The sequence below is a fragment of the Anser brachyrhynchus genome, assembly GCF_964034855.1.
Source record: "Anser brachyrhynchus genome assembly, chromosome: 14".
Classification (NCBI taxonomy): Eukaryota; Metazoa; Chordata; class Aves; order Anseriformes; family Anatidae; genus Anser; species Anser brachyrhynchus.
In genome coordinates this window covers 5,600,712-5,715,260 of record NC_137709.1, presented here as the reverse complement: position 1 = coordinate 5,715,260, position 114,549 = coordinate 5,600,712, and the positions used below count along the sequence as shown (strand labels likewise).

The 114,549-nt window shown below is 42.6% G+C and overlaps 4 protein-coding genes and 1 long non-coding RNA gene across 26 annotated transcripts; 3 read left to right on the top strand and 2 right to left on the bottom strand.

Annotated features, from left to right (window-relative positions):
* Positions 1-13,835: 13,835 nt before the first annotated feature.
* On the top strand, positions 13,836-18,077 carry LOC308177865 (leukotriene C4 synthase-like). Its single transcript, XM_080555722.1, is given in 7 exon segments — positions 13,836-14,002; positions 14,459-14,568; positions 14,571-14,628; positions 15,134-15,233; positions 16,070-16,140; positions 16,368-16,449; positions 16,786-18,077. Coding segments are annotated over 7 exon segments (624 nt in total). The 5' UTR covers positions 13,836-13,926; the 3' UTR covers positions 16,913-18,077.
* Positions 18,078-25,584: 7,507 nt separating this feature from the next.
* On the top strand, positions 25,585-42,079 carry HNRNPH1 (heterogeneous nuclear ribonucleoprotein H1). Of its 18 annotated transcripts, none has more exons than XM_080555704.1 (15): positions 25,653-25,934; positions 33,265-33,324; positions 33,918-34,012; positions 34,235-34,372; positions 35,127-35,282; positions 35,475-35,618; positions 37,118-37,256; positions 38,264-38,442; positions 38,661-38,732; positions 38,812-38,945; positions 39,115-39,250; positions 39,400-39,483; positions 39,610-39,660; positions 40,711-40,803; positions 41,300-42,079. In XM_080555704.1, the coding sequence occupies exons 3-15, from the start codon at positions 34,009-34,011 to the stop codon at positions 41,422-41,424; spliced, it is 1,455 nt and encodes a 484-aa protein (XP_080411830.1). In that variant the 5' UTR covers positions 25,653-25,934; positions 33,265-33,324; positions 33,918-34,008; the 3' UTR covers positions 41,425-42,079. The 18 variants fall into 18 exon arrangements, with proteins under 18 accessions (XP_080411842.1, XP_080411844.1, XP_080411841.1 ...); XM_080555702.1 differs by having other exon boundaries at positions 38,806-38,945; XM_080555712.1 differs by lacking the exon at positions 33,918-34,012 and having other exon boundaries at positions 25,646-25,934; positions 38,833-38,945.
* On the bottom strand, positions 26,636-33,258 carry LOC308177864 (deoxycytidine kinase 2). Its single transcript, XM_080555721.1, has 7 exons — positions 32,308-33,258; positions 31,339-31,454; positions 30,756-30,949; positions 30,527-30,674; positions 29,788-29,903; positions 28,257-28,356; positions 26,636-26,917 (listed from the first exon to the last, which is right to left on the bottom strand). The coding sequence occupies exons 1-7, from the start codon at positions 32,666-32,668 to the stop codon at positions 26,894-26,896; spliced, it is 1,059 nt and encodes a 352-aa protein (XP_080411847.1). The 5' UTR covers positions 32,669-33,258; the 3' UTR covers positions 26,636-26,893.
* Positions 42,080-42,945: 866 nt separating the features above from the next.
* On the bottom strand, positions 42,946-58,343 carry RUFY1 (RUN and FYVE domain containing 1). 5 transcript variants are annotated; one of them, XM_080555696.1, is made up of 19 exons: positions 58,046-58,100; positions 55,505-55,568; positions 54,491-54,664; positions 54,043-54,160; positions 53,317-53,418; positions 52,879-53,002; positions 51,730-51,788; positions 50,490-50,555; positions 49,949-50,018; positions 49,363-49,464; positions 48,838-48,954; positions 48,217-48,384; positions 46,855-46,952; positions 46,269-46,388; positions 45,981-46,110; positions 45,077-45,171; positions 44,590-44,638; positions 44,308-44,385; positions 42,946-43,672 (listed from the first exon to the last, which is right to left on the bottom strand). In XM_080555696.1, the coding sequence occupies exons 3-19, from the start codon at positions 54,645-54,647 to the stop codon at positions 43,529-43,531; spliced, it is 1,797 nt and encodes a 598-aa protein (XP_080411822.1). In that variant the 5' UTR covers positions 54,648-54,664; positions 55,505-55,568; positions 58,046-58,100; the 3' UTR covers positions 42,946-43,528. The 5 variants fall into 5 exon arrangements, with proteins under 5 accessions (XP_080411822.1, XP_080411818.1, XP_080411820.1 ...); XM_080555692.1 differs by lacking the exon at positions 55,505-55,568 and having other exon boundaries at positions 58,046-58,343; XM_080555694.1 differs by lacking the exon at positions 55,505-55,568 and having other exon boundaries at positions 58,095-58,334.
* LOC308177866 lies at positions 55,089-107,125 on the top strand. Its single transcript, XR_013939461.1, has 6 exons — positions 55,089-55,226; positions 55,306-55,449; positions 73,576-73,629; positions 76,901-76,973; positions 92,589-106,216; positions 107,051-107,125. It is a non-coding gene; the product is annotated as an uncharacterized lncRNA (long non-coding RNA).
* The last annotated feature ends 7,424 nt before the right edge of the window (positions 107,126-114,549 follow it).

Here is a 114,549-nt window from a genome sequence, read left to right as displayed (position 1 = left end):
ACATTCAGTACTGCTAGGAGGGGCGGGAAGAAGAGGGGTTTTCTTTGTAAACATAAATCTGTTTTGAGTTGGTGCAGTGAGTCAGCAATATAAGTCTCCCCACAGAGAAAATTCCACCGCGTTAGGACAATGCAAGCAGGGGCCCAGTGCTCAGAAATAAGGCTCAGCATAAATGAAATCAGCAAATCCCTGTTTACACTGAAGTTTGGAATCCAGTGCTCACATTTTTCCAGAAAGCCACCAAGCTGGCTCCTAAACCTCCCCGTTGACTGAGCTATCCTCAGAGACCAAACACAAGATACAGCGAGACAGGCAGGGAAATGGCCACAAACAACAGGCAGCATGTGAGATACCAAGTGTCTTAAATAAGAAACTAAAAACACCACAGAGGAATACTCTAAAGAGTAATACAGAGTAATAAAGAAGTATAATTCAGCAGGCTTCCTCCCCAGTCTAGGTAAAGTCCAGTTTTGCACCAAGCATCTTTCAAGTCCCTCTTTTGAAACAGGTTATTAACTTCTGGGTAACTCGCAGGATAGCAAAATGCTACGCTCCAATCACACAAGCACCAGGAAGTCAAATACAGTCGCACACACGCCTGTCACACAAGCCTTTTCATTCTCCCCCACCCTCTCCCAAAAAAAAGACATTCCTTCCTTTTACAACCTGCTGAATCATGGCACAGGCAGGCAGCCGTGAAACCCATTCCTGCCTGTGCTGCTTTGTCATTCAGGGGAAAAGAACAGTCCTAAATTAAAAAAGAAAAGAAAAAAAAAAAAAGAAACAAGCTGCTAAAAGTGTATCCTGCACTGTGATTTTCAAGATGTTTGAACTTATATACAAAAGGAATACAAAATCAATGCAAGATAGATAAATAATCAAGGGAAAAAAAAAAAAAAAAAGAGGGATGAAAGGAACAGAAGAACCATGCACAGAGATTTAAGTGCTTTGGCAGCTGAGCAGGTGGTATTTTTAGACCAGACTATGGAGTGCCAGGGCAGGGGCGATAAAAGAAAGAGAGATGGCAGACACTGCACCACAAACATGACATTGTCAAGGAAAACCATTTAGGTTTGTTGAGGCTTTGCCACAGATTTGCCAGTTGCCACTAATACACGCTTGGGGAGCATGCTGTGCTGCTCTCTGATTTTAGAAGGAAGTTCTGAAAGGCAGAAAATGGGCAGTGTGGTGAGGCTGGAAAAGCCTGAAGTTCTCAATCCAGAATAGGCAGAACTCAGAGGTGACAGGAATCTTCAGTTTACGAGCAAACCATGGCTTTGAATAATTGTATTTTGGGGAACGTTTCTTCTCCTGACTGTTACCAGACAGAGAAACCTGCTGCACTTTCGGCTGGTACTTTCTATTCTTAATTCCCTCTAACCTCAATCTCCGAAGAATTCCTGCTTCCTTAATCCCTCCAAGGCATTGCCACATCGCTAGCACTCTCCTTGCATTTCAAGCATTAGCCGGAGATCTTTTCAGATCTCATTCTCCTCTGGAAAACTGGCAAGAAGCGAGTGGAAAATCAGGCAGGTCAGGGCTGCAGGACATCAGTGACACTATGCTGGCAGATAGCAGGCAGTAAAGGCAGATGACCAGCAGGAGAACACTGACTTTTGCTCTTTCAAACTTTGAACTGTGGGAGGGAAGACAAGCTCACATCTCAGTACGGGGCAATGTCCATGTGCTCTGTTACACTTTTCATGGAAAACATTTCTTTACAATGATATCTCTGGAGACCACTCCTGAGAAAGAGACCAGGAAAGATACACTGATATTAGCAAAACAGAGGGGCCCAAATGTCTACAGGAAAAAAAAAAAAAAAAAAAAAAAGTCCTGCCGCTTTCAAAGGTAATAAATGTGAGTGTAAGAAACATTATGAATTAATAGTAACAAGTGAAGGAGGATAAACAGCAAAAGGAAGAAGCACCAGAGAACCAGAACCAGAGCATGAGGAGATGGATGGCAGGAGACAGGGAGGCAGAGTAATCAGGTGGAAGATGATAAACAATCCATCTGGTAGAGTAAGTGAAGGAGCTAGGAAGTGCCCGTGGGAACAAGAACTTTACAGAAAACTTCTGGGACCCAGAAGCTCAGAATTATGCAAGACAAGGCAATAGGTGCAAGTTTGGTCTGGACACAGATAATGAAATCCTGATGGTTTTCTTGGGTTGTATAGAGCCTTGGTAGCTCCTGTAGGCACTGCACCAGCTTGCTGGTCACAGTTTGATCCTGGTTATGCCATTTTCTGCCAGATCTTTCAGAGAACAGATAAAGATTTGCTTGAGAGTAGCCTCAAATGTCCCCAGGTCTGTGCTCTCCCTGAGGGTCTCACACTTGAGGCAGTTTTCTCTGAGCACGCCTGCGACACAGGCAGCAGGAGCTGGACTTCAGGTGTCTTCTGGTGCACTCGGGGTTGTGCTGTTATTCCCTCTCTAGAGAAATGCTGTCTACGCTTTGGGTGCAAACACTGCAGTGATATCAGCAGGCTGCCACCTCGGTGCCCTGGGTGCATCGGCAATGCCCCGAGCTTTTCACAGAGGCCACAACGATCCCTGCATGCAGCTCCCTGGGAACCAGCCGCAGGGAGGGACTGGGGCTGTCCCTGTTAGGAACAAGGCCGCAAGACAACGCCGCGGTGATACAGTCCTTCTGCTTTAGCTCACACTTTCCAAATCAGCCAGGACCGACTGTGGGTGCCAAAAGCCGCTCTCCCACAGCTGCTCGGCAGCTCCATACGTTCCCTGCGGCCGATGTCTGCTGCCCCTCGGCAGCTCCCTGCCTTCCCTTCCTCATCCTCTTCAAAACCAAGCAGAAATGGCGCTAGAGCAGCCACATTCCTGGCGTGCCTGCAAACAGCACCTCGAGCTGCTGGCCTGCACTAATCCTGCCTCGCTGAGGTCAATAAACAGAGAATTAGCAGCACTTAACTCGGTGACCTCTGCGGAGCTGCCACTCTCCCACTTGCAACGACTGGCTCCTGGAGCCGAAGGGGCTGGACTGCAAGAGGCAGATATTTCAGTCATTTTGGGTTTTTTTGTCCCAGTCTGACCAAAAAACCTTGCTGTCCTTTTAAGGAAGACAAACCGAGGTATGGCTCCTGCTCTGTACGCTGGCTTCTGACCCTTATTTTTTTAAGCTTGACTTCCTCGCTGTTTTCACTTAAATCTCACATGTGGTTTCATGCTGAGCCCGTTTCTCTTTGCATTACCCACATGTCACCCTCTGTGTCACTTCCTCCTTCATGCTCACATGGCTGCTCTGTGGCTGGAGTTGGGCACCTGCCCCAGCTGAAAACAAAGCACTAAAAACGCGAGGTTTGATTTCAGCAGCATTAGCAGGTTGTCCTTTATATGAGCACACAGATGGAGGTGAAGCTGAACAACTTGTGAAACTGAATCTCTAACACCCAGTTTAATTGCTGATGAAGGTGTAGGTGTGTGCTGAAGTGCTTCAGTATGAATCAGAACGGCTGAGGTGGGATGGATGTCTTACGCAGCTGTCCTTGCTGTGGAGCAATGCCTTCTGGTGCATGGCCCAGGTGGACAGGTGAGCTTGGCAACCTCTTAAATCACCATCAAAAGTTCTGTAAACCTGCAATGTGCAGGAGGAACTTGCTTCTGAGAATCAGCCCTTGCAGGGTAAAGTCTTCCTAGGAGCAGCTCGTCCCCCAGAGATGTGAGGACAAGCACGTGCCCATAGGGACGGTGACAGCCCAGCTGCACTGCGGCCATGGCAGCTGCAAGCAGCCAGCAAGGACTTCATGCGCTTACTGCATGAAGCATTTTTACCCTGAGAGCCGCTCAGCCATGTGTCACCGAGCTGCAAGGCAGAGTGACTTTGCACCTTCCAAAAATAACAATGGTGGGGGAGAATCATGGCTTAAGGGGGGGTCCATGCATGTGCTCACCCCAGGAAGGTGCCAGCTAAGTCTGTGCACGCCGAGGATTTACGTCCATTTCTCAGTCAGAACTTAAATTGGCTGGTAACCAGGTGAGAATATTTCCCTACACGTGGAAGCTTCTTAAGAGCCATTTCCTGCTGCCAGCTGCTCACTAACCTCACAAACTCACCAGAAGCTGGAGTCCCTGTCGGCTCTGGTCCCTGCACCTTCCTTGGGCCAGCCAGCGCTGCTCAGCTCCAGTGCCTTGGCAGGGCTTGTCCCAGCTCCTTGAGCTGCTGGTGGTTCCGGCACCGTGTTCTGCTGTCAGGGTGTTCCCTTTCAGCCCCAAGGAGTGGGCAGAACCCCGCTCATGTTCGCCCAGGCGGGGTTCCCATTGCAGGCAGGGCAGCACCCCAAAAACCGCACCACCGCTTTCGTGTCCTGTGGCTGCTGGTGCAGCTCAGAGCCTGGAGATCATCCCAGCCTCCCAGTCTGGTGGTGTTATTTCCTTGCCTCGTATCGCTATTACTCAGAAAAAGCTGATTCACATATTTTTCCAAGGAAAATGATAACAAGGCTCTCTTGGTGAGCTGCAGTCCCCTGTGCTTTCCTTAAGGGCAGAAGAGGGGCTGAAGGCGAGGAGCAGAACCGGGCACGGCGTAAGGCTCCGTGCAGGCATTTGCAGCTCCCCACTGCCTTCTGGTGGCAAAAATGCATCCACCTCGCCCATCTCCTTCCCTCCGAGCCCAGCATTTCGGCCGGGCGAGCGGTAGGGGCTCAGCCTCGCACCACCCTGGCGTCACCTCCCTGCAGAGCGTCACTCAAATTCCCCGTGGTTTCGGCCCCAAAAGGCTCCATTCCGTGCCAGAAAACAGGGTGGAGAATGACAGCCCCTGTGTTCCCAAGGGTCCTGCTCTGCCTCCAGGGATGCAACACGTCCCTGACGTGGTGAGCGCCGTGCCACGGTGCGTTCCTTCGGGCAGGAGCAACGAGAGGGTTTCCAGCCTGGGTTGCCGGGAGCAAAGCAGCCAGGAGTGAAGGCTTTATAGGATTTGCTGCTGCTTTTGTGTGTGATATTAGTCTCCTAGGGAAGGATAAGCTGCTGCGTCTGGAGGTGGTCCCTGCCTGCCTGTCCTCTGACAGCTGCAAGGAGCAAAGTGAACTTGCGTGCGGTGGAGGCCTCAGCGGGTCTCACCTTATGGTCTGTCTGCATTTTCTGCAGGGATACGCTGCATTTTCTTGCATTGCTCTGGCTGACAAAAACGAGATAACCTTAAGATGCTGTATGCATTGCCTCCCTGATTTCCTCCGGTCCTCTAGTTTGCATCAGTTTGTGCTCTTAGACCTGTGTGTAGAAAGCATCTGGTGACAGGAAAAAGGCCACATTGTGCAGACCTCCGTGCGCTCCCTGGCAGAGGCTCCCTGGGCCTCCCAAGAGGAGCAGCACCCGCTCAGGCCCACACGACGCTCCCATGAGGGCCGTGAGTGCCCATGGGGGCTCCCAGCGTAGGCCCGAGGCGTCCCGGAATGAGTTGGTCAAGGTCACAAGGGTGACTTTGTGTTGGCACCAAACGTTTCTGTCCGTCCGGGCTCAGGCCAAGGAAGTGGCGGAGCCTTTCCTCCAGGTTTAGGCCTGAGGCGGAGCCTTTCCTCCAGGTTTACCTACAGGGTTTGGGTCTTGCTGCCGCTGCCGTTTAAATGATGGGGGAATGAAAGAAATGATGCTTACTGGTATTTCAGAAATCAAAGAGCCTCTTTTAAAGCAGAGCATGTGAACAAAGATGTGAGGGCCTGGGGTCCACCAGATCTCTGCTGGTTCGAGGAAGCAGAGCGGTGAGAATGGCCCTGGGGGTGTCCTCTCCTCACAGTCCTTTGCTGTCCTCCCGCAGGGGGAACAGCCCCTGCCTTCAGCAAAGCACATTCAGAAGCTGGCAATTGTTAAAAAATCCTAAATGTAACATGGCTGTTCTGATATCATTTCAGGGAAAAGGGTGAGTCATGGATTTAAAAGCAGCACGGTAGCGGTGTGCATCGAAACAAACACTGTAGTATTCTCTGCAGACTTAGAAGACGCAGAAGCTTTCTCACATAGAAACCCATGAGAGTGTGGAGGTGGGGATTTATTTCAGAACTGGCTGGCTATTATAAAAGCAAACAGAAATTGGAGAGTGAGAGGCCTCCTTCGGTGCATTGGCTGATAGGGAAATGAAGAGAGTCTGGAGGCAGTCAGAAGATGTCTGCTTGGCACAAAGCTGCAAGAGATGGTTAAGGTTACACGAGTGAACCATGACAACCTCTGCTCTCTTTTTCAAGTGAAGTAGCTTGGAGTTAGATCTTATCACTCAAGACTTGAATTAATCATGGGCTGAGTATTATAACTGAAAGAAATAGATCAAATTATAAAGGCAAGCTGCTACTAAGCTCAATGGAAGCTAAAGAATGAGGAGGAATGAAGAGAGAGGTCTGATTAAGACTGTATTAAAAATATTAGCTATGCCTCAGGGAATGGTGCTGTTCTCAAACAGATTCCAGCATCAGAAGTACAGTGGTTTAGTTTTCCACAAGAAACCAGGCTAGGTAAGAGCTTGAATTCTTTCAGAGCATGTTAGCCATGCCAGGAGGAATAGACTTGCAGCTGACCTGCCTCCCTTGCTGCCTTCTTAGAAACTGTGGATTATAACAATCAGTTTATGTCAGATAAACTCACTCTTTTGGTTTTGCATTTCCAGTTTATTCCTTTTACTTAATCTAAATGTTTTCTCTGTTAGGCTCTCCTTTTTTGCAAGCATCTATGTGTGGAACTTGAATCAGTTACTGACTTTCTAAAAACACATCCTTGGCTTCCTTTGTTATCTTGGGACATTTCAGTATAACACTTTGTCCCATGAACAGGTCCACTTTTAATCTGTCCGTCAGCTCAGTGACAAGGGTCCTTCCTCTTGTTCAACCCCGATCCAAGTTAGAAGCAGGCTGAGCTGCAGGCTTTCTGCTATCCTAGATAGCTTCTCAGTGGAGTTTTTACTTTTTTTTCTGATAGTATTTTACAAGGCAGCAAAGAAAAACAAATAGATCCTCCTTACTTTTTGAATGTAAGGATGTAGATGTGACGCAAACTCAGCAAAATCTCTGTAGTAAATGAAGGCTTTTTCTGTTTTCTTATTTTTCAACTGATTGCTAAATCAGCATCTGTTTTACAGATCTTCATAGATTTTTATATATACATGTACATATATGTGAAAAATCTGTATCTGTATGTATAATGAAAAATCTATACATAATAAAAACATAGGTAATAAAAACCTATATGTATATATATGAATAAGAAACCCTGTATTTAGAGTTAAGAAGGTCTCTAGTAAATCAAATGTTAAATACTAAAAGGGTTGATCATTAGAGGACTTTGGGAGGAATTTGAACTCATTTTCAAAAGAGTTCAAATGAAAAAATAAGTGTTCTGCAGATAACAGCTGTCCATGTTAATCTATTGTAGACATTTAACCTCATATAAATTAGAGGAGGGGATTTTCCTATTTGCTTTAGTAAAAACCCAAACAGTGGTCCCCTGATAAGTCCTGTACCAACAGACTGGACTGTATATTCTTGAGCAGCCACTTCCTTCTTTGGCAGAAGTTAAAAATTATGCAAAGTAGTAGTGTCCTAATAAAACTTCCAACAAAACCCCCTTGAACTAAGGATAACTCTGTCAGGACCTTATTGGCGGGTTGACATCCATCCTGTTATTCATCAGACAAAATACAAGACTTTTCCTTGCAGCATTATCTGTTGGCATTTCTTTATGTGACAGGTGACCGGTCCTTAAAGCGAGCGTGCAGTAAGTGCCCTTGCCAGTGAGCATCCACGTTCTGCTCTGGGCACACCCTGTGGAAAGGCAACTCTGACTGATAGCTGTTTTGGGAGGAACGAGCTGATTTTAGGCAAAGCTGCCCAACCACGGCCAACGGGTTTGTGTGCTGTGATTTACTGGTCCAGCTCTCCGAAAAGCAGACGAGAGCCTGGCCTCCTACGGCTTCTCCAAATGGAGGCTCACACTGAAGTCTCCATTCTCTCGCCCACTTGCAGTGCTCAGGAGGGATTTTTACCTTTACGTGGTGGGCTGCAGCCAGTCCCAGAAGCTCTCTGGTTGCTTCATGATGGCTCTCACTTGTAGCCCTGCCTGCAATGGGAAGTCTGGCAGGCAGCCAGCCACACGCAGCAGACAATCACTGGGTTGGGGATGACGGTGAATTAAAATCCTATTTGGTTGCCTTTGCCCAGGCGATGTCCTTATAGCATTGGATTATGTTAGCATCTGAGCATAATAAGCAGTCATACAGGTTAATGTTCATTCTTTTCCACGGTACGTGGCTTAGTGAAAGATCTTTAAAATAGATTGTGAGAAACCATTGCTCCTCTTGGGCAATTTCAGGAATGTGAGATTGAGTTCCCCTAAATCCCTTTCTTGTATAATCTACTTTTCTTTTTAATTTCTAGTGCTGTTATTCCTGCTGCCAAGAGCTTAGTTGTCACACAGGTACCGGAAACCTTTTCCCTGCTCAGATGGCAGGGCAAATTATTCTTTGGTATTTGCAGAACTACAGCAACAGCCAAAACTTTAAGAGGTGTATTGAGGATGAGAAGATCAAGACAGTGAATAAAGCAAGCAAGCTGTTACATGTAATCACTAAACTGTACGGGACACAGCATCAGCTGGGGTCTGTGCAGCCACTACAGGACCAGACTGCGATGTGAAACTGTGATGAGCAGTGGTAACGCCAGAACTTTCCAGAACAAAAGTCCAAGCTCCTGTGTGCTGTGTTCAGCTCCATGCCAGACCCAGAAGAAAGCGCAGAGGTCTCGGAGGGGGTGGCCGGGAGGGCGCAGGGCCGGGCGCTCTGCTTCTGCCTCTCCCCTGCCTGCCCAGGCCCCGCAGTGCTGGGACAAAGGCTGTGCACACCACGCCAGGGAACTGGAAGCAGGGGGATGCTTCTTGTGTGAGAGCAACAGGAAATCTTCAAATTACTGTGTGCTGTTTCCTTTTCCTTTCCCCCAGTAGAGCTGCAGGGTGCGGCTGTGGTCAGGAGCTTGAGGAACTGCCCTCTTGTCAGAGCGGTGAGACACCGTCCGTCCATCCCACGCTCAGGTGCAGCAAGGTGGATAGCCCTCAGCAGCACCACTGTCACTGCCGTTCAGCCTCCCAGTGGTTAAAAGCAAGGGTGTGCGGGCAAGATTGGTATTTAGCGCTGCTTCTGGTTGCTCTACTCTTTTACACAATTGCATCGTGCGGCCATTTCACACCCTAAAAATAAACCCAGCTGTTTTTAAAGCTATTCTTTCGTCCCCATGTGTGATCTGTCACTGCTGAGGGACAGCTTCTGGCCTTTTGTGAAAGCTCCCTGTGCCTGACATGCTTGTCAGCAGCTTCTAAGGCCTCCGGGAAGAGCACGATCTCCTCGCTTACAGCCAGCGCCCCGCAGCTAGAGGGGACAACGTGGCTCGGAGGTGGGACCAGCCAGCACTGGAAGGAAGAGCGATGTCCTGGTTGGTCTCTGGCACCTCCTGGGATTGCCCCTGCCCAGCTTTGCAAGGTCACCTTGGCCTTCTCACCAGGCTCAGCCAAACAAAGGCAACAAGAAGTCACAGCTGGTAACCAGAACCTCGGCCCCTCCCGGCTTGCCTCTTGCCCTCGTGACGTTTGACTGCTGCCGGCTCCCTGGTCCTGCGCCAGCGGCGTTCATGGACAGCGGCTGGGTTCAGATTCTCCCTTGGGAGTGGGGAAGGGATGGCACCCGCATTCCTCAGGCCCGGCAGTTTGGGCAGCCCAGGCTGGTGTCCCCCCAGGGGACATCGCTCAGTGCATCTCGGCAGGGCACGACAGCAACAGAGTTCAAAGGACGACGGTCCGAGCGATGCCCTCCTGCCATCCGCAGCACCTTTATTTCTGGGAAACACCCATCCATCCCACCCACGTCACACCTCCACTGCCCCCAGGAACTCCTCCTTCCCCCTGCGGGACAGGATTTGGTGTGAAAAGCCCCCGTAAGGGCACAGCGACTGCTGCCCTCCTGGTGGCCGCGTCCCAGCATCGCCTCCCCAGTCTGGGCAAACTCCCCTGGCTCTTTCCCCATGCCTGGCAAGCCTGGGTCCTCTCCGCTGCAGGAAACCCATCAGGAACGCCAGCTCCTTCCTAAAGAGCACCTCCATAGAGCTGCCCTCGCTCAGCCCCTCACCGCTCCCCCGGCTCCATCTCGAGACCGGGCAGAGCTGCCAGCACTCCCTTCCTGGCTCAAATGGGACAGGGCAGCGAGAGAGCTCTGCTTCTTCACCCCTGTAATTCAGGAAAGGCAAGCCGCCCTCCACCGCCGCTTTATACCCTTTGATGCATTTTTATGTGGCTTTAGCCTTGTCATTTTTTTTTTCCACATCATTATAGGATAACCGTAAGTGTGTGTTAACATCAGAGCTGCCAAAGATACTTGAAAGGCTTGTTTGTCCCTCCGCAAGGCAAAATCATCCCCCTTCCTGCCATATGCACTTATCACGCCAGAAATTCATTCTTGCTCGCTCTGGCCAGAAGCACAGTTGCCTTTTTGGTGTTGTTCTTTTTTTATTTATGTGCTATTTCTGACATTCTGCTGAAAAGGGAGTAGGAAAATTGGCAAAACACACGGAAAGGAGTTGCTTGTTCCATGTGACAATAATATAAGACAAGGCAGGACAAGAGAGGGGTTGAACTTGCATGTTTTAATCGTTTTAACAGCTGTTGGCTGTAGAAGAGGGGTTATTATTCATCTGAATGTATCGATGCTTTTGATGATGAGTTAAGCAAGGGGAGCATTTTGGCACTGCTTTTATACTAACATGCCCTCCAGACAGATTTAATATGCGCATAGATAAAAGGTCACCAGATTTCTTTAGAAGAAAGCTTAAAAAAATGCCTCCCAATTATCCCTGACTGAATGAGTATCATACACTTATTTACATAGTTTCCCAAAGGCTTTAAAAGGAGGCTTCCCATCATCGCTGCTGAAGCATTTTATTTCTCCTGAGATGAAAACCACTGCCAGTAGGGCCAAAGGTTGAAGCAGCCCATAGAAGATCGCTTTGGCCCTTAAAAATTCTATGATAACCGATCATTTGAGAACACTTGTGTGACCTCTTTGATATGGCACAGACCCAGAAATGTTGGGAATTAGAACCGAAATCAGTCCAGCTCAACGGGATAACGTGCTTCTCCAATACCTACCCGGTTTGTACACCGAGCGACACTTCGCAGGATGTCAGCCTGAACGTCGCTGGCAAAACCAACCGTCTGCCGCCTTCCTTTGTGAAAAGAGGAGCCTCTGTACAGCTCCGCATTTTAGGAAGCTGATTCTTGCCACTTCTTGCAAAGTTTTCAAGGTTATTGCAAAATGCCAGGCCCTGGACGCATGTCAAAACGCCCAGAAGGTCTGAGCCAGCCTGCACCTTCCCGGGAGCCCTGGTGGGAAGCGCAGAGCAGAAATTGGCTGCAGCTGTCCCTGTTTCTTAGGAATGGCAAAGCTTGGCCAAAGCCGTGCTAACAAGCGATGAAATAATGAATTGCTGTCTTCTTGCCATTTTTTTCTTCTTGCCTGCCCTTCCTTTTACAGCTGCAAAATCCAAGAACTCAAAAGGAAGTCTCAACACATGTCGATCTGAGACAATGGAAGCTCCCCGCAGCCGCGGGAGCACAGGAAGGCGTTTTTGCCCCCTCTGCTGTCCCAGCCCAAGGGAGGGGTTAGCTGAGCAGCCCGAGGTGCTCGGGGCTCTTCTCTGATTCTTTAGAATCAAAAAAATCTTCTATTTCTGCGTGGCTTTGAATTCTTTTGAACTAAAAAAATCCACCTTTTTTAATTACCCCCCTCTTTAATTTATTTTTTTTTTTGGTCTCTCTGGCTTTTAATTCTTTTGAACCAGAAATTCCCTTTTTCTGCGTGGCTGTTGGAAAGACACTAGCTGCTCCCGCATGCAGTTCCGCTGTCACAGGTTTGGATGTGCTCAGTGGCTGCAGAAGAATTAGAAACGAAAGGAAGCACGAGTGCCAACGGGGTTAGAAGATACCTCTATATTTTTAGGATACGTTTGAAAGGACGAGGAGCCTCAATGCTTCGCAGCTGAAGGGTAAGTTGCTCAGAAGGAAAATGTTTCTTTTTCTGCTAACAGAGCTCTTGGCCTCTTGCAGGCTCATGAAATACATTTCCAGGGGATTTTGCTGCGTGTAACATCTCTGAACTCTGTGCTCCCTTTTCCTTGCCCCCCTGCTGCCGGGGAGCAGTAGGTACTGCACACTGTGCCGCTGCTGTGCGCTCCCCCAGGCCTTTCGTGCTGCTTGCTTTTCCTCCCAGGATGATTTATAATCCAGATCAGCATGGCAATACAGCTTGCAGAGCAGCCCGACGGTGTTAATCAGGAGGCAGAAAGGATTAATGGCTACAGGAAGAGGTGGCAAAAGCAACACCAGCTCCCGTGGGCTCAGAGAAATGCCTCCAGCGATGACTCAGGGGGAGGTGTGATGACTTCGGACCACGCTCACGTACACACAGCCTGGGGAGCAGTGGGGAGCAGCGCGCAGCCAGGGGAGAGTGGGAAGAGAGGGGCAGCGTTTCTTTAGCTCCCACCCCAAAAATCCATGCCCGGCCTGGACCTGGGACTGCGGGATTTGTCTTTGGTTAGGAGGAAATTTGGCCGTGCCAGCCTCGGAGGATGAGGTCTTGCAATACGCTCATTCCAGTGTCATCGCAGGCGGCTGGTGACAGCGGTGACGTCCCGTCCCGTCCCCTTCCCCTTTCGACCCACGCAGCCCCTGGATGTGGTGGCAGTGCCAGCAACCCGCAGTCCCCTCGTTGGATGGCATTTAGTGCGGGAGGAAGGTGCTCGTTCTGGCTCCTGGCAAGCACCGAGTGAGGATGGAAAATACAGAGAGTTCTGGTGGTGACAAAGAGGGGAGAGATAAATACGATGGCCCGCAGGAGGTAAAGGCAGCTTGAAAAGTCATGTTTCTGTGCGAGGGAGGAGGGGAGACAATTCTCTGCTTATTTATTCATTCATGTTTCTACTGACCTTTGATATATTTAGACTATATTAGATGATACTAGAAATATTTTGTTTCTAATGATGATCTGGGGAGCGGGAGTGCTCTGTGTGGTTCTTCACAACTTCTTCTGGCCACTTCTTTACACATGACTCAGGTCACGCTGCACTGTCGTCTGACCGAGGTGTACGCACAGATCTTTTTGTTCGGTTGTTGTGCTTTGTGTTTTCTTTTGCTAGCAGGCTGTAATCAGCCAGGCGCTGAGGGAAAAACCAACTGCACTGAGTGCGGAGAGACCTTTGCCCCTTCTGAGCTGACGTGGGAAAATCCTTCATTTTTCTGACAGCTAAGCTAGAGGAAACAAAACACCATGCCCCTCGTATTTCTAAACAGTTGCTGGAATGGAAAAGCATCAGTCCTCATATGAAACAATTAATCTTACAGCTGATGCTTGAAAAATGGTGATGTCTGCCGTTGGTATTTGGAGAAATAAGTTGGGACACGTTGTAGCCTCTTTGAGTCTTTAGCCCTTAGAGGGAGGCGAAAAGCCAGCCCCGCTTTGTTGTTTCTTAGAAGGTCCATCGAGGGCACCGGCCTACAATGTAATTCTCTTGCATAAGTCTGATCTTGTTTTCTGTAATAACAAAGTTTAATGATCGCTTTGTCCTAAACCACGTTCCCTGAGCCAAAGGGAAATTCTCCGAATGACGAAGAGGAAGGAGACAAAGCCAGGGCTCGGCAGCGTGGCTGTGCCAGCACGGTGCTGATGGACAGGAACCGGCCGAGCGGGCTGCTCCAGGCACACACATGTGAAAACATCGTTCTCTTCTTGCTATATCCTGATGGACTGTGCAGGTTTTTACCCCCACAGATCTCTCACTGATGTGTTTCACGAGAGCTATTTTGGCTGAGGACTGAGCGGGAGGCTTAAATGCCCCGCTCCCGGCCTTCCCAGCACAAGGGTGGGCTCTGAAACCCTTGGTGTCTGACTGTCATGCGGGTCTCACCCCAGCAGATCTGTGCCTGCTGTGCTTGTTCCCGTCCTGTCCAGCAGCTGCAGCGGGTTCTTGGTGCGGGGGCTTTATTCGGCTCCATACCTGTGCCACGAGCGGTACCCGATGCATGCCCAGGAGCTGCTGCCTGGGGTGCTGCGTGCCACGAGGCACTGAGGTTCCCGACGTGTCAGCTCAAGTGGGGGCTACGGCTTCGTGTGCTGCATCAGCAGGAGGGAAGCGCCTTGGCTTGCGTTAGGAGAGCTTCTAAACCAGATATACCAGGGGAAGAACCAGCTGGGCTGCTGGGATCTGTCCCCCACCCCCCCCCCTTCCCCTCTCTTATCTCTCCCATAAGCTTTCTGCTGGATTTCTCACTTCCTCACCTCAGATTCCTGGAAGAGGGAGGGTGGGAACGGAAATTCTCCGTTAGAACTTTCTCCACCACTTTACACTTCTACTGTGCGTAGATAACGGGGGAACCAGAGAGCTCCTGGTTTTAAGCGCTGCCTACAAATCTCTCTGTTCGATTAGAGCCAGCCTGTGCTGCCAGCTGCCACCGCCGACCACCACATCAGCAAGGACTGAACCTGGACAGAGGAGCTCCTGCTCAGGAAATCAGGTTTTCTAGCCTGGGAGAATCAATATGTTGGATCAGATCCATCTGCTGGCTGCCGTGACAGTTCTGGGAGTCCTGGAACAAGGTAGGGAGCATTGTATACCCATGTCCAAATACCTGCTGGGTCAATCTACTGTGCCTCCACCAACTTCCTTTCACTTCCATACCTTGCTTCTGCTGTCACGCTGCCACTTAGCTGCTTTTCAGAGTTTGGTGTAGGACGTAGCATAACCCTACTCAGCAATTTAGAAAGGGGAAAAAGTAAATGTCTAGGAAAAAAAATGGCAGCAACAATGTGTTCTGAACTGTATAACTATTTGTACAGATAATAGATGATATGTTAATCGTGCGAGAGAGAAACCAGATACCCACTGGTTGTACATGACTGCATACTCCTTGCTTCACTGTTGCACTGTCTCATTCCCTTTTTCTTGTCTGAAATGTGTCTGGGATTTTCAGCTGGCTTTGCTCTCCAGGGCTGCAAGGTCAGGGGGAGGCTGCAGGACTTCTACCTTTACCTCTGACAGTCTCCTGGCCACCGAGCCCACTCAGATGACTGACTCGTGCTACTTTTCTCTCCTTTACTGCAGCCTACTTCTTCCTCCAGGTGATCTATGCCAGGCGGAAGTTTGGTGTTTCTCCTCCAAATATCTCAGGCCCACCTGAATTTGAGAGGATCTTTCGAGCACAGTAAGAAATGCCTCTTATAAGGTGCTTTCTAGACCTCATGTCTGACGGCACTGCCCTTCCCCTGCTTTGCCCTTACGTTCTCAGGATGCCCTGCAGCACTGCAGCAGGTACCCGCTTCCCCTGGGTCCAGTTAACGGATGTAAGAGTCAGAGTCGGGACTTTGTTGGCTCGTAAGTCCTAAACACAACAACCACTGCTGATAGAAACCACAGAGGAATTTGTGCTGTAGAGCAAAGGCAAAGTCTCTGGTGCCTGAGCCTTAGGCTGTTTTTCATCAAGTAGTGTCAAAGCCTCAGGCAGCTTCACCACTGCTCTGAACCCCCCTCGCTGGGACATACGAGCTCCCAGAGAGCTCTCAGTGGGGCTGTGAGGGGAATTGCCCAAATACAGACAGTCCAAACGGCCAAGTGCTCCCTCCTGCTCCCATGCTGCGATGGCCTTGTCTGCATATGATGCACGTTGTCCTGGACATGCACACAGCCGGCTGGGACAGACCTTGGTTGTGGCTTCTGGGCTTTCACGGCAGGATTTAAGCTGCAGTACTGGGGTGGTGGTGAGACAGTTGTTCCCAGAGCCTTTCTGTGCATGGTCAGACCTGGGCACCTTTTAGTTCCCTGCAAACAGGCACTGGCCTGGCGACCCAGATCCTCCCACTGCTTAACTTCTGTGAATAAAGGTTGGACAGGAACTGCAGGGAAAGGTACAAGCCTGGTGGCTTTTATGGAGACACCGTCTCTAAGATGCAATAGCCTACAGCATCCAGAAACTGCTAGGGAAACCAAAAAAGGAAGATCTTCCTCCTTTCCCATGTTTATGACTGTCCTCTTTTCCTCTAGGGTGAACTCCTCCGAATATTTTCCCATCTTTGTGGCACTTCTGTGGCAGGCTGGACTCTTCTTCCATCAAGGTGAGAATTGCCTGTTACCTGCTTGGATGCTGGGTCAGCAGTGCTGGCTCAGTCCTCAGGTCCTGCTCGCTTTCTGAACAATTAATTAGGCGGTAATCCTGTCTCTGCTGGGAGTGTGGAGCCAGAGGACACACAGCCTCTATTCCTCCCCTGTGGGCTATCTGCTGGGTCCAAAGTAGCTCTATAAAGCCTGTGGAGATGGTCACTGTGATCTTTCTCACGCGCAGGTCTGGCTGCAGCCTTGGGTCTGCTCTATCTCTACTCCCGCTACTGCTACTTTATGGGATACAGGGCATCGTCCTCGGAAAGGTAAACACCTCCCACCAGCCTCCAGCAAGCAGTGACCCCTGGGGAACACAGCGTGCTTCGGGAAAGCGCAGGAGCTCAGCACTCCCCGGGGCTGCTTCGGGGTCAGCCCTGCCACAGCCCTGGGCACAGCATGGGCACGGGAACGGGGCTGGCACCAGACATGGGTGCGGGGTGAGGCTGGGGCTGCCTGAACCCCTGTGGGTGGGTGTGCTTGCACGCTCCCTCCAGGCAGGAGCAGGGGCAGGGAGAACCTAGGGCTGCCTTTCCGAAGCCCCCTCCAGGAGCAGGGCCGATCCCACACGAGGGCAGTGATGCTCGGTCTCTCCTTCCTCCCAGGCTCGCCCCCATCTACTTTAGCACTGGGGTTCTCTGGATCCTTGTGGCAGCGTCGGCCCTGGGCCTCCTGCATTTCTTCCTCTCTCACTACACGGGGCTGAACGTCCTCCAGCTGCTCGCAGCGTGACGCCCCGTCCCTCATCCGTGTCCTCACCTCCGTGTCCCGCTGCCTTGCACTCCTGGTAGCGGATGGCTTGCACCGAGTACAGCCCTTGGTGGCAAATCCACCCTCACCTGAACTTTAAACACCTCCCTCCCTGCTGCCCCGTGCTGGCAGGAACCACAGAGCTATTCCAGAGGTATTTTTCCCCACGTGCTCTTTGCGCCAATTGCTCTGTATCTGGCAACTCTGTTATGACCGATGCCGAAACAACAATGCCCTGAAAAAAGGAGAATTTTAGGAAAACAGGACACAGAAAAGTGAGCTCGTCTCAGCCCCAGCTTCCCAGCCAGGGCAAATGCCAAGATGTTCCCATTCTCCCTGCGGGTACATCCAGCCCAGGCATCACTGCGGGGTCAGTGCCAGCTTTCCGGAGCCCACACCTAGGAAAGGCATTTGTCTGGAACCACCTGTGGGCTGGGGCAGGGCGAGGGGTGAGGGATAAAGAGGAGCGGCCGTAAACACGCCGATGGCTGTGCTATGCGACGGTCTGCTCCGGGCAGCTTGCAAGGCAGCAGAGCCAGAGGGAGATGGAGCGGACTCACAACCACTGCTGCACGTGTAACTTTGAGTATCGCTGAGCAACAACGTGCGCGGGAGCTACTGCCAATACAAAGGCACTGAACTTGCTGTGCTGCGCTCCTTGTGGGGCTGTGTGTGGCACAGGACAAAAGCTGTGTGTTTTGAGCTCAAGGCTACTGCCTCAGTTCCCCTGCAGGAGGGGTGCCAGTAGTAAGAAGACAATTTTCAGTGGTGCAGAGCCCCCGAGCTTGGGTGTGAGGTGCCCAGAAGTGAATATTCAGCCCTGCTGAGCGCTTTGGCCGGTGCTGGGGTCTCCCTCTGGGCTCAGCCCCCTGTGAGGGGGAGGGCTGGGTTTCCACAGGTGCTCAGCATTGGAAGCACTGAGCCTTTTGCCTCTCAGTCCCCCCGTGTTAGCAGCACAGCTTAGAAAACACCAGAAGTGCTCTGAGCCCTCGTCACGGGGAATTCTCATCAAGCCCAGGGAATAAAAACATCTCCGTTAGTGTGCTGACAGCTCAACCAGGTTTTAAAGGCTGCCATCCTCCCCTCCCTCCCCTAGTGACAGACATATCTTATACTGTAAGAACATGAGGTGTTTTTTTTTCTGGAAGGGATGAACTTTTCACATTGCTTCATTTCCTTCCCTGCACTTTAATTGGCTTGTCCAGCAAAGCTCCCACTCCGTTTCCCTTTTCAGACTCTCCTGCCTTGGATCAGAGCACACGCTGCACGGGAAGGCTTAAATTCAAAGAGAAATAACCGTACAGCACTCATCTGTGCAGAGTTTTCAACACAGCGGGGCCCCATCCTCACAGGAGCCCGGGATGTCAGCAATGTAAAAAGACAGAGTAACTTTTTCTAGCGGCGTTGGCAAAACCCTTTGGCAAAAGCAGAGGGATGTTTTACCCTGGCTGTGCCTTAGGGAGGTACAGACGCATCACCTGCCCCGCTGAGATTTTACGTAGCCATCCCATCAATGCCTCCCACCACCTCCTGATGCATTTTCTCTCCTCACCCCTTCACCAGCACCACCGGCACCTCGCGGCCAGCCTGCGTGCTCCAGGCATTGGGTTCCTGCCTCCCCCCAAACCCCATCCGTGTGAGGCCAAGTTGCTTCGCGCACCACCTCCATCTCCCACCCCACAACCCATTTCCCAACCCCACAGCACCAGCTTGGGGCCACTGCCCACCTCAGGCCCACTGGCCTGGGTAAATATTTAACCCTGCCACAGAAAAGAAGCCCAGGGCACCGTCCCTTGGAAACAGCCATCGGGGTGCCGCAGGTGCTCCCCCCCCCCCGCCCAAGGGTGCTGCCACGGCTCAGCTCCTTCAGACCAGGGAATGGGGGAATGGTCTGCTCCAACAACCCGGAGGCCTGGCCCCGAGGGGGGGTCCCCCGGCTGCCCGGGGGTCCCCCGGAGGTGCCGGGAGCCGAGGCCGGGCCGGGGGCTCCGAGGCTCGGCCGCACGCGGGGCCGCTCTGGGCGGGCGGCGGGCACCAGGGGGCGCCGGTGCCACGCGGGGCCGGGGCCGGGCCTGGCCCTGGTGTTAGGGGTAGTGGGGGGGGGTCCTGCAGCCTCGCGGAAATCCCCTCGAGACACGTCTTATTAAAGCCCGAAGAGCCCCCTGAAAGTGCTTCACAGATTTCTGGACTCCTTTCTGCTCCCCCCCCCCCCGCTGCCAGGCCCGGCCTGGGGCACTTGGAAGCGAATCTGCTCGCGCACGGCCGCAGCCTCTGAGGCCAAGCAGCCAGCACAGCAAAGGAAACCTGGAGAAAGAGCGAGATCTTTTCTGTCTTGTAACCAGGCCTCCCTCCCGGTGGGCCTTGTCGCCCCTGGGAGGTGGAAGCACGCAGATCTGCCCCACGGAAAGCTTCTGCCACCTGCTGCAGGGATCTCCATGCACATACACGCTGGGATTCCTGCACGTGTGCGGGAACCGAGGCTCCTGTAAGGCTTCCGTGCAGCAATAAAGAAGTTTGCAGCATATTATCTTGAAAACCTCAAGGGCACGCACGTGTACTTTCCTCCCCTTCGTGTGACGGCCTGTGCAGGATACGTGCACAGACAGGTCTGGTGTGCGGGTTTGCACGCAGCGCCCGGCACCCGGAACGCTGTGCCTGGGACCAGGGGAGGAAACGCAGCCGAGCAGGAGGAAGAGCGACACGCTAAGGGCTTGCTGGGCCACAGGGAGCAGATCCTTGGCTTCCTGCAAGAAGCAGCACTAACTTTTTCCAGGGGGTGTTTGGGAGAGAAAGGGGCTTGGGGAGGAGGGTGCAGCTGGTGGCCCTGGCTTTGTGGCGCCGGCATGTCACCCAGGTTTCCATAGCACCAGCATCCTTAACACGGGGCCGAGGGGAGGGAGAGAAGTAGGTCAGACTGGGCTAACAATACCCAGACGGGTCCATATCCACAGCTCAGGCTGATCCGGGAAAGGGGGTGAAGCAGAGGGGAAAAGGAGAGGGAAAACAACAACAAAAAAACGAAAACACAAAGCGTCCCTAGTTTGAACAGCGCGTTTCTTTCCTTCAGGAAGAAAAAAAAAAATAAAAAGGAAAATCATTTAAAGCCACCTTTGTGTATCAGTACTGAGAAACCAAGACTAGCACCCACCTCCTGCCCATCTGACAACAGACTACAAGGGAATTCAAATGCTAATTTGGAGCCAGACTGCTCAATGGGTCTTTATTTCCGCAGCAGCTCCAGCATCAGAGCTCCCAGGAGCCAGGCTGCTGAAGCAGGGAGGAAGCTCATCTCCAGACCAGTCCTGAAAGAAGCTTTCCTTCCCCTTCTCCTTTCCTGATTTAGTTATCGACTTGTCTTAGTTTTACTTGTTTACATCCAAGGGCAAGGAAAAGGAAAAGAAGTCACACTGGAGTTGTGCAACAAGAATAACCGCTGTAGTGACCCATTTTATGTGCTGAGTCTGCAGAGGCTGCACTATCAACATAACAGCATTTTGGTGTTTGCCTGTGTGCAGAATAATCGTTTTGAATTATGTATCGATCGATGCCAAAAGTGCAGAGAACGCTCAGGTTCTGGGAGGCAAGAAGCAGAACCCTGCTGATCCGAGCGAACACACAGGCAGAGATATCTGCTGGGTGTGTAACAGCAAGATCAGAGGAAGGACTGCCTTGCTCGGGGAAACTGGGGGGTGTACGTGCATGCAACAGCAGTGGTACATGGCCAGGAAAATCCACATGTAAAGGTTAAAATTTGCCTTGTCTTCATCAGCTTTGTACATCCCTGTAATTACCACTTGTAAGGCAGCACTGAGAATTCATCTTTCTCCTGGTGAGGACAGAGACATAGTATACACAAGTTAGATGGGGCTTAACGCATCCTTTTGTGAACGCTCTCCCTCCGAAGGAAAACTTGGAACGTTTGCTGCAGAGGTGTAGGGAACAGCACGACCCATTTCAGCCTCCACCGACACTGTGTCCTACTGCGTGTCCAGGGATTTCCAGGGTTTAAAACTAACAGTAAAAGTTAGGTCAGAAGAGCGAAAGTAGGGTCAGCTCTTGGGAAGACTCACGGAGCACTCCCGGGAGAATCGGAGAGGATCTGTGCCAGCAGCACGTGTGGCCTGTGCACCAGCTGCGTGGCTTGGGCGTTGCACCACTTGACAGGAGAAAGCTGGGTGACCCCCAGCAGCTAGGGCAAGGTTACCTGCAAGGGGTAGGAGTCAGGGATCATCACGTCAGCAAGTGTGAAAACGATGAGCTCCTGTGGTCACTGCTCCTGGGCTAAAACTGGCTCAATTTCAAGAGCACGAGTGGCTAGATCTAGGTCCAGCCTGAGCTCATCAACTGCAGTGAGTTTCTGATGGCTCCTCTGTCACGGCAGCCAGCAGCCCTGCCTGCTTTGGAAGCTGCCAGGGTACTGGGGCCTCGTGGGTCCTGGTGTCCCTGGGAATAACAAGAGCTCAGGCACTGTCTGCATGCTGGAACTGCAGCGTGCTCTCTGCCCTGATACAGATAACGCAGCTCTCTCTCCCAAGACTAGACTCAGTCACCCCCACTGTAAAGTATTTACAGTTTTACAGCTCATCCTCCTTCTGGGAGGGAATGAGGAAATGCAGGCCAGGCTTGTTGCAAGGGATGCAAATGGACACTTGCCCACCTCCCTCCTGGCGGGGCGCAACGCTGAAGTGCCAAAGAGCTGCAAATGTTCTGCCTGAGCCCAGAAGGAACCTTCTCAGAGATCAGCCTTATTAGCTCACGCAGCACTGCACGGCCAGATGGCTTTGGGATCAGAGCTGACTCATGCCCACCTCACTCAGAGGCAGGCAAAACACGCAGGTAGCTAAGGTGTGCTGGTAGAAGACACCTTCTGCTGTAAGGGCGTTCACAGCAAGGTAGCAGAAAGCGAGTAGTATTCTGCCAGCTGCCTTAGGTAGAGTGGTACAGGCCTGAGCAGAAAAGCATCAGACGTGAACGTTCAACTGAGCCACGAGTGGATGTGATCACAAAAGGAGCAGAGCAGAGGCAATTCTTCCATTCCTGCAGTGACAAAGGATACTGAGCATAAGCTGTGCATAAGCTGGTAGTATAAAGGGGAGGGTGATAGATTCAAAAAGTACAGCAGTGGTCTCAGAGAGAAGAAGGGATGTGGGTATCTGCTTCAGCCTCTCAGATTGTTTTTTAGACGGGCTTGGCTTCTTAGTAAAATAGATGAGGAAAACTGGGAAACCTCTGTGGTAGACCACCGACCACCGTTTCCAAGGGAAGGACAGAAAAGGTGAAAAGGAAGAAAGTAGAGGTGAAGTGTAACTAAAAAGCCTCTTAATTTGCCCAAAGTAAAAGCTAGATTAGCAAAGCTGTGAATTGGCAGAATTAGCAGGTCACGAATGTGTTATCTAATATGGTAGAACACACAGCATGCATATTTAATAGCATTGTTTAGCTTGTATTTGTCACGGCTGGAGGTTGCCATAGGTAGCAACAGAAAGATTAATAATTGAATTATAATTGAATTCTAAGGCTTGACTAGGCCACATAATACAGAGAAACCTACTAAGTTTTAATAGCATGAGACTTCCATGCATTCCCCATTTCAGACCTCAGGTGACAAGGCAAGTCAGCTGCTAGCAGTATTTGTTGAGAGATAATCAGGTTTGCAGATTAACCGTTAGATCCTGAATTATACATGCTTATATGCAAACGTAAGGAACATGCAACACATCTAGACAGCTGAGCTGTAGCCGACAGCTGAAGCTGAGACGTGAAGGATGAAGCTTATGATGGAAGCAGAAGAAGAAACGGAAAACATCAAACTAAGAAAGAAAGGTATGGAGCATAGAGCAGTTGTACCAGGATGATGGATAATGACTTCAGTCATCATTTCAGAGCAGGTATTTAAACTCTCATCACTGTTCTTTTTTCCCCTGAAATGTCAGATGCTGATCCATAATAGAACTATTGGCAATTACTTTTTGCTCTGCAATAGTATCTCTAAAGCCTAGTCAGAGATTAGCATCTGCATCACTTCTAGAAATGCAGTGTGTCTCCATGTGCTTAGATGCCTATAAACCGCATGAACCACAGCTGTAGAGTTTCTCCATCGCTCTCTTGCCCAGGAAAGCAACTGAAGAAAGCCAACAGAGAGCAATTTATGACTAGTACCAAACAGAAATGTCCAGAGCAGGTAGCAGGCTTCAAGAAAGAGTTTTACTTTGGTCCTTCAGTTTAGTTTAACACTTAAAATGTCTACTCGGCCTTCTGCATCTCTCTGCAGGTTGGACCAGAGCTCACACAGTCCTGGTGTGGGTTGCAAACTCCGTTCTCCATGAACTTCACTGGAGATGTTGCACAGGGGCTGTGTGATTTTCGTGCAGATTGTTCTCCATTAGTTTTCTACCCAAGAGGCCACCTCTTTGCCCATTTTCTACCAGATGGACTACAAAACCCAGCATGCTGAGCTTGGCTTGGATTATGGCCCTCCCCTTGCTGATTTGTACGCAGCTATATTTATCTTCTGGGAACTTAACCGGGAAAATGAGAACAGCTCCTCTCCCCAGCAGTCAGGGCTGCAGGTATGCCTTCTGCCTTTGCAGGAACAGGCCAGTGAAATTCTGAAGTAGAACAAAAGCCACCTTAGTGGAAAACAATTACGCGAAGCTGAAGCTTGAGTTGCTGGCAGACATGCTGACGGATGTGCCACAGTTAGCTGTTATAGTTGGAGAAGGTGCAGGTGTCAAGCTGGCACCATAAAACAAACAAACAAAAAAATCCCACCTAGGTAAACAGATCATGATGGAGACCTAGAAGAGATTGTGGAAGCAAGACCTGGAAGTTTGCGTTCATAAAATACATACATAATTGTTTCCTTGCTTCAAGAAATCTAAGAAAATCCTGCATCAGATGTTTCTAGCAAGATTTTGGCCCCCTACCTAATGTTTTGCAAGAGCTCACATACTATGGGACTACCCTTACAAAAGCATTTACCAGATATAGCCTCTCAGGAAAAGGGCTGCTGGTGTTAAGAATGACTTCATTTGAACTGGTAATTGTTTTCATCCTTCAAACACCACATATACATTGGCTAATTATAACTCTTCTGATAACTGTTTAGGTCTTTGCTTGCCTGTCTGTATGTTCTGCTGTTCACACTTGCATTCTTCTCCTAGAAGTGGCTGTATCCAACATCCTGTCGGATGCGTCAGCTTCCAAGGCAGGCAAGTATTTTGCCTGTGTTTAATACCAATTACGTAGTTACAAGAAAGTCAAATGACGTTTCTAACAGTGGAAGAGTATGCGTGCGGCACAACTCCTGCCCAGTGCGAACACAGGAAAATTTCCATTTCCTAGGAGACCTCCAAGGAGAAAACTTAAGTCAGAATGCTGTTCTACTTCAATAAATAAAAGGTTGAGAAAGTATTGGGCAAACAAAGCTTTATTTATCACTGAAAATTAGAGTGCAAGAAATCAGGCAGCACTGCTCACTTCAAAGTTATGAAGTCATGTGGATCATGATGTGTAAACAACAGAGAACCAGTTTTCCTTCATTATTCAAATGCAGTAATGGAGACTAAAAAGACCAGAGCAATAGAATAACACTTAGTAAGTGTACCCCACTCTATGGTTATTAATATTCATTAAAGGAAGACAAAAATTATTAACTCAGTCAGAAATGCAAATGATTCAACAGGGATTAGCAAAGGGATTCACTTTATATTAACCACTCAGTCAAAAGCAAAGTTGTGAAGAGATGCCACACCTCCACAGTGCTAAGGTCACCGCTTATTTGTTCAATCATGCTGGCTCCTTTGCAGCTATTTAGCTCAAAGTTGTTTTAGCCAAGCATTCTTTGTGACAATACTTTGCAGAAAGAATTGGTCTGGTTAGGTGTAGGGCAAATGGACTGCAGGGGTCTCGGGGCATGTGAGAGAGCCCCCATTTGTATCTGTCAGGGCGTGTGGAATTTGTATCTCTCTGTCGGAGTGCGTGGAGATCTCAGGTTTGAGATCCAGAAATAAGCCTGCCTGCATTTACACCTAAACAGCCGAACAACCCCTCTGAAAGCACAGCGCGGACAGCTCGGCCTTGGCAGACTTTCAGCGTGCGCCGTCCCCATCGCCACCGTTGGCATTTCCACGCAAGGGCTCGCCAAAAACCGGCCTTTTCACGGCCTTCCCTCACACCAGGCCCCGGCCTTCCGGGCCCAGGCCGACGCCATCCCGGCGCCGTGCCTCCCCCCCCCTCGGCCAGCCCCCGGTTCCTCGCTCCCCGTCTCCCCCCCGGCGCGGCGGGAGGCGGAGCCCAGCGCCGTGAGGGCGCCGCCCGCAGCGAGCGAGCGAGGGAGGACTCGGGACGGGACGGGAGGTGTTTTGTGTTTGTGTGAGGGACAAAGCCGCCGCCATCTTTGTGCTCGTGCGGACAACGAGGCGGAGCGGGCCCGCGGGGGCCCCCCTCAGCGCCGTGAGGCGGGGCACGAAGCGCGCAGAGGCCGCAGCCCCCACCGCCGTCACCGCGGCGGCCATTACAGGACTGCCCCCCTCCTTTCGCCGCCCCCCCCCCACCCCGTCCGCCATTTTGTCCCCCCCCCCAGCAGGCGGCCGGCCCTGACTGGCTGCTTTCATTTGTCGCGCCGCCATTGGCTGGCGGGCGGCGGGGGGGACAGGCTCGCGCGGCGCGTGACGTCAGGACGCTGCGCAGCGCGGCCGGCGGCTATTTAAGGGCGGTGCGCGGCGGTGCGCAGGAGCAGCCAGCAGGCAGTTGGGGCCCGGGCAGGCCGGCGGCGGCTGCATCGCGCCTCATCCCCGCGGGAGCGGAGCGGCACAGGGCGGCAGGCCCCGGTCCCACACCGCCGCAGCGGCTTCTCGACGCCCGTTGATTTTTTTTTTTTTTTTGTCTCAGAGCGGCTCACGTATTTTTTTTTTTTATTTTTGTCCCGGCCCTTAGTGGGAAGGCGCGGCCGAGATGGATCCCTGTCACACTGAGGAGACCGAGGGCGAGATCCCCGGGCTGGGTAAGCAGGGGGGGGGTGGGGAGGAAGAGGAGGAGGAAGGGGAAGGGAAGGGGAAGGCAGGCGGTGTGGAGGAGGGGGAGGGGCGGCCGTGCGGTGGGGGAGGGGCGGCGGGGCCCGCCCGATCCGGGGCCGCGGCGCCCCCGCGTTGGCGCCTGCGGGGGGCGGCAGGGCGCGGGCGGGCCCGGCGTGCGCGCGCCGCTCCCCGTCCACCCTCCCCTTCCTTTCACCCCCCCCCCCCGGCCGCGTGGCGGAGTTAGGGGGGAGCAGCCACCGGGGGGGAGGGGTGGATTGAGGATTTTGGGGGGGGAGAATCGGGGTTTGGAGGTGCCCCCCCAGCGATCGTGTTCGTGGGAAAGCGGGAGGGTGTGGGGGGGTCTGTTTGGGGGGGCGGTGGGGTTCCGTTGGTTCCGGGGGGGGTCCGTAAAGAAAATGCCGTTAAACTGCAGTTTGTTCCAGGTGTAACGCTCGCGACTGCAGTGCCGCCCGTTGTTTAGGGTAAAAGGGTTGAAAGCGGCTGCTCGGTAAAGCAGAAGTTGAAAGTAAGGCTGCTGGACGCCATAACAGTCTCGTCTTAAAATGGTGAACTATGCCAGTTATTGCAAAACAACCCTGCCCCAGCGCCTGCTATCTATATTTACTGGGTTGTCGGCCGCTGATAACCGGTTAACTCCTCTGTGCTTGAAGCCGGTCATGAGCCCGTGTTAGTTTAAAATCTTTATTAAACAGCAGAGAATGTACTCGAAATACATTATCAAAACATCCCATGTATGTTCATTTAAACTATACTATAAATTCCATCAAACCACACAGTCCAGACAAGCAAAAAAAATACATGATTTATACGTAAAAAACCCTCGTTTTTATATAAGATAATTCACCATCTAGTTTAAATTGTCTTAGAACGCTGGCTTAACTGTTGTTTATTGAGCAGTTGATGTTCCTCTCAAATCTCATCTTCTTTACGAAGTCAGGAAAGATTTGACCTGTGAAAACAAAGCCTGTATTATATTTGATGCATTTTAAAAGGAAACAACAAAACAAAAACCCTGTTAGGGTTTTCCCTTTCCTAGGAACAAAGGATTTGTTACTGTACAGTCTCCAGTACTGTTCTGCCTGTATATATTCATGATCTGAAATGCACTTCAGTATAGTTGTTACTAGGTAGAATTAAGTAACCTAAATAATTTATTAGCAAGATGGGGAGTACTTAAAAGGTAGCTTTTGGAATGCTTTACAGCATACTACTTCGTTAAAGAAAATGGATTTGCCTTTACTAAGTAGCTTTTCCCTAGAAAGAAGTTGCTATGAGATCTTCGGCTTAATTTCCAGACAGTTCCAGCATAGTGCTGTACCCTTTAGCCCCCACCCGAAGCTGAAAGTAGAACTGGCTTCTGATATGTTGGGTGAAGGGGTTTTAGTGGAAACAAGAGCGGTGGCCTTTCAGTGAAGTGAAGTTAAAGGGAAGGTTGTACCTGTGTGTAGCAGCTCATAACTCTGAGCTGCTGTTTGCTCATTTCCACAGGAATAAAACTTCACAGCAAATACTCTCATAGTTCTCTGACTGAACATCGTGCCCCCACCCACATTACTTGGGAGAACGATACTGGATGTAGAAGTAATTCCTTAATATCAAATTCTTGACCAAGAATGGGGTATTTCATGTTACTTTCTTGCTGTGGAGTGGGCACACAACAGAAGGATTTATTTGGGGAATTTACCACCCCAAGTTTTGGCTTCCCACAGAATCGGCAAACACCATTTTGTCTCATGACCTATCACTGTTTCCTCTAATGGCCGTCCTTCCCTACTTACCAGTTTCACTTCATGCATTTAGAACTACGTATGATCTCGGTGTTTGTCAGGTGTCCAGGAAGAGCCTAGATCCTTAGAATGCGAAGGAGCATAAGTAGCTCTAAGCTGACTAGGATTTTTCTAAAGACAACATGGCTGACATGAATCGGACAGTATTATTGTGTAAACTATTTAATGAGTCGCATGGCAGTGCAGACTTGGCAGAGAGCAGTCTGACTCCAGTGCAGCTACTGTGCACTGTTTTTCCCCTCACAACTGCCCCTCTTGAAAAATACCTGTTTTTACTGTGAACTGCTTCAACCTTGAGGTTAATGTTGTGGGATTAAATGGTTTTGTGGAGGAAAGAAAAAAGCCTCTCCTATACCCATGTGATAGAGACTGACTGCTAGCCCGAAACTACTACTGCACGACTCCTAAATTTGCAGTTTGGTAGTTGAATTTTAAGAGCTTAGATTTGGTAAATTAGAGCTGTTACTGCAGAAGAAAATGCAAGGAAACATTTTTACTTACCTCATCAATTAGGTACTCCTGTTTAATCTTATCATTCTTAAAATCTTCATTAACATCCAAAACAAGAATGGGGATTTCTTTAAGGTTCTCAAAGTCAACTCTGTTATGAGAGAGCAAAATTGTTTTACGCACAGTACTTAACGCTATTTTTACTAGCATGATCTAATCGCTTTCTGAGACATCTTAGGGGTGCAGCACTGCTCATTATCCCATGCACCTGGGATGTTGATGACTTATCCTACTTTAACCAGTATTTCCTGGAAAATGCCTCTTGCCCTGTGTCCCCCCCCCATACCCATTGTAGTTAGCTGCTAATCCATGTACTAAGATGAAGTTCTATAGCACCCTTTGATGGGGATGGCATCTTTTAACAGGTTACAAGAAAGGTATTTAAAATGGCTGCAAGATAAGACTATTTTGGCCACAGGCTAGGTGCAGAAGAGAGCAGTAACCGTGCAACTAGGTGCTTTCATTTCTAGTTCTCCTAAACCACTGCATATTTCCTCTTCCTACGTCTGAAAAGCATTTCTGAAGTCCAGTAAGTGTGCTGAACAGCATTCGGACATGTTATTTTGCAAACCCAAGTGTTCCTATTAAAAATACAGGAAATGTTTGCTCATGAGTTTGGAATGAGTAAACAATGTAAATGTTCCCAGAATGCCACAATACTGCAGTGCATTTGTCTCCTGAGCATTCAGGTCATCCTACATGAAATTTATACTTAGGAAAGCAGATGTGACTGATGTTCAATCTAACATACTTTTCCTAGAATTGTTTTGAATCTGTTAGTACTCCAGCTGGAAGGAGTTTTTTATTTCAGCTGAAAAGACATGCTTGCCTACCAAGAATGTCCTGAACACTTCAATGATGTTCTTTTGTTGTATATGCTAATGTCAAGTGGAGCAGTCAGTAATAAATGTTTAACCTACTGCTTTCCATTCAGTAAAGTATTTCAGGCTGTTGTAGGGGAGAATACGAAGTTTGCATTCACATCCAGAAGATCCTTACGTGAGGAAAGCTAATGAGTCAACAGGAAAGTGAGGAGGGAGGTACGCAGAGATCTTAGTCATGGACTGGGGGTTTTGTGTATAATACTAACTACCAGAAGCCTTTCTGATAATTGTTGAAACAAAATCACCCTTGTTTAAAGGTAGCTGGGACACTGCCTTCCCTTACACTGGAACTGCAAACTGCTTAGTAGGTAACTTAAGTGGTTGCCCACTGAATCCAGTCTCAACTCTGCAATATTCCTGTGTACTCTGTTACCAAATTGAAATCCTTTCTGGAGAAAAGTTAAATCTCCGTAGCTTTTTACTTGAAGGTAGTGCTTAATGCAAGTCCTTCCTTCCTTACTGAGTAAGTCTAAACTTAAATCTGTTTTACCCCTAATCAACTTTAGCATGAGGTAGAAAAGAGCCTAGCCTGTAAGCTGAAACTTGAATAAGTCACTAGTTTTTGATTTCAGCGTTCTGCTGCTTTTATGGTAACAGATCAAAGCTATTCTGGTGGTATAGGGAAAATGGGTTCATACCTCAGAGTTCTTTCATAAAGCCATGTTTCATGTTTATAGTGGAGGTTTTCCAAATACTCAAGCTCAATTCCTTGTTCCTCTTCTCTTCCCCTTGTCTGCAGCCTTTCCATGCATTTCTGAAAAAAATGCAAGCCTGGACATTAATAACATGTTAAAAGGCTAAATGAACTAAATTGATCAAGTGGTCCTTAAATCAGAATTAACTCTTAACAGATGAAAAAATAAGATGGCAAATAGTACATACTCAATTATTCATGAGGGTATCTACAGGTTATTCCTTAACTAGAGAGCATTTTTTTTTGCTGGGTGACCTGGTTTGGATACCTGAGTATGAGGATGTTTAGTATGCCAGTATTAAGCAGAGAACTGACAGTCCTTATGATGAAACTATTGAAGTGTCAAAAGCATTAGACAGGGAGCACTCTAATCCTTGGCTAAGAAAAAAGTCAGTTCTTACTAAAAGATTTTCCTTCCCATATACTGTGGTTTGGAAGTGAAACTTTATGCAGGGAGTCTTACTGAGTCTTGCTAAAATCTTACTTATGCAGAAGCTTACTGAGTGGTAGATATTAGTTAACTACAGCGTTTGCTGGCATCAGAACAGCAGCTCAGAAAGGAGGGTGTTCAGTTTGATCTGAATCCAATGTGAAGTTACTGTAGGCTTCCTGTAACTTCTGGAGAACAAAATGCTAGTGTAGTGTTAGTCATTGCAGTATGTCATGGATATACTTGGGTATACCTGAGGTGTGGTTCTGAGGTAGATGATGCCATCCAGTTCTATATCAGGTTCATACTGATTCAAAAGCCAAGTGTGCCAGTCCTGATAGATAGTCCACTCTGTTTCATTGATGTTTCCAGATTCAAACAGGTTGGAAGCGAACACGTATCTGCAAGGAAAGGCATGAAGTGTCATGCTAGGAATGACAAAATTGAACTCCTTAAACTGGTTGCATTGTGAGAGTAATTACCTGTCACTGTACACAGATCTCTCAAAAAATTGCACTGGATGTTCTGCTTCGTATAATTTGGCTGAGATGGGTTTTAATTGTGCCCTTACTCGGCTCAAGCAAGCATAAGTCTGAAAAGTGTAAGCCCATCTTGTGGGCTTATCATACAGCATTTGAAGTAGATTTCCTCCATTCTTCTGAGATGTTGAAAGCTCCTAGGGGTACAAGAGAGAAGACCTAATAACCAGTGTATTTTGGGGACAAGGCTTAATACCCAGTATATTTGCAAGTTTTTACTCCTTTTTCTTAATCCATAATTCTGGTATGTGATCCTTCCTAAAAAGGAAGTGACTTAGGCACAGAAACAAGATTTTTCTAAACTGAAAAGCTGTCTTTGACAGTTTTTTTTAAAAGTAGGTCTACCACTGGCTTTGAGACTGATTCCTGTGGAGTGGGGGATGACTACTTGGCAGATGCATTGAATAGTATCTTGCAAGTGGCTGTGGCAGTTTGAGTGTCTAATTAGGTGAATCTTGACGTGTTCCTTGGCCAGTCACTTCAGTTTATGTGCCCATCTCATGCTTCCCAAGTGCGGTGCACCTACCTCATACTCATCTTCAGCTGTCTGAATGTTGCACCACTTGGCAATAGGTTCAGGGATTATCTCCCACTCATCGCTGTGTTTCTCGAGTAGCCTGACAAACGTAGACTTCCCTGCAGCTGCAAAAGATTTGTGAAGTTTACTCAGGGTGTGGATGAGAGTGGTCTTGCTGACTGACCCTCAGCGGCAGTTGGGAGGTGTAAGAGGCTGCGGGCTGCCTTTTGGCAGCGTGGAGGTGCCGAGCTGCGTGCTTGCAGCTTGGAAGCCGCTCGGAGCAGGATCAGACGCAGCGAAATCGAGCGGATTTCCGAGAAAACGGCGCTAATCTGCGGCGCCAGGCGGCCGTGGCGGGGCCGGGCGAGGAGGAGGCGGTGGCGGGGCCGTGACAGGGCCTGTGGAGCCGCCATTTTAGGAGCAGGCTGCCCGCGGGGCGGGGCTGGCGCCGCATTGTTGGCGGGCCGAGGGAGAGCGGGGAGGCGGCGCGCATGCGCGGCGCGCGTTCCCCGTGGAGCCGCGGGCGGGACGGGCGCGTGCACGCGGGGGGTTCTGAGGCGAGCGGGAGCGCGCGGCCGGTCCCGGCAGCAGCTGCAGCTCCGCCGGGGGGGGGTGGGGAGGAGGCGGGCTGGCTCCATGCCCGGTGCCCAGTCCCCGGCGGTTGGCCGTCTGCGGGGACTCCGTGTCCCCGCTGTAATGGCCACCGGCCTGTCCTTGGTCAGGGAGGCTGCTGGGGACGGTGGGGTCCTGCCACGGCGCCAGTTCTTGAGTGTCCTGAGGGGAGCGGGGGCATGGCCAGGTGGCAGCGGGTGGCCACCCGTTGGGGCTGGTGCCTTTGTCGGGATACAGCCGCCATCCCGCGGGGTCAGTGGGGCTGGAGGAGGATTTCCCCTTCCCCCCCTTCAAATCATCCCCTCAGGGCTCCCCTGTCCTGAGGCCGGAGCCCCGCATCCCGCCCCCCTCCGCCGCCGCGCTCACCGATGTTCCCCTCGATGGAAATCTTCTTGAGGCGCTTCTGGAAGCTGGAGTCGAGGGAGCCGCTGGGGCCGCAGCAGCGCCGCTTGGCAGGGGTGGACATGGTGGGGCGCTGAGGGCAGCTGGCTGCTCCTGCCTGCTTTAAGTCTCCCGCCAAGCGGTGGGCGGGAGGGGAGGGCTGCCTCCTGCTGCCTCCCGCGCAGCCTCTGCCTGCTCCCCCCTGCTCCTGCCTCCGCCCAGCCTCTGCTGCAGGGCTTTTTTGAAACGGGTGTTGTGCGAGGGAAATTTTAAGAGTGGCTTCCTTCAGGAAGTTGCTGCTTGACTTGCTGGTCTGATTTGCATCAACTTCAGTGAGTTCCCCCATGTTGCTTGTGTTCCAGACCTCAACTCCGGAGCAATTTTTTTCCCAAAAAGTCTCCTGCTTTTTGTAGTCTGAATTGTGATCCGATAAATGTTTTACATAGTTACAGAAATACGAGGCAATGCAGATTTGTAGTCAGTGAAACATCTCAACCTAAAGCTGTATGTTAATTTTGTTATTGACTGGAAAGGAAGCATGCATGAATGAAATATATGTGGGTGCCCTTGGGAGCAGCCCTGCCTCGCAGCTCCAATTCCAGCAGCAGTGTTGGCATGCCCGGGGCTTCAGAGTCCACTTTAACTCCTGGCATGGGTGCTCTGTTACCTCTGGGGGCACTGGTTGAGGCGTGAACTGCTTGGTCCTGGTGGTGTAAGGAAAGGGGCTGAGGAAGCTTGGCTAACACATCTGGGTGCTGCTGCCAGAGGCTGTGCCGCTGGTTACACCCGGTAACTGCTCGTCTCCGTGCCAGGGAGGTTCAGGGCGAGACCGAGCTCGGTCCGGTGTGTTTGGAGGAGATGGGAGGGAGTTCTAGTTTCCTTTTCGTTATGATAATTGTGACCCGTGTCTCTTCTTTCCCCCATCTCCTACAAACACACCAGGCTTCAGTGACCGAAGCGAGCAGATTGTTTCACGCGGGGTAGCGTCAGCATTTGAAGCTGGTAAGTGCTGGTTCCCGCACGCCTCTCGTGCAGCCAGACGTGCCCGTTGCTGCGGGGGGCGGGAAGCGCCGCGCGGCCCGCGCCGCTCTGAGGCGCATGCGCGGCGGCTCGGCGCGGGAGGCAGCGCCTCGGCTTTGTTCAGCGCAGGAGGCAGGCGACGCATGCGCACAACCCACCGGGGACGGAGGGGGGGCGGGCGGGCGGGTGGAGGGGGGGGGGAAGCGTAGCCTAGCGAGGACGCATGCGCAACCTGGCGGGAGCGGCGCGGGGAAGGTGTGCGTAGGGGTGCGCGGCCCGGCGCGGTGGCGCTACTGAGCATGCGCAGGAGGGGCCCGCGGGGAGGGGGGCAGAGGCCCTCCGGGCGGCGGCGCGCATGCGCTCCGCGCCCCAGTCCCCAGGCACGCGGCGGGGCCCGCAGCCCCCGCTCCGCCGCCGCCCCCCGGGGCCCCGAGCCGGGCAGGAGCGCGGCGCCGCCCCGCCGGGGGCTGTCGGGCGGCGCGTGGGGCCGGGCCGGGGCGCTTTGTGCGACGGAAGGGCCGGCCTAGCGGAAGCGGGAGCACCCGCCGCCATTTCCTAGCGCGCTCTCGCCACAGGCTCGCCCGCTTGCTGCCGCCTGACCGGGACTAGGCGCTCTCCGGACAGCGGATCAGGCTCGGAGCCCTAGAACCAGCGCGGAGCCCCACCATGTGTGCGTGCGGGGACGGGGGCTGGGCGCGGGCCGGGCGGGTGGGCCAGGCGTGCGCCGGGCGGGAGCGGCTCCGTGTGTGTGAGGCGGGCAGCGGTCCGAGGTAGAGGAGGCTCGGGGGCGGGCGGGCCTGGGGCCGGGGGGCCGCCGGGCGCTCGGAGGGGGTGTGGGCGGCAGCCGTGCCCCGCAGCATCGTCTCAAGGAGCCTGCTGTGGTTTTCTCCAGCTACCACAGAAACCGAGGCGGAGCCCAACCTGACCTCCAATGTGATGCTGAACACGGAGAGCAGTGAGGGATACGTGGTGAAAGTGAGGGGGCTGCCCTGGTCCTGCTCCACTGAGGAGGTGCAGAGGTTTTTCTCTGGTAAGTGGAACCGAGGGAGTGGGGGGCTGGGGACAGGGGCTCCTTGCGGTTCTTTCAGGGGAAGCGGTAGCAGCAGGAATATTGCAATGAGTAGTAACAGAAGTTTTGGTGTAATTCCAGTATCCAGTGAAGTTTGTAAAGAAACAAGTGCCCTAGCTAGAATGCAGTGCGGACAGCCATGCTTCAGTTAGTTGGGACAGGACACAAGTAGCTGCAGCTGCGTGTTGCTGGAACAGCCACAACTGCCTTCTGTTCTTGAGCAGGTAGAAGAACGAAGCCTTCATTTGAAGGAAAATTTCAAAACTCTTGTTTCAGGCTTAATTAAATCAATTTAATTCTTGATGCTGCTGTAATAGGTTTGCTATTTCAGGAATTTGGTAAAAGGGATTTGGTCCTGATTTAGTTCATTATGCCTGCACTTGATTTTTACTATTTGTCGTGCTTCATCCTGATCAGAAAGTCTTAAGTCACCTATGATCAAAAGAAGAACACTTAACTTGACTTGAGGCAGTAAAGCTTTAAAAATAGCTGATTTTTATTTATCCCTAATGTTTTCCTAATAACAGACTTGAAGAGAAGGATAAGTTCATTTTAGCCAGGCCTTTATCTTCCAGACAAGGACCAATAAACTTGTAACAAGTACGCTATCTTTGTCTTGTAGAAGTAATTTTTTTCCTTTTAGGTTATCTGAAACTTTTAAAGCCATCATGTTCCTCTAAAAATTAAATCAATTCCTGTTTCTTTTTTTTTTCAGACTGCAAAATTCTGAACGGGGCTTTAGGTATCCGTTTCATCTACACAAGGGAGGGCAGACCAAGTGGAGAAGCATTTGCTGAGCTTGAATCAGAAGAGGATGTGAAACTGGCACTGAAAAAGGACAGAGAAACAATGGGACACAGATATGTTGAAGGTTTGATTTGGTCTAGTAACTGACTAGATGTATTTGTACTTGATGGGTTTTTTGTTAACTGTTGTTTTGTCTTTAAAATGCATGTGAAAGGACAAATGGACTTGCGTATCATAAATTGACTAGTTTCAAGGCAAATGACTTTTAAAACTGTTGAGCGTTCCAGAATGCATTAATTCTAAGTGCCTTTTACAGTTTTCAAGTCAAACAACGTTGAAATGGATTGGGTTCTGAAGCATACTGGTCCCAACAGCCCTGATACGGCTAATGATGGTTTTGTACGTCTTAGAGGACTCCCATTTGGCTGTAGTAAAGAAGAAATTGTACAGTTTTTTTCAGGTATGTGGGGTAAAAGTACTAGCTGTAGCGCTATTGGTCTATACTTAAAAAACAAACCCCCCAAAACCACACCGCCCGGTAGTATTTTAACAGTACAATGATGTGTAATAAAAGTAAATAAGTATTTCTCCATTAGTTATATGGGCTCAAGAGATGAATTTATTAAGTATTCTCTTACTAAATAAATGAGGAAGTCTCCAAAAGCTGTCCTAATTTATACTTTAGTGCGGCATACTGTTGCAAGTAAGGTTAAATGTAAGTAAGCAGAAAACTTTTGTTTTCTAATAAGTGACCAAGTAGGAGGATCTTTCTACCCAGTCTTAGCTAGTTCACGCTGCTAATTTCATCCTATGTGAAGGATATAGAATGCCATTAGTGCTGGGCCCAGTGTAATGAGCAGGATGAGGAAGACAATATATCGTGCCTATGATTTCTTTATTTATATTTATATTTAAACATTTAGTAGGGAGTAATACCCCAGGGGGAAAAAACATCTTGCTGAACTCCACCCAAGTATGGATTTTCCCCCCTCCCCACTTCCCAGGGGAAAAAAACCCCTTGATGTAGTATAGCTTAGTCTTTATGGATGGAAGAGATAATGTCTTGTGTTGACCCTTAATTCTCACTTTCTTGCAGCTGTTGTATGTTCATTTTTACCAGTTGGAATGCTATTATAAATGCTAAGGATAAAATCTGTTCAATTACCTAGGATTGAACATGTCAGTGTTTTTGAGGTAGTAACTATCGAACTGTTAAAACTGGCTAGAATGTTTTGCCTTAACAAGCCTTTTAGATATGATTGAGCTTATTGTTTTTCTTAAATTTTTAGAAATATTGCTAGCCTTACAAATTCAGAAGTTTTTTGTGTATTCTGAATCAGTAATAATGTGAACAAGAGCAATTCCAAAGCGTGTGCGTTTTAAGTTGTTTTTTTATATGGCTAAGTGGTATAAACTTTTAAATGCTGTTACTGTGCTTAATATACAAAATGTACCTCTTCTGTTCATAAGCTAATACTTTTTGAAATTCATTATTTTTATTTAAGGATAAAAATAATACTGGAACTTAATATTTGCATAAGACTATTTAACCTGACTTCTAGTAAAAAATACTTGTTAAATGTGAAGTTGTTTAACTTGCTGTGTTTGAATCTGTTACATTTAAAAGTTCGTCTTAAATACTTTCACAGAATTGAAGAGGTTTTAAATAGCTGTAAACTTCTTAATGCACCCTGCATTAGATGCCCTATCTGAGGAGTTGTACTTGACACTCAGAACTTGGCTGTGCTCTGCAGGGTGGGTTAAGAACATAATCTGAATGGTATGCGATCATGGATTTCTTTTGTTGACATGCTTTTTCTTCTAGTGTTCTAGAATCAGCATACCATTCGCTTACAAATATTAAAATTCTGGTGTATTTAAAGCTATAAGAAAAACTCATGACTGGGCTTGTGATGTTAATATTGCCCCCTACTGGGGTTATTTGTCCTTGGGTTGAAGGGTTGGAAATCGTGCCAAATGGGATAACATTGCCGGTGGACTTCCAGGGGAGGAGTACGGGGGAGGCCTTCGTGCAGTTTGCTTCACAGGAAATAGCTGAAAAGGCTCTAAAGAAACACAAGGAAAGAATAGGGCACAGGTGGGGATGGATGGTTGGTTGGATATGTCACTTTTCTTATGGTAAACAATTAAATCCATATTCTCTCTTCTGAAAGTGTTAAAAATGCTATTTCTATTGGGATATCGGTCTCAAACGTGGTCACAAGTTCAAGGTATTACTACTGTACATACGGCACAGGCTGTCTAAATTGGTCCAAAACCAAGGATAAAACTGGGCTAAGCTTAACCATGCTTTGAAAACACGGTAATACTGGAGGAATGTAAAACTGATAGCTTGAAAGCAACAAAGTTGAGAGACTATGGCTTTAACTTCTCAAATAGCACCAATTATGCCTTTAGCTCTAAAGACATGCACAGTACTCTTATTACCATAAGAAAATGTGATAATTTCTAAACTTGTTTTATAAGTTGAAATGTAACAAATTTTCTTACTGTATTTATTAATCTTCAATGTAATAAGCATAGCTTTCAAGAAATTGTCACAAAGGGTTTTTATTCTATTTTACTTGTGACTATTTTTCATTGAAGCATGCACTTCTTGCCTACGCTGAATCACTGAAGCATAGGCTGGGTTCATTAGCACATGCAGAGCTTTTTGTAGCATCCTGATGGGTTAAAATCTTGGTGGAGGCTGGGTTTTTAACCCTCTGTTTATATTGCCACATGAGCAAAACAGTGCTGAGTTGAGTGGACGTTGGTCCCTCCTACATTTTTGACTAACACCTTAAATTTGGGGGAGGGGGGTGGGGAATCAGTCTTGCTCCCCCACCCTTAAGGTTGGGCTACTGTGATGTATGAGGAGCATTTAAACCCTTCAGTAATCGTAATTTCTTGAAAAGACACTAATTTGAAAGTAAAGTAGTGGTTTTAGTAGTATGTCATTGCCTACATAATGTAAAGAAATCTGGCTTAAAATCTGCCGCCAGTTTCAAGGCTATGACTAAATGTCTTGTAAAAATGTAAAATTGTGAGGTCTGTTGTGGAAGGAATTTACGACTGACTACTTCCTGTGGAAACAAATTTCAGGTACATTGAGATCTTCAAGAGTAGCCGAGCAGAGGTGCGCACTCACTATGACCCTCCACGCAAGCTGATGGCAATGCAGAGACCAGGTCCTTACGACAGACCTGGTCTGACGCGGGGATATAACAGTCTTGGTAGAGGAAGTGGCTTGGAAAGAATGAGGCGTGGAGCTTACGGAGGAGGTAAGTATATGAAGCCCAAGAGGGAGCTGCTCAGCTGAGAAGCAGCACCACTTGGGGTGATGGTCTTCCGTGCTCTGTAACCGCTGGTTGGTAGATGTGCTTGGCTTTATTTCTCCTGTAAGAAACGGAACTTCCTGACCTGTTCTGTGCCGTGTGTTTATATGTACGTGTGGATCTTTCTGCAGTTAAAATAAACATGTTGTCCGATCTATCCATAGGTTATGGAGGTTACGATGACTACAATGGGTATAACGATGGCTATGGTTTTGGTTCTGATAGATTTGGAAGAGGTAAGGGATCTCTAATAGGAATAGTAACTAACTTTCAATACATATAGAACAGAAACTTAAATACATCTGAAAGACCTAGAATGGACTCTCTTCTCTGCAGGAATGTCGGACCACAGATACGGCGACGGGACGTCCACCTTCCAGAGCACGACTGGCCACTGTGTCCACATGAGAGGTCTGCCTTACAGAGCGACGGAGAACGACATCTACAACGTGAGTTCCAGATCTGCTGTTCTCTTAGCTTAGCTTAAGATGCTGTGATCGTTACTGGAAGCGTTAACTGTGCTGCTGTTAGCAAGTGTTCCTTTTGAGAGAACAGCTTGCTGTAGAACCGAATTGCGCTATATTGGTGCGTTTTAATCTCTGCATATTTTGTATGTAGTTCTTCTCACCTCTGAACCCTGTAAGAGTACACATTGAAATTGGACCAGATGGCAGAGTGACTGGAGAGGCAGACGTTGAATTCGCTACTCATGAGGACGCAGTGGCCGCAATGTCCAAAGACAAAGCAAATATGCGTAAGTACGGCTGTTGGGAGTGCGTGGCTCTGGGGAAGGCGCAGGACTGCAGTGCGCTGTCTGCTGCAGGTGGAATGCCAGGCGTTCTGTTGCAGCCTCGCAGTGAGTTTGGTGTGAAATGCTCTCATGCAAACTATTTTTTCTTCTAGAACACAGATACGTAGAACTCTTCTTGAATTCTACAGCAGGAGGAAGTGGTGGTGCCTATGGCAGTCAAATGATGGGAGCAATGGGTATGTGTAACTGCACTTCTTAAAAAGCACTTCATGTTTAACGAAGCTGGCTAATTTTGTACAGCTCCTGCTTATTCTATGCCTGGCATAAAAACTGAAATTCAACATTCTGTCTTAATCACACAGTCAAGGAATCGGAAGGGGTAGTTCAAGATTGGAACACTAGCACATTGCCAGGTATATAAACCTTTTGGGAATACATTTGAACTATTAATAGGTTGAATAAACTGTGGTGCTGAATGTGAGTGTGCGTGATGGGATGAGTGGCTCCTGGGAGTGCGGTGTAATGGGAAATACCTGTCCTATTTATTCCATCTTCCCTCCCCGTTTGTTTTTTTATGAGACACAAATACAGTTAGGTGATGGAAGGTGTATCTGTTGAGCGTGATCTGCCATTCAAGCTTGGTCTTGGTGCAGGAAAACCTTTTTCAAATTCGGGAAAAGTGAATTGCTCTAGTGAACTCCAGAACTGTTTCAGAGTCTAAAATGTGCATTGGCAGCACAAATCCTAAGTGGCTTGACTAAAGCAGATACCCTTCCTGATACCTTACTTCCTGGTTTCTTAGACCTTAAGGTGGTGGTTGGTGTTTTGGGGTTTCTTTTGAGGGTGGGAGGGGAGGCGGGAGGTGTGGTATGTGTGTGGACATCCTGCTGCTATTGTGGTATGTTGATTACAAAATGATTAAAGTAATGCTGATTGTTTTTAACTACAGAAAGGTTCTGTGGGAGTAAAGTAATAGGTGAAGAGCTGTGGTTAGTCAGCTAAAGGGGAGGGAGGCCTCCTGCCTGCTGTGGCACAGCGCAGCTGTGCTGGATGAGCAGTGTGGGACAGGAGGCCTCTGCCTGGGGCATGTCTCCTAAAGGGGTGGGTGCTGCCATGGGCAGGTGGTCTCCTGTGAAGCTGGGTACGCTTAGTCTCTTGGGGGGTGTATTGTACAGCAGATCAGTCCCGTTATCCATAGTCAGGCAATAGGAAGTGCAAAAGTAAATCCTCCTGCTGTGCTTGAGAACCCCAAGCTCGTGCTGTGGTTCTTGCAAGTTCCTGTTTGATTTAGGAAAGCTTCTAAAAACGTGTTCAAAGCTTTGAGCTTTGCTACCTTTGGAAGAAAATGAAGTAGGCTAGAGAGTGAGCATCTCCAGAACAGAGCAGTTAAAGGGTGGAATTGTCAATAGTGGGAAGACTTTCTTAGAGGCGGGTACTTAACGTTCGTATCCTTAACTTAAAAGGAAGCCAATCCAGTTATGGTGGCCCAGCTAACCAGCAGTTGAGTGGGGGTTATGGAGGCGGATATGGTGGCCAAAGCAGCATGAGTGGATACGGTAAGAGCATTTATTCGGTGTTTTTTTAGGTGGGCCAAGTCTGCTGTGGCTTAGCATGTTATAAGGTCTCAGTGTGTTGAAGGGTAACTGTACAAATGGGGTGGCACGAGACCTGAGACTGAGAAGTAGAGGGAAATAAAGCAGGAATTTGTTGCTGGGGGGGAGAGAGCGGGAAGCTTGCTAAATTAATCAGAGATGGGTAGGAAATACCGACTGCCATTGATCACTTCTTAATTTCCAGTATGGAGGCTGGAGACTTAACCTGGTATAAATGCACCATAATGAAGGGGTGGGGCAGGGAGGATGGGTAGTCTCCAGAAACAGGTGGATAATAGAACAAATGCTACATCTGACTTAGGATATGGAGCTGTAAACTGACAATTTACAGTATTGGGCAAGGTAGAAAGTATTTCCAAGGAGGCCCAGCGAGAAGAGGGATGATCTATCGTGTATGTGTGAACGGGCTGCTAATCTGCTCCTCTTTTTTGTACCCTAGACCCGGGAAGTCAGGGCGCCATGAACAGCAGTTACTACAGCAGCGGGAACCGTGCATCCATGGGAGTGAACGGCATGGGTGGAATGTCGAACATGTCCAACATGAGTGGCGGCTGGGGAATGTAACCAATTGCTGACTTTTGGTCAAATCTTTTTTAAAAAACAAAAAAACAAAAAACTAAGTTTAACAGTTTTGCAATACAAGCTTGTGATTTATGCTTTACTGTAAGTGAAATCAGGATTGTTATTTTAAAACCTTTCAGGTTCAGTATTTTTTGAACATACAGAAATGAACATTCATCTAGGATGTAATAACCAAGTTGAGCAAAGACTATAACTGTTAAACAATTTTGAGCGTTTCTCAAGTTAGTTTTGTTGTAGGAGTGTATTTAAGCAGTAAGCGTATTTAGGTTAAAGCTGTTTGAATTATGTTAAATGTTGCTCTTATACCATATTACATCCAACACTGTTTTGAATACATGTTGAAAAAAACATGCTTTTTTGTAAAGAAACAATATAGGAGCTGTGTCTGAAATTCAAAGTGAACATTTGGCATGTTAGTTCTAGTTTATTTCTTTTAATATCCTGTAAGGCACGTTAAAGCTTTTTTTTAAGTTAATGGGGGAAACGTGTTGAGACGCAATACGGCTACTTTAGGATTTTGGTCTTGGTGTTCGTATAAAATTCTGAGGCCTTGATTTAATCTTTCATTGTATTGTGATTTCCTTTTTAGGTGTATTGCGCTAAGTGAAACTTGTTAAATAAATCTTCCTTTTAAAAACTGGAACTCATTTCTTCTTGAACTTCAGCTTCTGTGGTATAGATAGATACAGAAGCGTGACTGTGCTTCTGTGGTGTCAGTGATCACAGTACTCTTAACATCCATCTGCTGTGAAGTATTGTGACTATTTCTAACCACAATTATCATGTGAAAGCTGGCCTTGTGGGATATTAAAGTGACAATTGTTTCTCAGCCAAAAGTGGGGTTAGGAAAGAAAACTGCCACCTACTGCTGTGGGTGCTGAACTGCCACCACGGGGGTTCAGGATGCCACAAGGCTGTGACATGACCAAGCTTATGCGACCTTACCTGTTTGATGTGGTTTTAAAGCTGCAGAGGGGGGCTGGGAGGTGGCTGGGAGGTGATGCTGTTCTTTAGAGCCAAGGTGCTGGATCAATGGATGCTAAAGCTTAGTGCAGCCATGTTTCAATAAATTCAATTTGTTAAACACTGTGCTTAAAGATGTGGTTTATAAGCAGTGTAAGACTACTACTAGCTGTGAGCACTGGAACTTCCCCTGACATGTCATGGTAGCTATTCCAGATGTCTGTAACTAATGGAATTGTGAGAGAGGGCAGCACCATCCTTGCTCCTGAAGGCACACAATCTGAACAGCAGCCCCAGGTATATGTTCTCAACATGCTGGGCTCACTTCTTCCTCTCTTGGAAGAGCAGCAGTTACTTCCTCAGTGTTGGCTCTATGCAGCCTGTCCCAAGGGAATGCTATGTTTAAGCATGCTGGAGCTGGTTATTCTAGAGGTGTTTCAGTCTCCATATTTTAAAGCCTTTGCCCACAGCACAAGACCCCTCTCTTCCAGGAACCATGACTGATTCAGCTTTTAAAAACCAGAACTTCACTTACTTCCAGTTCTTGCAAAAGGCTTTATTGTGCAGCTACCATACTGTGTTCACAGCCACTTTCAGAACAAGTGTTAAATTGCAGTTTTTGACTAGGAAGTATACTGAAGGCACATTCATTTACACGGATAAAGCTCTTTCCATAGGTAATTCATAAATGGACATTCCTCAGCACAAATACAAAACTGTACAGTAGCCAGTATAACAAACAGGAACACCTACACTGAACATAGAGGAAGTGAAGTTAATGTGCAGAAGAAAACAACTTTTAGAGGGATTAGGTATAACCGTAGAAATGCCATATACAAATTTTAGTACAAATACCTTGTCTATAAAAATTGGAAAGTGAGTGTGCATTGTAATTTCAAATAGAACTTTAATGGAAATTACACGATAATTTTTCTCAGTAATTCCAGTTGGAGAAAGATTAGCTTGCATAATTAATCCCTACATTCTTTTACACTGACCTATCCAACAGTGGAAAATACTAGAGAGCAGACAGTGCTGCACAGAAGGAGCCTAGAATTCACAATTAAAAAAATAATGGCTACTTTTCCAATGTTAAAGTGGTCCCTTGGAGGTCACCAAAGCCTTAGGAGGAATTAGATGAGCACCGCTGAAGTAGTAAGGTGTGACAAGTATCACAGACACGGACAGGTTTAGGATACGATGGCAGTGCAAGTTCATTGCTGGAACAAGTGTTGCAGAAGATGTCCCCGCAGTTTCTGCAGTGGTGCTACAAACAAAGAGCTAAAGTAAGAACAACTGCCTAAATAATAAGCATACTGAAGACATAAAGAGTCTACTAACGTCCTCCACTTCCCAGCCCACCCCTCACAGCAGTTTCCTCCTGCACAGAGAGCTCAGCATCGAGCCGCAAGGTCTGCACCCAGCGCAGCTTCCCTTAGGTACTGCGGGGCCGCGCTGGTGCTCCCTGCCTGCCCTGGCACACCCCGGACCAAACCTCCCAGAGGACAGGGGGCACAAGCCCTGCTCTACACAGCGGAAATGCCCCGCTCGGGCTGCCACGTTCCCCCTGCAGGAGCAGGAGGTTCCCTGTGCCTGAAAGGCACTGAGCACGGCCCATCAGAGCGCTGCTTTCTGCCTCACGTACAGTTCGGAGAACTGTATGGTGAACCACACCACAGGGGACACAGCTCACACCAACTACCTACCAAGGAAAGGGCCCTAGCAGAACACACAGCTGTTTAAGCTGTCTTTTCAAAGACTTCCTGTTGGTATGGTAACTAGAATTCCTGAAAACAAGATGTGGAACTGAAGCAGCCTCAGTTTTCCTTAGCAAACTAGGCAACAGCACGCAGCGCCTGTTTTCTGAGAGAAAAGGAGAAGAAACGCCCTGAACAACACTACCTTTCTTCTTGAGATAGAGAACTCCTTTTCGCATTGCTTGCAGTGTGTTGCTTCATCATCCTTCAGCCAGGTATGACCCTATGAAATTGGAACAAAGCCATCAGTACAGATAAAAATAAATTTATAAAATAAAGTTCAGAAGCAGTTTGCCAAACAATTGTCGGTATTTTTCAAAAGCCATCTTTTTAACGTAGGATAAAATAAATTAGGAGTTAACTGTGGTGAAATTTGAAGTTTTAAGTGAAATTCATGTTTAATGAAAATATCCATGTGATAGAGTACCTTTAGTGCTTTATTTACTTCTTTAATATCTTCCATCTTCAGCTTGGATCTGAGAAAAAAATAAAAAATTACTCCCTCTCCATGACTTTCCATTTTGTTGTGTTGAATTTTACCTGCCATTCCACTGTCCAACCACTGAATCTAAACTCTTTTTCAGTCAGCTCACTGTTACAGCTCTGAACCACTTAGTATCACCAGGAAACACTGTCACCTTGGGGTAAAACCCCCATTTTCAGTATAGCCAGAAGCAATATGGAAAAAGCAGAGTTCTACGCTAAGAACCGTGGTTTCCCATTTACTGTAGTTTCTCAGCTAGCTTGAAGGATCTTCCCTCACTTTTACTTTGTGGCTGTTTAGCTTCCCTGGGTATAGTAATTTCCTCCTAAAATTCTCATATAACTGGATGTGTTTTAGAATTATTTGTATTAGTTTGATACACTAACCCCCAAGTCACATCACTTCCTGTAGTTTGACTCCTAGAACTTACTGGCTGAGATGAAGTCCCATTTCTTGAAGAGCTTGCTCCTGTTCTTCACAGACTTTCTCTAACTGCTGCTTCTCATCTTGCAGTTTTCTCAGTTCCTGTAAAATTAAGCACAAAATCAAGTTCATGTGCCAAGTCTGATCCATAACATAGTCTACCCAAAATACCCAAGCATTTCACAAGCATAAGTTCCTTTACAAAGCTACCTAATTCTAAGGCTTTATTTTTAGCATTACATGAGTGAACTACCAATGGATTCTTGTACAGCATACAATGAAGTCATTTAATCATGTTTACCAGTGAGAGGAAAATTTTCAGGCTTTAACCATCCTTGAACATAGCTAGACCGCAGCAGTCCTATGCCACACACAAGCATATAGACAGATATTGATGTGCAATTGTGCCTTCAGTGTCTAAACTGCTAGATACACAGGAGTAAGTTCTTTTTAGGTTCATAAGAACCGTCATGTTAAAAACAAAACATCTCACTCATTTGGTTTGAATGCTTGAAAATGTGTTCTTATTCTTACAGAGTCACTGAAAGCTCTGAACCTGCCATTTCCCACGAGCAGGGCTATCCCACCATGGGGCAGCTGCTGAGGTTTTCGTCCCCTTCTTCATCTGGCTGCCTGGTAAGTGGCTCAGGCACCCGTAGCTAAGGCAGCTCAGATAGCAATCTCCTCAGCCATCTCTAGCAAGGCTGTTTTAATTGCCTGAGTCCTGTACTGCTCCAAGTTCCTTCTCTTGGCATTTCATGTGCAGACTTGTATTACACCAGCCAAGCTTTTGAAACCACTCAGATGATGAACATGGTACAGAAACAACTAATCTGCTACAGATGCGAGCATTGCATTCATTTCAAGTCAGCTTTAAATCTGAACACTGGGCATGTTTGCACTATGCATACCTTCTTCAGTCCTTCCATTTGTTCCAATTCTGTTTTAAGCAGAGAGGTAGCATCCTTCTCTTGGTGTAGTTCTCTTTGCAAAGTTTGTCTCTGTTCCTTTTCAGATTTTAACTCCTTTTCCAGCGTTGAGCTATTGAAAAATAATTGATTCTGAGAAACCCTACAGCAGAAAATATCCTATGGTATTTACGGACAGCACTTCTTAAAGAAATGGTAGAAGGGGAAAAAAAGAACAACAACAACAAACAAGCAAACAAACAACCAACAAAAAAAACACTGATGAAATACCATTTGCTGTCCAGCTGGGACATCTGTTGCCGACAAGTGTCAAGCCTGCCAGCAAGCTCTTGCTTCATCTTGTTGCATCTTTCTTCTGCAGCTTGCCTTGCCTTTTCTGCATGCTGCAATCTACAAAGTAAGGAACATGTACATTTGCTGTTAATTCACATATTCCATATCTATTTGCTGTCATTTTGTTCCTTTATATTTACAATGTAGGCCTTTACAGAAAGCTAAGCCTGAAGATACTTGTGGAGGACAACTGAGTTTTTGAAAAAACCTGTTTCTGCAAAACACAAAATCAAGAGTCTTAGCTGTTCCTTATCTAAGGTCAACACATTTTTAAACAGTCTGCTATGAAAAGAGCTATGATTTTCAAATGAGTCAACTATGTGTATGTTTGCCTGGGAAAAGGGAACAGACAAGTACAGAGTGATAATGGGGAGAAAAAAAAAGAACATCACGCTAGCATGCATACCCAAATATCTATAGGAGACATAACTGATAATGTTATATGGAGAAATACAAGGTCATTCTATAAAGGTCTCAGTTGGAACATTTCTGCCGACATGAGTGGTGTTGAGCTTGTAAGTACCTCTCTTCCATTTGTTTCATAGAAGACATCATCTCATTTGTTTTTTCTTCAAAGGAAGATATTGCTTCTGTTTTCTGTTGTAATGAACACTCTGCATTCTGCAGGAATAAAGTGAATAGATACTGCAGGTAAGACAGTTTGTAAAGCACAGTGTTAGGGCTTAATGAAAGTCAGTCACTAGATAAAGACTGTTTGTACGTTCCATTTAGACATAGGCACGGTTTGTAACAAGACAAACAAAATGCTGATAATGACCGAGCAGACACTCCTCGACTTGCTTTGTTCAGAAAAACACTTTAGTGTACTAAACTCTGACTCATGAGATCAGCTACAAGCCAGAAATCTTTTAAGGAGTCTGAAGAAGAAAATTGTCACATTATATCGTAAGGATAAGCATATCGATTATGTTACTACTACAATTTGAATGAAACAGCTGCACTTAAAGGGTGGGGAACTAGGAAGCAAAGAAAAGCATTTTTCACATCAAGTAAATTCTGCTTTTCAAAGCAAAGGCATACCTCAGCACCGGGGTTTCACTGGCCATTGCTCTGCAAGTTTATGTGCATCTGTGAAGGAGGCAAAGGCCTGGAAAAAGCCTGAATAAACATCAGGAAACAGTCCATAAAAATGGAGAGAAGTCACCTTTGGACTTCCGGCACCAGAGATGGGAGGGGAAGTGTAGTTAAACCCCTTTCATTAATGGACACAAACTCTGCCTATTTTGTGCAAATACTGCCACTCCATTATTTCCTTGTAGAAATGTCTACAAGTGTATGACCAGTCCTGACCACAGAGCTCCCCCCTTCTCAAATCCAGCATTGCCTTTTCACTAGCTACAGCACTCAGTTGACCATCTGGATACAGACTCCAGAAATTAGACAAAAATAACTTAATTTTCTATTGGTTTAGAGAAGCTTGTTGTTGGTTTCTATGGTAAACTGTTAAGTGAAAAGCAAGACAACACAGATGGGAAGAAGAAGCAAAACAGTTCTTGGCTGTATTAAGTGACTACATTTTTTAAAGATTTCAGTGGCTAAAACAAAGACCCTTAAAACCACCTTCTTCCCTGTGAGAGCTCTCCTTCTCTTCCTAACTCTTTCAGCATTTCCTGGATGATCCTATAGCACACCACACAGCATTCTGAAGGAAAGTCCCTTTCTTTCCAAACACAGCCAATCTCATAACAATGAAACATAATAAAAAAAATAAACAATTCCTTCCCCAGTTCTAAAATAGATATTCCTGAGAAAATCGCTGCATCTATTACTTCAGATGCACGTAAGTGCATATGCACACCTTATGCATGATCAACACGAGAAGTCCACCACTCCAGCTGCTTTCTACTCACCGCTACGTACGTACCTGAGATTTGTGAAACATCTGCAAGTTAATAGCTTTCACTTCTTCTAATTGCTGACGAAGCGCAACCAGGGTGTCTTGTTTTTCATGAGTATCTTTTTCCAGAAGTTTCATGGCAATTTCCATTTCTGTTTTCATTCCAATCTGTAGCTCCAACTCTTTCTCTAGTTCCTTACAAACAGATTTCCTAGTTACTACTACGTAGCCATGTGCCACAGATAAGTACTTCCAAAACCCATACAAACCTACACAGCAAGCCTTGTCAGTCTCTTTACCAGTCATTAACCGGCAGTTCACTGTGGAAGTGACCCTTGTCCATATACCATATTTTCCTCCATAAACACAGTTACATTTCTTTTTGTTTTTATCTTAGCCTCTTCTGTAATAATCCCAGTACATTTTTAAACAGAGGAAGACCTTTTACTCTCAGCTTTCCAAAAGCCCAGATTTGCAGTTCTTTACAGACACTGTAAGTGATCTATGTCCAGCATCTTGCTTATAAACCCATTATGAATTCTGAGTAGTTTCAAGAAGCGCACAGCCTACATCTTATATTTGTAATGCTACTTTAACGTACACAGTCCTGGATCTTTCATTTTCCTTTCTATAAGGAAGTTTCCTTACCAGCCTGATCTTTTTTTCTTCTTTCAACTGCTTCCAGACATCACTGTACATTTCATCAAGACCCTGCCGTGACTGCCTGTAAGTATCCAATTCTACTTTTGTATCCTCTTTTGTTACCTGTAAGAAACATTAGCAAAAGCCACATAAGACTACAAAGCTATATAATTTCAGTGTACCTCAGAAACAGTTTCACACAATGAACGTGCTACTTCAAGCAAAATCCTACCACTTTATGATTAAAATCTAGCCAACATCGATAAACTGAAATTTCAGAGAGTAAAAATAGCAAGAAACCATTCTAACGTTTCTATTGCTGTCTCCCTTCTGCAAACACATTTTTAAGTCTGTAGCAGAGAACAGCAAAATCCAATATATGTGCATATTATAATAAACAGCGATTTACAGTAGTGTGCTAAACAGTGGTACTTAGCATTCCAGTTCAAAGCTCTTTCAAGAGCGCTAACTCCAGTTGAACAAGAGAGCTTGCTTATTTTAAGGATCCCCATCTTTACATCATTGTCCTACCTCTACACTTTTTTCACTCCGTTCGCGAATTAATTCATTTTGTTGTTTTAACTGCTGCTGCTCTTCCTGAAGAGATCCAATTCGGTCAGTTGCTGCTGCCAGCTAAGAAAAGAACATATGTATATTTTTATCAATGTACAAGCATATAACACCAGGATGAATTCTAGAGTTAGTTAGTTCTCACTTTCCCTCTTGAGCTTTTCATTCTTCCCAGAAACTGGGATTTTTTTTTTTTTGACTTCTATTCCTCACATGACAAATAATATACAAGTGTGTGAGCAGGGAGAAGAGGGACAAATCGTTTTCATTAGTGATATGATTATTCTGGGGTGGAGAAATCCCTGCAAGAAAAACACCTTGATTAAGGAAACCAGTCCAACAAGTAAGTATCCGAAAGCATTTTAATTACTAACATAACACAAAACCTTTCCACAGAGCTGGCCACGTGTCCCAACTCTCACTAGCCCTATCAGTCCCCTGTACTACACTAGTACCAGCTGAAACAGTTTAAGCCTATGGTGAATTCTTCAGGTGTTTTACCTCTAACAGAAGAGAGCTAAGAAATATTTAACAGCCAGACACAAACCTCTTCCTGCAGCTTTGAATTAGTCTTCTCTAAACAGTCTATTTTGTTCTGAAGATCGGCAACTGTGCAACTGCAGTAAGGAAAAATGCATAAAAACAATACATGAAGCGTCAATGTTCAACACTTATTCTTATCCACAACCATACTTGTATTTGCTAACAGCGAAATACTTTGGTGAGCTAGGGGAAAAAAAAAAAAAACAAAAAAAACCAGAACAGAACAAAGAGAGTTGTCTCTTGTAAGCAGAACACATCTCCATCTAAAGAACAAATTTCGAGATGCTTCTATCACAAATTCATCTCCAAAATCTCCTTTTTACCATTAGAAAGCCTCAAAACGGTCAACTATTTTTACACAGACTTGTTTTTGTGTTACGTTTGCCTTCAGAAGAGTAAGATTACAAAATGAAAGCAGGTCTCTGGCAAGGAATCAGAAAAGGCGTTTCATTATCAGACAAGAATCTACGTGACTGACGGCAAAGACATTTAATGTCGTAATGGAAAATAGAGTGTTTATACATTAGAATAGATGAAAATCCTACCTTAGATGCCGGTTAAGTTCTTCTACATAATGCTTCTGGTCAAGGACAGCAGTAATCCCTCCATCTCTAATTGTAAAGTGAGAATTTATTAATTGAGAAGATAATTCTCTTTATTTGAAAGTGTTAATTTGTACTAGGATTTTCAGCATAGACTTGCAAACCTTTCCTCTTTTTCTTCTAAAAGTACTTGTGTTTGAGCTAGACTGGGAAGCAGTAAGAAGACTTTTTGTCCCAAAGATAAGCAAAGTACTAGAATAGCATTATGATTTCAGAGGCAAAAGGACAGCATTAGAAAGCTGTGTCACATGTCCTCTCTAACAGACTTATTTTATATTACATGTTAAGCCTGGGAAAAAAATATATTTCCTAAACTTGGGGGTGGAGGAAAGTATCTGGATGCTCTAGAAGGTACGTACTTTTGCACATTGTTTTATTTAAAGACAATTTCTGTTTCGCTTTCAAATACATGAAGAATGAAGAGAGCTGGAGTATGCTTTTAATGTTAAAAAAGTGAACTAATTAAAGCACTCATTTGTACAATGTGAAGTGTAACAACTTTCAAAGGACAGTATGGACGAGAAGGCAAGTCTCTCATTTAAGAAGAGCTAGAATGGTTGCAGATACCACTCGTCTCATGGACATATTCCCTGTATTTTATGTATTCATACCTCATACCTGTATTGCTGTTTCTCATCGACAGCTAAACAGTAAAGTGCTCTAAAGTACAGGAAGTAAACAAACTATATAAAGTCTCTATCTACTACAGGTCTTATAGATACAGCAATACTAACGGTTGCAGCCTATTCCTCACCTAACACTTCAGTAAAAAGTATTTCTTTCCTCTGTATCTGATCTCTCACACAGAAATAGCTACTGAATTAAGAGCATTTCTGCAATAGTGCAGAAAAACAAAGCACTTAACAAAAGGTGCCCAGACAGATCAAGAAAAAGATCAAGATCAAGAAAATACACTAAAGATCAAGAAAATCAAGAGATCAAGATCAAGATCAAGAAATACACTACCTAAAATTGTGTGTTCTTAATTTGGTCCTGGCTCGGAACACTCCCCACATGTATTGTTAAAATTGCCATGGCCTCAACCTTTACCATGCTTTTATTTAGATAACAAATCTATGTAGGATTCTCTTTTGAATGATTAAAAAGAGTTTGAGATCTCTAGCACTGACACGTTCCCACAGATCTGTCAGCTTTGTTCTTCGAAAAACTTAACAATACGTACTGTTTGCTATCACTGTCCTGCGTTTCCTTCAGGTACAAGGAAAAATCAATCACTCCAACCTGAAAAACATATTTAATAATTAACACACTTTCACAGGGCAATTCTTGAGTAGCAGCAGACATCACTTTATATTTGGAAAAGAGTAAAAATCTAAAGTTTAGGTTTAGGAAGACAGATAAAACCTATACTCTTCACAACTGAAACAAACTTGCATGTCAGTGTTTGTCATAAAAACATCAAAATGACTATATTCAGTGTGCTTGGTTTCCCAGGAGTTATTAGTTTTGACAGCATTTCTATAAACTGCTACTGGAAGTGATGGATACTTATGTACTTGTCAGTGTGAGAAATGTGATGAGCCTCTACACAGGACATTCCTGTCTTCACCCAAATGAAAACAAAACACCTTAAATCAGGCCTTCTACAAGCAAACACAGTATCTTCTTACAGGGACCTGACATTTAAGTAATTCTCTGATTTTGTTAAAGAGGTTAATAGCTAGCCATGTTCATATTTTCTAGAACAGGCAATGTAATTTCAACAACTTCTGCAACTGTCTCTCTTAAAGAAGAAAAAGATTAATAAGAATTAAATTACAGCCACATACATTTTTAATTTCTAGCACAGAAAGAAGGTTAGACTCCTGCAATGCTACCGACCCATTTTGTCAAAATTTGCCTAATTTAAAAACAAAACAGATTGGCTGAAACAGGACATAGTACTGAATTACATGATACAATAAGTTATGCAGAGGTCAGCGTAACATTACATTAAACAAAAATGCCATTCATTTGCTTGGGCCACAAATATCTCAAAACATTCCTTAAACTCCTGGTCTGTTTCATTAAAGCAGCAGACATATGGGACATCACTCCCCCAACACCCCCAAACCGAAAGAAAACCACCAACACACCCAAAATGAATCCTCCCATAGCTCTTAGCAGACTGATCTTGACAATGTATCTCACGTAATTATCTCAGCTCATCTAACGTTTGATTTCTCATAAGGCATTCATATGTCCACTTCAAATGACAAACCCTGGCTGCAGAACAGATTTAGAAATTCTGGACCCGTCTCAGTAGAACATTTATGTGCTTAATTCTACAGGAGTCTTTAAAGAACCGATTGTATTTAAACTTAATCTTCACCTGGGAATCCAAGTCTTCTCCTTTCAAGCAAAGGTTTGCATCAATAACATTCAGTCCAACTAACAGACCCACAATGACTGCTCCTTCCTCCTCCATCATCAACGCATCAGGCTCGTAAAATTCACTAGAAGAAATATTATAAGGCATCACTGCACATCGTAATTTTAATGGTACTTCTATCACTGAAACAATTTAAATAGTAATGTAGTCCTTATAAAGCTCAGCTAATCAGTCCCTTACTAATTTACTGTGCAAGGCAGAAGATGCTGAACGTTCACAGAAAATACTTGCAACTGTAGGTGCACTGCAAAAACAACAACTTGTTCCTCTGCAGGTCGCAAGAAGAAGCTTGAAGTTCAACTGGTCAATTAATGACCTCCTACCACAGCAATCCAAGTACATTCAGTGAATACAACGTACGTGTGTCTGTACTGTTACCTTAATAGATGCTTGTGGTCCAAGAGCACTTTGAGATAATCTGCCAACTTCTTTTGCATGAGTGCCAGGTAAAGCCAAGCCCGTCCTCTTCCCACAGCAGTCCTAAAATAAAACACTGCATGTTTTGGTAAAAACAAAAAGTTTAAGCACATCTGTGCAATTCAAAATCCTCTCTACGAAGAAAGACAAAGGTAGTTATTTACTAAAAAAAAGAAATCGCAGGGGAAATAAAACTTCTCCAGAACAGAGAAGCATTTGAGTACATCCCATTGCTTCCATGAAGGGAAAGTGCATTGTAGATCTTTCCAGTTTATGCAGATTTTACATACTTTCAACTAGCACTATAACCCAGCTGTTCATGCATTCTTAACATAACACTAGTCCCTTCATTACCCCAAATTATCTAAATGAAATACAAACATGCACTATGTTAGACACAGCCATAAAAGTGATGGAAATGAGGAAAAAAAAGCTGAAGACTACAGCTATTTTTAGCAAGCTCACAGAAGTTTCCAAATACTGTTTTTAATTGGACAGCACTGCTTGAATCAGAAGCACTGAATATTTTGAGATGGTCTCCTTATCTCCTGGAAAAGTCAAAGCCTCCTACAGACCCTATTTTTCTCTTTGGGAAAAAGATCTCATTACCGACTGCAAGAGACTATCCAAAGGACTCTTTTACCTGGCAGTATAAGTGAAACACATAATCCCCAACAATCAACTTACTTCAACTCTGGCAGATTTTTAACACTAGTCGCTATATCTGATGCTTCAGGACAAAGTTTTTCCACAAGCTCCAAAGGACCAAAGAACGACTTGTTCTGCCCAATAAAGGTCTTCTTCACTAAGGGAGTGTACAGAGAAGTTTGTGATGAGAACCGACAGGCTTCCACCTCCAACCCAGAATCAGAAATCTTAGTCCACATTTTACTTCACCTTGCCAGCTCCTAATATGTCAATAGAAACGGGGCATTAAAAATACTTTGACAGTTTAGGAGGCACGGCATATACCAGAGGGTAAAAACACAGTTATAATCGGGAAGGCTGCCTAGCACGGTTCATGGTATGCAACTGACATTAACCACACAAGAAGTCACACCGGAGACACGACACAGACCCCGTTATCTGCCTCTCCTCAGCGTGGCAGTCAGGCCACAGGGGAGCGGGTGCCCACCTTTCAGGCCGTGCTTGAGGCAGTGCTCCAGCACCACGAAGAACTGCTGCAAGGGAGGGAAGTCCGAGTCCAGCGTGCGGCCCAGGCTGAGGGCCGACTGGATGAGGGTTTTGATACTGAGCTTCATCATGTTCATCAGGTTGGCGCGCTCCTCCATGGCGTGGTATCGCACACCTGGGCGGCGGGGACAGGGGTGAAAAAAGAAAAGCGTTTCCTATTTTTATTTCTTCCAGCAACACGCTCCTCCTGCCCCCTCCCGGCGCTGCGGGGAGCGCTGTCTCCCCATCTCGGCCTCCATCTTGCTGAGGTGAGCGGCTCCGGAGGCGCTGGGGAGCCCCCCCCCCCTCACCGCACGACCGCGGAGCTCCAGAACCGAGGACGGCGGGAGAACCACGGCGGCCTGGGAAGCCCCAGCACCGGGGGAGCCCCCACCATCCCCGGCCCTGCCGCCCCCGGCCCTACCTGCGGGGCAGGGGCTGCCCCCGAGGCCAGGCCCCATGGCTCCTGCGTTACCACGGCAACCCCGCCTCCCGCCCCGCGCCTCTCGCGGTGCTCGCGAGGCCGCCGCCATTTTAGCGAGCTGGGGCCGCGCCGCGGTGCCGCCGGCTCCCCCGCCTGGCGGCCTCGGCTCCTCAGGGAGCTGCGCCGCCGACTCCCGCAGCCTTCAGGGGCCTCAGTGCCCTGCTCTGAGGCTCCCCTCGTGCTAGGGGAGAGATGTGCTCCTCCTGAATGAGGGGTAAGAAACAAAACAAGCGAAAAAAAAAAAAAAAAAAAAAGGCAGGCAGGCTGCCAGCTGCCACTTTATCTTCACACAGGTGCTGACAGATGCTGCCACCACTACACCTAAGTGATCTTTTGAGACAGGGACGTTGCGTTAGGAGACTCCTGGTGTCAGCTGTGCATCAAATGGGGCCATACTCCCCGCAGAAACAGCAGTTACAGAAGACCAAGTGCAACAGGTAGACCCCCCCCCCCATGTTAATCACATGCAAGATTGATAGAACTATTACTAACAGCATGCAGAAGTCTATCCAGATACTAATTTTCATCATTACCTTCTTCTGAACAGGATGGTAATCTAGAATTAAGATTGAGCAAAAATTTTCCTTATGAAAAGCGTGAAAACAGCTATCCTAATCAAATTGATATCAGTAATAATGGAGCACATGAGCTCTTGTCTTCCCAGTAGCCTGCCTCTCTCAATATCTTCAGTCAATGTAGTGGATGCCTCAAAATTACTTGTAATGTCTGAGATGAGACTGAAGATTTTAAGGGCTGTAGTATTTTGAATTTTGATTTCAGCATTGTCAAGTTATACATTAAAAACAGAAAGAAAACCTCACTAGAAATAGGAAATCTGTGGCTTTGTTGAAGTATTCAGTAGCCGCTCATCAAGTTATTTTGGGTGTTTCCTGAATTTGAACTTATCAGAAATGTTTAGCTTGTAAGACTTGCTCAAGAGATACACATGTATTATTCACAAGACTTAAAAAATTAATAATGTGTATGAAATGTTCTTTATGAACACAAATTTTAGTTAAACAGGGTCTTCTTAAAGATTTGTATTAAGTTTAAATAATAATTTGAACAATTGTTTTGACTGTTGCAAATTTACACAGTCAAATACACCTTTTGCAAAACTATGTACTAGTAGGTACGTGCAAAGTATCCAGGTATTAGGCAGATTATGAAAGTCAAACCTCAAAGATTAGAAAGCGTTACGCAAGTGCAAAAGATCCCAGACATATGCTGCAATCTTTTTCAAAACATGATCAGACAGTCTCTTAATCAACTGATTTTTTAATCATCATTTTGAAGCCCCATGCCTTGTTTACTGTACACTATTTAGCACACCTTGAAGTAGGAAAATACTGAAGCCTGAAGAAAAGCTGACAATTCTCCATCTTTTGGTCTTTAAGACACATAGTCTTTCTTGACTCATATTCTTTAGATTTGTAGCTCCTGCCTTCCCAGCCAGGCAAGATAGTTTCATCAAAGGCAGAAAATGGGTTTATGATGTACCTTCCCCTTTCTATCTGTCCAGCTGAGTGTGTAGTGTGCAGCAGTATTTACACGTGATCAACAGATCTGAAATAGGAGGTAGAGGTTATAAATACTCTTAACAGCTTGTTCCCTGCTGCCTTCTTTATCTAGTTCTCCACAAGTAGTTTGGCAGACCACATATTATTAAAAAATACGTGCTTTAAATTGAATACGTATAGTGCTTGGTCAAAGTTGATATGAAAGCTCTTTATACAGGAGGGCTGAATAGATGTAATGTGACCAGACACTAAATCACGTAAGTTATGAACAAGTTTTTCTTCTGGAATTTTCTGTAAGTCATCAACATGTTATCAAGATACTTAGAACAATTTGGGAAGGTAGCATTGTATTCCCTTACTTTAGAGATAGGAGGCTGAAGGGTTGTGGTAAAAGTCTCATTAAGTTTGGGAGCTTTGCTTCAAGAAGGAGAACATTGTTTTCCCAACTTCTCACCAAATACCGTGTGTTGTGTTGAATTATGTCTATTCAGAGCATTATTTCAAATGCAGCTGAAGGTAGTGAGATATTCTGCCTCAGGTTAAATCCCAGGTGCTCAAGATTGGCATCCAGGTTTGCTGTGAGACTGTAGAGCACAAAAAGATAGGAATCTATATTTTTTCAGGACATGATTAATCTTGAACTCTAGCTACGTGCCTATGTAACACTGAAGTATTTTCATCAAAAAAAAAAAAAGTCCATCAACAATGATTTATTCCACCATGTAGTTATGATTCATCCCCAGAGAAATGCAGCTTGAATACTTAATACTGAAAACAAGAAGGCCTGAACCAGTTAGCATAACTGAGTTCCACTGGTCCCAAACCATCAAGAACTAGCCTGGGAGCCTGGAATACAAGACTAACACATCCCATTCCTACATCTGAATGGTTTTGTTTCCATGCTCTAAGTATTACTGAGATCTAATTTCTGTAAGGATCCCACTAAAGCCTTCTTAATTCCATTTTAAGAAATCTGTTCCATAAATCCGTAGGGTTACAATACTGATGAATACAGATGTTTAGTAAAGCAAGCTGTAATTAAGTAAAGCTATTTTTAGCATAGTTAATTTATAACAAATCTGTTTCTTAGTCCAATTGTCCACTTTCTGACATTAAAACTATGCAAGAAGTATCAGCATAGTTCCTCCCCTGAGCCAGCCCCCATAGCAAGTGATCCAGCCAATTTGTTACCCTTCCTAGCACAAGCAGGCTGCTGAGCTGAATTTAAAGGGAGAGGGAGAAATAGAATTAATAAAAGCCTACCACACAAAAAATAAAGTCAACTTTCCCAAACGTATTAACAGTTTAGGATTCTTCTGGTTATAATATATTTTGTTAATTCCACATCTATGTTGTTCATTATAATTTCCTTTAAATAAAAACCTGCAGCATCAGATATTTAACAACAAACTCCAAGTAACAACAACGCATCACTCCCTAAGAAACGCCACTTACGGGAGCTAACTTATTTGCGCAGCGTAAAAGCAAGGGTACTAAATAAACATAACCATACTTGTTTTTGCTGTGTTGTCATTGCTGACTGGTTTGGATATGAATCCTACCAAAGCTGCAGACTTCAGAGCGTTGCCATAGCTCAGCGCTAAGTTCTCCGAGGCTTTCTTAGCCAGCGACAAGATCGGAGCAGACCACCTCGCTTCTTCTGCCGCTTTCTCTTTTTCCTCGTTCTTCAGCTGGGTTGCGCTAGGAATCTGGTTTTTGTCAATGATCTCAAAGTCTTCTTGCCTTCCCGCAGCAGCAGCAGTGCATTTCTCCCCGTCAGCCATCTTCGCTCTGTCATATGACCCTGATCAGGCGCACTCCAGGCAGCAGCCCCACGCCCTGCCCGCTGGCTGCAGGGCAGGCACCAGGTACCCACAGCCCCCTTGACTCTTACACAGCAGGTGCATGCACCAGCAGGACCGAGCCGAGCCTTTCCAGAACTCTGCAGTTTGTTCCATGTTCTGGGTTAAAGATTTAGGAGGGGGGAGCAGGGAGGGGCATGGTAAACTGAGCAAGAGTTTACTTTTTAAACAAGTTATCAAAATAACAAAAATTCGCTCTACAGATTATTTTTTCATTGCGTTCTTTTCCCAAACATTACTTTCAATTAGAAAATTTGTACCATCTTTTGAAATCCTGGATTTGTGCGGTATTATGAAAACTTAAAAAGATCTTCATTACTTTGCCTGTAACTCAAGTTATCCTAGCTTGATTAAAGTGCTGGATAGGAATGACAGGTACACTGTTGTGAAAAGCTCTTGCTTTTGTCGCTGTCACTACAAAATAACTACAGACAGTAAGACTACTTCTTTAATGTATTTGGGCTGTGGTTGGTAGAAGACATGTATCATAAAGGGGAACCGAAATGGCCCTCGTATGAAAATACAGCCTTAGTGTGTGTCACAACTATTGACGGTTTATCGTTTATTTTTTCCATCCAGGAACTGTATGTACCTGAGATAGAGCACTCACATAGTCATGATGTAGTAGATGCTGCACATTAGTTTTTTTGCCATACAGAAGAAAGTTTTTATTTTTATTTTTTTTTGTCCTCCTAAGAAATGAGTGAAGGGGGGAGGGAATAGTAGAGTTGGAGATCAGTTGCAGTAAAAGAAATATTCATGTTTGTCTTATTTATTCTCCTCCTTTAAGCTAGTTTTAAGATTGATTTTGTCCTCTTGGCTTCCCAGATACTGAAAGTTTAACAACTCCTGCTCCACAAGGTACAAGGAAGCTCTTGCATTTTTGCTGGGAATTCAGAGATCAGCAGCCTCTTATTCACCCATGATTCATATGAGCTAAGTATAGGCTGTGAGCTACTTTTGCTAAAAGGGTGCAGAGATAAATTTTACTCCATCTAGTGGACTCAAGAAGTACGTGACAGTGGGTTTATATGGGCATAGTATCTAATAGCTTCACAGGTTCTTGCTGTTGCTGACATGAATGTACTTCTGTTTGACTTGAGTAAGACTTGACATTGATTTTCTGCCATTAGTATCCACCCAATATTAAGAGTCAGGACATACCGGCTAGAGCAGCAAAGCAGGATTCCAACCTTCTAAATAAATTATTTTTCAATACAGCTGAAGAATAGGACTTGAAAGTTTTTGTTACTGAAAATAAAAACAAACCAAGACTCCTGTTCACCTCTCAGTGTGTCGTTCCAATAGCTACAGATGCACTACACTTCCCTGTACTGACTTACAATTAGCTACTTTGTAAAAACAGTGATTGAAAGTACCACAGTCTGTGATCATCTTTCTGTAAGTCACTATTAAAAAACATTTCAGCGTACAGAGTAAAGAAACAACCACGGAGGATGTAGTTTACCTAGGATACAGCTTTAAGCACATTAAAAAAAAAAAAAAGTTTGTTACTTTGGTTTTGAGCTGCCCTTTTGTCAAAGAGAGGCACTATGCATGAATAACGCTATTCACTTTTAGCTCTGAAAGTGGGTTCGTTTTTATTTTTGGCTTCTGCAGATGCTGATATTTCACCACTGCAGTCTCTTCTTTACAGACTGCTAGTCTAGCTCTTGCCATTCATGTGAAGACAAACAGCATTTTCTTTTGAGAGCCCATTACGCAGCTCTAGGTGTGCCAAAGTATATATATATCAGTTCCATGTAATTACAAACATAGAAGTTTTGAGGACTTAAAGATGTTAGGACGCACTGAAAAGTTAGTCAGGAAACTGAGTGACCCAGTTACTGCTATTTGCCTTTCCTATCCTTAGAAATCAACAAGATGCTTCTAAAAATGAAAAAGTGTCATCGGGAAGCTGTCTGTGCTGTGTGAAATTCAGTTCCCTTTTTATGCAGATTGTACATGGCTTTAAGTTTTATTGCCACCCCTCTTCCTTCTTCTTAAGAGAGAGAGAAAAATATTGAAATATTTATAAAACTGGAGATAGTTAAATAGCAGTGAATTTAAAGTACAGAAATAGATTATTCCTGAAGGACTCATATTTTAATCAGGAAAATGAATCTTTAGGACAAAAGTTTTACTAGCCAAAATGGAAGATGGTTAATTTTAGAAAAGGAGAATCTATATCATTTGCATTCAGTGATTTTGAAAGGGATATTAATTTTCCACACCATGACACTTTCCAAGACAGTGTCTTCGGTTAATTCCTCTTCATCTCAGATTTATTTATTTTTAGAGTAATGGTTTAAGAAGCTTCACTTGCCATTTAATGTTTCAAATGAATCACACACTTAAGGTATTTTAGTTCTGCCAAAAATGCCATAATATGCTAACAAGTGAACTTTATAATTAGCTGTCAGTTATACCTTGCATTCCTGCAACATCTGCCAGCAAAGCTTGCATTATACTGTTCCCTCCCTCCTATTCCACAAACCATTAGATCCTTCTTCCCCTTGTGCACTGGAATAAGGGAATGCCAGCTGAGGAGAAACAACGTTAGCAAATGATAACATGTTTTTATTAGGAACTCACCAAAAAAATCCCAAAACAATAAAACCCAAAACACATTCCATGGCACTGAATGAATTCCCCCCTTATAACAGTGATTAAGTTATCATACTTCTAGAGACAACAGTTTTAACTGTTGGTCTACCTGCAGCTAATTAGCTAATGTCACCAATCACTTCTAATCAAAGAACTTTCTTAAAAAAAGGATTGTTTTCGGTTGTGTTATCACAGCTGTCTTGACTCAAAGCAATTTATTTATTTTTTTAAGCCACAAGTTTATGGTCCCTGATACAAATACACCCACCAATGCCTTTCTTGAAACGATCCTCATTACTACAGAAAGGATCAGCTGTTTGAAAGTGTCATTTCACAAGCCATTAGAATTCCTGAGAGGAAATGGAAATGATATTAGGTGGAAGTGTGTGTCTTAGTAAATAAAGGGAAAGATAGAGTAGAATAGTGAATAGAACCTTGCGTTAGAACACTGTCACGGAATTAAAAGAGCAGCATCAGGGTTTAGTATATATTTAAATCAGCCAGTGAAGACCAAGTACTCCTCAGATATATATTAAGTCTGGGGAAAATTCAGTATTTTTCAACTCTGAACTATCACCTGCTTTTAGTAAACAAAAGGAGAGAAAAAAAAAAAAGGCCTGTAACAGCAATATAGTAGACTGGAACATGGAATGTCAGAAGGCAGATAAAAACAACACCCCATTTATTTATTTATTATTTTTTTTTGTTATTTACCACATTGTTGGTGCTGTAAAAACAGAGGCAGCAAGCAGAGCTTCCCACTAGGTGACACTACGGCACTACTTTTTTCACAGAGCAGCATTTAATATAGAGCAAGGACACACTGCGAGCAAATCTCATGTTGTGAAGCTACCTGGGAAACAGCAAATAGCTCACAAGGTGCCACTTTCCCAGCAGGGTGTATAAATACCAGATTTTTTGTGCCAGCCTTAAACTACCATGTATATTTTAGAGAGGATCTTTGTGTGGCCATGTGTTTGGAACAGAACTGAGCAATGGCAAAACCATGCCCCTTTAAAAGTTTTACTTTCCGCCACCAAACTTTTAAAATAGGAAAAGAAAACGTGTGTATTAACACAAATGACACGTGTAGTGCCCCATGGTACCAGCTGTGCTAACAGGCCATTTTGGGAAAAGGGAGTTAAGTAGTTGCTTGGGTAGCTCCTATAGGAGGTTCAACTTGTGACCACTGAATATATCTCTAGGAATCTAGATGTACATATACGTGATCCAAAATTATCTGTAGGGTGTAATGGAAACAAAAGGCAAGAGAGTAAAGGGGAAAAAAAATGTAACCCAAAACCACACAGGTCATGTAATTCTAGCTGCTAGTGAATTCAGGATCATTTGCAAGTTCTAGGGTTTGAAATGGGTAGTATTTTACAACAGGTTTTGGTCTGTTAGAAGTTGTTGGATAATGTTCCAAGTACTTTCAAGTACTTTACAAGGGTCAAGAAGTTTAGAGGAATTGTATAATTTGGTTTAGTGTACAGACCAAAAGAGAAATCAGGGTACATCTGTTTGAACGTTTGAATGGTATAATGACTTACATGACCTGTGTGGTTTTGGGTTACATTTTTTTTCCTTTTATTAGCTTGCCTTTTGTTTCTATTGCACCCTATAGACAATTTTGGATCACGTATAATTATTAAGGTTATATAAAAGTGGTGTGAATTAGCTGGACTGACGGGCAGAGGGATCAAAGGAATTATGAATGTGATCACAAGCTGAATCCTAGTAAGATGTGAATGCAGTATCAGTGTGCTGGCATTTTTGCTACTTAATGCAGTTTTCAGCTGACACACCTGAGGATATTTCTATGGACTTAATTAGCTGAAGAGATGAGCTCGTGAATTCCATTATTGTAACAGAAGTATGTTGCAAATTACAGAAGAAAATGTTCTGAGATATAATAATAACCCAATGAAATACATGATATAGTCTGTAGACAAGTCTAGAAAAATACTTTTATGCTGCACAAAACCAGTGTTAATTACTTTAGTCATATGTTTTAAAAGAAAATATTGAAAGTTCATTATAAAATTTAATCTGTCATCTATAAAGTTTGAAAAAAAAAACCAGACATCAATTCAGACATCAAATTAAGACAGAATTCCCTCCCAAATAAAATACCATTGGCATGATTTGCTATACCATGGCTACAAAAATCTTGAGACAATAAGTTTATTTGTGGTGAGTGGTTCCCAGATTTTTTCTGCCACGTACCCTTTTGGCATCCAACTGCACTACCAGTTTTGTTTCCTTCCCTTGGCCAGCTGCAGCCACGAGTGTGGTTCTCTTGCCAAACTGACCAGATATTACCTGCTCCACCAAAAAGTCTCAGCCTTTTTCTTTAAGGAGATGAGGAAGGCTCAAGAGCAGCACAAGATTTCTCCTGCAGCTACTGTTCTTTCTTCTTTCTCCTCCAGTTAGAGCATGGTCATCTTCTCTTGGCCCAGCAGGGACAGGTGTTGCTGTATGGCTGGTGCCCACTGTTCTGCCAATTTCTGTGTTTTCTTGTCACCCAAAAGTGTGACTTCAGGTTTAAATGGCAAACCTCCATGAAAGACCTGCAGGGGTTAGGAGACCATGTTCTAGACTATGTGGTCATTTTCTGAAAAGCTTTGTAAATTTGCATGTTCGCTGGAAACAATATAAATTTATGGAAAATTATTTTAAGGTTACTAAGTCATGGTATTATAAAAATGTCAGACTTCTAGAGGAGATTAAATTGTTGCAAGGTACTGTGCAAATCAGACAACAGACTCTTTTGCTGCTTCAGTAAAAAGGAAGAAAGAGAATTAGATGAAGGATTTTCAGTTTCCTACAATATTGTTAAGTGATGTTTCTTCCTTAATAGGAACACTAAAATAATCTTTCTCATGTAAGACACTAAAGAACATTTAGGCACTTACGTATAGTTGTGGTGTCACTGCATTTGTGCACCTGAGAGCAGAATGTGGCACAGACTGGGTAAGTCTTCTCCCCAAATAATAGAAGTCTTATAACTAAGGCCCATCTGTAAGATGCAGTAAGCAAACAGATGAAAGAGATTGCAGCAGGCAGTGTGAGAAATGCAATTTCCTGGCCTTTTTTCCTTTCTATTTGTTTTGTGAATGAAACTGCGTATTAGTTAGTAAGATATCTAGAGAGCCTAAAACAAAAGCGAAGTCAATAAATCTTTAGCTAGATTTTTTTTTTAAATAGAAACAGTCTCTTTGCCCAGAGAAGCTGTGGATGCCCCATCCCTGGAGGTGTTCAAGACCAGGTTGGATGAGGCCCTGGGCAACCTGATCTGGTGGGTGGCATTCCTGCCCATGGCAGGGGGGTCGGAATGAGATGATTTTTAAGGTGCCTTCCAACCCAAGCTGTTCTGTCATTCTGTGATTCTTTCTCTCTCCTTTCCTTTCCTTTCTTTCCTCAGAGCTTTTATCCTTGCAGACCTGCAACCAACAGCTGGTTTGCCACACTTAGGGATAACCCTCAAACCCTTGGATTCAATAGTTTGCTGCCTCTTGCCTCTGACCGAACACTTTCCCCAGCCCCCTTGGTCACTGGATTGCTGTGCCATTCCAGTGCATTGAACTGGCAGAAAACTGATACAGCAGAAGTGAGTAGTTTTCCTACTGATTTGATATATTGAAACAGCTCGGATTTTCCAAATGGTGTGTCAGAAGAATTACTCACTGTATGTATGTCCTGTTCAACCCTCAGTTTTCTGCCTGACCTGAGTTCTCCGCGGAGGCTCCACATGGCAGATTAGCAGAACAGATGACAGACCTACTACTGCAGTGCTTTACCTTAAACATCCTTCTTCCCATCTTTTGTCAGTCAGAGGGGCTCCTGGCATCATAGCAGCAGTAAATGCACAGGGAAAAAAGGACCAGAATTAGAAAGAGCAGTCATTGTTTTAACAAATCCTGAAAGTTTCTAGTAACCAGTGGACTAGGGGCTTTGTGATTAGGAATTGCATCTCAAGTAGCCATCTTTAGGTGAAGAGAATAAAAGGAAACTATGACCTAAGTATTAACCGAAAGCTTGCATGCCCCAAACCAAAACTTCCCAAAAAGCCTTTAAAAGATTATTCTCTCTATATTTTTTTTCTATTTAGATCTTCAATTTGTACTACTTCTGACCCATAATTTTAACGTTGAATGCTGGTAATACTGTCGTATGGCCATATGCAGCTTCCTGGGATCCTGACAGACACAGCAAGGGAAGCACTGCAAGTTTTTTAGCTAGGAAAAAAAAAAAAAAGGTCTAATAATGCCAGATACATTTAGTGTGCTACAGGTGGCCTTTCCTAGAAGTACATACCATGGCGAATTTCTGTTGATACCTCACGTCATGTACTACACATCTCTTTAAATTATCTCACATGGTCCAGAGGGTTCCTTTTTATACAGAAGACCTCCCTCTTAGAGGTGAACTTTAAAAGCGCACAAGGATGAAAGTCGTGAAATTTATCAAATGGTGAAAGAGCCCTAATTTATAATAACTAGGGTGGCAATAAAAAAGCGTAATAATGCCTTCAATTAAATGAAATGGAGATCACTCATCTTTTTAGGTGAAACCTGTTTGAAATTTTGAGCTGCCTGAAAGGAAAAGAGACCTCTAATTGAATTTGTGCGGGTGAGGAGACAAAGACACCTCCAGTAGATGTTTTGTTAATAGAGTGTGGTAATTGGCATCCAGCTGTTAAGGTACAGTGTCTTGCCATCTTCTCTTTTCCTCTTTGTTCTGTTAATTCCGGAAGGTTTTACACGTTTCCCTGTCTGCTGCTTGGAAATATGGTATTAGTAACTGTAGCGAAATTTTTTAGGCCTGCATGTGAATAATTTCCCTTTTTGAAAAACCAAAACCAAAACCCAAATCCTCATCAGAAAGTGGCCATAGTGAGCAAAGCGAAGAAGAAAAATGAAAGGCCCTAAAATAGTAATAAAGGCTGAAGTTGAAGTCTCATTGTTTTTCCAATAAACATAAAGCAAACATTTTTAATAGTAAGAGTAATAAAATTTTTGTTATTCTATTCCAGTTATGGTTTCAGGCTGTGATCTTGTCCGATTTCATAAGCTCCAAACTCTGGTACTGCCAGGATATGTTGTATTGATCTCCCTCGAGTCAATGTTTTGTAATGGTTTAGGGCATAAGGCCACCTGAGGCGCTAAATTTCACATAATACTGAGGCCCTATTTGGTCTTTAACCGTTTCAGGGTTCGTATATTCAGTCTGTAAAAAATGGAGGAGAAAAATCTCTTTTGTTTCACAGCGTTATATTGGTATGTTACCACTGCTGTCTTGGAACTCTGAAAATAAAGATGAAGTTTCAGGTAACTCTTCAGATATTCCAAATGTGATGGTTCTTGTCCGTCAGGTGTCCACTCAGGATGAGCAGACCTCAGTTTGACTATTAGCATTTTCTTGGTTTCTGAAAAATCAACCAGCAGTTTCAGATGAAGGACAAAATCTGGATTGCTTCTGGAAAAGATGAGTAAATGGGATATCAAAGCAGTCACAGGTCACTGCAGTTTAGTTTTAAATTGAGAAGTCATTAAAGAGTAGCGCGTTGTCAGAAAAATAATTGTTTTTGCTTTTTGGAGAAAACGTTATGTTTATATGTAATCCAAATACTCCTTGATTAAAAAGCTTCACAGTACCATAATAAGCCATACTGCATTTTACTCACAAGAAGAAGCCTTATGGCTAAGGCACTGGAGAGGGACTTAGAAGGTCCTTGTTCTAGTCCCATATCTGCGATATCTGAATTTTAGCCTAACACCTACATTGTTTATGATTCTGAGCTTTGCCTCAGTTTTCTTTCTGCAAAACAGTCATTATCTTCTTTCATTTCATCTACTTAGACTGTAGGCTGTTTGGAATGAGGACTTCTTATTTTATTACTAAATGCATATATCATGCCTGGCACAATCAGAGCTAATGTGGTTTGGATAAGTAGATATATATTTAAAGCTACTGTTTAAAAAAATATATTGTAAAGTGCTGCTGTTAAATTGGAGTGCTGCCAGTTAAGGTTATCTGTGTCTGGTCATAGAGAAAATGTTTTGCAATGAAAGCTATAAATTTTCTTTAGCAGAAACAAATTAATTTACCACAGGCTTCTAACTTCAGCTCCTGACATGCCTTTGAAAGTGAAGTATCCTAGTTATTTGTTATTTGTAGAGGCCAAGCTAAAAAATCCATGTGAGCTTCTGAAATTACAGAGGTGCAATCAATCCCAAAATAAGGAAGTGGAAGGAAAAGGACAGCAAAACTTTGTCCTGAACAGTCTGGATCTGGCAGGGGATTTTAAACATATTCCAACTTTGTGATAGGGCAATTGTGGAGCACTAGGACTGTACAATAATAGAGGAAAGTTTTAATCTTTTTTCCTTGTATGGTTGACTTAGTAATTATATTTTCCCACCATTGTGCCCATGTTTTATAAAATCCAATTAAATTAAAAACAGGTTGATTCCCAATATAGACATTATCACAATGCTAGCGTCGAACCATTTTATTCTCAGGCTAGTCCCTGGTTAGTACAGATGGAAAAATAATGGAGCTATGGTATCTATGTGGCAAGTTATTTTTAAAAATGATTTCTTCAACATCTCTTTTTATTTGGCTATGACACTCTGTAGGGCACTCTGTAGAACTTCCTCCTTAGCCAATCTCTATTTAAATTCAATTTTAGATCAGAATCAGAGCTGTGAGGTGTTTGATTTCTGATTTTACTGGTTAAGTGAAATTTTACCTCTGTGCACTGAGCGTAGAGTCCAAAGGAAAATACTTGCTTTATGGCTAAAGTGTCTCTGAAATCTGCTAAGACCCACTAGATGATAGGTAGCTTTACACATTTGCAGGGTAAGCTGTTATTTCTGAGATTGCGACTCAGATATGTTGTTGGAAAAATGATACAGTGATGTGATGTGATGTGGCTTCTTTTTATTTGGCACATTTGTCATAACTATCATTTTTCTGTAGCAGCCCAACATAAGAATTTAAAAACAGCGGTCTCATTTTCAACCTCTCGACAACCTCTCAGACACCTGCGTTTTGGAGCTATTTCTGACTAACAGGCTGAATTTTAGAAGACAAAAGAAGGAACCTGACACAATTTTTTTGATGATGATAATAAAAATATTAGGAAATAGGAACTTGAAATTCCCAAAACATTCAGTCTTAAAAAGGGCCACATTTGTTTTGTACTGCTCACAGAAACCCTGTGTTGTAAGACAGCAAGTAAAAGACAGGTTTTTACAGGTTTTTACTTTTTTTCTTTATCCTGATGCATTCAATTTTTATCCTAATTTTGAAAAGTTGTCACCAGGCATGAGATTATCTTAAAGAGAACTGAATCTCCTGCTAGATCCACATTTTCAATGAAATTTACGAAACCCAACCTATAGCACCTTATTTTAATATAGTTCTGAGTATACAGTTCATTACTGTCACTGACACACTCAGATTTAGCTTCACTTAAATGTCAGAAAATATTATTCAGGTGCAGAAGACACCAAAGATCACAGCTAACTGATATATTGAATCTTAATTAGAAAGGGGACCATATAAAACTCCGAAGCTTCTATGTACTAAGAAAACAACCCTGACATTCTCTGTTTGGCTCTAAGCATTTGTTGCAGACTTTGATCTCTAGCGATAATCTCCAAAGAGTTGTGATCTTAGCTTGCTTAAAAATTGGTTTTACTTTCAAACTTTGTCTGTTAAGTCTTTATTACCAAATAACTCTGGAGGGAGTACAACCTCCAAAAGGCACTTTATGTTCCTTTATGAGAGTTTGAGATGAGGCAGCAACATTACATAAGGCAAAGCTTGTTTCTTCTCTGCAACTCAGTCGGTGTGAAGTGCATACTGCACAATGAAACTGTACCCTGCTTTCTTTAACAATTGGCAGGTTTTGTGCGGGCCCCATTATGTTTAGAAAATATCACAGCATCATTTAAAAAAATATGTAATAAACAAATAGTTGTGAAACGCTGGAATGCATTATCCTTTGCTTGAGGTAAGACCGCAGTCCACATCCTAGTAACCAGGCTCATCTGTCTGCTGGACAAAAAAAGCTTTTTCTCCTAGCTTTTCTTCTTTGATACTTGTCCTTGGTAGGATTATTTCTAATTAAATTGTTCCTTTTCCTAATCGTAGAAGGGACACACAGAGGGAACAACTAGACTTTGTAGCTTGTGCATCTGAACTGAGGCTAATAGAATGCAATCTCTCTTGCTGAAGCTGTACCTAAATTTAAATTTTTAAGAAGTCCACTGTCACGGCCAATTACGTGATTTCCCTTTGATATATGAAGACATTATGGGAGCTATCTGTGAATGACTCTCCATCAAGCTACAAATTGTTTGGGTTTTTATTATGGTAAAGTTTATGAATTTACAGTGTGACCTTGAAGATGCTCAAGGCACTCAGAACTCTGAGACGAGTTTAGCTTGTATGTGAGACAGACATGTTAAATGTTATTCCATACTTGTGTTGCGATTTAATTGGCACCATATCACCTGTGTTATTAAAAAAAAATATTGGAATACCAGAATCTGTTTCTTTCATGGAGACACTTCAGGTATTATGAAAACCACAGCTGAAATCTTATATCAGAGAAGTTGGATAATATGCTCGTGCTCATATTTAAACGCGGACAAAACAACTCTGTGCTCATTTTGTCATTTGTACCTGGAATAAGTAAAAAGCATTGCTGGTCTTTACAAGACAGGTATCTACCCAAACCAATGAACTGGTATACAGGTGTGCATGAAGTGCTGCAGAAAAAATGTCCCAGGGAACCTTTCTAAATCTTTGCACAAAGACCCTGTTGGTATACATTCTGTTTTGAAGTGTTCAGTTGTGCTAGGACAAATGTGATTAACATTTGTTGGATGCTGAAAATGATTCTTGGAGAGGAAAGGATCAACTTACCCTTGTAAAGTTTTTGTTTTTGTTTTTTTTTTTAATTTATTTAATATTTTGGTGGGCTGTAGCATACAAAAGTTTATCATGATGCAGGAATAAGTGTAGGAGATTCTAGTGCTGAATTGTCACTTTTATGCAGAATGGAGATAATAAAAACTTGTAATTTTCAGTCTGTAAGAAGTTCTGAATTGTAATGTTTTGTTTCCATTTCAAGACAGGAAGCCATGCACTTTTAAAAGCGAGTTCTTAATGCAGTGTTTTTTAAATTGACACATTGCTGACAAAAGTTGTCTATGATAAGGCAACAATTTTTTCAAGGACTGCTTTGCTATTTAAGACTTCATTCGGGAGCATTCTGGGCACTTTTAGATATGTAACTACACATTCTCTGCTCTTTGAGAAGCAAAGTAATACCGTTGTCACAAAATGTACAGGACATTATGAATACTGTTAGTTTTACTTCTAAGGTTTAGTAACCTGGTTGCAAATAGTCTTTTTACCTTAGATGATTTATCACCCCCATTTTGGAGTGTAACCACTATTCAGTGACCGAATTCCTCTATTTTCATTGCCATTTTTTCAGCATCTGCAGTAAAAACATGTGGGAGTGTAAATCTTGGATCATGACCCCACTCTGTTAGGTCTGCTCTGGAACAGAAAGAAAATAGATATTGTCCCAGAACTCATAATCTTTTTTGTGAAATTGTGCTGTGCTCTGGCATCAGTTTGATAGAGCAGGGTCAGTCGTACTGTTCCTGTTACAGCTTAGCTGGATTTATAGGTTATCAGCTTTTGTCTGGGCTCAGTTTTTTGTCTGTAAATCCTGCTGAAAACAGCTACCCCCTAGTTCATCTGGTACACTGTCGTGTGTAGCTGTTCTGTAACTTGGATGTTTGTTATGGTCTGAATAAAGGTGGTGCAGCAAGTAGCAGTAAGTACTGAGGATTTACATTTCGGTCAGGTCAGAGCAAACATAGACTGAATAATCCAAAGGCCTCTAGAGAAATCTAACATAACTGTTAATGACTTACAGAAGGCTTCATTAATTGTTTTCCAGTTAACTAATTCCAGGAGATTTTGAAAGAAGATAAGAAATCAGGCTCTGTGTATTTGGATACCTCAGCCATCTCCATTGGCAGGGGAAGGGACAAGCAGGGAAGATAACAAGAGAAGTGAATTAGTTCTTGATAAGAAAATGAAATTGTACGATAAATACTTGTGGTTTTGCATCTCCGTGTCAGTATTATAGCTCGGTAGTTTGACTTGGTAGTGTGTGGACTCTGTTTTCTCTAGAATATTCTAAGAAAAACCAAAACAAGCTCATTTTAGCTATGCTGAAACTTACCCTGTTGGAGTCTACACCTCCAAAGTGAAATATTTCTATATGTGGAAAAAAGCTGAAAACCATTACAACAAATTGCTAGCAGGAAGGGAGTGCCATTAAGAGGGGTACACATATGAGATAATAAAGAAGAGAAAGGCACAAGTACCCGGAAAAGAAAGCTGGGAACATGTTTGACACAGAGCTGATAGTCCAAATCTGAGAAGAGCCCAGAGAGCACGTGTAGTAACTCTCTGATCTTGCTCTGTTGAAATGTCTTAAGTTAAAAAATAAAATAAAATACAGCCATTGATGGATACAGCGCCACCAGATGACTAAGAGGGTGAAGAGCAGATAAGCAACAGGAGGAAGTCTGGTGTATCCTCCACTTCTTTGGAGTTTGAAAACATCAGCCAAATAAACAGTCTTTGGACTTTTAGTCTGAAAGTCCCTCCGTGTCCTATATGTGGTATTCTGTGCCGTCAACCAGCTGCAAAGTGTCCTCCAGCAGAAACTGTGGCTTTTAACACCTTATGGAACTTGGTGCTGTTGTCCTTACTGCTGCCTTTGACTACTCTCTGTTACTATTATTATTTTATTTATTTTTATTTTTACCTGGCTTACTTTTCTGCCACTAGCTGAACAGAATGAGCTCACAGAGGAGTTAGAAGCCAGTGCCAGTACAATATTTAACATTCTTCGATTCACTGACTTCCCTAGAACGAGTGGTTGCATCAGCTACAGAGTGCCCCATTTATGTGTCTCTCTTAACTGTTGTCTCTGCACTTTTTCACACTGACAACAAAATGGTACAGTGTTTTAAAATTAACCACATCAGCCTGCAAGGCTGTAGTCTTGTAAATCACAAGCAGAGAGTTGGCCATCACATTTGTTACAATTGTGGAGGTAAACCCCTAGTGAAAACACTTCTTTCTTAATATAGGCGTTGTCTGGTCTAAGATGTTTGGACAGGTGTTAGTACGTAGCAACAAACTTTTTCTGTGGAGCACTCGGTATTGGTAAAAAGTACTCAGTCCTAATTTACAAATGCTTGTCACTTAGCCATTTTTGTGAGGTTTATCTATGGGCTGTTTCACAGTCGATGATCTCGTGGGAAAAGCCTGTGGGTTCTAAACAATGCGTGGCTTTCCTTTCCTGCATTGCTCCTGTCAGGCCATCAAACCAAATAATTTCCAAATCCCTTTGACTGATGTGTCAGAAATTGCAGCACATTCAGTGGGCCAGCATATAACTTTGAGACATAAGGAAATCTATTGTTTAATGTGCCCTCTTCTGGTTCTCATTGATTAATATTAGCGGAATGGAAACGTCATTTGTTCAACTTGTGTGCAGGAAATGTGATCTGGCACATCCAAGTGGCTCTCAGGTGGTAGGTGCTAATAAATAATTACACAAGAGTTGCATTAACTTCATTTTACTTTGTTTAAGGAATGGTTTAAAATGTAAATAGTTGGTCAGCTGGCTTGCAAGGAGGACGTAATGTAGAGCATTTAAAAATACGTTACACTTAGAAAGACACAGAAACATGGCTTTTCGTTACAGACTTTTTTTTTATTATTTTATTAATCTTCTAATTTCTCTGTCTTATTCTGTCTGTATAAGAGGTCACTTGCTTGTAGTCTGACTGCCAATTCTTCTGTTCAAGAGTAGATTATTGACCATTTTCTAGCATTTTTATTGTTATAAGGCTTTTTTGTGAGTTTGCTGTTGGTGAAGCCATTCAAAAATTATTTGCGTAGGATTGGCTAAAGCCCGTAAGTCACATGCTATTTTAGCTTTTTATCTTACTGAATTCAGGAGGCAAAAGTGACATAGTAATGAAAAGTCAGAAGGGGGAGAAGTAGATCAATATATTGCTAAATTCTTATTGAAATTCTCATGCTTAGAGTGTTCTGGGCAGTTTTATTTCTGCTTAACATTTGCTGAGTAAAAGTCATTGCCCTAGAGATGCAAGATTTATTGACATACAGAGATGAAAATGATTAGCTAAAAGGTTTCTGCATGAAGAGAATCAAAATCAGCTGAAACACTACAGGGTGGCTCATATGCAGGAGGCAGAGCTATTTCAAATAAGTTATTAATGCTCAAAGCTGAAAGCTGAGCATGTTGGTGTTACACCAACTATTTATTCTTTGATTCCTTCACGGGGACCCTAAGCTTCTGAAAAAAATCTTTCATATATGTATATATAAGTTTATATATTCTATACACACACACCGCTTGTTAAAGTTTATAAAAGCATTGTTGTCTTTTCATAGATTTATTTTCTAATTTAAGTACATGTTTGTTTATTTGCAGTTTCCAGCTTTTCCAAAATCGACTTTTTGGAATGATCCTACAGGCCTGACACAGGTAAAGCTCTATGGCAATATATTCTCATTCATTAGGAATCACGCTCAGTCATTTTTCATTGAATTTCATATGCCACAAGCTAGGTATATTGGTGCACTGTTTTTAGCTTTATAAACACGTGAAAGATGTTGACATGATTTGGCTCACAGTGCATGCGAGCCCTCCAGAAATAGTAGGCAGAAGCTTCTGCTTTTTGGCCTAATGGAGAGTGGGTTGTGTTTTCAGATGTGACTTTCCCTTGACTTTGTAGAGGCAGAGGATAGCAAAGCCTGGTAAGCTTAACTGTCAGACAGACCAGGTTGAAGTACAGTGTGATTTGGTGCTCCCCGAAGTCAAATGTAGGGAACAATTCGTTAACTAGGTGTTGTTCAAAAAAATTTACCAATCTTACTACTTCTGCTTACAATTTGTGTCACAACACTTGCGGTGATAAATTGTGGTAGGCCACATCTTTGCTTCCTTCATCCTGTTACTGAATGGACAGACATCCTTGCAGGTAGCCCTGAAGGAAATTTGTGGCACTCTGGAAGAACACACCCTAGCTTTCCAACACGAATGTTGTGTGTGTGCTTTGTCTCATCATAGAGACTCTGATAAACACAGAATGTGCCCAGAAGGTGCTTGAAACCATGTTGGTGTTCAGTAGAATCCTGATGGTCCTCAGAATCAGAACTGGGGTTCAGGAAGGAGATGTCTTATTGTTCAGCTTGTCTTGAACAGAGGATAGGGCTTTATACATCCTACTGTTTCTCCTTCCTAAATCTGGAATGCTCCAATCAAAACCTACCCAATCAAAAAGATTAAATACAACCCACAATTCAGAGAAAATAAGATGATAGATTACTGAACACAAGACAAAGCTGGTAGTATTGAATAATTATGTATATTGTTGCAGGAAGTGTTGTATGATATTTAATTCTAAGTTTCATGCAGGTTTTAAAGCTCTGAGCAGGTTTTATTTCCAAATAGAAATGATTAAATATAATTTTTCAATACTTTTACATGATTAATGTAACAGGCTGATCTTTCTTTGAGTACATCATAAATACCATCCACATTGGTATGCTATATATGGAGAGTTTTATTGCTGTAGCACTTTATGAAATTATTCTTTGGGAAATTATAGATAGTCAATGAATAATTCAAGGGAAAGAATAAAACAAAATCTAATAAACTCTGCGTATGATTGAACTTTGACATTATTACAGTAATGTCTATATACAAACCTCACTGCTAGTCTGGAAAAAGGATTCAAGTAGAGCTTGATTTTTATAAGAAGAGATGTTTTCACTCTTAGCTTGTCTGAGAAGAAAAGTGACAATTGTTTTCTAATTGCTAACCTGAACACCAATCATACTTGCTTCTGTTTCCAAAGAAGTAAAGAGTAAAAGATATAAAAGATAAACTGTTGAGGAAATCCTGGATTTTTGCCACAGGTTCTAATCACTATAACAATTTCTGGGAGTCTGAAAGTACTCCTGTAAATCAGAAAATGAAAACCCTTGTCTTACAGGACTATAAAAATTGTGCCAGGCACAAAAAAAAAAAAAAATCAGAGCAACAGTCATGGCAGCAAGTAGAGAATGGCCCAGCTGGAATGAGAAAAAGGGGTGGTATCACTGCTAAAAGCAACTTCTCTCCCTTTGCCACTTTGGAGGAAGTGGAGGGCTGAAGCAGAGGTGGCTAAGACAGGTGGGTAATGGGGTAATGGGAGGAATGGTTTGGCTTTGACTGAGCTGGAAAGACCTGTGTCAAGTAGCGAGAGACTGAGGAGGTACCATATTTGTGGTTTTTTTTAGTGTACAGCTGCATCACGCATGTCCATGCTAAATTACTGGGCTATGAAAAATAGTTATAAACCCTCCAAGATGTGCTTTAGGCTGATATGTTCGAGTCCCTGGCACTAACAACTTGAATAGCTCCTTACAGGGAGGCTGGGAAACTAGAAATGGTGAAGTACAGCCATAAGCCTGGGAGTGGCTTTTGTTCACTTTTACAATCTAACAGACATAAAGGGAACGGGAGCAGGGCAAGGGAGGGCCATTTCTTCCTCCAGTGAGTTACAGGCTAGTTAGCACCAGACTCCTGGTCGGAACTACCATGGGGATTTTGCTCTCTCTCCCTCCTATATACCTGCACAGGTGTCCTGAAAAGACTAACCTCCTAGCTTCGTACAGAGGAGTTACGAATGCCTGCAGTATGTTCATGTTATGCAAGCACTGACTCTGGACACAGAGCCAGGCAAAAGCCTCATCATTTCACTGATCCTTGAGCCTGGGAAAGGGACAGTGTCAAAATCAAGCCCCCCCCTTTGTATTCTCACTTGCCTGGAAAAACCATGAGTGCTTTTTTTGGAATTGCCTCCTGGGTCGTTACAAAACTTGAGGTTGTTTAATTTTAGTTTATTTTCATGACTAATCACAGCTTCACAAGTATGGAAATATGTAGGTGCCTGGAAATTTGTAAGTGTAGGGGAATTGGCTTCCACTAAATTCTGTTCTTTCTCTTGTTCAGTTTGAGTATTTCTTTTGAATTAATGTTTATTTCACAAAACTGAGGGAATTGTTATGATTATTATACAAGGACCTGATCTATATGTAAATGAAATGCAGTGAAATAGGAAAAAGGAACTAATTTGCTATTAGAAGCCAAGAATAAGTTACTTTGGCTAAAGCCTCTACGTAAATATTATTTCATATATCAGACCTACTTCCCTCCTGTCTTAATGAATTCTTGGGTTGTAAATTTGTGAAAAGCAAGATGATTAGGAACACCATTATTTTAAGCATGGTCACCTTCCTTGTTACCACAATACTTCCAGTTACGAGAAGTCTAACATGAGTCTGCCTTATTTTTAAGAAATCTAGGGAAACAATTGTTGTCCTTGTGGTCAATGAGTGATGACTGGATGTTTGGAGACTCCTCTCTGCAACAAAAAAAATTGGATTATTGTCTAGTCTGGACCTTCCTTTGTCTGCAGAGAAGTACATAGTCCTTCTTAATGAATCTTTAACAGTTTTTCCACTGTGTTGGGATAAGTGGCAAGAAACTGAACTGAGAGTATTCAAGAGGCAACACCGCATTTGGATTTGTGTCAGTGAAAAAGAGGAAAGCTTCCTGGGAATATGTCAAATTCAGTGGCATTGATAGCAGGTTTGAGTAAAGGTATTAAATGTATTTTTAATATAAAAATGAGGTATGCATGGATCAAGGTCTGGACTAATTGAGAATACCATGCATAATTAATTTGCTTCCATCCTGTTTTTTCCAGTTCATAGGAGGGAAACATAGGCAGAGAAATGACAGGAGTTACTTTGTGGTGTACTTATCAGGAAACAACAAATGTAAGTTTTTTTGTCTGATCGTTTAGTGTGTCATTTCTCAGTGTAAAAGTTACTTGTATAGTGAGAGAAAGATGCAAATACTTACTAGGCATCTCTCTTAAAATGTTTAAATGTGCTCTTCAAATGATGTTGGCTGTTCTCTCTTAACGCTAGTGAGCTACGATCGGTCAGATAAAAGTTATCTGCTCAGTATAAGCTGTCATCAGCTGAAGATATGGGTTTTAAAGTGCAACTATTTTTTATTTCACTTTATTTTGCTTGCAAGGGTTTAACTTTGACAAACTGCTGATAAACTTGGTGTTATGGAGACTCGTTTCTTTGGTTGTAATGTAAGGAACCTGCGTCTTTTTTGTTAAAAGCAAATCTGTTTTTATGTGACTTCCTTTGATACTTGCAGTATGTACAACACACAGTGGGATCAGTTATCAAAAAGGTGACTCTCTAATGCGAGCTAAAGGCTGAAATGATGAATTCCACATCTGTTAAATAGACTTAATTTCTGGTGACATTATAAACTGAAAAGGGCAACAAGCTCCTTTTTCATCACATGCAGATCTCTCCAAAACAGATTGAAATTTAGAATGTGTTCAGAATTGAAGGTAAAACATCCTCTAGTCACTGCTGAGTGATCAGAATGCAAGTTACCCTGTTAGGGTAATACTTCCTGACTCTTCAGGACACATTTCTGCTCAGAGTATTTTCTAAGATCATGCTGGTTTGGGTTTTACAGTGTTGAAGATGGGCTGGTGGAGCACATGCTTGGTATCAGTAACTTTGTGTGGTAACATGAATTATATGTTATCTGACGAAAGTCTCATGTTTTGGCATGCTAATCCACTGCCTGTCCGAGGAATATGAGCATGAAAAGCAACTATTAATTACAAATTGTTATTAAAGGACATAGAATCTGATTCCCCCATCTCATGACCTGCTTTGGAATCACTGCTGGTGTAAAATTTAAGGGAAACATCGTCAAGTCATAACTGACCTCATTAACTTTTTGTACATCTGTGTCTAGGGGTACAAGAAAAATTTGCAGAATCAAGTTTGAAATGCATTCTTTTTTTAAGGATGCTGCACAATGAAATATCTGCAAGTTTGATACATTCTGTAATAATTGCTTTGAAACAGCATTTTTAGTTTCTGTTCATGGAAATCTGACACATCTGTTTCACAGATACTTTTTTTACTTCGTTCCCCTCCCAAACCCTTTTCTCTCCAAGGAAGTGATGCTGGATTTGGGGTTTCTTTATTTCTGCTTTTCTGATGAATGTGTTATAGAACACATGTAATCTTTTTCTGTTCTTTTTATTGTGTATGAAAAAGAGATATATTCCACCGTTGCAGCTAAAATGAATTTGGAAAATAGTTTTTCTAGCCGATTATTATTATATGAATTTCTAAACTGTAGCCCACGTGCTATTGGTTAAAATACTTTGCCATGGATAGACTTCCAAGTCTCTGGTTTAGTGATGTATTCAGAGAGATCATGATTGCTCAAAAGCTTTCTACCAAAAAATATAGTTATGGAATAGTCTTAGGCCCTTTGTTTATCTTGTGGTTTATATAATCTGCACCAACTCTGTCTGAAATTTTCAGAGAAGTTTTTTCTTATCCGAAAAGAAACTGTTTTTCCTAAGAGCCAGGTCTAGAGGCTGAACTGCTGGAAATTAACAATAACAAGGTAGCATCGGTGGAAAAAAACTGGTATCTTCTTCAGTGCATTCCTCTCAACTGCTACTGTTTCTCTGAACTCAGGGGGCCACAGGTCAGGAAAACATGGTTATAAAGGCACCACACAATTGTCTTTCCAGAATTATGTAACTGAGAACCATAACAAGAATCTGCAGAATAAATATTCTTTTTAATACGCTTCTACCAAATAAATGTACATTGCTAAGTCATGGCCAAGAAAAGGATAGAAAAAGAGAGCTCTACTTCTAGTAAAGACTAATATTTTCTAGCATTGTTATATTTTAGTTTCTCCCACTTCCTCTCAAAATTTTTCTTCTGAATTACAGCAGAACTCTGCGTCCTCATAATTCTTTTTGTAAATATGATCACTGATTAGCATTCTGTGAGGTGCAGTTTAGCCTTGATGCATGTAGCGAAGGGCTCAGCCGTGGGCCCAGTATTGCTCTCATACAAAAACGACTTCATGCAGCCTCAAAGACTGCAGCAATCACATTCCAACATTTTGAAAACAAAGATTCAGAAAAATTCTAATATGACTTAGAGGAATGTGTTGAGATCTTTGTACCTTTTGAGAGTGGAAATATAGTAAAGACAAAAATGGGGAAATTTGAGGGGTCAAATCACCGTGCTACTACTTTGATTCTGCATTTTCCATAGGAATTTTTTACGTCTGTTGTTTTGTTTTTACTCTAAAGGATATTAGTTCTGCCTTTCACCTTATACTTGTGCCCTATAGATTTTAATTAAAAACCCTTTTCCAAGAATGGAAGAGAAATTCTGAGTATGCATTTTTAATGAAATGCTTATTTTTATGAAATATTTATACTTTTTCTTTCTAATCTACTTTTTTTCCATATTATTTTGGGACAGCAGGTTCTTAAAGGGCGTTTGTTTTGTATTTTCAGTGAAAGTTTGATGTTATTTGATGTAAATAGCTTCTGACAACCTAAGGATTTAAGTTTAAGGATTTGGTTCTGTGGAACCAAAGCAAAGGTAAAGCATGTGTTGTCTGAGAAACTTTCTCCTTTGAGAACATCAGACTTCCTCCAACTCAGGCGAAACTGCAGAGGCCTGGGTTCTTATTCAGTCCTCATGTTGGCCAGTTCTCGTCCAACTTACTGCCAGAACTAAAATCTTCAGCTGGGAGATAGCTCTCAAATTCTCATAAAATGCACTGCTTTCTTTTCTCATCGTATCACATCAGGGCAGTGCAAACATCAGTGCCATTTAATGAACTGTGATGCTAGCTCATTGGTTCCAGGCAATAACTTTTTACTTAGCTCTACTATACAAAGATTAATATTAGCATGATCACTTCATATGATTATTATTTTTTAAGCTGTCCCAATTTTATGGACGCTGTATGAATAAATTGTATTTGTTCTTCTTCTTTCCCTTGCAAGCACAGTTCCCTAATATTAAATCTTCCAACATCCTGCGTCCTTTCTATCAGGGTGTGCTGTTGCTGGGCAACACCAGATTTGCTCTTTAAAATTATCCAGGTTTCTTTAGCCAGCTTTGTGAGTTGGTGCAACAGGGAAGCAGTAATGTCTTAATGCTTTAAAAATATACATCTTTTTTATTCAAATTATTTATTAATATTTCTTGTATTTGGGCCATTGTGCATGGGTATGTGTCTGTATGTTTAAAAATAATAGTTTCACAAAATTTGTTTAATTCTGCTATGTGGATGTTTGTAATTATGTAACTGTCCTTGTATAACAGGCATTAACTCCTTGTACATAGGTGAAACAAGAGAGAAACATTATAACATACATGTATGTAGGAAAATTTTATTAGAAAGGTTTTAAATTTCTTTTTCTTCCTGAAGTATCTATGTTGCTGTTTTGTGAATGCTGTTTGAGTGCAGATTCTTTGTACTGGGGCTTCAAGACAATTCACCCTTCTCCTTAACCTTGCTCATCCTCAACTTCCAGATATCATAAAAGTTGACAAAATATTTCTTCTGACCTTAAGATTGAGTACCATAGGAATCATTTTCCTGTAGATTAAGTGCTATTAACTATTTCAGCATAGGTTGCAATTTTAAGCCTAGGCCGTAGGACTTTGTAAATCCCAAACGTTTTATTCTTCAATGTCAATTTTGAATGACAATAGAAAAACTTTCACTTGCAATATTTCCTTTATTGAACGGATCCTGTGAATAATACGGTCATACTGTAGCCAGGTAATAAAACGTATGTGTAAGATTAGCACATAAATTCAGTGGGACTCCATTGACCCTTTGATTCAATAAGGTGTATTTGAACTTTGACACTCTAAGCTCACAATATGGAGGAATCTTTAACATCCCTGGACTTCAGTATTTCTATAGAATGAAGCATATGTGAAAAAGGAAACTCTTCTTAACTGGATCTAAGTTTTTATAGGATTTAGCACTGCAGACTTGTTGCTGCACCATCGTGGCAGAGAGAGCGTTAAAGGAAGCGTTTACATTGATTGTAACTGGAGCAGGGTCAAAGGCACTTTAATGGTAATATTTGCTAATTTTAGTAGAACAAATGATTGTGTCACTTTGAAAATGACTTTTAGTCAATATGAGATTATGGGTTATCCTTTGCTATTGAATCCTTTGCTCTGTTTCTGTTGAAAGCAGGATTCTATTGATTCTGAAGGAGCAAACAAGGGATCTTTCTGGCTATTAGAAGGATATTTCTGTTGCTCACTGCTGTTTGCAGTAGCCAGGTTTGTTGATGATGGCTTAGAGCTGATTGACCACTGGCAGTTTCTCATTTATTTAGTTGGGAAAGAGGTGCATGTGCTGCAACCAAAGCCAGTGGTTTCTGCGCTGTTCCTTTTCTAGGCCATCAAAATAACAAAGCATGTGTTATAAAGTCATTGGAATTGAATAACCTCATCAGTGTATTTTCTTATGGATCAGCTTTTTGTCACTTCCTCGGGCCATGTAGTTAGTAATGGCTTCATTTTATTGGTAAAAAGCTGGGAATCCTCACACGTAAGAAAATGGGAAGTTAATACAAATGGCTTTCTCAACTAGCCATCTCTTGAGACTGTGCCAAATCTGTCAAGCATCACCTGCCACAAGCCTCGTGCACCATAAGGCCCATGGCTTGGCTCTGTCCCTGTGCCTTTGTGCAGCCAGATTTGTATCACAGCTAACACCGAGACCACTCTGTGGTTCTGTGCGGCAGGTCGGGTCTGCTTGACCTGACTCAGGACTTGCATCTGGCTTGTGGGGTTGCAGAACAGGAGAGAGGCTGGAGTTTTACTTACATAGTGGAAGCTCATGCTCCATAAATCCTCAGTGAAAATTACAAACCTCAGCTACCGTGCAGGGCTGTGAGTGCCCTCCTCCTGTTGCAAGACTTGGGAGACGCTTTGAGAGAGATGAGTCTTGAGCTGTCTGCCGTGTTTGCACATTGGTAGAGAGCCACATACCAGGAGCCGAGTCTTCCTTGTCTTCTGCAAAAAGTGGTGTTAGCATGAGTTCGAACTGTTAGTACAAGGAGTGCATAGAACAAACTCTTGGCAGTAAGCTTGTTCATGGAGCTGCACTGTCAGGCACAGAAAGGGAAGGACTGGGCTGCAGCTTCATACTTGCTCGCAGCTGATTTCCAGCTCCTTGCTACTCAGTGGAGCAATATCTTCAGCCCCAGCACTTCATCCTCAGCTGCGTATATCCATATATCCACTCTTCTTCAGTGGTAGCGCTTTTAGAGCTATGCAGTGGGTTGGGTCAGGGAGCTAATTTGACTAAAAATGAATATTCTTTTTTTTTTTTTTTGCTGGGTTAGTTTACAGTTGTACTAGTTCCCTTTTCAGACTCACTGTGCGACCCTGGGAGAGCTACAGCCAGCATTAGAGAGGCAATGAAAAGGAGTAGTTTCATAGAGAGGGGAATTTGGAAGTACCCTGTTTCACTGGCAGACTGGATTTATGCTGGATTAAAGCAGCTGTGTAACCATGGCCACAGATCTCATAGGATAGCTAAAGGGTTTTACAGTCGCTCTCTGTGCTTTTCTGCAAAGCTTGTAAATACTTGCTTTGCAAAGGAGGAGTACCGCAAGAACCTGGTGTGTGAACTTCTGGAGGTTTATGGGACTTTTCCATTGTTCGTATGATAAAAGGAGGAGTTTTGGGGAAATATCTTCCTACAAACCAACAGCATAGTCACCAGCTGAATGCGTAAGTGGAAGAATCTTGCCTATTCTCCATCACAGCTTCCTTCTTAGAGACTTCCTTCTTGTGTGCTCAAGTCAAACTGAAGATTAGAGATCAGTTTTGAATTAAAAGGAGAAAATATTCAACCCCCAGATGATGAAAAGAAGGAGTTAGAATACACAGTGCTTGAATGCACCTGCAGAACACAGGGCACTAGAAGAAATGCCTTGGCAGTCATTGCAGAGGAGACAAGGAAGAAGAGCACAGCAAATAATGATCAGAAAATGTTGATTACCACATTTTTAAAGCTGTGAGAGCCCCTTGAAAATGTTGACCCAAGCAATGATTACACCTATGAGAAACAAAGGTAATTACTTAGGAGTTAATAAATCCAAGCAGGAAGACAAGAAGCGTATCAGGGGAAGGTGTTAAAATGATGTGCAAAGGATGAAAGGATATTTAAAATCCAGATGTTCCTTTATGAATTTATGGAAAATGAAGCTGCTTTTGAATAGCACTTTGAAAGCTCCCCAAGGAGAAAAAGATGCATTTTTAAATTCTGTATTTCTAATATAGGTGGGAGAGGTCTTATTAATCAGGTCTCAGAAGGATCCCCTCTCAACGCATTTGTATTTCTTTTTAAGAATTTTATTTCCAGTGATGTTTGCAAAAAAACTTGGCTGCAATTAGGTTGCTGGTGTACTTACACTACAATTTATGGTGTTAACAGGTAGTATCTGTATCTGCTTGCTTGCTTCTCCGTGGTCTGCTTGTGGTTTCTTGTATTTACCTGTCTCCTGCTCTGTTTGCACGGATGGTAACCACTCTCTGAACAGAGATAATTTCTCGATTCTGTGTTGCTACATACATCATGTGCCTGGGTCCTAGCCCTTGGCTGAGGATCCTGCTTAGTGTCACAACAAGGATGATGCCATTCAAATACCAGTAAACTTTGCCATGCTTCAAAGCCTTCTAATCTCTAACCTGTGCCCATTATTGTGAATTTCTGCTGCCGTTTCTGGGCTAAGCTGGTCTCCTTTGGACTCCTGACCCTCACTGACTGAACTTATTAAACTGAGTGCCAGTAATTCCAGTAAGCTGAACAGCCAGTTGGAGAGGAGAAATAGACTAAAAAGCGCCATAAAGACTAAAAAGGCAAAAATCAAATGAAAATCACTCAATGTTTATTACTGAAAAAAGATAAATGATTTTTAAGTCAATCTTGTTATAAGATATTAAACATAAACAAATGTTACATGCTTTGCTAAATCATGGCAGGACGAAAAAAAAAAAGGGAGCCTAAGTCCATGTAGTGGACCTAAGAAGTGAGATTGGCCATCTTCTTCAAGATGAAAGACAAACTTCAGTATACCCTCTAGTTTGTAGATAAGTATTTACAAGCCAACTTGCATTTAGTTTCATTCTTACTAAAGCATTGAAGGCACTTGCATATGGCCAAAATCTCAGTGAACACCTTTCAAAAGCCATCAGTTTTCTTGGTGTCAGTTGTTTACATTTTCACATTATCACCCTACAAAGTCTTGAAGAAAGACCATGGCCAGTAAATTAGCCATTTTGGAAGAGTTAACTGGGAATGGAGCAAATGTTTTTTATAAATGAGGCTGTTGTTCTTTACTCAGTTGTTAAAGGGATTTGAAGCTTTGGGCATACAACCTTCAGTGGGTCAGAAGAGTAGGTCATTAGGTTCGTGTGGTGTACTTCAACTGTTATGAAATAAAATTGCATCCACTCAGCTAAGTGAACTTATGCTTAACTTAAATCATACTGCAAAGCATTCAACAGAACATTTTGTTCAATTACATTAAACTGAAGCAAGCAAAAGTCTTAGCGATGAAAGATTTTTTTTTTTAATTATATGCTTGATATTTCAGAATCTTTAATTTCAGTTTTTGAAAGTCACAAGTAGCTATGAATGCTGCACATCATTATCTAAAACAAACACTTCATGATTTCCCTGAGCACATCCTGGAAATAATGATCAGTTGCTGCCTACAGAAGATAACAAACAACAAATATTATACTGTAGAAAGAATGAAATCTTGCACTGAAGCACTTATCCTATGCCTCTTTTAATTTACACATTATTCAGATGGCATCTAAAAGAATATTTGTTTATACGCCAAAAGTTAAACTCATTAAAAGGCGCCACCACACAGACAACTCAAGATGTATATTTATTTTCCAAAATCTCATTAGCTCAGGTACTTTTTCTACGTTTCTTTTCATAATAATGAAGCACACACAGAGATTCTTTCTGCTAACACTGAACAAGGAATATTTTAAAACAAGGCAAACAGTTCTTATAGATAAGGAAGAGTGTTAGGACAGATGTGTTCTGCCTCCTCTTCTGCGTTTGCTTTAGCAGGCTGCCTAGGACTCCCTTCAGTGCCTTGCATGCTCCCGTTCTTCGGATGTAAGTACAACTTGAACACGTTGTAAAAGTGTACATTAATAGGACTTGGAGGGGAGCATGGGAAACAATAACAAAGGCTTCAAAGTATAAAGTTATCCTTGTATTCGTTCCATCTTCGTGTGGAAAGTTTTGGGGGTTTAATTCAAAATGGCAGTAGATCACAGACAGGCAGGTTGAAATTCGTCAGTTGCGTTACTTCTCCCAGCATCACCTTTTCATCACCCTGCTGGGGCTGCGTTATTTAGAGTATGCCAGTCATGCTCCCCTCATAAAGTGAGAGGGAATTTAACCTGTGTCAAAAGATTAAATTTGTTTGGTTACTGCATGTTCTGTGGTCCTGGTAGAGGAGATGGTAGATAGAGTCCTAGCACATGAGGCGCATGATTTTAAAAACACGCAGAGGATGGAAGTTGCATGGAAGAGAGAGTTTTCCTGGACTTGACTTTTCACCCACTGTCTCAGTGGCAAAATTCCCTTAGTAGAATTGGGCCTCAGATTTCCAAGTTACTTATTCTTCTTAAGTACTTTTTAAAAACATCATATGGATCCATTAGTGATTGAAAAAATGTATGATCTTTTCATATTTGACTTATCTAAATGCCTTAGCCTGTCCTCAAAAGGTTCTCATTTTTCAAAGTTGTTTCAAACTGGAATGACATTTTGAATTCCTCCTAGTATGAGTAATCAGGCTGGAGCCCGGCAAGTATTTGTCTGCTACATTGCAAAATAAATAAATAAATAAAGGGTGCAACTTCCAAGTTTTTTTTTTCTCATTTCCTCCTCCTGAAAGATTCTGTAATTTAATACAAAGAACAACATCAGTGAAGAAAAAAGTTAAATCTGTCCTATCTCTTCACTCTTAGGGACTTGGTAATGTGATGGTAATATTTATTCTTTGGCTTCTTGAATTCTCTGCAGAATCACCTTTGTGTTCTTTTATGATAGTCTTTTGAACAGATGGTCAGAATGGAGATGTTTAATGGAAATGTGTGATTAATACCCAGGTCCACCCAAAATGTCCTGGAAAAAAATCTATTGTCTGTAACTGTGATTAAAATCTCTCTCTAAGTTCTGTAGCAAGATTGACAACCTCTTTCTAGCTCAGTCTCCATTACAGGGGAAGAGTGGTGAATTAAGTAATGGGAATTACACTTATTTATTTTAATTATTGTAATAACATGTAAGAGCATTATTTAATAAGTACACAGGGATGAATTCAGCAGTAAGGCTTGAAGACTGATGAAAACGTTAACTTTATCATCTTCCTAGAATGGCCGTTTTCATATTCCAAGAATACTTAGTCAGGACCATTATGGCAGTTCATGGTTCTTTTTTCCCAAGGAAAGTACCTCTCGCTGCCATCACTTTCTGAAAGATATGGAAAAAGCCGTGTCATTATGTGACATGAATGTTCTTTATTGTGACCACACCAGCATGTGTGCAGATGTGATGCAAGTACACTTGAGATAGTGAATAGTACAAGGCATCAGCATATTAACAGATGAGAGCGCTGATATATGTCCAGGAAAAGGCTCTTTCTCCTCTGGATTTTACTGCCTACTAGAATGAGTGGCTATGGTTTTACAAAGAACATCAGCCTGTAATAAGGACTTAGTGCGCAGGGCTCATGACCTTTGCTTTAAGAGATGTTATTGAATTTCTTTCGAGTGATGAAGTAGTCACTGCTGAGCAACAATCCTGAGCATGATGATAAAATACTGCAAACGCCTAGCAGGAGAGGTGCGTCTCTGAAGGTGGTATTTTTTACAGCTGAAGTACGTTATGCTAAAATACTCCCAGCTGGCCTAATTAAAAGTGGGAAGCACAGTGAATGCCAGCTTTGCCATCTTCATGTTCTCGTGCTCTTAACCTATACGATGTGCATTTATGCATCAATAAAGTCCATTAAGGACCACATAACTTCAAGATAAATGACAGAAATGGTAATCATTGGATTAAAAACCCATGGCAGTATTTCACAGTAGTTGTAGTGAATTTCAGAAAACTCCTTTCAGTAACATTGAGTTTAATCCAAAGAGTATCTAAAACCGTCAAATGGTTGTTTATGCTAACAAATACTGAGTCTCCTCCATGTTGTGTTACTTGTGAGCAATCGCACACAAACCACAGTAACTAGAGAATCCTTTTATATCAAGGCTTTAGAGTGAACTAAAGGAGGAGTTGGTGGTCATACATCTTCATCTGTGTGTTTTTCCTGATCTGATTGCTCTCTGTTGTTAAGAGAAGTCAGTTTAGAGATGTGAAAGTCGGTGTCTCTGTTGTGTTTCCAGCTTCTTATGACCTTACAGAAATGTCGTGTAGATTGAGTTCCGTGACATCGCAGGAGCAGCACGGGGACACAGTTTTACCAGCCAGATGTAAAAGGAAGCAGAGACTGCTGTTTGCAGTGCTACATCGTTTGACCTTGAGTCTAGAAAAAGGATGCTCTTTCAACATTTCTCAGTAAATGGTATGTCCTGAAGTGAGGTGCAGTGGAACTGAGCAAACCAGCAACATTTCTTTAGAGACGCTGAAAGGGCCAGAGGAGAGTACAGGAAGCTGTATGACAGTGCTGTCGTCCCAGAGAGATCAAACTCTGCTCTTTCCCCCAGGAGGAAAGAGTTGCAGGAAATTTCATACTGAGGCCTTTCCAGAAGGGAAATGTCCAGGTCTCCCTGGATCAGTGCAGGTAACTATTGCTCTCCTGTTTGGTTTGAAGTTCTTTAACATTTTCAGTTTCCTGGTGGCTTTTACTGGATGGAGACACAAAATTTAAAATCGTAGTTGTCATTTTTGCTGTGTTCCCTGTTTTCATTGAAGGCATTGCTATCAGATTGAGATCACTTGCTGGAAGCACGGTTAGGTCTGCGTTTCAGAGCTGCAGCACACTCAGCAGCTCACCGGTCAGCTTTTTAATTTCTGCCTCTTTCTTCTCAAGCAATGTTGTTTTAAATACTGGCATTTGTCCTTACTGTTTATTAGCCTTTAAAATGCCTGCCCATTTGTGTACAACATCTTAGTAAAACGAAGTGTAGCTAATGGTTATGTCACAAGCAGGACAGTGACCTCTAATGGTAAGTAAGCAACTCACATGATGAATTGCCAAGACTTTTCTCATTAGAATTGCAATGAAACGGCATTTTCAGTGCCTTTCTTCAAGGGCCCACAGTAGGCACAGGCGGAGCAGTAGTCACCTAAGGCAGCAAGACAGTTAGGGGCAGCAAAAATAGTCCTGGCCCACGGCCAGAGCGCTGCCAAGCTGGCTTCTGCTGCTGCCTAAGGAGAGGCCAGTGTGTATAAGATGGTCACTTCAGCTGTGAGAGCAGGAAACCCCTCCGAAAAATCTGTCACCGCGTGCTGCATCATCTCACCCCTCTGAAGGGTGTCAGGAGCAGCCCAGTTTCGCTTCCTTGCCAGATCTCTGGGCAGTTTTTCCCTTCTTTTTTCCCTTTCCTGGGAAAGATGCAGCCCAGTCATTCTCCCTTCAGGCAGCAATATTTTTTGCCTGTATTGCTGAGAAATCCTGTGCCAGCTTTGCCTTTACTAAAGAGAGTTTAAGCAGGTGCTCTACAGGAGCAGGTACCGGTCTCTAGAGGATGGCTGGGAAATGAGAGGCAGACGCTGATCTTTTGATGCCAGAGGCAGAGCCAGGTCAGGAAATAGAGCTCGGATCTTCTCCTTTCTTCTTTTTTTTCTTGTTAAACATGGCAAAACCTTACCCTTCTATAGGCAAATATCTCTGCTTACATAAGTTCAACTCTAAATCTAATGTACAGAAGTGGTAGCTTAGTGACAATTTTGAGCTTTCTATGCAGTATTTCCATGTAGTCTTCATACTACTAGGTAATATCACAAAGTTACCCCCTGCTGTTTGAATGGAGGTGATGCTGTTACCGTAGATCACACACAGATGCACTAGGTATGGATATTTCAGCACCCATTGCAGCCTGGTGCAGAGTATTCAGCAGTGCCAGTGCTAACGTCGTGTCTGTTTTGGACCTGCTGGGGCATAAGATGGACCTGCTGGGTCAAGATGAGAAACATAACTTGTTAAGGTGGAATCAGATCAAAGCAAACTAGTACATTGCTTCCTCAACACAATCCTTAATTTTCTGGGCTACAGAGTCTGAATTTTTCACTTTATATCTGTGAGGAGAACTGGAAACAGTTTGGCCAGGAAATTTCCCAGAACAGCCTGAACAGGGATGCTCTGTTCTTCAACTTCTTTGCAGAAACCTGCAATGTCTTTCAGGAATTTCTTCTTTTATTTTTTGCTACAATTCACATCTTGATTATTCTTGCAGCTGGTATAGATTTTATTCTGCCTCTTGGTGTATTACATAAATACGGACTGCAGATTTTGAAGGCTCGTGGGAATTAAGGAATTAGGTTTTTTTCACACTTAAATCCAGTATTACTGTAATTTTGTCTGTGTGCGCTTTTCATAGTATTAGCATCTGTTTTACTTGTATTTAATATTGGGAAAGCAATTGCAACAGGAATGTCAGTGTTGACACCTAATTTCATTGGTGACCTTTTCAAAGTCAATCCTAAAATCCTAAAATCTCGAGTCTGTCCCTGAATCATTGATTCTGTGCTGAAGTCAGAATTTTTTATTACTCCAAATCATTTTGCAATACTTGATGTTGAAAATTTCTAGTATTCTGGGTCCAAGTCTTACGAAAAAAATCTGTGATTTGAGACTTAATTTAAAGACAGATCTTAAAGAACAGACTGTTTCCTGCACACATCAATCTGTAGATAGGCCATTGGGAACAAGCCATAATATTACAATAATATTTAAGGCTGATATTTTAAACATAAATAAGGAATCTAGATGTCTTAGAAACTGGTAATCAGTAGACTGGAGAACCCTCATGGAAATAGTTGAATATCTATAATGGTTTTTCCTGTAGTAGCAGTGTTATAGGGTGATGCTGACCCTACCAATAAGAAGTGACCAAACTATGTAAAATAATCTGTGGCATTTCAGGTTAGAATGATTCTGTTTAGCTTTAGTTAAAAGATATGTAGAAGTAGGTTGGGAGATGTAGAAGTATGGTCTGAGGGATGGGACTGAAATGTGTTTAAGTTCATGTTTAAGCAGTCTAACTGTTTCGGTTCTGCGGAGTCTGGACGCGTAGCCAACCTCCCCTACATGTCCTGACCATGGAGTTTCAGTATTTTCTCATTGCTGATTTTAGATTAGAATTGTTTAATTTCTTTCAGGGCATTCTAAGTCTCACCCTTTTATCTCCTAACTTTTGTCTCATACTAAGAATACAAAGATGCTGCTACTCTGAAAGAATTTCTTATCTGTTTGACCTGTTAAATGTGACTTTTGTCTCTGTCTTCCTCATTGTTTGTGTTCGTATGTTTTCATGGTGTCTCTACTGCCACAGGCTTTATAACTATTTGCATCGTTGTACCTTCAGGGTGTTCATGGATGTAAAACTTCCTGGTGTCACAGTGCTCTGCAAAAGGATGGTGATTTAAGCCTCCTGCATTTAGAGTATTTCTTACAAATTAAGGATTGGATAAAACCACATTTTTAAACTGTTTCAGTAGGGTTCAAAGCCAGTGCTGAATTACCAGTGATAGAGATCACAAAAAATGTACTTTATTATTCTTTCCTGCTAACTGTGGTATCTCTTTTTGTCAAAATTGCAGTCAGACTACATCCCACTTCAGGCTAACATTGTAAACTGAGAGCTGAGTTAAGGAAGTGTTATACCGGCCTCACTTGTCCTTAGTGTAAACATATTAAACTGGAGTGATTATCTCTGAGGTTTCTAATCTACGTTAACTGGAGCATTTTGGGATAGAACTAAAGTTAATGGATACAACAAAAAATGGATACAACAATTAAGTTTCACAAATACATTTCTCCTGAAAGCTACTGGAAGACTTAATTTAAATTTTAACAAATAAACACTTTGTGACAAATCCCCAATGTTAAAAAATCCAATTACTCTTTTATAAAAACTGAAAAAAAGCAAAATGTTGTCAGACAGTTAAGTGGAGTTTCAACTTTAATGTGAGCAATTACATCGAGTGCTCTTGTGCAACCAGTAAATGAAGATAGAAATATTCGCTATTGCTCAGCTGTTATAATGCGGTTCCTTATAAATCTCTGCTCTTTTTTGCCTGCAGGTTTCCATCTTTCTTTAAAGTATATGTATGCATTAGATACATGTAAAATGCAATATAAATAGGTATATTTGAAAGTAATACATGTATTTCTATCATGCTGCTTTTGTCAGTTCATATTCAGTATTTTCCTGCTTTCTGGTCTAAATATAGGGAAGACTTTAGAACTGCTTGCTGGAATGGGCTATTTATGCCTTGCCACTGAAGTTCTGCATGATACTTAGTGACAGATTAATTCTGAGTTTAATTAAAAAAAAAATAATCTAGTTTTGGTTCTTTTTTTTTTTTAAATGTGGCATGTACAAATATGTATTCCGGATTTGTGCTTTCAGATCTATGCAAATTAGAATTATTATATTCTATTGAATCATAACAACTAATAATACGCTAATAATACCTTTCATGTTTGCTATGAAACAGCAATCAATGAACAATCTGCAGCTAACAACTGCATAATACATTCGCAACTTCATAACGATTTCAGGATTTGTAAAGTACCTATGGGCTTCTTTCCAATCCCGTCTTAGGACACTGATCTGTGCTTTCAGCAAGGGGAGAATGAAAAGATGACACCACTACGTATTAACCTGTAAAAACTAATGTACGAAATACTGTGAATACTGCAAGTGACATGAGCAGTGAGGTACAATTATACACTGACTGTGGTGGATTATTAGAATTTCCTGTGTGACTGTATTGATCCAGCTTAAAAGTGGGCAATGGGAAGAGCAAACAGGAAAGCATTAGCATAGAGCTAGATAGGGCTGCATCCTGCGTCAGGACATATTTGAAAGGCTACACGGAAATAGTTGGCTGCTTGTGTCCCGTCCCTGGGGTGCTGCTGCTGGAAGCTCAGAACCTCAAAATCAAAAAACCAACACCAACAAAAAAAAACCCACAAAAGTTGGCAGATGGAATTAGTGAGACCCTTAAAGGGCTATGAATTTTGGTAGGGTTGGATAATTCTAAAGCCACGATACAGTCTTCTCAGAAAGGTCTTCTGTATGGAAGAGGGCTGGAGCATGTTTCTTCTGGATAGGCTTGTCGGGTGGTTTGCCTAATTAACTTCCTAATTCCACTGAAATTCCCCTTTACTCTGCATGCTGGACAGATCTCAGTATAAGCAGTACGCTATTCCTTGTGGGATCCTGCATTTATTTCAACGTGACTGAAAATTGCTTTACTTCTTACAGTGCTTGTTGAGCCACCTGTGATCCAGCTGATTTTTCCATATTCACTGCCAGGATTTTGAGACCAGCATTTCCAGAAGAATCCTTTGAATTAAACTTTTATTTAGTCTTTTTTGAAAATGAAAGCCCTGGTGAACATTTGTTGCAGAAGGTGTTATCTGATTATTTAAATTTTGCTCTGAAGAAAGTTAGCAGAGGAAGCAATGTGTTCTATTGCATTTGCTCTGTTAATATTAGAAGAACTTCTACATTTATCCTTGATTTTGTGACAGGTGACGATCTCCTATAAAAATTTAATAATGGGGAACTTGAATTTTCACAGGAGGTATTTCTAAATAAAAGCTTTAAAAAGCCCAAGAAATGTTGTGACTTTAAAAGTGTATTTGTAGCCATGGGATTATACAACAGCAAAAGACACAAAGCAGTGACATGGGATTATTCAGGCAGTATGAATTCAGCTTCTAACTTCTTGAATTTGAAAGTCTTCTATATTGCAAGTAGTAGATATGCTCCATTTAAAAGACAGAGAAACTTAATCTGTGATAAAACCTTTGTGTGGTTTATACCTTGAACCACAGACTCTGACGACTGCATATGCTTTTTCTGTGAAAGGAAACCGCATTCAAATTTAGGACGCTAACCACTTGGAGGCTTAAACTGTCTGGATACAATGAAATTCTGCAATTACCCTTAAAATCTGCCTCTGTAGAACTGAAGGTTAATCTGTTTTACAGCTCAATCAACCATGAACAAACAATGCGGTGCGCTGAACAAAAGCGTAGGAGATTTCAGCATAGCAGTGAGTTGGATTCTCAGTGTATCTGTCCCAGCAGTTTTAATCCTGTAATTCCAGTGTGCCACAAGCTTGAATCTGTACGTCATAGTAAATGATCTCCAAGAAATATTTAATCTGTCCAAAATTTATGTCAAATAAGGTGGACAGAAATGTCTTGTTTGACAAGCCTATATCATTTAGAATCAATTTTTACTTACATTTAAAAAGGGTATGGAACAAGAAGGAAATAGGATGTAACTGTTTTTCCAGAGTCACGGATGGGTTGGAAGAACTGTTAAATCTGTCAAAAGCACTGTTATCCAGATTTTGTTTTTTTGTTAGAACATGCTTCAGAATTTCAGTTGGAACTGAAAAAGGAATTTGATTTGCTATCTCACGGAACAGTTACACATGCTGCACTGTCCCCTCTTCAGTCATCACTCAGGAAATTAACACTGATTCCGAAAGGAGCCAATATTGTTTTGTAGTAGTACAGTAACATAAGGACAGAAGTTCTGGAACGATGACTGAGGACATTTGGAAAGGTCTTTCTCATTGTTCCCATTCCATGATTGAAGAGTTTGTTGATGTAAATGTGCAGAGAATAACGAGATTAACAGAACAGTTTTTTCGTTAATGGCATCTAGATGCTACCTGGAATGAAGTAAGTATGAAACACAGAGGATAATAGTAAAGTAGGGACATTAATGTGTCGGAAGTAAGGTGCTGATAGAGATGTCCCAGTCTTTCTGTGCATTTCTGGAATCAAGCTGTGTAATTCAGAGTAGGCAATCTGAAGTGCAGTGTTGCAACTAGAGTACAAATATAATGGTATCCTGGGCATGGCAAAACGTTTCCACCAGATGCTTCTGGGTTCCCTTGACTGGCTAAACTGATGGAATTATGCCCACAGTTGGCAAATTAGACCTTTTAATAAAAATCATAGATGTACAGAAAAGCGCCATAGGAGCTGCAGTGTAAAATATATGCAATCAAGAATTACATTTTTATATGCCTTACCATTAACATTTTATTGAAATTGGAGGTATGTATTTAAGCATTGATACAGTTCAGCATGTAGTATCTACTGCGGCTCTGAAGTCAATCAAGTATGAATTTGTAGGTCTTATGCTGAAGGATAAGTTGTGATGTGATGTGACAGTTTTTCTGCCTTTCTTTTTGAAACAACCAGATTTATTTGAAATGGGCGAGCTATTATACTCAGTCTGTTCACAGTAGCTCTCTTCCTACTTTCATACCTAGATGCCATTAACATTAATGGGAGTTATGCACGAGAGAGGAAATTAAATGGCTTAATTTTCTTGCATCTGGTAGACAGCTGTACTTTAAAAGCAGGCATACAGGAGACCGAGTAAAAAGGATAAAGAATAGCACTTCCTTTTATATGCTGATTCCTATTGTAATAAATCCAGGCTAAGGAATAAGTATTATAATATCCAACTACAGGCTGAAAATTTTACAACGAAACCCCTGGGCATCATGTTTGACAGAAATTAGCTGTATTATATCCCCAAACCACTCTTTATTTTTGGTTCCTGTATGCAAATTACTGTTCAAAACTCACTGTGGACAAATTCAAATGGTACATGGCAGCTTGGGAACATCAAAACCATACAGTCAGCCAGAGTTAGCCTGAGAAAAGATGTTCTTACTCTAGTCTATGCATATTTATGGCTAATCCATGGTGCTCTTTTTTTTTTTCTTTTTTCTAAAAGTGAGACGACAGCATCATTTTCCTAAACCATCTATGTAACCAAGGATATAAAATTAGTTCAGTGTTATTAAGCATTGCCTGATGCTTAATCTGACAGTATTGGATTGATGGCACCAGAGATCGAGGCTGCTGATTCAGAGAGAAAAATGGGTTAAATAGTAAGTTGGTGATACTATGAACCGTGAGTGATCTGCTCATAGCTGGTTCAGAAACTTTGTCTGTACACATATCCGTGCAAACATATTTTATGACCAAAGATAACTTAAATCACAATACGACAAATGATCAGGGTGGTCTAGAACCCACTGGTTAGTGGTTAGTGCTGGTATCGGTGGATCCAGCACTGTACTCGGGATACATTTCCATGTGCAGGTTGAGGTGATCGAAGATACATTGCTACCCATCTGTTTTACTTTCCAGCCAGCCCAGGCAGAAGGTAGGACAGCCCTTTTCGGTGACAATGCAGTTTTAGATGGCTTAAATTGATTCTGAAACCACATCCTTACACAGCAGTTGCAGTGTAATAGAGATGTGGAGAGGGATTTATTGCACTTTTATATGAATGAGCAAATTCTTTTACTCAATAAAGATACCAAATTTCAGTCTGTCCGTAGTATACGGCTTTGCACGCACTGCAGTCTGCCATTCACTGTAGCGCAATTCCAGTGACATTGCTAACATCTGGGGCAGTACAGGTGCATAATAAAACCTGACTTTTTTTTCTGAAAGAGTCCAATATCTGATCAGGAATAAATAAGTTTTAACCTCAAGTAATCCTTTCCTTCCAACTCCTCACTCAGATTAATGTGCGTAGCTTCCCTCACAGAATTCCAAATTAGTTCTGAATTTTTCCAGGTGGGGATACGATTTTCTTTCATTTTTATTTGTGTTGGTGAGCTCATTTGGTTACGTGCATTTTCAGTATGCACAAATACTCCTCCTTGTTGTTCACTTCCCGGATAGTTTTGGGGAATTGCCACTTTCCAAGTTGTCAGTCGGACTTTTATTTCAGACAGTATTCAACGTGTGCTATCTAGTTGACTGTGATCTTTTCTGCAAATTATGCTAGAAGAAGATTAATCTAAAAGGGAAAGTGGGCACTGACAATTCCTTGGAGTGGTATGTGGTTATTTTTGCTTTGGACTCAAATAGGCAGGTCCCTAGCCACAGTGGCAGATATATCATCTGCGTTACATAATAAAATTGTCACTTCTAATTCTATTGGGGAAGATTTATAGAATTTAGGACTTTATGATTTGGGACTCGGTCCGTACATAGTGTTCTCTTTGCACAGAGGGAGGGATAAAAGGTGTTGTTTTATGACTTGGCTGGTTGTCCTGCCTGTGATAGTTTTCTCCATTGCGTGTGTTTTTCTCTAGTAGAATTACGGCTGATAAAAATGAAACAGAAGTAGCAAATTGCCAAAAGGCGACTTGACCCTAAAGACCAGAACTGACCATGAATGAACCGAAAACCCTTTCTATAAGCGTGAAGACTGAGCTCTTCTGTCACATAAGTGTCAGTCAGAGTAACTCCAGTAAAGCTGTAGTGATTCAGATGAAAAAAAGTGATGCTGTTTGATGAGACACTGTAAATGATATGTCAGGTTTAAGACTTCGAGTATATCAGAGGTGAGTAATCTCAACAACTGAATTTGTACAGAAGTACAGCCCAGAAACATCTTGTTTCATTTGAAAGATAGCATTTGTAGGGCATTTAAGCTGACATGGCAAAATCCAATTACTATTAAATAAATGTTTACCATAACAATTTTGCTGGAGCTAGTTCAAGCATCTTTGAAGCAGTTCTCAGTTAATTTTTCTCTCTTTTTATTGTTTGCACCATACATTTTATTGGCCCATCTTATTCTGTGTACAGTCTGAGAATCCCAGGCAGCTGGCAGAGATTCCTGCTGTAAGCATAATTTTTTTCATTGAGTTTCCAGAGGGTGTAGCACCTGACTGCAGCAAGGGAGGTCTTCCTAAAAACCAAGGCACTATAGAGATCAAGAGTATAATTGCTTGGCAGCTAAGCACCTGACTGTTCCTACAGGGATTTTGAATGCCTTGACATAAGGTGGGATAAAACCTAGGTCATGTTTACAGGGTGTTATTATTCCTCTATAACGATGCCAGTACGTTTCTGCTTTCCTGTGGGAATGCTCTGTTCCAGAATAATCCTTTAAATCCTTTATTGTAAAATAGAATGTCTGTGGAAGGGAGATACGTGACAATACTTGGGGTCTGATACTTGTTCTTCTGTAGTTATCCTGGTCAATATAACTACGCGGACGAGATTTTAAACAGTGTGGAAAAGCCAGAAGAGTTTCTTTTGAATTGTCTTGTACATCTGAATCTTATAAAGATTTTCTCCCTGTGTTGGAGTAAATGATGTAGCAAGCAATGCTCTTTAAAAAAATACCTTCCTGCGATCTCTCACATCCTTAATGTTTTTTTTGGGGGGAAATCTTATTATAAAAAAAAACAAAGCCGTGCTGATACAGCTGCCATCTTCTCTGTCTTAAATCTCTCAGAGATTCTTTTCAGCCTTGATGTATCTTCTGGGTATCCAGAGCCAGGTGATGAACTTTGACCGTGCTACTCATTCTTCTTGCTTTTATTCTTACCTCATACTATCACCTAATTCCCCGTGCCAGCTATTTGTACTACATCTCTATTAAAGAAAGAAAATCTAACAGAACAAGGGGCATGGTTCTTAGAAATACACTCAACTTTTCATGCTGTTCATTTGTCCGTATGCTCTCTCCTTGTACCTGCTTCTCTGTTCACACCTCACTTGACACGAAAACCTTCTGAGGCAAGACTGGTTTTTATTCTGCGTTTGCATGGCGTGGGGGTAATCTTTCCTTACGCTCCAACTACTGTTAGCACAGTATATATTTTCACAACAGTAGTGAAGAAAGGTTCTAATACTCCCAGGAATAAAGGAAGAGGAAAGAAATGTAGTTAAAAGGAACGACGGTAGTGATACAGGATTCATGCAGAATGAAAATAGAAAGCTGGAAGAATATGCTGGGCTTCATAAAGCTCCATGGTTATAGAACTTCATATAAATTTCAGAGGAGTGTGAATTTATGTCCATATCATTATCAGATCATTCTACTTTATTATTCACTTTTAATTAAAAAAAAGAAAAGTTCCAGAAGAGCATGTTTATCCCTGCAGAGATCTTTCAATAAAATAAAAGGAAAGGTAACAGCTAAATCAGTATTCTGTGTGTATTGGGTCTACGCTGGTCAGAAAAAGTAAAGGAGAAAAGGGATAGAGTAAAACTCTGTCTGATCTCATTTGACGCTCAGACCTGATTAAGGTTTTACATAAGATGATAAAAGTCACAGTTACTGTACAAAAATATAATAAAGTTGAAGACTTTTTATGGGCATAATAAAGAAACTTTTAAATTTACATTACAGTAAAATAGCTGGTCTCACTAAAAGCATTTCCCTGGCTGAGATTCATTAATACCAACGTAAAATCTGAAGTAAAATAAGTGTCTGAGATACTTGGGATAGCTTTGACTTGCTATTGCCAGGAGTAAGCTTGTGGTGTTCATTTTTCACTGGCCTTCACAAATCGCATTTGGGAGAGCATTAAAATCAGACAAACCCATCTGAAACCAGCTCTCCTTCTTATGCCATTTGAAGCTGGTAGGTGTAAAATCAGGGTCTGCTTAGTACCTTGCAGAGTCTTTCGTCTTGCTTTGCCTCAAGGCAAAAAAACCCACAAAAGTAATGGACTGAAATGAAACATTTTCAAAACATTTGCCAGTGCGATTCATGCCCTCCCGAGAAGGGGAACTGCCACAGAAATAAGAAGGTCCTTCTGCTGGTCCCATCACACTTCAGAGGCTGGAGGTAAACGGGACTGGCCACAGCCAGCAGGACTCCCCAAAACTTCATTAGGCTCTCAGAAACGGAGAATTAGATCGGGTTTGAGAAGAAAAAATGAGGACAAGGCTAATTCCGTAGGAATTCTGTCATTGCTTGCTGAGCAAATAATAGGAGCCCTTCAGTTAACTTCCATTAAATTTTGGATCCAGCCTTAGAAAAACAGGGTGTTTCCATTGGGTACCACAAAACATTTGACTAGATCTGTCTTTGGTAGGGTGTTTACACTGATTAAAATACTGGTAGAAATACAGACTCTGAATTACAACTGGCTTAAAAGAAAATGTACTGCATCTCCTCTCCTTCCTTCTGGAACCATTTTACATCCTTAAGTGCAAAGCTAAGCTCTGTAACAGTTTTGAAATATCTTAGTGATGGGTTATATTCCTATCAAATTATAGAGAGGGAACATTCCTTCAGGTCCTGCCAAAGAGGTTCTCTGTTGTACCAATGAAACCTGAAAGCCCAGCCATTGAGAGGAATGAGTGAATCCACGTGAAGCCTTCTGTTGGGCAGAGATAATGGAAAAGGTCTGCTGTATTTCTACGTATTACTGCGTCTGTGAATTAAAAAAATTATCATCTGTGCTGCAGGGCAATACAAGAAGCAGGTGGATGTTAGGAAGAAAGGCAGCTACACCATATTCTTCACTATGTCCTTCCTTTATGCTTATATTTGCACATGGGAACTAAGGCTTTGGGTGTGCTGTAGTCCTTCTTCCTGTATTTTTGTCTTCTGAGACTGGTGCTATAGTTTGGGGTAAGCTGGCTGCTGTAACTCATTGCTGTGGTCAAATGATCTGGAGCAGTATTTATGCCAATGGGTAACATATGTGTGTAAGAGGTGTGCACTGTACTACGCAGTTATTATTGGAAATCAAGGGTGTGACACTCAAACTGATTTAGAATTGTTTCTGAATTAATATGTGCGTCTCATAACAAAAATGAATATGCTTCTAGATATGGTAGTAAGTAATATTGGAGGTACAATTGATTATATAATAGGGAATTGTTAAAGCAAGGTTAATAGCCCCAATAGATTCGGGATTAAAATAAAAATGAAAGTGAGAAGTGCACTGCCAAAATGTTAAACTTGGAAAAGGAGAAATATGGCCTGGAAATATGCTGTGTTTTATACTGCAGAGCTTTAATAGAAGGAAATATTTCATTAATGAAGTCCAGGGCAGAGAACTAGCAAAATATGCCAAAGATAACTCTAGTAGGCAATAATACCCAAAGAATTAAGGCAAAACCCTGCTGCATAGAAACCAATGAACTTTTGCCATCGATTAAGCAGCATCAGCATCTTCCAGCAGAAGTCAGTGGGAAATATCCAGAAGAGATGTCCAGATCAGATGTGCTGATGAGATTTATATTTGCTCTGAGAGGAGACAGAGCCTCCTTAAAAAAATAAAAAAATTGTCAAACATGGCCTGATGAATATAAATTAAGGAAGGAACTGCTGTCCATCTGCAGTTGCTAAGTCCCCATTCTGCCAACCTTATTCTGAACTAAAATCAATAGGACTATTCAAAGGGCAAGGTACTGCTCAACATAATGCAGTAGCTTGCTAAACTACATCAGAAACCATTTCTGAGGTCTTTTTTAACGTGTGCAAGGGTTGATGATGAATAATTTTGTGAATAAAGTGTCATTTTGACACAAATTTACTAGAAATCATTCTGGATTTCAAGCTTCATTCATTATCTGGAGTTTCTGTGATCCTCTTGGCGTATTATAAATATGCCTGTAGCTAAGCTAGGGTAGATACTCCTATTCAAACCTTCCACTTCTATACACTAGGAACAACTGCAAAACAAACTGATATCCAAAATTTGCGAAATGTTATGAGGTCATACATACCTGGAGTGATACCCAGCATATGTATTGCAAGCTTTCAGTATGCTGGAAGTGCTAATACATGTAAAATATATTCCGTCAGATGCAGCCAAGACATGAGCACAGGATGATGCAAAAAGAAGTTTGTGCCAATTAAAGTAAGTCACTTCACTGTAGGCAACGTGCCATTTTCTTCCAGGTGAAAGCCCAGCTGAATGACATACCAGCAAGTCATCTGTTTGTTAGAAAGTACAGCAAGAGGAAATCTGGTTTATGTCATAGTTCATTGGCAAAATGACTGCAGAAAGTGAATCAAAGTGGCAAAGAAGCATTAATGGAAACCGTCTGAGTTTCCTTTGCTTTGGCCTCTGAAACTGCGCAGCCCTGAGCCACATCATGGGAAGCCTATCAGGAATGTCACGGTGCATGACATGGATGTAATGCTGCAGTATAACCTGTCTGTGCCATCTAGCCAGAACATTTGAGGATGCGGTTCCAACAGAAGCTGCAGTGACAGGTTCAGTGCTGTGACCCCTTCCATGTTCTGTTCAGGACACGCACAGGGCTGGCAGACAAAGGATATGTGGGGTCAGAGGATGGGAGAGGAGCTGCAGTACTGTTGCTTGAAGAGTTGCCCTAACTGTGGGAGAATCTTGGTGTAAGGCATACACTCCAAGTTAGATTAGCTGGCAGATCTTTGAAACTAAATTTTAAATTTAAATAGGCAGATATTTGAATTGCAAATATTTGTACTCTATTTTGGGAATAGAAACAATAGTATATAACTTTACCTGACTGCTTTACTGATAGCTGTCATCCTTTCAGATGGAGACACCAAATACTGGTGAAGAAACTTCAGTTATTCAGCTATAAGGAATCTGAAGAATTGTCCCCAAAACATATAAATAATAGGTTAGAGAGAATCATAATCTGTTTAGAGGATATTCTAAAGCAGTGGAATGCTTTGTCATAGTGTGTATTCTCTCATCCTTACATCTTTTAACAGAGAATTCCATGTAAACGCTTTCATAGGTAAAAAGTGAGAGAGGAAGTAACACTATTTGTATTTTGCAAATGGAAAATGATAGAGCAGAGCTCAATGGCTAGATTTTCAAAGTTACATAGTTAAATCCTGTGGAGTCAGATGTCCAGATGCCCACACAAATCTTGCCCTGAGTGACTTGCCTAAGGTCACAGGGAAAGTCTGTGGCAGAACAGGAATTTGTATCATCTCTCCTGACACTCTTAAACTACCTCCTATTGCCTCTGAATTAAGGCATACTTTTTCAGCTACATATTGACGAGAATTTCTGTTTTTTATGAAAACCCCAATTCTGCAGAAAAATGCATGTCTCCAACTTCCTATATGGCAAAACCAAGGGGTTAATGTTAACTTCTTCACCCTCCAAATTTAGACGTTTAAGTCATTTGCCTACAATAGGACATCTGAGTCTGTATATAATCAGGAACTTACACTAAGAAGAGAGTTAAGCACTGAGAATGCTCTGAATTGCTCTCTCCAGGCTCCATTGACTATATCAGGTGCCCACACTCCTGAAGTTGCCTAAAATGAAGAATGATTGCAAACGTGGGAATTACCTGTGGCTCTGAAGAACAGTGTGGCTGAAGGGAAAAGAGAGGAAGTCCTAAAGTGAAACAGGTTTCACTCAGGATATTTTGGAGGAGCTGTCTTACCTATCACACTCACTTTTCAGAAAGAAATGCAAATCCTTAAAAAATTTTAAGAACTAAAAGAATTTTTAAAATGTCACTTTGTGAAGTCAGGCTAAAAATCAATTAAAATAAGGGTCATGCGTATTAAATAATTGTTCTTTTTGCTTAATACTGATTAGAGAACAATTTATTTCAAGCTAAACATAGCTACTGTAGCGCATTACTGAATACAAATGATATAAAAAAAAACACAAACCCTTTAGAATGCCACAAAAATATTTAGTCTTATATACAAATATATAAATTCATTACAGATGCATTATTTTAGGATTTGAGCTCCATTCACCATCTTTATGTATAAGTATGTCAGAGCACGTACTGTAATTAGGATAGGTAATTCAATTAAGTGTTCAGACACATTTATTTGTAAAAGCTGTTATCCAAACTGTAAAAAAAGGAAAGACATGAACAATTAGAACTTTTTTAGATATTCCTTAAATGCCATATTTTTGAACGAGCACCCTGCTATTAAGGGAAAGGTACAATTTCCTCTATTTTGTCATTAAAAGGGACATTTTGCACATAGTCCTCAGTTCTTTAACAGCCTGAATCTAAGCTTATTGTTGTCAGTGGATCAAGGTCTTTGACTTAGGCCACAATTGCAGCCAGTGTAAAGGATAAGGGTGGAGTCCTGACTGCTTATTGTGGGGCTGTGAAAGGACAGGATGCAGCCTTGTCCATCATAATTACATGGTTCCAAAAAAAAAACTCCTAAGGGGCATTACTCACAGAAAATTCCTATGCTAAAACTTGCTTTTTATAAATCTAAGGTTTTATTACGGAGGAAATGGCAGCCAAAATTACAATTGATTAGAAGTCTGATTCAGTAATTTATATTCCTGTTTGGATTAGTAAGATACAGAAGAGTGACACACAAAAAAACCTGCTCAAATTCTGAATAAAACGGGCAGATGAAAAATTCTGGAAAGACGTTTGTTCATGGCATTACCATGAATTCACTGAAAAGCCTCTTTAGAGAGAGCTAATGTGCATGTTTAAAATTGCCTGATTCTCCTCAAAGGTAAGCAAAATCACTGTACTGCCCAGTGGGTTGCTGCTTGATGCAGCTGGTTAGATAAAGTACCCAGGCAGCCGCATGGATAGAAACTCAGTGCTCCCTGGAGGTAGCTATCAGTATTATAATTTAATCACCTTGGGGTCTGCCATGGGAAATAATAAGACATGAGAAGAATAGTTAATTCTATGTAAAATGCCATGGAAAAACTGAACATCAGGCTCCAGATAAAAACTGAAAATTCTCGAAGTGAATTAATGTCTGTACTCAGTGTGAACATGGTCTCCCAAACTTTTAATCCCTGTGCTGCCATTTCAGAGTTAAAGAGCACTAGAATTCAGAACATCAATACCAACTTGCAGCAGTTCCAATTTTTTCAAGTCCAAGTCCTAAAATGTTTTAATGTCTTACAGATCAGTCAATTAAAAAATAAAAAAGGGCTTGAATCATGGCTGCAAGGAACTGCCTAGTAGTTCAGCGCTCCCCAAAGAGGACGCAGAGGGAGGATGCAGAGGCTCACCTATAACGTGATATGCCAACACCCGGCCGTGTTCAATAGGTAATGAAGAGCTTTCAGATCCCTCACACCCAGGTAAAAATCATATTTGGGCCACAGCAGCAACTTCAGGCAAAGCAATGCCAACACACACTCTGTTCCTCTGAAACAACACGGATGCCCTTCATCTGCACTGTGCTTTCTGGCAAATTATTTTAAGCACCAGTTCAGCTACGTGTGTTCTTGGTACTTTCTCTTTGCCACAGGTAAATTTCCAAAAGTCTGAGACCCAGGGCTGCTTGGAGTTTCCCAAGGGCACTGTGGCATTGACTGCCCTGCAGCTGCCCTGCTTTTTAATGGTGCAATCATACACTAAACTGACAGGTGTTGCAAACTAAGTGAGCAAGGAGAAATAATAAAAAGGGATCTAAAGAGCTCAGAAATACGTGCAGGAAGCAAAATGAGATTCAAGCTGGAGAAGTGCAAGCTAATATAACTGGAGAAAATAATAAATTCAGTTCTGGCCAGCTCAATAGCAAAAATGTGAAATGTGAAAGGAATCTGGAGACAACCAACAAAAAGGATTAAGAGGCAAGACAGAGTAGCTTCTGCACAAACAGGTACAGCACCAAGTAGGCACTCCTGAAGCCCCTACCCAGCTCCTGTTAGGTGCTCATGATATTCTAGGATCTATTCTGATTCTCAACCCAGTAAATAACAACATGAGGGTTCAGATGAAAAGGTAATGAGGATAGTTAACCCAAAGGAAAAGAAGTTTGAAATATATAGGAACTGACCAAACTCGACCAAAACCAAGCACAATGAACTTTTTGGTAATTTTTATACCCACTAATTCCCCATATTTTAAACATTCATACATACAGTAGAAAATTTTAGCTGACTTGGTCATTGTCTAGTTCAAGTCAAACAGTTGGTGAATTGAAAAATAACATTTCTAAGACAGCTGAGCCTTGCAAGGTATTTCATTTTGCAAGGAAAATAATTTGTAGCTAGTAATTGCAATGTATGTTTCAATATCAATTGCATTAACCTTTGGTTTTGTCCCTTGTCATTGAATACATCAGCAACATCCTGTGTGTTGTGAACTACTTGAATCTGTTCATGATTCCACTGTCCATACATGTTTTAAATCCAGGCAGCTAGATATAAATTATGGATTTCTGGAGGATGATTTTAGGTGACTAGGAAGCTGAACATCTGTTCTGTAGGTGAGCAGCATGGCAGCTAATCTCCTCATGTCAGAAAGCAGTGTGTTTATTCCCAAACTTTTTGTTTGATGCTTGGCTGTGTCTCAGTGTGGATGATGCAAAATACATCTTTTGAGAAGCAAGTGCACACAAGTATTTGAAACATGGGCAGATCTGTTTTAAAATCTTCTACCATGAGTCGATCATGCCAGCTGCTAGGAAGTGCTCACCAGTAACCATATGTTGCAATGAAGATAAGCAATTACTCTATGTCATACGTACTTTAAATTGAACATGAGAAGCTTGTGTTTTTAACGTAAAACTCTTCAGGAAAAGTACTGTACTGCTTACTCTGTCTGTACACCAACGATTAGAGGGCGTTACTGCAAAGAAATACCAGCAGCACTACTTTGCAGGAATACTTCTTGCTTGTGAGAGATCACTGAGCCAAACAACAAAAAGTCATCACATCCACTTGGGTTCTAATTCCACATCTCTGCAGGAATGACTTACCCCAGCGAGAACTGGATAGAGCTGTGTTTGTACTATTATGATTTCCTCTTCACAATTGTTGTTTTAATTGTGACTGAGACCTCAGCCATTTGTTAACAATTTGTTATTTTTTTTTTGTCTGAGGTGTGGCAGTGAATGTGAGTTGTTTTGGAAGAAAACAGTTGGAACAAATTACTTTGATTGCTCTATAGAATTAACCAAGATGCCAATAAAAACAAGAGTCCAGATTCAGGCTGTGTTCCTACAACAGTGGGAGGTAGGACCAGACTGTCTTTGTGGAAGTTTTCTCCATGCTATTCTGTGAGGTCGGTGAGAGCTGTGTGTCTTGTGTTGTTGCTCTGCCAGCCTCCAGTAAAATGAAGTATGGGCTGGAGCAGTTTGTGTTGGTTCCTGCTGTTTGTGAGCCTTCAGTATCCTTTACATGAGCTTTAGGATCCCTCTCTTGCCTTCCTGACAACAGTGCACTTCTGATGAATGAAAGGAAGCATTGTAGTGCAGAAGGAAGAAACTGTACACGTGAAATGCACCTAAAAGAAAATCAATCTCAAGGGTGTGAGCGTGTTCTAATCCAGTCCTCCCCTGGCTCTCCCTTTTTTTCTCATGCAGAAATGTAAAGCACCTTCACAATAACATTCTGAAGGTCTTGAGCAGATACCTGCAGGTGAGAAAACATGGGGAAAGTAATATTCTATTCACTTTTAATGAAGAACATAGAATTTGGAATTGTAATGCTGGGTGTTCTGTATTATAGAGGCTTTCTAGCAACCGTCACAGTAGCATAATTTTGACAATAGTTCCCGACAAGCAGTAGAGGCCCTTCGAACAAATGTTTCTGTAAATATTGCAGTGTGGCCAATAGAGAGATTTTAACAATCACTTTTTGGTCGAATGCCATTCATTGCTCACAGTTGTGTGGTGAGAGTGGCTATTCTTATCCCCCAGCTGTGCGCCCATTCCCCTTGAGCTAAAGAAGAACTTCCTCTGGTTCATATGCAAAAGCAGACATACTGCTGAGTTGTCCCAAATCCATCCTGTGCAAGGTCATGGGTCTTGAAGGGCATCAGCACCGTACGTAAAGCTATCTGCAAAAGACTGGCTGACCATTTGGTAAGTTTCAGCCGCTAAATTACGTACGGAAGATGTATAGGTGTCCACGCAAGCTGAATTATTTTCTTCAGTTGCTACAGTAATTTTATTTGTGTATGTGCCAAAAGAGTTGTACCAAATTACCTTAAATGGAACAGTAAATACTGATGAGACCCTGTGGTCCACATGAAGAGGAAGATTGTGAAACCTCATGTCTGCTTACTGTCAGAAGTGTGAGTATTCCCTCCTGCAACATCTCTCCTCTGCAGTTGGTGTGTGGTAAGTTTGGGGCTTGTTTAATAACCAGCTCACAGAGCTGTTGAATTTTGTGTTTTGCATTCTTCGCAGTTATTCTTAATGTTCAGATAATTACCTTAGATATTCAAATGGATTAGGGAGTAAACAATAGATTTTCATACAATTGAATCCTGTGAATGAGTATTTTTACTGAAAGGGATTGTTTGGGGGTTGGGATCAGCCATCATGTCTGGGTTTGCTGTATTTTGATGAAAAGGAATTGGACTGCAATGCAGTTTGCCATTGTCTTGGAGAAGGCTGAGAATGTGTGGGTGCTGGACTCTCCAGAAGGTAAGGCTGAGGCTCTGAACTAGGAGCTGAGCCCCCCTGGAAGCCTAGCTTCATAGGTAGGTGCTATGAACTCCTTGAAATCAGAGCCAAAATAGTCTTCAGAATGCGGAGACGTTCTAATCACAATGCAGTGAACCCTGGGCACGATAAAAAGAAATACACTTTTGAACTCTTATGTACAGTCCCGTGCTACTGCAGCTGATTATATTTTATTTTGAGGCTTCAGATAAGCAGTTGCAGAACAATTTAAAATAAAAAGCTAAAAATGCTTGTATGAGGGATATCTCAAAATTTCATTGCAGATAGTTACAAAAGAAATTCCTGTTCCACCCTCCTGAAATGTGATCATTACAATAACATATATTGCAAAAAGAAAGCATCTGTATCAACACCTCCTAACATAAACTGACGGAAATACTGACTTTCCCTATTATTATTATAAAGGTTGTTAGTACCTCTAATAAAATGTTTCTTGAGCTCCGCAGCTAGATGGGTTTCCTGTGGAATTGTCTAAACCCTTCCAATGCTAACTGTTTTCAATATTAAGAAAAGTATTTGCAGAACTTCTGTACCAGAATAAGGCCACCTTTCCCAGGAAATACAGCTCCAGTTACAGTTTTATTGAAGAAAGGCCAAAAAGGCCAGAGCAGAGTACTTATAGACACATTTCCTTGTCATATGTGGAATGCTAAGTTATTGCCGACGTGCAGCGCTTGTGTTTAAGGATTGAAGGCGAAGCTTACTACAGCAAGACCAGGAGGATGCCAGCAAAAGTGCATGGAGGGAGACTCCTACACAATTCTCCCTCTCCAAACCGTTCTGCCCCACATATACAGAGTGCTGTATTTGGTCTTGGGTTCCTGTCTCTTTTCCAAAGCCCACAGGCTGCCTCGCCCTTCATCTTCCTGAATTCTTTACCATTTTCTGGCAGCCATCTGCTGTGTCTCAGTCGGAAATGTCTGCTCCTCTGTCTTAATTTAAAAAAAAAAAAAAAACACAACATTTTCTTCCAGTTCTTTTGGAGAGGAGTGCACACCAGAGACTGTAGCTCACAGTGCACTTTACCTTTGTCTCAGTAGCTGTAGCTGTGTACAAAGGAGAAACAGGCAGATGCAGGACCAGCTTGTGGAGTAAAAAGAGGATGAGCCTCCAAACAATCCTGTATTCAAAACCAAAGTGAATGCTGAACTTCCAGCTCAATTTTGATTTCCCTTGATATCGTATTTTAAAATAAATATGCAGAGGTTTTTTCATTAGCATTACCCAGCCTCCTGTTAGTGCTGTTGCTGTGATGTTCCGGGCGGCCACGCGGGGTGTGTGAGAGGTCTCAACAGCCGCAGGTTGGCTACAATAACGATCTCTCCGGTCCCTCCGTTTAAACAATTCAAAATGTCACGTCAGGAATGAAAAAATATTAATCGCTGCCGAGCTAAAAAAAAAAGTTCCTAGGAAGAAGATTGAAATTGTGGATTCAGGAGCCTGTTGAGTGAGATGGGGATGGTGCTGAGAAGCAGGTAACCTTTGCTCAAATTCTCAAGTCAGGTTAATGTGACGTGAGCTCTTGCAGTTTCTGAGTGCACGTCCATGCAGCTCAACTGCTGCATTGTTTTAAAGAGAAACCCACGTAAAATACAGTAGCATTAGGACATAAACTGGGAAGATTTGGATATTTTGGAATATCTTAAGCATAAGACTGAAAGCAAAATAGTTTCTGTTCACTATGACGTAAGTGGCAGTTTGTCTAAGCAGCATTTAATGATTGTAACAGCAGGGACCAACTTTCTGTCGTAATTAGCTCTATTAGAGTGAAGACATGCACATGGTTGACCTTGGAACAAGAATCAATATTTTTTTTGCTTTTCTCAGTGCATAAATATTTAGCATATGGAGCATACACTTTCCCTTCTTTATTTCTTGCATCATTTAAAATACCGTTTGATCAACATCTAACATGACGTAATATCTAAGGGTATTGAATGCAGATGTTAAATGTTGGATGTCCTTTCACTGTTCTGATGGACCAAATTACCAGACCTTGTAATGGTGAACAAATGTTTATCCAACTGTAATGCACTTTTATTATGGTGATGATAGGATATGTTCTGAGGTAATGGTTACATGGTCCATTGAGACTTAGGTTCTATACTTGATTTTTCAGCTGACCTGCTGTATGATAGTAAGCAAGTTGTATCTACTCCCGGCCTTTGCTTTTCTTCCCCTGTTTTCCATGTCTCATGTATGTAAAGGGTAAGGTCTTTACAAAAGAGCAAGTCATTTACTGTAACAGGATTTAGCACAGTATGATTTGGTCTTGTTTAAATCTGCTTGGCATTACAGTGATTTTAATAATTACGTATAATCATGGCTCTTAATTCACAGCACTTAGAAATGGTGCTTTTTCTTTAGGGAATCTGTACATTAATCCTCTCTTATACTGATTTTCTCATAATGATATTAAAGTTGTAACAGGTTGTACTGCAAAATACAGATCTAGTATTTTAAAGATCTAGTTATTTAATGGCCTCAGAATTTGCGAGGAGTTTGGTTTAGCCTCAGTAAAGGTCACAGAAATGGGAATAACAGTTTGTGTAGTAACTGGTCACAAGTAGCTTAGGTTGCACTTCAGTCCTCCCTTCAGTTTAAGGGCAGAATTTTTATTTGCCAGATATTGCCCACTCTAGTTTCCATCAGATTTGGACTTTGTCTTGAAGACTTTCCATTTCCCCTCCTGCTTGCAATGTCCAACTACAAATAGCGGACAGCTTCATGGGAAGCTTTGTGTTTGTACTGTATCCTACTGATGCCTGTGCTGACGTTTCATTGAAAAGATGAAGCTACGTAAAACACCATCAGTAAGCAACACAGCTATAATATTGGAGGAGGGGAATTACTAAACACAGTTGGAAAAGAATAAAGCAACTCTTTGTCGTAGTCGCCTTGGACAAGATAGCATTTTAGAAATGAAATTATGTGAAATAGAACAGAGTTTGGGATTTACCATTACTAGAGATGGCTGTAGTACTGAAAACTAACAAGGTCCTGCATACGCTTTAGCATTGGATATGTATATGAGAAGTCCCATGATTGCCATCGTACTAAATTATTAATTCAGCTACTGCCAGTTGACACAACAAATGTGATGTATCTCTAGAAGTGTATGTTCTAAGTGTATGTTCCAAGAGAGAGAATTCAGAAGAGTATTTGGCTCTTGTTAAAATATTTAACCAGACTCACCTTTAGAACCATAAGGAGTTGATGTCTGTTCCATAGTTTGTGCACCTGTATTTGTGTATTTATATCAGCATTTCTGTGTACACAACTGCAGGGAAGGCCGGTTTTACAAGAGAAAGGTACAGAGATTAAAAACTGATTAGTTAAAAAAAAAAAAAAAGTCCCCAATATCATGTACATCAGTACATGCATAGTCTACAGAACATGGGCTTCTTGCAAAACCTGCCAGGCATAGAATAAAATCCCTTTTATGAGGACAGCTGGAGAGTTATGCAACTTCAGGAGGATTATGCAGATGTGTTTATGCTGTGAAGTTGCCTGATGGATTATAAGACTGTGTAGGTTTGATTTAAAAAGAAAAACAACTTAATTCTTTTTGGTAGTGAGTGGAATGTTTCCAAAGAGGGCCAGAAACATGGCCCAGAACAGACAGAGTCTTACTGATGCATAAACCTGTTTTGGTGTCTTCAGGCTGACCAGCCATGAGAGACTGACCATGGTTTATTAAGCTGTAAAATATTAATTAGGCATGTTCTATCAGGAATTACATCAGGTTTAATTAAGAGGCAGGTGTCGTTTTACCTACTGTTTCATTGGAAGACTTTGAACATCTCTGTGCTCGGGCACTGCCCTAGCAGAACTGTGTGCAACTTTTCCTCATCGTTTCGTAAACAGAATGCTAGAAGCAAATATGCAAAGTGAAAGGTGTAGCTATTTCTGGTGGCTGATGGCTCTGTCCACTCAACCAAAACATGCCTTTGAGCTGGAGGAAACTGCAGGGAGTCCTGCAGGTCCGCTGTGATGTTTTCAGAAGGGCTTTGGGGAAGTGAACAGGCTTCGTGCTCATGAATACAGACAGGTCAGAAATTAAAGAGTTGTTCCTGCTCTTAAGAAATATGTATTTGACAGGCAAGATACATGAGCCACTTCTGAAATTGAGTACTTCATGTATAGTACTGGCAAAAGAAGATGGAACTCAAAGGTTATTATTATAGACGGAATTTTGTCCAGAAATGCGAGGCATAGGCACTTTGATCATTAATACAGTATCTCTTACATGGGATCACATCATTGCTGTGAGCGTGAAAACAAATCAATAAAATCCTACACTGCAGCTGGTTAACTCTGTTGAAATTTAAGCAGTCCCAGAGCCCCCAAATTACACAGGATGTTTGGAAATAAGGGTAGGGTATCACATTTAGTAGACGTACTGTGTGTTTTTCACCTGCTTTGGTGTTTAGGGATCCTTTGCTCTCTGACTATGAAATGCACTTTGAATAATTGTCAAAAACTACAGGTTAGAGGCTGGGACACTATTAGCACAGCAGGCTGAAATAATTCAAAAATGCATTGCCAGTAGGTGATTCTGATTGTATTAACATCCATTTCACATGAGGGTCACAGCTCTGAGTTCAGTGAATTTGCTCTTGATTTATATGTCTATAAAGGACAGGAACAATCATAAGATACTCCCTGTGATACTCTGAGATCAATACAAAGAACCAAAGAACAAGGAAGGCTGCTAACAAGCTTTCAGGTCATGGACTGAGCGCTGCAGTCTACTTGTCAGCCATTGGTTGAAAGTGGAGCAAAAACCAGCTATAAATTTGCTAAACATTAGGTATCTCTTTGAAAGTGATTTTATTACATTTGTGAAATGAAGAAGGTCATTAGAAACATCCAGATTTTCTCATTATTCCCCTGGGGCACTGTAATGCTTAATGCATGATTTGCATTTGCTGCAACAAGCCAGCTTTCTACAGCTTTGAATTTTCAGGTGAAAATTATTTCCTATGCTTTTTGAATGTGTTTCCTTAAATTTCTGTTTCTGTAAACTTGCTTTATTATTTCTACTAAGCTGGGCTCTCTTAAGCTACAACAATTTTTTGTATAACCCGGGTTTTGTTAGCTTAGAAGGCAAACATACCAAGTGCCAGCCCAAGTTAGAGCTATTCATGCTACGGACTAGACCCGAACATGTCATTTGGAGAATGAGTTGAGGAACGGCCAGAAACATTTGGTTGTTTTACTGCATGCATTTCAATAATAGCCCTGGGCTTACTAGAGATTTTCCATGCTATTTTCCTTTGATGCTAGTTTGACACAATTTATGGTGTGCTCTAAGAGTGCCAGCTCACACTCAAGTCAGTTCTGTTCTGTTCTGGGGTTATAAAGAAGGCAGGGACAGGATTTACATTCTGTGCTACGAAGGTGAATAGGAATTATTCTAGTCCTAGTCCTTGTCTTGAGTTTTTCTTCATGACAAATGATGCAAGAGGCTTGCATTCAAATATTTCCTAGGAATCCCTGCCCTCATTCTTTCGTCTGAATGAGTGAAGAATTAGGCGTAGCATCCGTGTGCAATGTCACATAATTCGGCAGGTTTGGACAGTGGAGCTGTGGAAAAACACAATTCACAAGTTGAACAGAAATCTCCTTTTGTAAGGTGGACAAGGCGCTTTCCCAAACGTTTTGCATCTCCCACCTGACTGAGAAGTGGTGTCCTTTATCATTTAAGCACTGTGACCTTCCCCGAGTTGGCAGATCTCGCCGAGACAAATTCCATGAACCTTCTGAGCTTGTTTGACTTAAGGCTGCAGATATTCCATATTGGACAGGATCCCAGCAGTCTGCTGTGCTTTTCCTTCTGTGTTACTTATGTACTTAAACGGCAGCTACAAAAATGATATCATTTCTATGACTGATGAAAAACCTCTTCAAATATAGGATCCTGGTTAGTAGTAAATTTTCCTTAACCTGATTTGTAAGGACTTCTCTGATCAAGTGTGGTGCCGGCATATGAACCCTGTATCTCTGTCACCGCTTAGAGCTTAAACTCTTCTCTGAAGATGCTATTATTTATGGTTTTCTCCCCTGCAGCTTTATGGCTCCCAGAAAGCATGATTAAAAGAAGGGAAAAAAAAAAGGCTAAGTTGCAAATGCACGAGATCTCTCGAGGTGGTAGTGTAGGCGGTGAGAATGGAGATGGGAAATAGCTTGAGACTTCTGTTGTTAAAGGAAATAATTATTCAGAGAAACTGTTTGTAAATGTAAAGGACAGATACTATTTGAATAGTATGCCTACAAGTAACAGATAAGGATTGCAAGGATGAATTTTTGAAAGATTATACCACCTGTCAGGATTTTGGGATGGAAATCCTTATTTTTCTACTTGCTTTACTGAACTGCTGCACTGAACTTTGTACTTAGGCAGGTCACTTTCTTCACTGTCTTACTAACTCAATAGACCTCAGTCTCCACTGGGCCTTCTAGGCATTACTGCAATACAAATACACAAATAATGATCCTGAGGCTGGAAAATCTCCCATTTTAAATGGGCATTAGTTTTTTGTGAAGATATAAATTACTGAGATGTCCAATTACCAGAGCTGCAGCTGTGAAACAGGTGACTGGAAAGTAGAATTTGTTTTATTTGAAGAGAGATTTGAATCTGAAAGTCTTGATAGTGCTTAATTTAAAAAAAGAAATCTCATGTTTCTTAACTCTTTGATTTGGGGAAAATCCTGCTTTTTGTCTTTACTCAATTAGATTTATAAATAAGTATTTTAAGAAGCATTTTACTGTAGTTATAAAAATTACTTTCACTTTGTTTCTTCATATATACTCTTTGTATGTATCCTTACTCACTAAAAAGATGCCTAGACTGAACAGCCGATTAATGCTGTCTTCAGTGGGTCAACCAGTGAAAATGAATGGTGTGGTTTTCCTGGAGGGTAAAGATATCTGCATGGCTGAAATGCTTCGGAGAAGATTTTATTCTAGCAGAATAATTTGTGAGTATGGTTGGTTGAAACTGCTCCATCAAAATTGTTTCTCA

Coding starts and splice junctions, on each gene's coding strand:
- HNRNPH1 (XM_080555701.1), top strand. CDS start 25,886: ATGGATCCCTGTCACACTGAGGAGACCGAGGGCGAGATCCCCGGGCTG. Junction 39,251..39,399: donor CAAAGACAAAGCAAATATGC/GTAAGTACGGCT, acceptor TTTTTCTTCTAG/AACACAGATACGTAGAACTC. Junction 39,484..39,609: donor TCAAATGATGGGAGCAATGG/GTATGTGTAACT, acceptor TTAATCACACAG/TCAAGGAATCGGAAGGGGTA.
- RUFY1 (XM_080555692.1), bottom strand. CDS start 58,316: ATGGCTGACGGGGAGAAATGCACTGCTGCTGCTGCGGGAAGGCAAGAA. Junction 49,465..49,948: donor ATTCAAAGCTGCAGGAAGAG/GTTTGTGTCTGG, acceptor TTCTTTTCTTAG/CTGGCAGCAGCAACTGACCG. Junction 48,955..49,362: donor GGAGTGAAAAAAGTGTAGAG/GTAGGACAATGA, acceptor TGTTTCTTACAG/GTAACAAAAGAGGATACAAA.
- LOC308177864 (XM_080555721.1), bottom strand. CDS start 32,668: ATGGGGGAACTCACTGAAGTTGATGCAAATCAGACCAGCAAGTCAAGC. Junction 31,455..32,307: donor TTCCATCGAGGGGAACATCG/GTGAGCGCGGCG, acceptor AATCTTTTGCAG/CTGCAGGGAAGTCTACGTTT. Junction 30,950..31,338: donor CAGCTGAAGATGAGTATGAG/GTAGGTGCACCG, acceptor TTGTACCCCTAG/GAGCTTTCAACATCTCAGAA.